The sequence below is a fragment of the Ptychodera flava genome, chromosome 4, assembly GCF_041260155.1.
Source record: "Ptychodera flava strain L36383 chromosome 4, AS_Pfla_20210202, whole genome shotgun sequence".
Lineage (NCBI taxonomy): Eukaryota > Metazoa > Hemichordata > Enteropneusta > Ptychoderidae > Ptychodera > Ptychodera flava.
Window position 1 is genome coordinate 25,029,873 of NC_091931.1, and position 144,179 is coordinate 25,174,051.

The 144,179-nt window shown below is 38.4% G+C and overlaps 5 protein-coding genes and 1 long non-coding RNA gene across 11 annotated transcripts; 5 read left to right on the forward strand and 1 right to left on the reverse strand.

The window, feature by feature from the left end:
* Nucleotides 1-1,284: 1,284 nt before the first annotated feature.
* On the forward strand, nt 1,285-16,780 carry LOC139131264 (monocarboxylate transporter 12-like). 2 transcript variants are annotated; one of them, XM_070697255.1, is made up of 6 exons: nt 1,285-1,560; nt 2,062-2,307; nt 9,738-9,969; nt 11,280-11,423; nt 13,153-14,082; nt 15,080-16,780. In XM_070697255.1, the coding sequence occupies exons 3-6, from the start codon at nt 9,774-9,776 to the stop codon at nt 15,241-15,243; spliced, it is 1,434 nt and encodes a 477-aa protein (XP_070553356.1). In that variant the 5' UTR covers nt 1,285-1,560; nt 2,062-2,307; nt 9,738-9,773; the 3' UTR covers nt 15,244-16,780. The 2 variants fall into 2 exon arrangements, with proteins under 2 accessions (XP_070553356.1, XP_070553357.1); XM_070697256.1 differs by lacking the exons at nt 1,285-1,560; nt 2,062-2,307 and adding an exon at nt 8,522-9,137.
* A 270-nt stretch (nt 16,781-17,050) lies between these two features.
* Nucleotides 17,051-24,344, reverse strand: LOC139131265 (uncharacterized). Its single transcript, XR_011552091.1, has 4 exons — nt 23,844-24,344; nt 22,810-22,968; nt 19,919-20,666; nt 17,051-17,284 (listed from the first exon to the last, which is right to left on the reverse strand). It is a non-coding gene; the product is annotated as an uncharacterized lncRNA (long non-coding RNA).
* Nucleotides 24,345-26,267: 1,923 nt separating this feature from the next.
* Nucleotides 26,268-39,275, forward strand: LOC139131266 (monocarboxylate transporter 12-like). Its single transcript, XM_070697257.1, has 5 exons — nt 26,268-26,439; nt 33,420-33,680; nt 34,778-34,921; nt 37,223-38,170; nt 38,915-39,275. Exons 2-5 carry the CDS (start codon nt 33,485-33,487, stop codon nt 39,076-39,078), a joined length of 1,452 nt encoding a protein of 483 aa, XP_070553358.1. The 5' UTR covers nt 26,268-26,439; nt 33,420-33,484; the 3' UTR covers nt 39,079-39,275.
* A 5,011-nt stretch (nt 39,276-44,286) lies between these two features.
* LOC139131267 (monocarboxylate transporter 12-like) lies at nt 44,287-69,635 on the forward strand. 2 transcript variants are annotated; one of them, XM_070697258.1, is made up of 5 exons: nt 44,287-44,644; nt 47,918-48,143; nt 58,041-58,184; nt 66,133-67,098; nt 69,294-69,635. In XM_070697258.1, exons 2-5 carry the CDS (start codon nt 47,948-47,950, stop codon nt 69,455-69,457), a joined length of 1,470 nt encoding a protein of 489 aa, XP_070553359.1. In that variant the 5' UTR covers nt 44,287-44,644; nt 47,918-47,947; the 3' UTR covers nt 69,458-69,635. The 2 variants fall into 2 exon arrangements, with proteins under 2 accessions (XP_070553359.1, XP_070553360.1); XM_070697259.1 differs by lacking the exons at nt 44,287-44,644; nt 58,041-58,184 and having other exon boundaries at nt 47,923-48,143.
* A 10,589-nt stretch (nt 69,636-80,224) lies between these two features.
* LOC139131268 (monocarboxylate transporter 12-like) lies at nt 80,225-98,559 on the forward strand. Of its 2 annotated transcripts, XM_070697260.1 has the most exons (6): nt 80,225-80,906; nt 82,525-82,645; nt 84,961-85,184; nt 91,742-91,885; nt 93,963-94,931; nt 95,777-98,559. In XM_070697260.1, the coding sequence occupies exons 3-6, from the start codon at nt 84,989-84,991 to the stop codon at nt 95,938-95,940; spliced, it is 1,473 nt and encodes a 490-aa protein (XP_070553361.1). In that variant the 5' UTR covers nt 80,225-80,906; nt 82,525-82,645; nt 84,961-84,988; the 3' UTR covers nt 95,941-98,559. The 2 variants fall into 2 exon arrangements, with proteins under 2 accessions (XP_070553361.1, XP_070553362.1); XM_070697261.1 differs by lacking the exon at nt 82,525-82,645.
* Nucleotides 98,560-128,200: 29,641 nt separating this feature from the next.
* On the forward strand, nt 128,201-137,203 carry LOC139131270 (monocarboxylate transporter 12-like). 3 transcript variants are annotated; one of them, XM_070697262.1, is made up of 5 exons: nt 128,201-128,284; nt 133,126-133,394; nt 133,853-133,996; nt 134,267-135,205; nt 136,955-137,203. In XM_070697262.1, the coding sequence occupies exons 2-5, from the start codon at nt 133,187-133,189 to the stop codon at nt 137,116-137,118; spliced, it is 1,455 nt and encodes a 484-aa protein (XP_070553363.1). In that variant the 5' UTR covers nt 128,201-128,284; nt 133,126-133,186; the 3' UTR covers nt 137,119-137,203. The 3 variants fall into 3 exon arrangements, with proteins under 3 accessions (XP_070553363.1, XP_070553365.1, XP_070553364.1); XM_070697264.1 differs by having other exon boundaries at nt 133,126-133,243; XM_070697263.1 differs by lacking the exon at nt 128,201-128,284 and adding an exon at nt 128,293-128,472.
* Nucleotides 137,204-144,179: the final 6,976 nt, after the last annotated feature.

Sequence of the window (144,179 nt, forward strand, 5' to 3'; positions counted from 1 at the left end):
AGGAAGATTATTAAGGTTAAATGGCATTCGCAAGGATACTTTGTGAATCGTGACGGGGGGATATATCGATTTCATTGAAATCATGGTGTTGCGATTTTTCGAAGCGTTTTAATCTCTTTGCTGATTATTTTGAAATGTTATTTTATCTTTTTACTGTTTGTCGTTCCATTGTCTACATAGTAATGTTTTTTCTTTTGTCTGTCGGTCTTTCGTAAATTTGGGCAACAGTGGAAATAAGTCTTTGGACTTTGCTCTGTAATCTATACACGATATTGCTGTTTTGTTGGTTAATTTGTGTATCATGTTGTGCAAAATAAATACACAAAAAAGAAAAAACAGAAGTAATCCCTCGCCTTAAAAAAGTTGGCAAGCAAAGAATCTGAAATGAAACATCATAACTGAAAATGATTTTGCACATGTATTGCCAACGTAGATAAAACAAAAGTATTTCAGTCAGTTATCTGTGGGTGGCGTTTTCTATTCGAACGTAACGTCACATAACTTAGATACTGACCTACAAGCATTACACATAAGCCATCGTACCCTCATTGACTATCAACAAAAACGCGTTCCAACTTGTGGAGAGTTTAATTCAGTGACAGAAATTTTCAGGCGTATCAGCGTGCAACACTATAAGCTACATACCAGTACAATTCAATTGGATGAAATTACGTCTTGTCGAAGGGATACACGCAAAGTAATTTGTGGGCTGGTAAATGCGTTGTCACCATCATTTGAACCATCCATCGATTGTGAATATTCTTCGTCCAGGCCGCTACCGGATACATCGTAAGATATACAGTTGGGGTAGGAAGAATTCTAATGATTCAAATTTTCCCCGTTTTTCCTCGTTTTTATCAAAACAACGTGAGGAAAATGACGGGATAAACAAACATGCGGAACCAGGTTTCATCGCCTGCCTTCACTTCGCGGAGCATTATGGCCCCGGAAACCCACAGGTGAAAATGGGCCATGTACAGTGTGCTTTACGTCACTATAAAAATGTAATGATATAGCAAGGATGAAACAATATCGGGACCTATGAAATTGCTGATGCAATCGTAATATATTGCCTTTTTATAATCTTTAACTACTTTTTAATTGGACAGATTCGTTTCAAAACGAAGGGGCATTGATATTAAACGTTTTTAATACATACGTGAGCTAATTCGAGGTCCATGTGTCTATATTTATCTGCCTGGACTTATGATGAAATTGTTGTTTTGTCATTATTATGCTGAGAAGGTGTGTCAAGGTTAAATATGTCAACCGGAAGCAATTGGTAGCCAAAGCCCGCGACTGCTATCTGAAAAGGTTTCACTTCACAACGCACGTTACGAACGCATAGGTCAGCTGTCGATGTGGAACAACGCCACGGTCCGTTCCACCACTTCGTCTACGTTCGTTTCAGTGTCACCAGTAACTATGCCGTCGGGAGAGAGTTTGGCGCAGTCACAGAATTCCCTGAAGTGTTCTATCAAACCCGATACGCGGCGTAGCGGGTAGATCAGAAGTCGGGCAGCTTGAAGTCGAGGTCGTTAGAATATTTGTGTGATACAGGTGCAGCCAACGAACAATGTACTTTTAAAAAGGTCCTTACTATGATAAGATATATTGTGCATGACAAATAATGTGAACTGACTAATTTTAAGTCAAGAGGGTAATTAATTAGCTGTTCATAATTTGCCCTCCCACAGAAAATTTTTCGACTTACCCTCCCACACTCAAACTTCATTTTTACCCACTCCCCACTTATTTTTGCCTGTTTCCCCTCCCCACTGTGAATATTTGAAGCTCCCTCGCCCTGTAGCGAATAAAACTTGCCAATTTCCCCTGCCCTGGAAACAATTCCCCTCAAAAAGTTTTTCGCCAAGCCCTGTCCCCAGGACAATCAACCGATATCCGCCCTGCCCTACAAAAAAAACCTAAAATTTGCTCCCCTACCACCTAAAAACAGTCCCCTGCCCTAGCAAAATTAAAATTTTCCCCGCCCTCAAAAATTGCTCCTGGAATAGCTTTTTCGATGAATAGCTCAATTGCTGCACCTGATTTGTGTGATAGACGTGCGTATATAGTGATACTCGCGCAGCTACGACGAACCATGCAAATTTATGGAGTTAACAGCCTGAGTGAGTTACACTGGTTATACTGCAATCAGGGCGTCCCCAGCGAAAACTGCAATCGAAACCTCTGCTTGGATAACATTGATAGTACACCAAAAAACCTCGTAAAGCCCAAAATTCGCCCGAACGTGTCGACGTCACTCGCAGGCCCGAGGTCAACATGATTCGGCGCAGGGCTTAACCAGTGAGTATTGCTTACACGACATCACACGATTCGAACCGCAGACGCCTAAGGTTAGGTACAAGGCGAAGGCCCAGGTAACCCAGATATTTTTAAAGGTTATGTATACGAGCCCAGTAACAACAAGCGACTGTGATTCGACTCAAACCACAAACTACGACTCTTGGCAGTGAAAACAGGTGCCCTTGTAGGATTGTTCATTGTTCAATCATTAAACAGTAAAGAAAATGTCCTTGGTTGACATCAATTGTGCGCCAGAAAAAGTCCTTACGCACCACGAACAGACCTCGTAAATTTGCAACGTACGTGCAGCATGGGTAGCTTCGCTCGTGAAAAGTACTGCGGGTACCTGACCAGGAGTGTTGACAGTTGATCCAAGGTCGTGAACTCCCGTGCAAGGTCATAAGGTGGTCATATAATTTAAGGCCGGGAGAATCGCAATAATTTGAGGGGGAGGGGTTCACTCAGACAAATGTAATTAGTAAGGGGTTAATAAAACACCATAAAAGAGGGGAATTATATGCAAACATTTCTTTTGTGACAGTTGTGCTATTCAATTCAGCTTGAGCGGAGATACCCCTATTTGCATATTTATATTAGAATTTCGTTCAAATGGAAGTGATGAGGGCGCTGTTCTACTTGACCGTTAGTGTGATTTTTCCTGTTTTTTTTGGGGGGGGGGCAATTTCAGCCCATTTTTTTCCCAACAAACGATGTCAGAGACGTTTCTATGGTCATATAAAGCAGTTAAGTTTGTGCCTATGATTTTTATCAACTTCTACGGCTTACTTTTGGTGCTATATGTGTGTATTGTCGATCTATGGCTCGCTAAACATAGGCCTACTTTTGGGCTGCCGCAACTACATGCACAGCTGATTCTTGTGAATATTTTTACATAGTTAGACAGTCTAATCATTATTAAGCCCCCTAACTTAGTTTTATTCTTGTTCATGCCCTGCAAATCACTGCTTTGGCCTCGTAGGTCGTACACCGTCCCGCCATCAGAAGACAAGATGGCCGCTTAAAGTGAGGAACGTGTTGCACTCCGCTGACGCCTTGCTCACGTTACAAATTGTTTAGGCCCAAAGATTGCACAATATCACATATTTTACTGTTGTCAATCCAACTTATGTTATATTTATATTTGATGCTTTGGTTACAATTTCGCGGTAGTCCTCGTAGGCATTGGGTACCAATATTCCATTGGGTAACCGGAGAAGTCGGGCAGTCGCGAACTCGGCCATCGCCAGCGCCGATGGTGCCGACCAACTCGGCCAGTGCAGTGGGACTCGGCCAGGAGAAGTCTGCCACTCGCAACAAAGCAATATGATTGCATACGCATTCTCTTCACAGTTGAATATGCCAAACAATTTTAACTTTTTACTACCATAGTTTTTGTTATTTTGTCGGTTTAATATTACCGGGTACTACGAACATTCAGAAAACAACTCAAAGTCGAAGAGCTCCCACGTCCACCCAGCAAAACATGTACGGTCTGCCTCCGTGTTTCTGCAGATCGCGCGCGTACCGTATTAAAGTTCAGGCAAACATTATGCCGTTTCTTTTCAGTAAAATTCATGGCTTGATGACTCTTAACTAAGTTGCTTCGCCATCTCCTATGACTTTTTAACGAACTTCAAGTGTAACTATGACGAAGACTGCAAAACTCGCTACCACGATCGCGATACACCGCCATCTTTAATTTTACCCAATGTGTGTATATCATACGTGCGTTGAACTGTGATCTGTGAAGTTTGCAAACATTACGCTCATCTTATGAATGACATTTAGATCGCTTTCGTATATAACTTAAGTGAGACTTCAAAAAAAGAAACACTAATATGGAGCATATATTCTAATAGGGTGCATACTGTACTGGCCGACTTCTCTTGTATTCGGTCATTGTCAACTGTCAGTGTCTGTCTGTTTGGAGTCGATGCAGGATGTGGTGGTCGGACATTCCCACGCCTGATTTCACTGACCCCTCAGCCTTTCAAGATAATAATATCGTTGTAAGAGTGGATTTGAGTGACCGTGATTTGTCACAGTTTTCCTTTTCACTGGTAACGGGTAGTATATCACTGTTCAGTTACCATGTTTCAACTCGTCAATGTTGACTGAAGTCCGATAGCATAAAGGCGAGTTTCAGTGCCATAGCGTTGTACGCTGTACACGCGTACACTGGGCTGTACGATCGGCCTTGTACGGTAACACTGACAGCGCATACATGGCATCATGAAATCATGCCGCAAATATAGGCGCACTGTCAGAAATTCACGAAACTTGTCACAAGCGTTGTTCAATAGCAAGTGGTTTGACACAACAAGTATTATTTTTGTTCAAGACCTGTATCAGTGTGTTTCGGGTCACAGTCTAAAACAGCACACAGCTGAGAGGTATAAACCATCATTGCAACGTACGAATTCAGTTGTCAATTATCATTAGTATTTATTTCTATCATGCATAGATACGATGAAATCACTCTCAAAAGTGTACATTACCTCATAGCATGTTCAATTTCGCATTAAATAATCATATTTGTGAGCTTTCGAGCCCATTTTCACGACCAAGTCGCTCGAACGACGTGTATTCCGACTTATACCACTCATGGTCATGTGACACATTGTCTCACCGTACGTTTATTATCGCAACACCAATTGTTCTTATGCAAATAAGTAAACCATTACGGTTCATTGATATGGAAATTAGTAAACCTTACAGTTTAATGAATAGACTTCATTATCATATGAATACAGACGTAAGGTTTACTACTTTCCATATCAATGTACGCGTAAAGGTTTACTTATCTACATACAAACGAAAATTAAACATCTGGCAGATTGTACACATGGCAACTTTTAATGAACTAGCGAAATTACATTTCAATGACAACTTATCACCGTGTTGATTTTGAATAAAAATATAGCCTGATGAACTTGTGTACCAGGTAATTAAACGTAGTGGTATCTGTCAAGCAGCACGGAGAATGGTACTCTTCAACTTTTACATCAACTTTTGTCACAGGTTTTGGGGATTGTAAAGCGTTAGACATGGTTTTCTGCAGGAAATTGCTGATACGCAGTGTGCGTGCGAAATTCTTCATCAGGACGATGACCCGTGCATTCTTTAAATAGTTGTTCATCGAAGCCCTTATTCATACAAAGAAGTTTCTGCAGCAACCTGAATTTAATGAAATAATCAATAATTGAAAATATTGCCGTCGAAAAGGAATGACATTTGAGCGGAAAGTAAGGATCCCACACTTGAAACTCCGTTCAAAGGACAACATTCAGCGGGCGGGATAGACCCATTGCATCGAACATTTCAAATATTATGTCACATTAAACTGGCCTTTCGAAAACACGATGGAAGAAACAATAACGATAACATTCACGCCGGGAAAATGTAAGAAAATAATGAAACTAACCTGCCCGAATGGCCGGTATGATATCCAGATATTCCACACATCCACAAATGAATATTTCGCTGCTTTTAACTGGAGTTGCTTTAAGTTTCTCGCTTCGGGTATGTCCCCATGCATCCGACACTGATCATGACACGCCTGATCCGGTAGACTTGCGTGTATAACTGTATTTGAAGTACGCGAGATCCTTATATTTCAGTCAATTGTGCATTGTTCACGGCAGCAGGAAATCTTTCACTTTCATGTTTGCCGTTAGGTAAAATCCTCTCTGTCATCCAGTGGTATAGCGTTATCAAACTGCGAGCAAAACTGTTCCACTTCGCTTGATTACATTGTGTCGGAGATATACATGTATGCGTCCGTACTGGTGGCGTGGCCGATGCACAGTGACATGCACATGCATCATACCACGTGGCAAATTGATGTGCACCTGGATCAGTGCCGTCAGTTTATTAGCCAATGAGAAAGCTGTATTAAACTATCTATTGTGTCAGAATTTCAATCCCTAATACAACAGGTGTTTTAAGGCGCAATGCAAATTGTCATTCTGATAGCACCGCACAACTAGGTCATGATATTTTTCAAATTTCATCTTTTTTCGTGGTATAAGTAGGTAATTGTACAGGTTCTCGTGGGTTTTAATTCTAAACCTCACGGCTTTAGCTGGCAAGTTGTAAAACGCACTCGGCCTTCGGCCTCGTGCGGTTTACAACGTGCCAGCTGAAGCCGTGAGGTTTAGAATGGTAAACCCACTCGAACCCGTACAATTACCTATACTTATACCACTCATGGTCATGTAACACATTGTTCTCACCGTACGTTTATTATCGCAACACCAATCGTTCTTATGCAAATAAGTAAACCATTACGGTTCATTGATACGGAAATTAGTAAACCTTACAGTTTAATGAAAAGACTCTATTATCATATGGATACAGACGTAAGCTTTACTACTTTCCATATCAATGTACACGTAAAGGTTTACTTATCTACATACAAACGAAAATCAAACATCTGGCAAAATGTACACATGGCAACTTTTAATGAACTAGCGAAATTAAATTTCAATGACATCTTATCACCTTGTTGATTTTGAATGCAAATATGGCCTGATGAACTTGTGTACGAGGTTATAAACGTTGTGGTATCCGACAAGCAGTACGGAGAATGGTACTCTTCAACTTTTACATTAACTTTTGTCATAGGTTGTGGGGATTGTAAAGCGTTAGACACGGTTTTCTGCAGGAAATTGCTGATACGCAGTGTTCGTATGAAATTCTTCATCAGGACGATGACCAGCGCATTCTTTAAATAGTTGTTCATCAAAGCCCTTATGCATACAAAGAAGTTGCTGCAGCAACCTGCATTTAATGAAAATAATCAATAATTGAAAATATTACCGTCGAAAAGGAATGACATTTGAGCCGAAAGTAATGGAATCCCACACTTGAAACTCCGTTCAAAGGACAACACTCAGAGGGCGGGATAGACCCATTGCATCGAACGTTTCAAATATTATAGTGTTACCCAGTGTATTAAACTCGGTGGACTTACCAAGTCTTTGTCGTACTGGGTGGTCCGCAGAAGGCTTTACGTAAGGACGTCTGCTCTCTTCAGCGGTGTATATCGTTCTGCTGTTGGTGAGGGGAAATGCGTAATGTACATGCGAGGCTTGGCATTCCATGAATACAACGGCGGCGCAGCACCTGTGCAGGAGGGCGCCGCCAACGGCCGAAAGCCCACATTTCACTACAATATTATCATGTCATATTAAACTGGCCTTTCAAAAACACGATGGAAGAAACAATAACGATAACAGTCACGCCGGGAAAATGTAAGAAAATAATTGAAACTAACCTGCCCGAATGGCCGGTATGATATCCAGATATTCCACACATCCACAAATGATATTTCGATGCTTTAGCTGGAGTTGTTTTAAGTTTCTCGCTTCGGGTACGTCCCCATGCATCCGACACTGACACGCCTAATCCGGTAGACTTGCGTGTATTTTGGAGTACGCGAGATCCTTGTATTTCAGTCAATTGTGCACTGTTCACGGAAGCAGAAAATCTTTCACTTTTGTTTGCCGTTTGGTAAAATCCTCTCTGTCATCCAGTGGTATAGCGTTATCAAACTGCCAGCAAAACCGTTCCACTTCGCTTGATTACATCGTGTCGGAGATATACAAGTATGCGGCCACACTGGTGGCGTGGCCGATGCACAGTGATATGCACATGCATCATACCAAGTGGCAAATTGATGTGCACCTGGATCAGTGCAGTCACTTTATTAGCCAATGAGAAAGCTGTATTAAACTATCGATTGTGTCAGAATTTCAATCCCTAATGACACCAGGTGTTTTAAGGCGCAATGCAAATTGTCATTCTGATAGAACCGCACAACTAGGTCATGATATTTTTCAAATTTCCTCTTTTTTCGTGGTATAAGTAGGTAATTGTACAGGTTCTCGTGTGTTTACAATTGTAAACCTCACGGCTTTAGCTGGCAAGTTGTAAACCGCACTCGGCCTTCGGCCTCGTGCGGTGTTACAACATGCAGCTAAAGCCGTGAGGTTTACAATTGTAAACCCACTCGAACCCGTACAATTACCTATACATATTGCTTGTTTACATTCAGAACGAGGCTCTGCAGCCTATTGAATTATGCAAATTTCTGTACGTCCGCTCAAGTTGAATTGCATTACAAATTTTCAAGTTTCCATATCAGGGGGGGGGGGGGGATCACCTCCTTATCTTATTCCGTGTGTTCACAACGCTCGATCGATGCTAAAAGCAGAGCAGCAGCCGTCCTTTTTGTTTACCTTGTTTAGTGTGAAATTGCAGATGTATTTCGTGAACTCTCAAAAACTGATAATGCATATGTAGACGTTTACTGTTACTTATTTTCATGGCTGATATTTTAAAAGGAGAAAGTCGGCCATTTTTTCATGAATTTTGTTTGATATGACATACTGCTTATATTGTTTGACGTATTGAAAGATACTGAATGAATGGGTGACCATGCATATATTCGACCTCGGTTTTAGACACGATACATTATCATCACGAGAATGAATAAATGGTCATGACCATTAATTCATTTCAGGAAAACGTGACCAGGATGGAGCGATATAGGCATGAATATTCTGCAAAGAGACATTAAACCAAGGTTGTGCTTTTTAAGTTGCTGGACTAATTCATTATGGAAAAGCGATTGGCAAGGGTGCTAAGGGTGTGGCTCTCACCAACATATTGTGAGAATAGTTATGCATTCCGATTGTTACCGATGATTTGGAAAGCAAAGAATTTCAAGTCCGGTGAGACTTGAAATTCCCACTTGTCATCTGTGAAGCTCAAGACTGTGTCTCAGCAGTGACCCGTAAACAAAGTTGTCTTTCTCAGTTTTCAAGGTAAAACAATGCACGGCATTGTCCAAAACTGTTTTCAAAGTTTCAAAACTTTTCTCACTAAAGGTGAGATATGGCCCTTCCCTGCAACTCTTCCTCTATAGTATCTAGAAACCCCTGCATAGAAATGATACCACTAGATATATTGATAATTTGATAACACTGTAATGTGGTCATCATAAGGAACCTTCAACTAAATGTCAAAGTTATAAAACAAAATGAATTTCAGAATAGGACAGTTTTGAAGTGAAATAACACAAATGTTTTTGAAAATTAACAAAGCGTTGCCTAGTTTAATTTAGAATACGGACATGCACTGTGGCTACAAATCCAATTTATATTAAGTCGTTGAATCAACGGTTTCAGCAGGTAAGGTGTCTTTACCAAAATCACATATTTTGACCTATATCATTTACATATGCAAATTATATCGCCGGATGGAAATACAATTGAATGAGGTGAACCCTTCGAAAGTGTAAGGAATTTTTTCAGACAAGAGTATTTCAAAGAAAAATATAGAAAACCAACAACAATCGGATATCCTATTGGTAACAAATTCACTATCATGTTAATCATCGTCATCTTTATACTTATTACTTACAGTTTACCTCGTATAGGGACCTCTGTATATATTCGAAGATGACAACACAACGGCAGGCTGACTACTATTGGAAATGGTTGATTGTGTGTTGTGCATTCTACACACAATTTTACACATTGGGGGCCGAAGTATCCAGGGGCGTCTTCATAGTCGAATTCCTGGAGTATTTCGGAGAGGGAGCTTCTCTCTTCACCTGGATTTTCATGTTCTCGGGACTTGCCGGAACAGTAGCTGGTAATTATGTGAAGCACTGTTTATCATACATAGTATGCCTAGCCCATTGGATGACAAGTACATTGTACATTGTAATGTTCTCGATGATTCCCGATCTAATAACCCCCCTCAAAAAATACCACTACTACTTGAATTTTTGTACACAATTTTAGACCGTAAAGTGATGTGATATAGGTAACCTGCGAATGTCAGTAGAGAAGCATTTATCCCAAAAATGTATTCAGAAATATAATATGTCTCATCAGTGTCGTATCATAGGAGGGAGATCGTTTAGTAAATCGTTGTTTTAGTGATAGAAACTCGAATTTTTGGTAGTATATTCATTAATGCAAACCCTGACTAAACCTAATGTAAACCCCTTAATATTGCATTTTATGTGTTTTTCTGTGATTAAACTGATTTCACATACACTAGCCTCAAGGAAGTGTTGTTCGATTTACAATTCAAGATTGTTGAAATGATGATTGATTTGGTGTACATAAACTTTAGGTTGATTTTTGTGGAGTAAATCGTCGATTAATTTTTGGGTAGTAAATTTTTAGGGTAAAAAGTTAACGTCTATCTTCCGAAAGCATCCATACAAAGGCTTTCAAATTAGATATCTCATTCCTGGAATGTAATGCTGATTTTTTATCAATGATTGCGGCCTTTGCATATCAAAGTACCATGTTAAAACGCCATGTCCTCCGAAAATCGAAAATTCTTGTCCTATGGCTCAGGAAGACACTAGATAATGCTGTCTCTTTCATCGTCAATTAGATTTTTCTTAGTAAATTTTGAGGGGGAAAGGCGCAATATTCCCATTTCGGCTTCAAAAATTGTTGATAATTCCTCGGGATGACTTGATATGATACGTTTCGATAAAAGTGATTCATTTTAACTCTGAGTACCTCTTGATGGTTGTATTTTTCATGCTGTGATATCTGCAATGTTATTATCCGAATATTTCCACTGTGGATGCGGAAACAATGTTTACTACCAGGAATCTGAAAATTGTTATATCACTTACAAAGTCGTTGTGTAAGTATGCATGATACCGATCTAATGAAATGCGCCCATGCAACATTTTTGTGCGAGTTCAATTTTCCCCCGAAGTCGGTTGGCTGACAGCCTTCAAGCGTGGCTTCATACGTGCCAACCGGTGAGACCGAAGGGATTGTTGGGATGAGAGTGAAGTTTTCATGACGTATTATCCGAGGCTTAACGTCTTGTGTTTTGCTCCAAAAACTTCCTGAAATTGCCGATGTTTTAATTTGGTATGATCAAATTGGAGCACACTGAGTCACTGATGTGTGTCTGTTGTTTTCCAGGTCCCGTGGCGGGATATGCCATTTCGAAGTATGGTGCCCGGAAAGTGGTTTTATTCTCAGCGATATTACATACTCTTGCCATAGGCACATCGGTGTTTGCTGAAAGCGTACCTCACTTAATCGTAACGTTTGGGATGTTAAACGGTGAGTGTCTTGTGGTACAAAGAATACAAAACCTTTACAGTGGCTGTTGACCCTTGAAACGCATGCGCAGTTTTACGAAACACAAGATTAACTCGATGATAGATTTGAAAATGTTGCAAAGTATACAATTGTTGCCAGCATCACATCATTCCTCAGGATTAATTGCATAAAATCCAGTACGACATAATCGACGAATAAACTTCCGATACATTAGCTGCAATGTCACTTTCATTGACTTTTTGAACCATGTTTGATTATAAAAAAATAATGGCAATTGCTAGGTATAGCAGGGGCCGAAAGATCCAATTGACGTGCTCCTGAACTTAGTCAGCAAGAAATGTCAGTAATTGTGACAATTAAGTCGATGAAACTATCCCTTTCAAACCACTTCTCGTCCTGAATGAGAGACTGAGCGTCAAATAAGAACCAATCAAAACGTTACTCGACTCAACAGGGTCAATTGACTTGTCACAACCATAGCAACCACAGAGAGCAAGTCGACACTGCAGCTGCGTTAATGTAGGCCTATAGGTTACGACAGGATGGATCCAAGGCAGACGGATTAATGTGATTTTTCGACCGGGCGTCATTTCTGATTCCAGTTCGTGGACGTTTTATGCTTTTTCCATTGGAATTGTGATGACTAAATTCGCAGGATTTTGAAAGTTCGTTCAATTTCCTTTAAAAGTACCCGCAGTATGGGTGACGGTTTCGATGATTCGCGATTGCTCGTAGAAATGCCGAGTTAATAATATACAAATGTAGTTTTGCAAATTAGGTCATTTTGTACATGGTGATCAACCAGAAAGTGCTTGTCGACTACCGTGACTTGATACAACAGTTACTGTTGCACCCTTGTTTTGTTTGAACGTCAATTTAGGATTACATTTTAAAGATGGTGTTAAGCGTTGTTTCTGGATTTCGACCAACGTGACACAAATAGAAAGAGAAAAGCCCATTGTCATGCTCCTATGCAGACCTTTTTCACATCTTGATTAAGGTACCAGGTTTTCTCCTGTCACCTGAGATTATCTCCACGAAATAAATGCCTGGATCAATGATGTTAGTATTTTTACCCTCGGCAATAATAGACTTGTCCACATCTACACGCAGTTTCCTCATGGTGTTCATAACACTTCATTACAAGTAATCGGCAAAATATCAAGCAATTACTGCTGGCATAATAATAATTAGAATGCAAATATGCAGATAGAGTACTTCGTTCATCTTTCATGCTCTTCAATATAAGTTCTGTCGACACTTAAGGTAGCACGCGCCTCGGGGACACAAATTTAGACTCTCAAACGTTTACAATTCCTTTCTGATATACCACTTGTGGGGGTTTTATTTTAAAGCTCTTGGCGTGAGAAAACTTTTCACCTGCTTAGTTTTTCGAAATTCGAAAATTTTATTTTTCTTCATACAGTTAACACAGGGATGGCGGCCATTTTGAATTTTAAATATCGGTAAATCTTTTGGTATTTGTTTCCCTAGTACAACAATTTGCACGTTGACCCCCGATTTTTATTCTTGATTTAGAAAGAGAATGATTGAAAGATTCCTCAAGGAAAGTTTGAGCAAAAGTTTAAGTCTTTCGCTTTCGAGGCGCACACTACCTTAAGTTCAATATACAGTTTTGCACTTATCAGGGTCAAACTTTGGCTATTTTGACGATTTCACTGAATTTCTGAAAATCTTAATGTGGAAAATTCAATTCTCTCTTTTGCAGGAATTGGTCTGAATATTGCCTTCCTTGGTGGATATACCATGATACCACAGTACTTCACTGATCGCTATGCATTTGCCAATGGGCTCGCTGGAACGGGAGGCGGATGTGGTTCCATGGTCCTTCCTCCAATAGTCGTGATCTTAATCGAACAATATGGATGGCACGGCGCTATGATAGTGTTAACCGGATTCTCCGCCAATCTGTTTGTTTGTGCTGCTGGTATGAAACCTCCGTTCATTGCCACCTCTACGAAGGATGAGGATGGCCATGCAAAAGAAAATGGTGATGAAAGGTTACCTGACGACAAGCGAGGTGGCGATAAGTTGTCAGATGACGGATTTTCCTCTTCAATAGAATCTGTTCCCGATGACCAAGTTGGGAAAGATGGAACGCCTGATGTCGATTCTGAAGTGGAACCAAAAATCGGATGCCCATTGAACAAAAATTCACCCGTTATCAAAATATTTGGATGGTTTGTGCTCAGGGAATATCCTTTGTTTGCAATGTTCGCCCTTGGTTCAGTTTTCTACGGTGTCTACGTCACGTCAAATCCACTTTGGATAGTTGTCCGTGCAGTCGACCTGGGAATTCCGCGCATCAATGCTGCTACTCTGATGACATACATCGGAGGTTGTGGCATGATAAGTAGATTAATGCATGGATGGTTCATTGATCGTGGATTCGTCTCTCCGTTCACACTGTTGATTTTAGTAATGGCTATCGCATCAATCGCAAACATTGTGCTCACCTTCACAACCAGCTATGCAATAATGGTTGTCTCTTGTGTTTTCATTGGACTAAGCCAGGGAATTTGTCTACCTATTATGGTAGTCTCTTCAAAACAACTGGTTAGACCAGTAGATCTTCCTAGTGCGCTTGGTTTATTTTTTTCAACGGTGGACTTTTCAAGTATGTGGATTCCCGTTCAAGGTAAATTGAACATTCTTAAACTGGCATGTCGGTATATCGTCAAAGTTCGTATCATAATGAATGAATGAATGAATGAATGAATGAATGAATGAATGAATGAATGAATGAATGAATGAGTGAATGTATGAATGATGATTATGATCTAGCATGTAAGTTTATCGTCAAAGCTCGTATCATTATGAATGAATGAGTTAATTAAATATTATAAACAATTAATTAATTAATTTATTTATTTATTATTAATTATAATTAATAAATTAATTAAATAATTAACTCATTTACGTATTTATAAATCAATGAGTCAAAAGTTCAATATATTAAAAAATTGATTTATGTTAGTATTAACGAATAAATTAAAATGTTAAGACATTAATTTACTTATTAATTGAATTATTCATTAATGAATGAATGAATTAAATGTTTGTATCCATGAACGTATGTAAGTATTTAATGCATATGTATGTATGGAGGGAGGGAGGGAGGGATGGAGGGATGGATCGACAGAGGATTGAGAGAGGGAGAGAAGGAGGAAGGTAGGAGGAATATATTTATGCGTCTGTTGTCATCTATGTATCTGCCTGTATACTATGTATGTTCACATGTATGTTTTTTTGTATACGTACCTATGTGTATGTCTTTGTACATACTTATGTATATACAAACTGCATGTATGTACCCACCTGTACATATCAACCTACTTATCTCTCTCTCTCTCTCTCTCTCTCTCTCTCTCTCTCTCTCTCTCTCTCTCTCTCTCTCTCTCTCTCTCTCTCTCTCTCTCTCTCTCTCTCTATGCGTTGTTGTGACGTTCGTGTATGATCGCGCATGTATTTGTCATAGTAATCTCATCAATAGGTGCATACTGGTTGCCTCTTTCTCTTTCACTTGTACCAGGAGTCATCGAGTGAAGGCTTAGAACAATTGCAAATTCATCTCATCACACATTTCCGTCAAAAAAAAATAAAAAACCACCACTTTATATTCCTCTTATGTCCAGGTAAGATTCTTGATGCGACAGAAGATTCACGGCTTCCGCTCCTTTTCACGGACGTCTGCCTCATTGCTTGTACGATTGTGTGCGTAGTGGTTTGCAAAGTCCATCAGAAACGGATCGAACGTGACTCCAGTTTGCATATCTCAAACGAGGAACAGACACTGTGATACTCCTATCACGTTTGGAAAAAGATGGCAGATGGCAGAAAGTATAACATTCTTGTAAAAAAGTATTTTATATATAATAACAGTGCAAAAAACAGATCAACGAGTTCTTCTTTTAAAGTTATGGCACCCTTATAGTGGTGGGTGTAGTTGAGGCCTGGTCCTTCAAGTTGCAGTCAGTGTACTACTTTCATAATCTACCCAAATGGCACAGAGAAAATTAGTAGTATTTCAGCCTCACGATACATTAGTATCCTTGGACGCTATAAATTCCGCGCAATTCCTCCCGATTTGGACTCTAACAATACTGGCGCCACGAAATGCCAGCACGTTATCGACCGCATGGTCTTACTCGTTAACACATTTAAATTCACCTAGTAACTATGTTTCGCATGGAGGTACTCTGTGTACTACCACCATGTTCTATTGTATTTCCTTGTAATATTTGGCTGTCATTATCATTTTAATTTATTCATTTGAAACCACGCTGTTTTGAAACAAAAGAATTGTAGCAAGCCACGCACAGGCAAGTGATAATTTCTACTTTTATATCTTTTCGTATGCTGGTAGAAATCAAAGTACTGTCTTATTGTAGTCTTTATGGCGCCGGTATCCGACATAGCCAAGATACTGTATAAATAGACTAACAGGGTAAACTAAAACGAACGTAGACACTAACACAGGAGACAGGACCACGGCCACGCCCTTGGGAGTGACCGAGACAGGACATTCACTCAGGGACTAACTCAGACCATGGATGTATTTTTTTACATCCATGCTCAGACACTCAGGACCACGGTCACTCCCTTGTGGAGTGACCGAGACATGACATTCACTCAGGGACTAACTCAGACACTCAGGACCACGGTCACGCCCTTGTGGAGTGACCGAGACAAGACATTCACTCAGGACCAACTCAGACACTAACACGAGGAGACAGAACTAACATATGTATCAGTGGTCACGGCCCGGCCACGATTCCGTATTCAATAAACAAGTTCAAGCTTAAGTTCGACATCAACACTCGTCAGTTCCAGCCTCTTTCTAATGATACGACAGTTCCAGCTTCTTTCTAAATGTTACGACACTAAGTTGACTTTTAACTTGGTAAAGTTCAAGTTCATACGGGCAACAGGGACAAACCAGCCATATTAATGTCGACATTGAACGCCGGAATCAAGGCTCGAGGAACAAACTTCTTAACGGTGTGCCATACATAGAACTTGACTGAGATTTTGCATTGATCATGGGTTGATTTTAAATCTATTTGAGACAACAGCTTGTTTTGCATTCGACAATTTTTCAAGTGCAATTACATGTATTATCGTAGTCGTGTAACTCTTCAAGTTTTATACGGTGAAGTGTAAATATCTTCAAATATGGTGTCTCCAAACGTTAATCGGATAACCTGATTTTGATGAACGTGTTCCCTGTAAAATGTTATACGCAATATTTCTTGTCACGCAGAATTGAATCCTTTGCGGAAAACTTCGCAGAATACCACAATTATAAATAAAGATGTCATATGTATCAAAATCAACTTTGGTTTGGTCACATATTTTATGTCGAACACGATTGGAACTAATTTGGGATAATTGGATCTTCATATTTTTCAAATTTCTCAAAAGTGTTAGATGCCCTATAGATGAATATTACAGTATTACTAATTACTTATAAAAACAAGTGTGTAACTTAAAGAAAAGTGAATGAGGTTACATTTGCAGATTAAATCGACATTACTTCACCATCCAATTATCCCAAATGAGGTTGGGTGGACACACACAAGAAAACTTATGCAATGATTGGCCAATTGCAATGACTTAATTGTTTTACTATCCTGGAATTGTAAAGTTTTGAAGCAGAAAACAGGACGGACAGATATACTCTAAAAATAAAATAACAAAACTTGAAAAAAACCACAATATATGTTGAAGGGAATTGCCATGATCGCAGATATACCAGAAAGATTTCATTTAATCATCTGCAGGCGGCGTTTTCCGTTCCAATATCATTCTTGAACTTCATATGAAGTCCTTCCGACAATCTGTAAGTAAAGATAAATGATCGGGTGTGTATGAGAGAGAGAGAGAGAGAGAGAGAGAGAGAGAGAGAGAGAGAGAGAGAGAGAGAGAGAGAGAGAGAGAGAGAGAGAGAGAGAGAGAGAGAGAGAGAGAGAGAGCATGACATCCGTATTTGGAATTGGAATGCCATTGTCTATGTTATCAACATATAAAAATTCGATGTATATAGTATTACATATATTAACAGGTCGTTAGGCAGACATAAGTTTATTGCCCGAGGGCCTAAGGGGTGCGTCAAAAGGCAGGCAGTTTCACGAGGCTGTACGTAGGTCAGGGGTAACATGCTTTGGGCAATTCAAGTCTCAGGCTCGAGGGAAAACTTATGTATGTTGTTACCCGAATATGGTAAGTTTATGTGCGGTTTTTTGTAACACATCTCATCAATTTTCTTTGCTGGAAAATCGAAAAGTCTCTCAGGCAGGCAAGCTATCATAACTTGTCTCAGTCGTGGACGACACCTCTATCTTCTTTACTTGTTGTAGGCTGTGCGCATGCGTAGACGACACTTTCTAACTTCCCAAGTCAACAGTTTTCCCAACTGTTAACCGATTGAACATTTTTGGAAACTGCTAACTTGTTCGTTGCATGTATCAACATCAAGAAAATACTTACTAAGTGACTATGACGGAACACAACTGGAAGTTTGGACGAGGTTGTGCTACAACAGCTACAATATATATATATATATATATATATATATATATATATATATATATATATATATATATATATATATATATATATATAATATATATATATATAAGAAACTGTAGGAATTGAGGTGATCCCCAGTGGAGCGTGGGTGGGGTGAAGATAGAAGAAACTTGGGTTGACACACACTACTACACCTGATTGTTAGGTTCCAAACGTATTTATTATACCTCAAACACAACGTTTCGCTCTAAATTTAGAGCTTCTTCAGGTGTTTTCTACAATAAAAAGTACGAACATGAAAATTACAAAAAATCATGACGGACTTGTACGAAAAGCCAACTGATACCCATCAATATTTACATTTTCAGTCAGCACACCCCAGACATATGAAACTAGGTGTCCCCTACGGCCTGGCAATACGCATTTGTCGCATTTGTTCGGAGCCAGAATGGCGTGATACACGCCTTAACATTCTACAACAATCGCTGATTGAACGGGATTACCCTCACAACCTCGTCAAAGAACAAATAAATAGAGCGAAATCAATCCCCAGGCCGGCTCTCCTTCAGTAAAACAAACAGGGAGACTGTCGCATCCCACTAGTCTCGACATATAATCCCCGTCATCCTAACTTGAAATTCATCATGTCCTCGAACCTCCCAACACTCCATAAGTCATCAAGATGTAAAGAAGCCATCCCTAATATGCCTATTATATCATATCGACGCAATGTTAACCTCAAAGACCTCCTTGTCCGCTCGAATATTAACAACGCCGGTGAATCCAGCCCCGGTTTCACCAAATGTCAATCTATACGAGGGGTTGCAACATTTGCAAATATTCCCTCAATACATCACAGTTCCAAAGCACGGTCAACAAGAAAACATACACAATCAGAAATGCCATCAGCTGCAACAGCAAAAACGTCGTATACCTCCTCACATGCCAACGCTGCCATAAACAACTTGAATATGTTGGGGAAACTAAAACATCTCTCAGACTTCGTTTCAATAACCACCTCTCCTCAGTGCGTCATAAAAAAGATACCCCGGTCGCCATACATTTTAATTCTGATCCACACAGTATCAGTGATATTTCAATAATTGGCATCATACAAGTCAATAAACAGGATGACAAACTACGCAAACATTTAGAATCACAATGGATCAAAAAACTTGACACACTGTCCCCAGCTGGCCTAAATATTCGCCCAAAATTTACATAGCCTTCAACAGCGCCCCCACATACCAGCTTTTGAGTATTTAAAGGGACCCCCCTGGACTTCAGCGCGCCAATTTCCAGCTCTCGGCGTAGGTCCAGACAGTTTTGACCGTACTCACAACTTCGAGGTTAGTCTCTCTCCTGTCATTTATGTACATTTACAGATTTTAAGATACTTGTAACTCCACATTGCTCGTTTTCCTGTACAATTCCTATACAATTCAACCATTGTAATTTTTTAGTCTCTCTCCTGTCATTCATGTACATTTACAGATTTTCAAAGACTTATAACTCTACATTGCTCGTTTTCCTACACAATTCAACCATTGTAATTTCATATACTTTTTATTGTATACAGCACCTGAAGAGGCTCTAAATTTAGAGCGAAACGTTGTGTTTGAGGTATAATAAATACGTTTGGAACCTAACAATCAGGTGTGGTAGTGTGTGTCAACCCAAGTTTCTTATATATATATATATATATATATATATATATATATATATATATATATATATATATATATATATATATATATATATATATATATGTGTGTGTGTGTGTGTGCGTGTGTGTGTGTGTGTGTGTGTGTGTGTGTGTGTGTGTGTGTGTGTGTGTGTGTGTGTGTGTGCCAAAACTAGTGATCGTGTGCCCGAAGGTATAGGATTCTATTCGCTTGAGATTATTACAATAATTTCTAAGGTGGAGAGTGGAGATGACTCACCTGTTACAAGTGATCGTGTTTTTGACAAATAAAACCTCTTCGTATGTCACAACTCATGTCATTCCATCGGCCATTACTGCAAAGTTCGACACAGTCCTGATTCTCCATGTTGTTCGGCTGAGTTTCACCCCAGTTGTGATAGTTTACCTGCCAAAGTAGAATAAGTATAGGCTCCAAAACGGTTTGCTAATCGGATACCATATGGAAAACATCGTTGCAAACACGTTTAACTTAACTTTACGCATGGCGTCTGCAGTGATGCAATAGCGCTGGTTATATCACTGTCTCATATCTTTCAAATCACCAATATGATTAGGTCTCTCGTTTCCTCTATATGCCGAAGAGTACTGTACCGTCCATTAAATTGTCTGACGACGCGACAAGTAACAGTGTAACAAGTAACGGGTGCAGCCGGTTTTCAGTACGTAATTGTCTGTTGATAGCGCCAGTCCACAGTCACTGATGCACAAACTATGGATGACGCATTCTGCACTTCTTTTCACAGGAAATGTGTCACAACTAGAAACTCACATGACGTTTCGTGAAATTCAAATTCACTTGTCACCCACCGCTGGAAGGAGTGTTGCTCGTGTCGAAGATTATCGCTTAGATTTTAACTTTTGCGGGTTAAAAGGAGTGAAAAATATTAATGATCTACTTGCCAAAGATGCATCAGTCCACACATGACGACCCTCTTTGCTCTTGTCATTTAAACCAATCCACATATTACCGTAGCGATGAGTAAATCCTGGGCATGTTGAAGAGATGCAGTTGGCATGTGTATTACGTTTGTTTACATGCAAGACCTGTAACCCACTTCTTTTTATATTCGCGTTATGTAAAATTTGTAAGCTTTGGGGTTAACCTATAGTTAACTTATATAGGGAGATCGTATAGTTAAATTAAGGAGAACGTTTACAATGGATGCAGTTGGCGTTATTTTCCATCGCCAGAAACGTTTTTCTAATCACCCAAGCGCACGTTCAATTCCAAGCTATTTTGAAATGTACTATAATGCACTTATTAGAGTCTTTAAGCACATGAAGATGTTTTGAACGAGTTATTTTTTATTTCAGTGCTTTAATTAGTCAATTATCTTCACTTCATGATGTCCAGTATCTTCACTTCATGATGCAAGGCGTGTTTTCAAATACAAATGTCAAATTTATACTTTCACTTCAGTCCCTTTTAAGCTTCTTGTTGTTTACTCACATGTCTAAAGTATTCACTCAAAGGCAGTATGTCCCTCAAAAGTAAAAGACTTAAACTTTCGCTCAATTTTTCTCAAGGAATCTTAACCATCACACACTTTCAAAATCAAGAATAAAAATCGGAGTTCAACCTGCACAATTTGGTACTAGAGAAACACATTACCCAAGATTTATCAATATTTCAAAACACTAAAATGGTGAGTTTTTCTTACTCGATGAGCTTCCAAATGAACCCCTAAAAGTGGTAGATCAGAAAAGAATAAGGTTTGCAAGTCCAAATATCTGTCCCGAGGCGCGTTCTCCCTTAATTTAAGGTAGAAAGCACCTCGGGGACAGACATTCGAACTCTCAAACTTTTACAATTCTCTTCCGATATACCACATGTGGGGATTCATTTTAAAGCTCTTGGTGAAAGAAAACTTTTCAACGGCTTAGTTTTTCGAAATTCGAAAAATTTTATTTTTCCACATAGAGTTAACACAGGGATGGCGGCCATTTTGAATTTCTAATATCGGTAAATCTTGGGTAATTTGTATCTCTAGTACAAAAATTTGCACGGTGACCCCCTATTTTTATTCTTGATTTTGAAAGAGAGTGATTGAAAGATCCATTGAGGAAAGTTAGAGCAGAAGTTTAAGTCTTTCACTTTCGAGGTGCATACTACCTTAATTTGCATCAATTGAATTTCGCCGAAATTCAATTGATGCACGAATTCATTGATTGATGACGGTGACAAGTAAGCTGTTATCCTCACTGCATGCCCTATTCTGTTCTTGTTCGGCCGTACGTTATTTCCCTGTCAATCTGTGTTACTTTTCATGATGTAAGTATACCTTTTCTCTCAATGTCTGCCTTTCTATAGCTTGTCATTTATGGTCTGTTCGTGTTAGCCGGTCGTCTGTTTATTTTCTTCCCTCGGTCTCCGTCTATGCCCCGGTTAACTATCCCTGTAATGTCTTTCTTTAATCTTCCACAGTCACGCTCTCTCTCTGATTCTGTCTGCCACTAATCCCTTTCTGTTCCCTTTCCTCTGTCTGACTTATCGATAACCATTATCAACCCGATTGGAACTAATTTGGGATAATTGGACAGTGAAGTCATGTCGGTCTGATCTGCAAATGTACGCTTATCTGCTTTTCTTTTTAAGTTACACACTTGTTTTTATGAATAATTTGTAAAGCAACATTTAACTATAAAGCACCTAACACTTTTGAGAAATTTAAAAATTATGAAGATCCAATAATCCCAAAATAGTTCCAATAGTGTTTGTCTTTCTATCACGAGATTCAATACTTTCATCAAACCGTTTTTGTGACTGTATGAACTACTTGTCCAGGACTTCATCTTTCACTTGCATTCGGCGGGTTCAAAAATGTTTTGTTTATCTATCGTTAAAGGGATACAGTCGTCAGAACCAAGCTCAAAAGGTCGTGTGGGACACATACGGCCAATGTAAACACTGTATCCAAGGTATGGTGGTGATTGATGAAAGTTTAAAACATGTCTGTCATAATTTACATCATATACTTTAAGTGTTGCAGCTAAATAATGATGAGGTGTATCTGGATATCGTGAACGAAATGCATTGTTTGTAAACAAAATCGCACAGGCGCAGTTCCGACGACTGTTTCCCTTTAAACAGATCTGCTACGCCAGAAATCAAGCGTCGTTCACAAATACCTGTCAGTAAGGCATTCTGACGAGGACTGTGGATACTCGCTAAATCACCACCTCTCCGCAAGCATATACTCCTGGCCTTTGACCAAGTATACCGTGTGTACGGGTAATATACATAGCATCCAAGTTTGTCGTAGCACTGCCATTTTTTCCAGTTATTTACTGCGAACGAAAATGATCATGACTCAGTTTAACACCATTGAACATTAAGGTTGTAGTTCATACATGTACCACTAGTTGTACTTCTTCACCACCTTTAACTGTGTTTGGGGTTGTATCCGTTATATATATATATATATATATATATATATATATATATATATATATATATATATATATATATATATATATATATATATATATATATATATATATACACATACATACATACATACATACATACATACATACATACATACATACATACATACATACATACATACATACATACATACATACATACATACATACATACATACATACATACATACATACATGTGCTCTTGGGAAATTACAATGCTAGATGTAATACATTTATGTTACTATGCACAGACACAAACACTCGTACATATACACGTACGCACACATGCATATGACTGTTCAAATTTAATCGTTTGATTAAGATGCGTATCTACAATCGATCATTTGTCAGATAAAAGAAGGTACAATGCATCACATACTACTATATGCTCTGCCAGTGGTAATGTCTTTCGGTGGTTCAGAGATTATACCTAATACCCTGTACATTTGATTTCTTTTTGATGTTTTTCAAACCAGATTGAAGCACAAGCATAAACCTTTCCTGTGCATCCTTCATACAGGTTCGACTCCCAGAAATAAATGATCGCAGTAAATATCTACATCCATTTGACAGTTGAACCAGATTGGCGTGTTAAATTGCGCAGTATTCCGTGTGTACAAATACAGGCATCGTGTATGCTTTACGCAATTTATTTTTAAAAATAGCACGGAACGTGACTGAAACTGCTGTTGCATGCCACTATAGGATAGGATGAACATGACAGAGTAAACTTCACCTCTCTCGCTGCTGATTTTCTTTGTTCCTCTTGACTTTTCTTCTCCCAAGTCCTCTTTATCATCGGCAGTCTCTCCTCCAATATCTTCATCATAATACCAATCCCCTTCTTGAATGCCATCAAAGCCGCAATTGATATGACATTTGTCGCAATCTGTTTCTTCCAGTTCGTACTTCCAGTTTATTGCTGCGTCTTGCTCTTTTTCTAAACCATAATATGGTATTTTAAAGTCACCGGGGGCTGAGTGGGCCGTGATTAGGGCGAGACACGCCATCAGAACCGGTAATGTCACCAGTGATAACATGACCATTGCAAACAGGAATCTGAAATGAACTATACACATTAAAAAGAAGTGAGCCTATATTGATGATAAATATATACAAAAAACAAAAACAAACAAAACAAAGGGCATAACATCATAATATAGCATAGCTAATCTACATTGATATTTATATTGATATACATGTATAGCGATATCACGTACAGTCCCCACTAACTTCACAGTTTATACAACATACGAAATGAAATTTCACACGTACTGTTGACTGATTTCTTTGCAGATGTGTGTAATACATGTCCATCTCAAATTGCTTATGTGCCTGATTAATATTTTCCCCTTTCATTCTTATGGTCCGAGCCCACCTCTTGTAAATTAATGTAAACTGTTGGCATGGTAAGTCACTCACAGTTAAACTCAACAAAGATGGCGACGGTGACGTTCACAGGACTCGACTTGTTCGAAGCTTTCGCTGATGTTTTGACCAAATAAATATTCTGGTGTATGACCTGTGACATGGATTTTGCCATGGCTAGCTATAGTCTTGTCTAAAACATTCGGTTATGAAGTGAATAGAAGAAGAATAAAATTTGATACTCACATCGACAAAAGAAAGTGGGACGAGTTCGTCTAATGTGTCCTCACGTACGGCTAGACACTGTAAACACTGGTACATACGGGTTCTTCGACTCGGACAATATATGATAGATGCAAATTGCCCGATAATTCCCTCATTGCATTTTAAATGTAATAGATCCTTTATTGTATCTATAACGGAACATGACCATTCCCCGCTTTTGTGCCATGAAATAACACTTATTTGTAAATTCTTTTTTTCAAATTGTTAGCATCCATCAGGTTAGCGTTACTTTGAGTTTTGTACAGCCCACCTTTGAATTGAAGTACATTGGATATAAAACATGAAAGAAAAAAAAGAAAAAAACAGTTCTTTATCAGTTACGACAAAGTTAAGTTTTCCAATCACAGCAAAAACTTTGTGCAGAGAACAGATTCCTCGCAAAGGCCTTTGAAATAAATATACTTTGAATACGCTGTCGGAGACAAGACGGATGTAGGAATCACGTGACGTACTCACATTAGCACAGCACGGAACAATTACCTCTATGTTGACTCGACATTGAGTTGTCACGCAAGTTATCATCTGAGATCCGTTCGCTGCTGGTTGCAGGGATGGGAAATTAAAGCGATTTTGAAGGCTGAAAACATATTTATCGCGGAGGACTATTCACTATTCACAGTTTTTGAGGGAGTCAAGTTTAATTTGGTACACCGCACTTGAGACTTACATTATACAGAATAAGACGACAGGCAGTTTTATGTGACAAGATCAGATAAAATCGATAACATCGTTACATTAATAAGAGATAGCACTAGTCTTATTCTACCTGCACAATCTCACTTAGTTTACTACATCATGAAATTACAGTAAATGGAACACCAAAGTCGCACCTTCATGGCACGGTACAAACTTTTAAGAGTGTACGTACAGCAAACAATGCATTAGTCTAGAAGTTACGATGAATAAATTTCATTTATTTTATTAAATATTTTGTCATACAAACCATACCTGTGTCAGTATACCTATTACCCCCCTTACTATACAGTATTCTAAAGAAACCCGTTCACATCTGTCATTTTACCTGCGCTGTTCGGACTTGTTTAGTCCAATCCTTAGAGTCGCTTCGGTGATCAAACAACAACAAACTAGGGTGGGTAATTAACAGATCTGAGCCTTATTTTTGGAATACTTTACAAGGGTAACGAAGATATAGCTATAAATAGGCACACACTGACACAGGTAAGGCTGCTATAATAATGATCCATCATCATAACTTCCAGACCAATCTAATGATTGCAGTGCTGTTGGTCCTGTGGATCTTCAGTGTCTTGATGCTGGTTTATTAAATAGTGACTTTTTTGTGAGGAAAATCCGTCTGAGAACCCGATATGTGCGTAGAGTGGCCATTCCGTTTCCCGACTTTCTACTTTTCTAATGCATACCACACAGCAGACCACGTGTATCCGTTCACCTGCGGCTGTGTTTCTTTGCAGCAGCTGACGCTTACGTTTACCTGCAGTTATATAAGCTTGACCTTTGACCTTACGTAGCACAACATTCGATTGCGTAGCACCCATAGCAACAATAGCGAAGCCCGCGATAATCTAAGCGTCGCCGTTTTCGTTTCCTACCGTGTCAGACGCAGTCAACACTGAATTATGATACTTTTGTAACAGTTCACCGAGACATCAAGAGAAACGCCAACCAGGCTAGTCTACAGCTAGTGCAGGACATAACTGGTAAGTACGTGTGGCAGGTCTTGTGAGTGGAATGGAAGCGGCTCTCGGCCTGATCATATGCTTTACACCTAAGCACTGCAGACCGGCGCCAACAAGGTTAAGTCCCGGGGAATAGTGCAAATAAGCTGTACGAACACACCCCGATCTCACAGGATACGACAAATTTGGCATGGTATACATATATGCATGGAAACAGGGCAGGTTAATATACTCTGCTCTTGCTCAGTGCGCAGAGTAACACGAATACTATACTGTAGGCCGCACAGCGCACCGGTGTCAGAGTGACCCAGGCCATTCAGCGACGGGTCAGTTCGACATTGCATGCATACTCATGCAGCAAAGCAAACAGATCAATTCGCGCTCTGTCCGAAATTACTGGATTGCTAAATAGCTGACTGTGTAAGTGCGTGGAACAGTTGAAAATTGGAAAACCCGGGTCAAAAAACAGATTCCGATGTCAGTCGGTTATTGGATCAAAATACTCTCGCTCCACGGTCCCGTCTGCACTACAAGGTCACTGTCGTAACTTGTTTTTCTTAATTAAAAATCAACAAATCATATTGTCTTTTTTCACAGTCCCTTCATGACAAACTGTAAAGAAAGCATTAATCAATTGCTTGATATCACGGGTTAAAAAGTAATTTGGCAACTCCCACTCATTTGTGTTCAGCGCGTTGCATTCTGCTGAGTCACTGTGTTAGATTTAAAAATGAAAACCGATCTAAAATAAAGTTTTGATTTACTGTTTGATAATATATGTGCCTATGTGTAGTCTACCCGTTGAGCATTAACTTCTGGCTATTATTCCGAATTTCCTTAAATGAAATATTTACAGAAATGACTCAGCGGATATCGCTAGAGTGAAAATGGACGGATGCCCTTCCACAGCACTTTAGTTTAGGATCGATTTATTATACCTTTGGTATCGCTAATCGCTAACTTGGCAAAGTGTTAGCGGCCAGCGATTATTTTGCGCATATATCAGTATATTATTTATTTCTTTGTGGCTGTACGCGTAGTTTAGTAAGTATATTAACTGTCTTCTCAATCCCAGGTTCTCGCATTAACGAATGTGTCAACAGCCAATTAACAGTTTGTCATTCTTTTGTTTTCCATTGAATATTTGTGGGGGCTTTAACTTATGCAGGTGTAGCCTATGACAATAGGACAGAACGTAGCAGCTATCTAAAGGACGTATAGTTTATGGCTATTGCTCTCTTGCTTTTGGAATAGTTTTCCTCAGATTTTGCTGTTTCCAGCCCTGAGATTTTCATTCCCCGAAGGCTTCAACAGTTGCCACGAGACATGCAGTATATGCAGTCACAGTGCCACAGTCTGCCTCTAACGATTTCTGTCATCTCACTCAGAAGGTGTTTACGTCCGTGCACTTGCGCAGTTTTCTCTTTCATACACGCATGCATCAAGGACACTCTTCAATCATAGACACTTCAGCTTCTACTGTCTATGCTTTGATTCACCTGACTCATTGTTTACACTTTCTCCAGGTTTTCTTTTGTCATTTTTCAGTGATTACGTAATCTCGTTATATATACTTGCGTTCATCTACAGAAAGAGAGTTTTATACGGCAAATGTGTACTGATTATTGGTATTTATTCAGTGAATATTTACGAGTAAACGTTTCATAGAAGACAGAATGCCTCCATACGACAGTACAATGTCAATAGTGATAATGCATTACACTGAGTGCCCAACCGAACTTAATATGAATAATCAATAACAGAGGGAGTTCAATTCACGCGGTTTCAAACAACGTGATGTTTCTTAAATGCAGAAATATTATCTCGTCCGGTCATAGGTTTGTCCCGCTAGTGCTTTTGTTTGTACACTTCTGAAGTTCAGTATTTGTTTTGCCCCACAGTTTAATGCACTTCATTGTTCAGTTGTTGAGTGTGCCGCAGTCTTGTAATGCATTGTGCCAATACAGTTGACATCCAAATTTGTGAAACGGTTCGTAACAGGTATTTGCGTTGCGATACAGGGATTCATGGCTGCTTTCGCAGTCGTTGGCATTCTTTTGTTCGTTACTGTTAATCATTCCGAGATCACATTTCAGTCTGGCGCATTATAAGCAATGCATACTTTTGGATTTTCAGGAAGGTTTGTTTTGCATGATGCATTGAAATGCGTTCTTATTTTATAAATCTTAGATTCGGGCAATCTAGTGTTCGGATAAATTTCTGCAGTATGCCCTGTGCGATTGCTTCAGTAAAAGGAGTGCAAAGTTGTTTTATTGTCGATTTATCATTTGTCCATACACTCTGTAGAAAACTTGGGTCTGTGGTTTGTCGCCCACACACATGACTTGTCTTTCCGCTGCATCTTGAATCAATGGTTATGCCATGGTTATGTAAAATGTCTTCCTTCAGAATCCCTGTGAGGGTGGTTTTGAACCTGCTCATGCAGTGAACAAAAGTTCAAAATTTCAAAATTTCGCACTTCACGAGGAGTCGACCAATTTCCTCGATAGCTCTTTATAATAAAATGTGGAACAGATATTTAATTCGGCAGTGCTCTAGTTGGTCGTGGGAAATCAACAACGTTTTCCATTAGCATCAGCTTCATCATCATGGCAGTTTCAAGGACTAGTAGAACACAGTTTTATCATTGTGTAACGTGGCTTGTTTGTGATGCGGGTAGATTATAGACGGCTTTGATATGTACGGACAGGGGTAGAACGCCGGAGTGTAAGAGACACTACACAGGTACACAGACTACAGGTACACAGAAATACTCTAAGTCGTAGTACTTTATTCACCTGAGTAATACAAGTTACACGGCAAGCCTCTATGACCTACATTAGTCGTCAGGGTCACGGTTGAGCGTTGTCTCGGGGCGTTGCTGGTAATGTCGCCAAACACGGTCCGTCCACGAAGGGACCGTGTCCCAAAGTTCTCCTAAAACAGTGTCTGGCTTTCCCCCGTCTAACATGCTAAAATGCACAGTTTATATTGAGTCAGAATCTGCACAGTCATGCGTCTATAATTATCTAAGAACAACCGGCAAAGTCAAATCGCTCTTGGTTAAGCACAATGTCAAACACGGGTAAAGGTCGTCCAGGCATTGATAATGGTTGAAACAATAAAAGGTCACGAAATACGAAAACGGAGGATACCGCGACATTGGCACTATAGGCATTATCGGATAATATTATCTAAGCTATCTAACTTAGAGTCCAATATTAGACGAGTGGAGAAGGGGCAGATGCCCGACATACTGTTTTATCGGATAATAGCCAATAAAATCGATAATATCGTCTAAAATCTAAGTAAGAGTCTAATATTAGACGAGTGGGGAATGGGCAGATGCTTGACATGCTGTTTTATCGGATACGATAAAATCGATAATATCGTCTAAAATCTAAGTTAGAGTCTAATATTAGACGAGTGGGGAAGGGGCAGATGCCCGACATGCTGTTTTATCGGATAATATCCTATAAAATCGATAATATCCTCAAAAATTTAAGTCAGAGTCTAATATTAGACGAGTGGGGAAGAGGCAGATGCCCGACATGCTGTTTTATCGGATAATATCCGATAAAATCGATAATATCGTCTAAAATCCAAGTTAGAGTTTAATATTAGACGAGTGGGGAAGGGGCAGATGCTCGACATGAAGCTTTATCGGATATTATCGGATAAAATAGATAATATCATCTAACAACTAAACTCTGTGTTCTAAATGGTCGTTTTGATAACGAGAAGAACGATTTTACCTCTATTTCAAGCAGAGGTCGGTCAGTGGTTGATTATATTTGCATTCCACACGAAAGTTTACAATATTGTAGTAATTTTTCGGTTATGAAAATGTCTTCACTTGTTGAAAATTATAACATGTTTGATGCTCTTAGTGATAGATGTAAACTTCCAGATCATTCTCTTTTACTTTTTGATTTTCTTGACCGACCTAGGGGATCGATTAGTCATCGGGATGACCTGTCACCGTCAACTAATATAAACAAAATTAAACGTTTTCGTCTCTGTCAAACTCCAATGAATTTTCTCGACTCTGACGTTGTACGACGTGCCTTAATTGATATTATTTCTCAGATTGAAAATTATAGAGATACACAAAAGGAAATTGATGATATTTATGAGAATTTGTGCACTTGTATTATTGATGAAATGAATTCGTTTATTCCCTCCTATATTTGTTCAGATGATTCCAAAAAGCGGTTTCGTCATCAAAAGCCATACTGGAATGATGAGTTGCATCTTCTATGGAATAATATGAGAGAAAAAGAGAGAGTTTATCTTCAGTTTCATGGATCCAACACGACAAAGCGCAGGCTTTTGAGTGATTTTAAAATCTCCAGACAGGCTTTTGATAAGAAACTACGACAGTGTGAACGTAATTATAGAAGTAGCCTTGTTGATGATATTGAGTCAGCTTGTACAACGAATCCGAGAATGTTTTGGGATTATCTGAACAAATCGGGCCCGAAAAGATGTAAAGGTAAATTTATTCCGATGGAAGTGTATAATAATGATAATGTCGTTATAGATTTGTTAATTATGTTTTGGATAAATGGAAGGAAGATTTTTCTCGCCTGTATCAACCTTCGGATGAAAGCAGCATTGACGAGGAATTTTTCAGACAAATGTGTATTGGAAAGTAATATGAGGGATCCATTATATGTGGAAAATTATGAATTGAACAGAAATTTTTCTGTTCAAGAAATTGAAAATGTAGTTCGTAAAGCAAAAAGAGGCAAATCGCCTGGTGTCGACAAAATTCCCTATGAAGTGTTGAAAAACAGAGCTTCAATAGAGGTGTTAACTCAGCTATTTCAACTTTGTTTTGACACGGGTAAAATTCCCACCAGTTGGAAGAAATCAATAATCTGTCCGATTCCAAAGGACAGAAAAAATGACCCTCGAATTCCGATGAATTGTGGAGGTATCAGCTTATTGTCTACAGTGTCTAAACTGTATAGTTCTGTGATTAATACTAGAATTTTGATTTATTTAGAAAATAATAATTTATTTGTTGATGAGCAAAATGGTTTTAGGAAAGACAGAAGTTGTCAAGATCATATGGACTGTCTACTTTTGCAACATTTATTGATTTGAGAAAGGCGTTTGATAGTGTCGATAGAAATGCATTGTTGTACAAACTACTTTTGAATGGTATTGATGGTAAAATGTATGAAAGTATAAGAGAAATGTATACAGATACGTTAGCTTCTGTTAAGCTTAATAGATTTCAAACATATTGGTTTTTTACTAGTCAAGGCGTAAGACAAGGTGATAACCTTTTCCCTACTTTATTTTCAGTGTTTATTAATGATTTGGCTATGGAAATTAAAAATATGCGTAAAGGTGTCAACATTGATAATGACAATATAAGCATTTTACTATATGCAGATGATCATATTGATGAATAGTGTAAGAAATGGAGGATATATGTAAATAATGCTAAATCGAAGGCTCTCCATTTCAGACGTAGAGGTGTTGATAGAAGTAACTTTGAGTTTCATATTGGAGATGTATCTTTAAGTTATTCTAATAACTATAAATATTTGGGAGTGGTACTGAATGAATTTCTAGATTATACGGTAACTGTGGATGTAACTTCCGAAGCCGCAAGTCGAGCTCTAGGAGCCCTCAATGTTAAATTTAAGGGGTTGAAAATAGGGCTTTTAGAACATATACAAAAATGTATGAAGCAAGTGTTATACCGATTCTCGACTATTGCTCTGGTGTTTGGGGATTTTCAAAACTTGATAAGTGTCAATCGGTTCAAAATAGAGCTCTGAGATTTTATCTAGGAATTCACAGATTCTCTCCCCTCCCAGCTGTTATGGGTGATACAGGATGGAGTTCATGTAGAGATCGTAGATTTCTGAATATGTTGAGATTATGGAAACATTTGACTAATTTAGATGAACATAGAATAACCAAGAGAGTATTTCTGTGGGATTATTCGCTGAATTGCAATAACTGGTCCTGAGAAATATATAAAATCATAGATGATATTGATTTGCATGAAGATGTACTTTTTGACTTGAATGTTAATGTAATTAAGGAGAAAATCTTGCGGAAAACCTGTGAAACATGGTTGGAGAATATTCATCATAAACCGAAGCTGCGAACTTAAATTAAATTTAAGTTCAATTACAAAGTAGAAAAATATGTAACGCACAACTTAAGTCGAAGTCAGCGGTCTTTAATTGCTCAGTTGCGTATGGGTATCCTACCACTTCGTATTGAAATAGGTAGATTTAGACGTGAACCACTAAATGATCGACTTTGTAGATTTTGTAACATGAATGTTATTGAGGATGAAAGTCATTTTCTCTTTGATTGTCACCAATATGATGAAATACTTCAACAACATCTTGGTCAAATATTGACGACTATTCAAGGATGCAAAATGAAGAGAAGCTGGATTATCTTTTTTCTGGTCCAGTAAGACAGCTTGCAAATTTTGTTGAAAAGGCGTTTTACAGAAGGAAGGAGATTTTGCATGTTTAATTTTGATACGATTCATTTGTATAGATCAACTATCAATTCCTCACTTTCTGTTATTGTACTTGTTAAGATGTAAATGGTGACTTATAAGTCCATAGGGCTGGGCAACCTGAGAGTTGCAGGTCACAATAATAAATAAATACTACTACTATCATCTAACTTCTAAGTCAGAGTCTAATATTAGAAGCATATGGGTGGGAAATTCTAAAACGCTGTTTCATCGGATAATGTCGATAATATTATCCCTATTAGATCACTTTCCTGGAACTCTCTAACTTAGACATTTTAGACGATATTATCCGATAATAAAGAAAAAGCCTATGTCGCGCCTTTATGCGAAAACGAACACGGAGATATAACGTGCAGGGTGACTTGTTACAGGTTAAATTTACAGGTTCAATTCTAAGCATTTATATCACAATTGCATGTGTCTGATGGCTTGAGATACATTTACCCAACCTACTAAACATACACGTTTTAACCCACAGCATGCCAGTAGGAGACCAGACGCGATGCTTTTCAGCAACTGAAAGCTACAGTCAATCCTCAGAGAATGGCAAAGAAGCGGCAAGCCGACTACTATTGGAAATGGTTAATAGTGGGTTGCTCATTCTTCATACAATTATACGGCCTCGGGATAGAAGTTGCGAAGGGTGTCTTCATGGTCGAATTTCTTGAATATTTCGAAGAGGGCGCTACCGTCTTCTCCTGGATTTTCATGTTCGAGGCTATCGGTGGAACAGTAACAGGTAATTGAACAAATCGCTATTATACAATATCCAGTTTTCAGGCTTCTGCCCTTTTTGCCCCTATAACTTCAAATAACATGTTTTGCACATTTTATCGCAAACAACGTTTTCCGCGAAAACATCCATGCGGACGAATGAGTCCTTCGCGTGTTTCAAAGAATACAGGCTAGAGTTTACTTTATTTTCCAAAAGATACACGAGTAGTAGGAAATTTTGTCATGATTAAACAAATTTAGAGGCTAGAGAAAAGATATTGTTCCTCGGATTTTTTGGCAAGACGTTTCCCAAGACGTTTTCCACTATAGTTAACTTGTACTGGCATTGAGTCCTGATTACATACACTGCAAGTGATGACAGAGCAGATTCTGAACATTTCCACGTGCTCACAGAACTTGAAAACCTCGCCGACAGCATCAAAATGATTAGGGATGCGGATGAGATCGACGCATAAGTGATGAGCCAATGTCTTTGGACTGATTGTTGCGGTCTGAGTTCAAATTATCAAGGATTGCAATTAATGCGCCGAGTAACGAGAGAAGAGACCGTCGGTAGCTAATGCATGGGCGTTTTCTCTACTGAAACTACAAACCGAATATCATACCGAGGGGTCTTTCTACCATCAGCGTCATTCTACCGCTGGCCGCACCCGGGAACGCGGTTTTTTTTTCGAATTTCAATCGCACTCGTACGCACATGCTATAACATGCAAGTAAGCCAACTGATCGTGTTGAATGATCCTTTATCATATATCTGATCTCTATAATTTGAGATGAAGATGTAATTGAGTTATAGAAATCGCTAAGCAACGCACCTTTTTAGAAAACACAACAAAATTATAGGCCACGATGTCGTGAAAATGATAGATAAAATTATATCTTATAATGATAAATCATAAAATTATATCTAGAAAATGTTTTATTTTGACCTCGAAAAGTACGGATCCCGAGAAATTGCTGAACTCGTCCTTGAAAGTCCCCTTGAATTTATAGTTATTTTGATTGCATGGGCCCTAATTTTACAAACAAATGAATAGCCTATTGAATTTATGGTTTATATTTATCATGCATTATTTAAGCATTTGTCATTTATACTTTCAGGGCCAGCAGCAGGATACGCAGTGTCAAAATATGGCGCTCGGAAAGTGGCATTGTTCTCGGCTATCTTACACACTGCAGCCATCGGATTATCGGTTTTTGCCGAAAGTGTGCCACACTTAATCGTAACATTTGGGATATTAAACGGTGAGTGTTTACTTGTACAAGCTATCTTGAAATCATGAACACAATAACATAGTTAATACCAGAGTGCATTGGGAGTGTATTGTGAATAATAATAATCTCTCATTATTAACATAATGACCGTAGGTCATCATCATGTTATTGTGATGGGTTGAGTTGACGTCGTCCATTGATAATTTTCCGTAAACGACAAAAAAGTCAAAAACCACTGAATAGACTGCGTTGATATTTGGTACAGATATTCAGATTGTGTTCAAGGTTCCGATTCCTAAAAATGGAGTTAAACGGAGTAGCGGTTAGATAGTTTTGGGAAATTGCTAACCCCCTTTTTAACTTATTGATTTTTAGGGGTCTTTCATATATGTAGTTTTGGAAGGTACACCAATCCTGCATTTTGGACTGTTTTATGAGTTGTCGAACAGAAATGTGGTTTTGATGAATGTTAGAAATATGCAGGATGGCTGATTTGAAGTATCAGAGATTTCCACGCTCTTTTGGGCAACAAAAGCGATAAAAAATCATATTTCATATTTTAGATTCTCACATTTGAGACGACCCTAGGCATTTGTCATATTATCTCATATCTGCTCACTTCAATCTTGAGTAAACATCCTTGAGTCAATATACAGACTTTGACATTCACATTCCAGAGATTAAGTATCCAGGACGTCACATGTTACAGTCTTTACTCTTAGACAATGAAGTTACAAGTGTTAGGTTAGTTATCAAGCTAGCACCAGCATCTGTCCTGAGCATCTGTCCGTGTGTTCTCACAGGAAATTACAGGGAACAAAAATTATTTGAGAAGTTTCTCTCCTTTAAATAGAAGCTATATTACAATTAAAACCTGTCATGGATGGATTGCTCTCAAATGATCTGAAACACAGTTATTGCCCATTAGCAACAAATCTATAGCAAGATTTATGTGAAGTTCATGAACTTACACAAGGTATTAGACAAAAAGATGACCATGACTTTGCTGCCCTTCTTAATCATCTTTCCCCCTTAAATTGATTAAAATTTATAGACCTTTTTGTAATAAGGGTGGCAGGCGAGATTGGCTTTACGTTTCCAACACCATGGTATTGACCAATTCCTGTGGTGGCCTTCTACCAACCTTTTAGCAGTAATTCAGTTTATTCCTATCTTAGCTTCAATTACTACTTTCAACATTTATTTCATTCAGATTTCCTTAGCTTAGTGTATAATTTTGTAATCTTAATTACTGTCAACTTAGCTTTACTAATTTATTCTAACCTCATTATTCTTACACTACTGTTATACCTTATAAGCCCGAAATTTTTCAAGAGATGCATACATGATTGTCACTCAACAAACCATTTACAAATATGTTTTCTGCTTTTTTCTCCAAATACATATACATGTCCCTTTCTCACAAAAATGGGCTTAAAATTACAATGTGAAAAATAGTCTTTCAGCTATATGTTGCACATTGACTTCGTGGTCTGTCTAATTCACAGTGAGTGGGGTTGTTGATAAATGCCGATAATACTAGGCGGTCATTATGTGCAAGCGCCATCGGCGGTCTTTTGTTTGAATTTCTATTGTGTTACACCTGATCGATGTCGATTAACTCGACTAGATCAGACCCTGGACATGCTCATCGTCCTCACCAGACTTTGTTATTGCCTGAATAATCTGACTGCTCTATTTGCATGCACCAGCAGTTCAATATTATATATTATCGCCTGAATGGGTTTATGTGCCGTAAAGCAGCTGATAATTTGCCCGACGTTATGTCAGCAAATTGTCATCTGCTGCAAGGGCACATAAAACCATATATGAGGCAATAATATTTTTATTACATGGCCGTTCATAGTTAACGCTATATTACATGTAGTTAAATGCAGGGCATTCTCAAACAGTTTTACCATAATCGACCAGCATCAAACATATTTTAACGAAAGTCAACATAGCAGTGTGCGCATGGATGTTTTACATCTAGCGTTAAGTGTCTGTTGGCTTAACCGGACCGATAACTATGGAAATCTGTCTGTACATTGGTCACACAGCCCGCTAACTCCCAGTATGTTCTTATTCAAATCAATGCACTGATTTACACTCACATCGAGGCATTTAATAAAGCGCTTCGCGGTCTCCACATATATCATTCGTCTTTGTGTTTAAAATTGGTTTGTTCTCTTCTCAAATAGGAATCAATCAAACAGGCAGAGCAATATGCGATGGGCATATTTTTATTCGATTGTGAATCCAACCGATGATAAGGTGAAATTCTGAAAATATGATGTGCTAAAATATGAAATTTTTCACTTGTCACTTCAGGAATTGGTCTAAATGTTGCCCACATTTGTGGTCTTTCAACCATCCCACGGTATTTTACAGATGGTTATGCATTTGCCAATGGACTCGCTGGAATGGGGTCAGGATGTGGTACCATGGTCTTACCTCCATTGGTTGTGATTTTGATCGAGCACTACGGATGGCATGGTGCCTTCATCGTGTTAACCGGCTTCTCCGCCAATCTGTGTGTTTGTGCTGTCAGCATGAAACCTCCGTTTAAGGCCACCACGAAGACGGAGAATGTTCATCTCGAAGAAAAGAATAATAGGGAGCCCTCAAGTCAGGAAGATAAAGATGTTTGCCAGGAAAAGAGTGATCAGCTTTCAAAAGATGGAGTACCAGCTGCAATAGAATCCGCTTCTGATACAGACAGAGATAATAAGACTGTAGCCCTTGTCGAAGATTCGGAAGAGGAACCGGCGAGACCTTGCTTGTCTAAGAAATGTTCAATCGTAAGCCGACTTACGGGATGTTTTCTTTTCAGGAAATACCCTATATACGGAATATTCATCTTCAGTTTACTTTCCTACTGTGTTTACATCGTGTCAAACTCACTTTGGATTGTTGTCCGCGCAGTTGACCTTGGCATTCCTCGTATCGATGCTTCCGCGCTTATGACGTGTGTTGGCGCGTGTAGCATGTTCAGTCGATTGATTCACGGCTGGTTCATTGACCGAGGATATATCTCTCCGCTCCTACTGTTGACGTTGATGATGACGGCCAGTACAATCTCCAACATTGTATTAACTTTTACAACGAAGTATGCTGTGATGATGACGTCATGCGCAGTGCTGGGCTTGGCCCAAGGAACCATTGTTCCTCTCGCTATTGTTTCTGCAAGAAATTTTGTTGAACCAGGAGACCTTCCAAGCGCACTGGGTTTACTTGTCGCAACGTTGAATTTGGCCGGTGTAACGATACCTGTGGCAGGTAAGAGAAATACAAGTATGACTGTCTCTTCATGAACTCGATGAACTTGCTGCACTTTTTTACATGATGTCAATGCACTATTGTATGTCAATTTATGTCTTTTGAGAGTGTTTGCTTATCTGTCCATCTTTGCGGGTATCATCCCTGCTTAACACACACACACACACACACACACACACCACACACACACACACACACAGCCACACACACACACACATACACTTCTCTCTCTTTCTCTCTCTGTATATTATTATTATATCCCCTTTTCTCAAACACACACTCACACACACACATATATATATATATATCCTAAACAGTTCAGAAATCTTCACGGTGTAAAACAGTGCTCAATGCCTGTATGGCAGAGCGATTTACGATAAAAAACTTATAACAAGAAGGAAACAGGACTTAGGCATTACTCAGAGTTAAACGCTACATGTGTTATCTGTAGCGATCATCACAGACTATTTGTTTTCAATTTTTACCGTATATATACCGTATATATATATATATATATATATATATATATATATATATATATATATATATATATATATATATATATATGTATATATATATCACTTTGCAATCGAAGTAATCAGTGTTTATGTTATACACACATCCAAATGCGCGCGCTTGCGCTCACATCAACTTGAGCTGTGCCAAAAGGCAACCACTAACTTATCATCTATTCCCATTGTAAGTAGATGAATGATTTGACTATGTTTAGTCTTGTCTTTGCAGGTAAGATCTATGACGTGACCGAAGATGCGCGTCATCCTTTCTTCTTAACAGACGCCTTCCTCCTGATAAGTGCAATTCTTTGCTTGCTTGTGTACAAACTCCAACAGAGGCACGTCAAAAGTAGTTCCGATTTGCATGCTGCGAGACAGGAAGAAACACAGTGATTCTGCGCGCCGTTATGTGACGTAACCCAACATTTCAGAACAACTCTCGTGAAAAGAAAATGGCGTCTTCAATTATCTGTATATGTACCAGTACATGGTGCATCAGACAACTTTGGACTTCAGCAATAAACTGACGGTTACCTAAAAAATGCAGTATACTTTGTATTGACCTTGAAATTAAATGATATTGAAACGTCTAAGGCGCTTCTTATCGTGTCATCGTTTTTTCCATGGTTATCACTGAAATCTTCTATTTTAAAGCTCGGTCTCTCCACAAAAGGGACCGTGTTTAAAGATCTCCTTGTTTACGAGCAAATCAAGAGTGGCAACGTTGCTTTTCAATTTTTCGTGAAGAATTTTGTAAACACAGGATCACCTAAGTCAATTATTGTGGATGACATGGTCATTTCCAGCAAAAAATTGTAATTTAACCTGTTTGACTCAGTGTCGGTCGGGTGATGAGTATAGATAAACGGATCATAAACAGATTAAGATGTCATTGCATCGTGTGGGGCGCATATGCGCGCGTTCTTCACCACAGGCGACCCAATAGGTTCTGAGTTTTTCACACTGTTTTCTCTATCATTTTCTCTTCTTTCTTCATGCTCTGAATGATCGGAATAAATAAAATAAATGGTTAATAACCTAACCTAGCCTCTGTGACTCTTTATTTATTTTACACTCCATTACAAGGACGTATATCTCTCATACACACATGCTGTAATTAATTAGTCAACACAACTAATTATGCTAATCCGTGGACTTATCAGAGGATGGTCAACATCGGAAAGATAGTGATGTTAATGAAAAAGGAGCCGTTTTAGTAACCATTCCTATCTTTCGCGATGTTGACCAACCCGTAAAATCCCTGATAAGTCCACGGATTAACATAATTAGTTGTGTTGACTAATTAATTACAGCATGTGTGTATGAGAGATATACGTCCTTGTAATGGAGTGTAAAATAAATAAAGAGTCACAGAGGCTAGGTTAGGTTATATAAACCATTTATTTTATTTATTCCGATCATTCAGAGCATGAAGAAAGAAGAGAAAATGATAGAGAAAACAGTTTGAAAAACTCAGAACCTATTGGGTCGCCTGTGTCTTCACTGAGCGGTAGACGTTTTGTACGAGCGTGCGCGACTCTTTGACGTGTTATAGCCAAAACATTGGCTCATGGACTAGGATGTGCCCGAGGGCAGATGGCCATTTGCCTGACGTAAGGAGGGCAGATGTTCTCTTGTCTTCAAGATGCATAGTCCCTTTTTGGTGCTACATCTTTTTTTATTACATGTCTGTCTTGCATAATTTTCATTCCAAATTTTCGGGTTTACATACAAAAGACAAGCGTATGCTTTATTTTCATCATCAGAGGGCACATTGATATATTTTACCACTGTTATGCGGTTTATTGCATTTTTCATGCATAATTTTGTAAAAACAGTATTTTCCATGTAAGACATGTAAGCTTATTTTGATCGTTTTTCAATCCCAAAGTTGTCAAGTTGAAATACTTCCGGTTAACTTTCAGTCAAATGATAACTTACTATGGGGCCACGTCATCAACAAGTTGCCGTTGAATCCTTTATGGAGCGCACGACGTTCGATATACGAGACATGTAATAGAAATCACTGACCCCTCAACTTTCACTATGTCTTCCCTGCCGGCCAACTGAAGGGCCTGTTCATACTTAGGCTCTTTCCATGCCCGAGGGGGACGCTTTTCTTCGCTACATTACCGTGTGCCCCAAAGGGACAGCAGCTCTGAGAAGAGAAGTGAATTCCTCCTCCCCCCCCCAAAAAAAAAATAAAATAAAATAGTCGCAGAGTTCTTATCTTTCCCACAACGCTTTGTATGTTCTACGAAAAAAATTTACGATCAAGTGTCTTGTTTACCTGATAAATCGCCGCCATGTGTCGAGCCGGAAGTATACCGAGTTAACAAAACCGACACAGAAAACTGGGGTTATCAACTTTTATGATATATTACATATTAGATAACCAACAATTATTAAGTGAACAGTAAATTATCGCCGGAAGTTTTTTTCATAGAGTGCTTATTCTAGGAGAGACTAGGTTTCGGTCTTTGCTTTTGACCTTTAAGAACAAAATCATGGCCGGCCGACTTCAGTAGTGTATAGTAAGCGGAGAACGTATTTCCGATAGGGACCAAACATACGCTTGAAATGCAATCAGCTTATTTGGTATGAACTTGCGTTACACTTGCAAAGATTCCATCGCCACAATAAGTGCAATGAATTGTTGTCGAAGTTTAGATTTTGATGCTGTGTTTTGAATTGTTTGTACGTTCATCATTCATGTGTCAGCTGCAATATAGCCTGAGAGATGCGCCAGCACACAATTAATTCAGCTAATTCGTGTGCGTGCTGAGTTACAAGCTTGCTTGCCGCAAATTGAAAATAACTCTGCTGCATACTGGCTGGCAGCCATAGTTGAGAGATCATCAAAACTGCTACCTTCTTTAATTTATATTCTTCGTCAGAGGAAAAGTTTGACGACCTCATGTGTTAAATGAAAATACTGTCAATAAGGAGACACCGTGCATGTTCTCTTTGTTAGCAAATGGATTATGTTTAAAACTAATTATATAACTCTTGGAGATTTTAAAGAAACATAAAAAGTCAACATATTTCTTTATATAATAGTCAGAATATAGCCCAGCGTTTTCTCAAACAGCGGCAGAGAATGGTGCATGCCACCGGCTACTGCTGCAGAAAGATCGCCAAAGTTCAACGTCCCGATCGAGGACCTGATGACCTGATATAGATAGTATGCCGGGGTCAGAACCGACACAAGACAGAATTACAGGGCCAAGGGGTTGTATTGGGCAGCAATATATCAAAGTAGGATACAAGCTGAAGCGCACACAAGGTTTTATCAGTTGTGTGGCATTCGCCGAGAAAAAAATATTTCCTTTTTAATCCTGGCATGGTAATAGCCATCTTATGTATAATATAGCCGTGGCAAAAGCCGCGTTGGTTATATGGTCATACGCGTGAAAATAGATTCCCGACTTTTAATTTTGCTCTGTAGCATTACCTCGTTAACAAGTTTAAGTGTTATAGTAAAGAGATCCAGAGCCAGCCTTTGGTCTTTGAGAAAATTCGGTTTCGGAGAAGGGAAAATAATCTCAAAGGTACATGATGGTTTCCGAACTGAAATTGATACGGGACTTGTAAAAGCTCTCAGGTATGTTAATGCATGGGCATAGGCTTACTTACATGTGAAATCAGTTTGAACATACTTTTTAATCAGACCTTGTCAGAAATTGTGAAAATTGCCAAAAATATGTTTCGCATTTGATTAAGTTGAAATTTATCATAATATATTACCTAAGTCAAGTCACGTGACCGAAATCTGTTATTTTCCCGCCAAAATTGTATATCTCAAATAACTGAACATTCCAACCGTTAAACATCAAAATATTTAAAATATTATTACCAATTAATGTAAAGTGGGATGAGAACTTGTGTTACAACTACTGGCAGATGCAAAATTATTGAATTTTGAATAACATTTCTTCACAAAAAACAACAAATACAATATTTTTGATGTTTTACATGAATGTTTTGAATGTCAGAAAGAAGTATAGATAAAGTTTCATGAGTGCCATGTATTTTTAAAGAAATATGATAGATGTTGTTTCCAAAAGTGCGGAGAAAATCAAAAAAATTTAACGGGTTACGGTTGGAATATTAAAATTAATAAATATGTAAATTTTGGCGGGAAAATATCAGATTTGGTCACGTGACTCAACTTGTCGAGATTAAGGTAGACATTTTTTAAAAGAATTTATCAATTTCAATGATTAGGCCAAATATCAATCAAATCTGGTGGTTTTTAAAGATAATTGATCATTTTCTTACTTTTGGCTTGATGGGTACAAACACCCATGCATTAACTTACTTGAGCTCATTGACATGATACCGAGGGACTGTGAACATACCTTTATTTCACAAGGACGGTTACTGCATGGATGTAGAAAAATAGACCCATGGTTACTGTAATGACAAATTCTGTGGATCAGCGACTCCGGTAAATAGTGTCTAGGATTACAGATGGCCATTGCTGTCTATAATCAAGATTACAGGAAAGACTAACAAAGTCAGAATACAATGTATGTGATTTCGCACAAAAATACCACCGATCAGCCAATCACCAGAATGGCTATGGGACCCCACTACCAATGCACTGCACTGTACACCCCTACATTACGGTACGTACGGATCGGAAGGCCGGTGAGCTTAGGTGTACATTCATTGGATTCTGAAATGAAGTCAAACATCATATCTCCGGTTGCAATTGTATTTAAATCAGAAAAAATGATAATTCTTCAGGTGCAGCCAACGAACAATGCACTTTTAAAGGGGTCCTTACTATGATAAGATATATTGTGCATGACAAGTAATGTAAACTGACTAATTTTAAGTCAAGAGGGTAATTAATTAGCTGTTCATAATTTGCCCTCCCACTGAAAATTTTTCGACTTACCCTGCCGCACTCAAACTTCATTTTTACCCACTCCCCACTTATTTTTGCCTGTTTCCCCTCCCCACCGTGAATTTTTGAAGCTCTCCTGCCCTGTGGTGAAAAAAACTTGCCGATTTCTCCTGCCCTGGAAAAAATTCCCCTCAAATTTTTGTCATTCCATTTCCCCTGCAGACATGAAGATACCCTACCCTGTGATGAAAAAACCTGTCGATTTTCCCCTGCCCTGTGAAAAACTTTCCTCTGAAAATTAAAATTCCCCTGCAGACACATACTGCAGTGGCCTTCTGTTTGGTTTACATCGCGCAGCACATACAGTGAGATGTGGGGTCACTCGCGATAGGCTAAGTAGTCTGGGTACTTGCCCTGTGTCCCCATCCCCGGAAACACCATGGCTCAACTTCCCCTGTCCCCATTTTAAAAGTAACTTCCCCACGCCTCGTTTTTACGCCAAGCCCTGTCCCCAGGACAGTCAACCGATATCTGCCCTGCCCGACAAAAAAACTAAAATTTGCTCCCCTGCCGCCTAAAAATATGTCCCCTGCCCTAGCAAAATTAAAATTTCCCCTGCCCTCAAAGCTTTTTCGATGAATACCTCCGTTGGCTGCACCTGTGACAGTCATTTTCATAACAATCGGGTGACACACATTATATATCCATTATATGTCAAAGGTCAAACGGAGTACAGATGGCAATGAGTATAGAAGACAGACCACCGGCCACTACCGCCATTAGGCTATTGTATTGCGTGATACCAAGGACGTATAGTCCATGGCGTAGTATTTACATGTACTGTACAGTGCAAATTATGGAACTGAGAGAGGGCTTATGGCCCGGCAATATTTCACACACAGTGAGTTACATGTTCCAACATGAGTACTTCTAGGATCAGAGAATTTCACACGGAATTTGCAAACGAAGACGTGACTTGGTTAACCGCAGTTGAATAAGCCATTTGTTGTACAACAGCCCAGCGGCTTGAGAAGGCTTCAGAACACATTGATGCCCGGTATACTTACAGTGATCGACGCCGAGAACAGGACGTCAAAGTCAACGGTGAGTTACCATGGCTCTATGATTGCGATGTATCGCACAATTCGGTCCCAAATCAGAAACCATAGTGTTGAGCAGTTCCTATTGTCTGATAGCAGTTAGAGCAGAGTACCCGAGAGAATGTCCATTACTACTGCTAGACTGTTGGCGCCGGAATATCTCGTCAGAACATTTAATTACTAGACTACAATTTCAATGGAAAACAAAAGGCTATCACACTTTCATAATCCTCGTACAGATTAGAACAAAGGCGATCCCACGGATCGCCAAAAGGGCCTAGCTCTTTACATGTATATGCTGATTGTTCACTATTATTGTACGGGAGATCGTACAATCAAGAGTTGAGTGAAAGGTCGTAGATGTGCATGTCAAAGGTCAGAAAGGTGCACTAAAGGTCCCTCCACAGTGGTACGCTGTACAAATTGAAGTCATTCAGACTTGGTCAAAGTCTGTTAATAAGAATTTCAACAAATTTAGTAAATGCCATGTAGGAGAGTAATCGCTTGATTCGGCAGTATTAAACTTACTGCCGATCGCGTGCACTCCACGCGTGCGCAAGTTCACTACTCTGAGAGTACAGCTCTCACAAGTGTAAAAGACTGCGGAACCGAGCCGAAACTTTTCATATAAAAGGTTACATTAATGCGTTAAAACTTGCTGAAATGATTTTATCTTACACAATCACCGACTTACAACGAGTATATGGGTCCTGAAATTTTTGAAACTGTGTAAGGGACTGGACACAAATTACAATGATGGGGGGGGGGCGCCATTTTTTGCGCAAGCATTTTTGAAGGGTCACAAAATTTTGTGCAAGCTTATGGGGGAGGGTCACCTTTTTTGTGCATCAAAGCTGAAATTTCATGTGCATGTATTAAAGAATATGGAATACTGAAAAAAGAAAAAATACCTCCTGGCACTTTCATTTTCTGTCATTTCCATTTTCGGCGCGCCCTTCAGGCGCAAGTTGAAGGGTATAATAAACAATGTATTGATGATCCAAGCAGCACATTGATTTAAGTTGTCATGATTTCTAATTATCCAACTCCTCTATTGTACATATACACTGTCCCCTATCATGACGCTTTCAATAACAATTTGGGAGATCACTTATTTGATATCATTCTCCCATTGACAATACATTGGGTATAGGTCAGTGTCAAATGTTCATGAAGCTGTATGTACATTTTTCAGTTTTTGAGGACATTGACAGAATACAAACTATTCAGAATAGTGCAAAATGTCATCAATAACAACTGGACGCTTCAGGTCGAACAACTTTTGAATAACAATTTAAGATCAGATAACCTATGAGTTATTTGTAGTTTCATCATAGCCTACAATGTATAATGAATCAACATTCGGTGAAATTCAAAAATCAAATTTCTTGCACAACCATAGACATGAAACCACTCTAGTCTAATCATGAACATTAATACTAATAATTAGGTGTACATAAATGCACAGATTTACCTAGTTTTGTATTGGAAAAAAGATATTCATAGTTTCATCATAGGCTGCCATGCATAGTGAATGGACATTTCAGTGAAATTCCAAAATCAAATTTCTTGCACAACCATTGACTTGAAACCACTCTAGTCTAATCATGAACATTAATACTAATAATTAGGTGTACATAAATGCACAGATTTACCTAGTTTTGTATTGGGAAAAAATATTCATAGTTTCATCATAGGCTGCCATGCAAAGTGAATGGACATTTCAGTGAAATTCCAAAATCAAATTTCATAACCATTGACTTGAAACCACTCTAGTCTAATGATGAACATTGATACTAATAATTGGGTGAACATAAATGCACAGATTTACCTAGTTTTGTATTGGGAAAAAATATTCATAGTTTCATCATAGGCTGCCATGCATAGTGAATGGACATTTCAGTGAAATTCCAAAATCAAATTTCTTGCACAACCATAGACTTGAAACCACTGTAGTCTAGTCATGAACATTAATACTAATAATTGGGTGTACATAAATGCACAGATTTACCTAGTTTTGTATTGGAAAAAAATATTCATAGTTTCATCATAGGCTGCCAAGCATAGTGAATGGACATTTCAGTGAAATTCCAAAATCAAATTTCTTGCACAACCATAGACTTGAAACCACTGTAGTCTAGTCATTAACATTTATACTAATAATAAGGTGTACATAAATGCACAGATTTACCTATAGTTTTGTATTGGGAAAAAAATATTCATAGTTTCATCATAGGCTGCCATGCATAATGAATCGACATTATTGATGAAATCTAAAAAATACATTTTTTGTACATGAATGCACTTTTTACCCGCCACTTCAAGCAAAGTACATTTACATGAATTATCACACATATATAATTTGATATTTTTTTGACAAAGCGTAATATATCAGCCGCATTTTGCCTTCCTTTTGGGAGGGGACTTCAAAAGTATAGCAAGTCCGAAGGAGGTCTTGAACACATTGCGGGTTTGTTAAGGGGGTATTGAGTAACAGGGGAGGGTCACTTATTTTCATGCACGGATGAGGGGGAGGGTCACTAATTTTTGTGCATGAACTTTTGAAGGGTCACTATTTTTGATGCAGCGGTGTTTCGAAAAACACCGGCCCCCCCCTCCCTGTAATTTATGTCCAGTCCCTAAGTTTTCCACAAACAAACATTAAAAAAAATCTTGGTCCGTTCATGGACGTACAAAAATAGCCAGCCATCAGGCAATTAAGTGACAGTAGGAGGTGGACGTTGTAGACCGTAGCTCTGCCAGGCAGCTGTTTATGTTTTATATATATATATTATATATATATATATATATATATATATATATATATATATATATATATATATATATATATATATATATTATATAATATATATATATATATATAAGAACTTTTTTTGGGGGGAAGGAAGTAACCCACTATGTCATGAAAATTATCAACATGTAGTTCATACTCCTTTTCATGACTCCAAATAAGTACATCCCCAGAAACCTGCAATTATTCCAGTTTCTCGAATATTGTACATAAGTGCGATAAGAAGGTGTTTGTACCAAATTTTGCGCCATGATTAACATATGAATTAAATAATCAACTAAATGAGGTAGTCTCACACGAAAGTGCAAATGAGTTTTTTTTAGCAAATTTTAAAGAAGATTTTTATTTAAAAAAGAGAAACAATAATGTGCTGAAAACCAGCAATAGTTAAGTAGTGTAAAGGGAAATGAATTACATTATTATTGGTTGATCTTCATCATCATCGCCGTTATACTTTCATTACAGTTTCACAGGGACCACGGTGTACCCTAGAAGATGGCAACACAACGGCAGGCTGACTACTATTGGAAATGGTTGATTGTATTCTGTGCATTCTACATACAATTATACACATTAGGGGCCGAAGTGTCCAGGGGTGTCTTCACAGTCGAATTCCTGGAGTATTTCGGAGAGGGAGCTTCTGTCTTCTCCTGGATTTTCATGTTCGCAGGACTTGGCGGAGCAGTAACTGGTAATTATGCGGATTTTTGTTTATCTTAGATTCGCTTTCAAGACTTCGTGCCTTTCACTGACGCAAATTAAACAATCAAGACGAAATGCTGGTTACCGGCGGTAGGGACAGACGTTATGGCTTCGGGCCTCGATGGCGAGTATTTCACTCCTCACCGCTTGCCCGAATCGACCGAGGTGTTGGAGCCAAAACTATGTCTGTCCGATCTGGCATAGTACATTGATTGGATGCTGATTAAACTGTGCAGTAAAATGTTCATGTTGACTCACTGTTAAGTAATCCCGAAACTTTACATTTTACAAAAAGTCATTGTACGCAACTTTTCATTGTCAAATGACATATTCAAGGTAAGTTAGACATGTGAGATATCAGTAGAAAAGCTTTCAAAATGCCCTCTATATATGGTAGTAATTAAACATTTAACATTCATAACGGTAGTAAATTGATGAGCAAACACAGTGAGTTATATAAATACAAGCTTTTAGTAAACTTGTTTGCCTTTTAATGTAGTTCATAATTCTTTAAAAAGGTATGATATCGTAATTTGTTACTGACTCTTTTCTTTGGGGACTGTATTTTATTAAATCAGAATTTTGGCAGAGTAAAAAAGTTGTCTCTTCATCAACGTCGATCCAACTTTGTTAAAAGAACAAAAATCTCTGCAGATAGGTAATGCGGTTTGTAGGTAGGTAGATGCGGAAGGTAGGCAGATGGATGGGTGAATGCTTGGAGTGGTCAGTCGCCGCCGCCGTTGACCTGTGAAGCTTTTCTATGGGTTATGAGCATGCTTTTGCTATATTTCAATAAAAAACCAGACCCATTAATTTCAGAATTCGAAAAGTAGGCCTAACATTTTTTTAAAGCTTCATGAACCTTTGCGGGTCTAAATGCTTTGATAATTTGTATATTTCTACAGATGTTTAATTTTGTCAAAATCTTTTCGTATGTGAATTTTTGATTTATGTTCTCTCGTGTTTAGCTCCGTTGAAAGGGATGCGGAGCTTATCTCGCAGGCTGATATTCCTCCGTTATCCGTCCATCTGTTGCACGTCAACAATTTACTTTCCATATGAATCCGCGTGTCAGATTCCTCTGATGCAGGTTTTTTGGGTATATCAAATTCAAAATTTAGATTTGTGAAAATTGATCACCCTAAGACATAGTACTGTTCTGGTTGGTTCTAGGACAGTTACCACCGAGACAAATACCCTCTCGACAATCCACCACGGGAGATTTCTAACCTCCCCCCCCCCCCGGCTAACTTACCACCGAGACACTTACCCAAAGACACTTACCACCCGGATATTCAACCCCTAATACTTTTTCTAACGACAATATTGCTTTGTTGAAAATGTCAAATGATGAAAAATGAGGTTCCAGGAGAATCGCGAAGCCTGCCTTTGCATCTTTTCTAGTACTGTCTCCTGCTGGGTGCCACATGATCTGCTTTTAGCTATGCCTGGCAAGTGTTACCATACATTCTGATTTTTACCCTTTCAAATTTTTACCATATACCCTATCAGGGAGGAGAATCCGGACGCCCGACACTAAAGACCCTCTCTCTAACCATTACACCACGAGGAGTTGTCGGCAGTTGAAATGTTAATCTTGAACTTGACACTGTATGTCTAACCATGCATTATATAATAAATGAATACTATAAATGAATAATAATAATATAACATTTAAATGGATAAAATACCAGCAAAGCAATACAAGCAACGTAAGGTGTAAAAAACCAATTAAATTAGGTAAAATGTACAAGGTTATAAATGATGAAAGTTCTGCAGGGTAGAAACAGGCAAAGTCAAAAAATGATTAAAATTCTACGGAGTAAGCATCAAAAACGTTAAAATAAATCACGCAGAGAGGGCGCTCTACATCTGTTATCCAAGGAAGCAGGTTTTGAGTGCTGCGGTAATTTCTTATCGAAATATACGATTCAGTATCGCTTTTCCTGTCGTTTCCAACGTGGAACGTTGACTTACCACTTGGCTTTCAAGCCGGAGCTGTTTGGAAATATCTTCAAGCATTTTGAGGATTCCAGAGAGGTTATTGTTTTAACCCGTCAGCGAGGACAACGAAGACGACTTTACAATATGGCTGCCGGTGAAAATGTAAGTTATGCAAATGTGCTGAAACCGAGTCATGTAGTTGAAAACTTTGAAGCCGAAGAAAAGAAAACAGTTGTCTTTTTGAAACAGTCTGATGTTTTAGGCGCTGATAACAAGCAATGGCTAAGAGGTGAAGAAATTCTTGCAGCTATTGCTGAAATCGTACCAATTGAGAATATCAATGGTCTACAACGCATCCGTGGGTTATGGAGGATTTACCCGAAAGACAAAGCGGATATGTTGATACTGGTACAACACGGGTTGACACTTAGAGGCAAATCGGTAGATCTGTGGGATCGGAATCCGTTTAGGCGAGAGTTGCAGGAAGATTGGACTAAAGTCATGATAAAAGATCTTCCGTTATCGATAGATGACAGTGCTTTAATAAGCGCTTTGGTCGGTATGGGTCTCAAGACAAAGACCAAACCCACTAGACTGAGATGGCGGATAAATGGGAAACTCACAAATATATATAATGGTGATCGTATAGTGTACATTGAAAACCAAAAGATGCACCATCCAAATTTTTCAAAGTTGGAAATTTCTCTGCGAGACTTTTTATCTCACAAGTCAAGAACAAGAAAAACGCTGTAACAACTGTTTGCAAACTGGACATTTTCAGTCTCAATGCATAAACCCATTGATATGCAGATTATGCTCAAGTGCTGCCAGAGAATGTGTTAATGCGATGATGGACATGACAAATAAATCGGGTGGAGAGGACAGGCACCTGTTAAAAGACACAATGGCAGATAGGCATGTCACCACAATTCCTGTCACAGCACAACAATTACCATCGAACACTCCACAGTCATATGCCACAGTTGCGTCATCGCACTCAAATGTTGAACCGGTACAGGACTTCTCAACATCATCGGATCAGAAGTACTCCCAAGACAAATAACGTCGTTCTTTGCAGGGAAAGCAACTCAAGTGACTAATGCGGAGACTTTATCAGTTCACGGAAAAGACAAAGAAGATAACAACAGTGAAACATCGTCACACTTCAGCGGAAGTAATGATGAAAAGTATGTTGATTGTGACACTACTCGCGAGAATCCGTCAGATCTATCCGTGGAGTCACCAACCATACTACCAAGACAGAGATGTACAGATGAAAAGAATAAGAAGAAGCGCAAAAGAAAGAGGAAGCAAAAGACCGTATGACTGATAAACTAAGTGCTGTTACGTTTAACGTAAGAGGTCTTCGTGACCATGTCAAACGTAGGAATATTTTTCACTGGTTGAAGCATCAAAAGGCAGTTTTTGTATATTACAGGAAGTTCATGGGGAGGGGATCGATATTTCCCAATGGAAGCGAGAGTGGGGTGGAGAAATTGTGTTGTCAGAAGGCATGCATAACAGTAGAGGTGTTGCTATTCTGATTAACAAGAGTTTTAACTTCCAGATTGATTATGTGTATACAGATAACTATGGTAGACTTGTCATTGTAAACGGCACTCACAATGGTGTCGGTTTTTCTGTTTGCGGTGTATATGCACCGAATGATAATGTTCAGAGGAAAAGTTTCATTTTGAATTTACTTGATATTATTGGTGAAAAATGTATATATGATAATCTTATAGTTGCCGGTGATTTCAACTGTGCACTTATCAAGAGTCTTGACACTACGTCGCAGTCTACAAAGGCTGATAAGTCCATTCGATCTCTTCGTAAACTTCTTCATTGTTTTGATTTAGTAGATGTTTGGAGAGAGCATAATCCATCATTACGGAAGTTCACTTGGAGGCGATTACATCCCAGTCCGATTCATAGCAGACTGGATTACATTTTTATTTCTAAGAACTTGTTGAAATCTGTAAACTCTGTCGATATCAGACCAGCTCTGTGTAGTGATCACATGGCAGTGTATTTTTCAATCCCTCTTTCAAAGTATGATAGAGGGCCAGGTGTATGGAAATTTAATAAGCATTTATTAACAAAACATGATTATGTAAAAGGTGTTCAAGATATCATAGCGTCTTACAAAAGCAATGATGATTCTGTTGATGCGAGACTTAAATGGGATTTAACAAAGAAAAGTATCAAAGAGTATACTATGCGTTACACACATAATGCTACAAAAGAAGGTAAGACTCTTATTCCAGAATTGGAAAATCAGTTAAGTATTGCTGAGCAGAATATGATCAACGACCCTACAGATGTTAATATAGAGATTTATGGTAATATCAGGAACCGTTTGGAAGACCTCTATAAAGTATTTGCCGAGGGAGCCCAAATTCGATCTAGGGCTTCATGGGTTGAAACGGGGAGAAGAATACGAAGTATTTTTTGGCTTAGAAAAAATCGAATGCAGTTAAGAAGGAAATGGAAAGTGTGCAAATACACGACAGCCATGTTTCTGTTTCTGGCACTGAGAAAATACTTGATGCTCAGAAGCAGTTTTATGAAAATCTTTACAAAGCTCAGAGTAAAGACACTACATTGCATGAGTTTTTGGGGGATACACCCGTACCATTTTTAACAGAAGATCAAATGAAAATTTGCGAAGGTGAGTTACAAGAAAGAGAGTGTTTGAAAGCCCTAGATAGTATGGCTTCAAACAAATCACCAGGTTCTGACGGGCTTACAGCAGAATTTTACCATTATTTTTGGAAAGACATCAATAGTCTTGTTATAGCCTCGCTGAATGAGGCATATAGAAGTGGGTCTCTTAGTGTATCACAAAAGCGTGGTGTTCTCACGCTCCTGCATAAGAAAGGTCCCGAAAGTGACCTGAACAACTGGCGTCCAATATCGCTACTTAACACAGACTATAAAATAGCTACAAAGGCATTATCTAACCGCTTAAAGCATGTTTTGCCTGATCTCATTCACAGAGATCAAACTGGTTATATTAAGGGTCGCTTTATTGGTGAAAATGTAAGGCTTATTTCAGATATTTTTCACTATTCTAAGAAACATAACATTGCGGGTGCTACCATTTTTGTTGACTATGAGAAAGCATTTGATAGTGTTAATTGGGAATACATTGACGAAGTACTACGACACATGAAATTTGGTGAGTCATTTCGACAATGGATTAGAACCTTTTACACAGATGTTGAGAGTTGTATTTTGTACAAAGGCTGGTGCTCCAGCTATTTCAAATTAGAAAGAGGTGTTCGGCAAGGCTGTTCACTCTCTGCCCTGTTATTTGTTCTTAGCATAGAAATACTTGCCTGTAAGATCAGATGTGATAGCAATATTCATGGTTTTCGTTTGCCTCAATATAATGATAGAGTATCAGAAGCTAAAATCTCTTTATTAGCAGACGATACTACGATCTTTGTTAGAGATTCTGTTTCAATTGAAAATGTGCTTAGTGTAATGGAGAACTTTCACAGTTGTAGTGGTCTAAAATTAAACAAAAAGAAAACACAAGCCTTTTTGCTTGGTGGTATGAAACCGAATGATAATTGGGCGAATAGTATCGGTGTAACAACCCAGCCAGTTAAAACATTAGGTGTGTATTTTGGATATAATGACTCTGAATGTAAAAAACTGAATTGGAATGGAAAGATTGATTTATTGGAGAACATTTTAAATTCCTGGAGCCGTAGACACTTAACTATTTATGGAAGGATTGTTGTTGCAAAAGCTTTGGCAATGTCAAAAATATTGTATCTGTCTTCTGTAATCGGCATGCCAAATGACATTTGTAATAAGGTTCAAGGGTTAATAGATAGTTTTGTAAAGCGTAAGCGCATTTTGTCAAACAAAATGCTTGAAAACGAATACAACAATGGTGGTGTTAAACATATTAATGTTAAGTGTCAGTACAAGCGTTGCTAGCTATGTGGTCAAACGACTGCTTGAATGTACAGGTGCTGTGTGGACTATAATACCACAGATGTATTTTCACTTGGATAACAATACCAGTTTATTATATCAGTATGTTATTTGGAGTAAGGTTCCAGATCATGTACATTCTCTCTTGCCACATTTCTATGTGGATGTACTTAATGCATGGTATAATGTAAATTTCAGTCGTGCTAGTGGTGGCCATCGAACTGAGTTTGGTTGGTCCAGCAAATTTAGATCCTTTTATTCAATTTCACCCGAGCAATTAACTATGGTGTAATTATCAATGATTATGAGGTACCAGTTTGTAAATTTAAGTGTAAGACCTTTTACACTTTACTTGTTCAGCACTGTACATCACATACGGAGAAGTCACTTTTAAATGGTTCCAAAAAATATACATAGATCGAGATGAAATGGATAATTGTGGTAAAATTTGGAAGAATATTTAACCTCTGACCAAAGAAACGAAACTGAGAGAATTACAGTGGAAACTCATCGTCTTTTTCCTTGTAACAAATATTTATTCTTTTGGAAAAAGACAGAGTCAATGAGTTGTCAGGTTTGTTATCAAGTTGATTCTCTTGAACATAGGTATTTATATTGTCATATTGCTGAGAAATGTTGGGGAAAGGTTAGATATATTGTAACCGGCCTACTGGGTCGTACGATCACAATAACTCCATCACATATTATCTTTTCATGTTTTTCTGATGGCACGGTTCCAAAAAATTATCAAATGGTTGTTAAACTTCTGATTCTTCTAGGGAAATGGAGCATACACAAGTTTTGGGTTACAGAAATGAATACACCTGTTGAAATTATACTTAAGAATGAGTTTGTGTTAAGATATAATTTTGAAAAAGAAATCTACAGAAGAGATGAAATGTTAGAAAGTTTAGGAAAAGTTGATAGACTTATGTAATTCTGACATATTTATCCTTTCCTGTAATACATGAAATTGTACTCATCTCTATCTTGATGTGGAATTTTACAAATAAAAGACAAAAAAAAAAAAAAAAAAAAAAAAAAAAATTACGCATCAACGGTTACTGAAAATGGTGACACTTCCAATAAATTTAGGAATAGTTCTTTAAAAAAGGTGAGTCTTTAAATCGCGCTTATGAATGACATTAAAATAACAACTACAGTATATGGTGTTTACGGACTAAAATGATATCTCCATACGAATCATTCTATTGCCTTACCCTAAACCTAACCTTTACTCTAACACCAGACAACTCATAATATCAGTGTTGTCCTTAGAAGCCGGGTGCCGGGTAAATAACCCGGCTGTTTTGCATTTTTTCCCGGCTACTTTTAACGTCATTAGATTATTTTTATAGACCTGTAATTTCGGGATTGCACTGCCAGCTGTTAGACGGCACACGTACGATTAGCAGTTTCGCGACCCCTTTCCCCGCATGGAACTGCACAAACATAAAACAGTTTCTAAATACCCGTTTGTGGCTTTTTGAGCCCGATCTTTTATTTGTTAAATAGTGTGATTGGCTGATGGACGCGCCTATGATGTTGTCTTTGTTACGAGCAGTGTAATTGGTTTGATTAGTATGAAGGTCATCTTAGGTCATGATTTTTAGCGATGGCGTCAAAAAGAAATGTGGCGTCGACCACTGGCACCTTGCCGATGGAATATTTTTTCCCGAAGAAAGCCCGTTCGAAAGGTATACTTAATTCCAAAAATATATTTAGTTTATGAATGAAAAACTTCAATTTCGCTGAATTTGTGAGAAAAAAGCGCTGAAAAGATGAGATTTTGATCGACGATTCGAAGTTCATGAGACTGCAGCTAGTTTTCCGCCGCCGCGCTGGCTGCCAACGTCACGGTCACTACGAGTATGATCTTCTCAACAAGTCAAGTTATTATCAGAGCAATACCGACGCATTTTCTAGATTAAAAAAAATGAGCTAGAACTGATTTTTTAGAAGCAACTGTTTATTTGAATGGTATTTTTTTCATTGATTATTTTTACGTACTAGAATCCACGGTCACAGGCATGTGTGTTGCCGACCGTTGCCGACCGGCGCATCATCGTCACGGCTCACGGCTTCACCGTGGCGCTGATCCCCTGTTGGACAATACGTCGTGGATTCCGGCATGGGTTCAATTTCACTGCGCCTCTCCATGTTCTCCGTGTTGGGTTGCCCGACACTGGCGACAGTGTATTTCGATGGACCCTCTGAATCATTTTTTTCACGGACTCGTGGAGCAAATTTGAAAGAAAATAGAGACTCAGTTGTTTCCTCCCGACGCCATGCTGCATATCTGCTTTGATCAAATTTGGGGACAGCGAGACGCGATGATCGTGCGCGGTTTGCATTTAATTTGTTGCAACATTTCTGTCAATCACTCACTTTGTGTCATAAGTTTCAGAAACTATCGCTAGCCTGAAAATTAGCAACGTAGTAAGTTCATAGGCACAGCTGACATGGTAACGTGCCTCGGACTCGACGATGCCGATTTTTCAGACTACACTCAGAGAATCCGAAACTTTCCACACAAAATGAATGATTGACGGAAATGTTGCAACAAATTTAATGTTAAGCGGGCACTCATCTCGTCTGGTTGTCGCCTAAGCTCAGTCGCGGAGAGTGCTTTCGCAAACATTTTACTATTATCGTTTGCGTATAGAAAACTCATAACAATGAAACAATGGGTAGAGACTCAATCCAATGCGTAATATTATTACGCATTGATCGACTCTACGCATTTTTTCATTGTTATGAGTTTTCTATATACGCATTTTTTTTCGTAAATGCGAACACTGTAACAGTGAATTATCTTACCGATGTTTTTCTTAATAAAAGCGAATTTGTTTTGATTAGAATAGAATGAGTTTGATGGTTTTGGGGAAACTACTATGTGGTAATGAAGAATGGGAAATGAGCAATGAAATGAGCAGACAGCGGGTGATTTAAGATTAAATGTTACATCTTCACGGCAAATAAAACCATATGTGTGTCATAAATAATACAAACAAAACAAAATCATGTTTGTTTGATTTTTGTATGTGAGCCACGTCTAAGACACACAACAAAAGTACTGTTTCAGTCTCAGCTAAATGTCACCTCAGATGCCACCAGAGAACACCATTTCCACTCCAAAATTTCATTTTTCGCCTTGCGAGAGGGGGACACCCCCCTCTCGCGCTCTCCCCCCCTCGTTCGCTACGCTCACTCGCCGCTCGGTCGCTTCGCTCCCTCGCAGTCCACCCGTCTACTTTCTTAAATTACCCGGCTACTTTTAAATATAAGGACAACACTGTAATATCTGTCTCTTTTTCGATTTTTGTCTTTTTAAGTCAAAACCGGGTTGCATCGGAAGTCACACACACCTTTAGTTTCATGTTTTACGGGTAGAATGTGTGTTCGATGTTTCGTAGAATATTTACAAATTCCTTCATCACCAACATATAAAATACATCCCATAAGGCCGTTTAAATCGTAGACAGTCTTTATGCTATGTCAAAACAAAATTGAAACTGTTTGAAATAAAGATGATCGATCATACATCCTTTCAAATTAATTTTTAAGAGAGCGGTAATTGTCCGCGTGGTAAATGTCTTGTGTGGTAAGTGTCCGGTGGTAAGTGTCCGGTGGTAAATAGCCGGGGGAAGGGGGTAAATGGTAGGTGGCAAATGTCCGGGGACTAATGTCAGGGAATAACTGTCCTGTTACGTCTGGTTAAATAATTTTCAACTGTATAAATGTTGTTACTCCTTGCCAATTTATCGCCGAAACCACTCGCCTGATACGCAAATGATAATTTTTATCATGTATGCTATGCAAATGAGACCTCCATGGCCTGATAAATGATTTCGATTTTGGTTGAATACCTATTTTAGACATATATTCTCCAAAAATATATTCTTAACTGAACTTGATAGTTTGATACCTTGTCAGTTTGATATGTCTGATCAAATGGAAGCACAGTGTCACTGATGGCTTTTGTTTTCAGGGCCTGTGGCAGGATATGCCATTTCGAAGTATGGCGTCCGAAAAGTGGCTTTATTCTCGGCGACATTACACACTCTAGCAATTGGCTTGTCGGTGTTTGCTGAAAGCGTACCCCACTTAATTGTAACATTTGGGATATTAAACGGTGAGTCTTTCATTAATATTTATACACATTCTACTAATGGTTCTCTTAGCTAGCTTACTCAATATAGATATTTGAAGCATGGTTTTATAAAAGTGATAGAATTGATTTGCTGATAGAAGAAGTAATTTACAAAGCATAAAAGTGTTACCCATACCACGTCATTCCTCGACATCGGTTGTATCAATCCTCTACGATTCGATGGTACGAAAAAGCCTAATGCAATTAAAGATATATCATATTTTAGTGGGGAACATTTAGCTAATTTTTTGGTCGAGCAATTCAAGGCAATTGATCAATAAATTCAGTGATGGTAGTAAGATCTGACGGGCATGTTTCTGCATGAATGTCATTTTCCTCTAGAAATGACAAACCATCGCTTTTGTATAGAAAAGCCGCGGCTCGAACAAGATATAACAAATTGGAACCTATTCACATGCCATGCTAATTGTCACTAACATGATCTCCACTTATAGCAGATCGTCATCAGAGTAGTATTTACAGGCGAGAGGTTACGACATGAATAGTATAAGGCAGGACGATTAGCACGGTTTTTTAAAAATATGATTCAACTATTTGAAGCTTCTGTTTTCTTTCCGGATTTGCGAATATGCGATGTCGGGTCCTAACAAGACAACTGATACTAGCGTCAATTAATTGCTAATTTGCATATTTAATGAATTTTCATAATTCCGATACTGTGTCAAGAAATACTGACTCAAATTTGATGAAACTTGGTAAAGATGTTCATATACCAAAGGTCTAACTGTGTGCAAGACATTTAGCATGTTCATTGCTCATTTGCATATTTGATTAATTTCTGTAATTAGAGTGATATATGTAGACATAGTACAGCAAATTTGATGAAACTTGGTAAAGATCTTAACCACACAGTGTTAAAATAGTGAACAAAGACATTTAGCAGTATCTTGTTATTTGCATATTTAATGGACCTTCCTAATTAGTGTACTATGTCCAGAAATACTGCAGCAAATTCTCATCAATTTTTGAAAATCAATTGCTAATTTGCATATTTAATTAACTTTAATAGTAAGTATTATATATGTAGAAATTCAGTAGCAAATGTGATGAAACTTTGTACAGATGTTGATCTCAAAGTGTTGTAACAGTGAGAAAGACATATAGCAGTGTCTTGTCAATCATTGATAATTTGCATGTTTCATGAACATTCCTTGATTGATAATTGATAATTTGATAATGATAATTAATAATTTGCATGTTTCATGAACATTGCATGTTTCATGAACATTGCAATGTCCAGAAATAGTTCAGTAAATTTGATGAAATTTGGTACAGATGTTGATATAAAAAGTCTTGTAGTAGCATGCAAAGACGATACGCCCTAACAAATTGGAACCTAATCACATGCCATATTAATTGTCACTAACATGATCTCCATTTATAGCAGGTCGTCATCAGAGTAGTATTTACAGGCGGGAGGTTACGGCATGTATAGTATAAGGCAGGACGATTAGCACGGTTTAAAAATATGATTCAATTCTTTGAAGCTTCAGTCTGTATTCCTGATTTGCGAATATTCGATGTCGGGTCCTAACAAGACAACTGATACTAGCGTCACTGAAGTAGCAATATTTGAAAGTTTGTTTGTTCTCTTTGTATAAGCATATCCGAAGATTTCGATGAACCAGGATATCTAGTAAAATGTTTAATAAGTAATGTGTAAACACGACAGTATGTTGAATCATTTTGTTGCATTTAGTGAATAACAGAAACCTAGTACAGTCGTCAGAAAAATGATGCAGAAAAGGGGTTATGCTTCATACAGTGAGCGCCGTGTGTCCCAGGATTTCAATTGTAAAGATTTGTGATGACACAGATCTAGTTTGTAAGACCACAGAACCAGCACCTCAATTCAGGATACAGCTGTTTTTAAATCACTTAGCAATGCTGATGCAAACATCTTGGTATGCATTATCTAATTTACCCATCATTTATTACACACGACACTCAGCGTCACCAAACCTTTGTTTCAGGATCCTTTGTCCGGTTCATTCATTCAAGGCCATGCTCTTGGACCCTTTGTTTTGCTATCCCTCACTGTACCCAGGCTCTGCCTTGGCTTCACCAGTCTGCTTCCCCTTCCTTGGCTGTTCATTACATAATGCAGTGTTGTCCTTAGAAGCCGGGTGCCGGGTAATAACCCGGCTGTTTTGCATTTTTTTCCCGGCTACTTTTAACGTCATTAGATATTTTTATAGACCTGTAATTTCGGGATTGCACTGCCAGCTGTTAGACGGCACACGTACGATTAGCAGTTTCGCGACCCCTTTCCCCGCATGGAACTGCACAAACATAAAACAGTTTCTAAATACCCGTTTGTGGCTTTTTGAGCCCGATCTTTTATTTGTTAAATAGTGTGATGGCTGATGGACGCGCCTATGATGTTGTCTTTGTTACGAGCAGTGTAATTGGTTTGATTAGTATGAAGGTCATCTTAGGTCATGATTTTTAGCGATGGCGTCAAAAAGAAATGTGGCGTCGACCACTGGCACCTTGCCGATGGAATATTTTTTCCCGAAGAAAGCCCGTTCGAAAGGTATACTTAATTCCAAAAATATATTTAGTTTATGAATGAAAAACTTCAATTTCGCTGAATTTGTGAGAAAAAAGCGCCGAAAAGATGAGATTTTGATCGACGATTCGAAGTTCATGAGACTGCAGCTAGTTTTCCGCCGCCGCGCTGGCTGCCAACGTCACGGTCACTACGAGTATGATCTTCTCAACAAGTCAAGTTATTATCAGAGCATACCGACGCATTTTCTAGATTAAAAAAATGAGCTAGAACTGATTTTTTAGAAGCAACTGTTTATTTGAATGGGTATTTTTTTCATTGATTATTTTTACGTACTAGAATCCACGGTCAAGGCATGTGTGTTGCCGACCGTTGCCGACCGGCGCATCATCGTCACGGCTCACGGCTTCACCGTGGCGCTGACCCCTGTTGGACAATACGTCGTGGATTCCGGCATGGGTTCAATTTCACTGCGCCTCTCCATGTTCTCCGTGTTGGGTTGCCCGACACTGGCGACAGTGTATTTCGATGGACCCTCTGAATCATTTTTTTCACGGACTCGTGGAGCAAATTTGAAAGAAAATAGAGACTCAGTTGTTTCCTCCCGACGCCATGCTGCATATCTGCTTTGATCAAATTTGGGGACAGCGAGACGCGATGATCGTGCGCGGTTGCATTTAATTTGTTGCAACATTTCTGTCAATCACTCACTTTGTGTCATAAGTTTCAGAAACTATCGCTAGCCTGAAATTAGCAACGTAGTAAGTTCATAGGCACAGCTGACATGGTAACGTGCCTCGGACTCGACGATGCCGATTTTTCAGACTACACTCAGAGAATCCGAAACTTTCCACACAAAATGAATGATTGACGGAAATGTTGCAACAAATTTAATGTTAAGCAGGCACTCATCTCGTCTGGTTGTCGCCTAAGCTCAGTCGCGGAGAGTGCTTTCGCAAACATTTTACTATTATCGTTTGCGTATAGAAAACTCATAACAATGAAACAATGGGTAGAGACTCAATCCAATGCGTAATATTATTACGCATTGATCGACTCTACGCATTTTTTCATTGTTATGAGTTTTCTATATACGCATTTTTTTTCGTAAATGCGAACACTGTAACAGTGAATTATCTTACCGATGTTTTTCTTATAAAAGCGAATTTGTTTTGATTAGAATAGAATGAGTTTGAGGGTTTTGGGGAAACTACTATGTGGTAATGAAGAATGGGAAATGAGCAATGAAATGAGCAGACAGCGGGTGATTTAAGATTAAATGTTACATCTTCACGGCAAATAAACCATATGTGTGTCATAAATAATACAAACAAAACAAAAATCATGTTTGTTTGATTTTTTGTATGTGAGCCACGTCTAAGACACACACAAAAGTACTGTTTCAGTCTCAGCTAAATGTCACCTCAGATGCCACCAGAGAACACCATTTCCACTCCAAAATTTCATTTTTCGCCTTGCGAGAGGGGACACCCCCCTCTCGCGCTCTCCCCCCCTCGTTCGCTACGCTCACTCGCCGCTCGGTCGCTTCGCTCCTCGCAGTCCACCCGTCTACTTTCTTAATTTACCCGGCTACTTTTAAATATAAGGACAACACTGTACATGTACCCCTATTCAATAAGATGGTCACCATCGGCCTGCGGAACAGCTTTCACTTTCGGCTATCTAAAGGTCTGCAAACCCGAGTTTGCAACCAAATCTTTGCTTTGGAGGCAGACTGGTGGCAACCCCTCGCCCAATCTTTAAGTTGTTTTGTTTACCTAGCTTATTAGTCCCTGCGTTGAAGTCCAGGGTACTTATGGTTCGGGCACCGAGCATGCGTGCGTGCCTGCGTCCGTATATCCGTCTGTCTATCTGTCCATCCAAGCAGATATCTTAGACATACCTAAGCAAATTCCTTTCAAACTTGGCCAAGGATAATACAATGGCATACATATACAAGCCATTGCTTTGGGTGTTGCACGCATACTTAATACAATTTTGCATAATTAGTGATTTTTGAAAAAAAGCCCAGTTTCTTAAGAGACTACACCAAATTTGATGAAAATTTGCACACATGTTTGTCACTAAGACCTCTTATAGCACACAAAGATATTTTTTCAGTATTGAACAAATCAATTTCTAATTTGCATATTGTATGAAGTTTTATAATTCCGGTTATGTCACGAAATACTGACTCAAATTTGATGAAACTTGTATAACATATTAACATATACCAGAGCTGAATTTGTGTGCAAAGACATTTAGCAGGATCATGTCAATTAAAGCTAATTTGCATATTTGATGAATTGTTGTAATTAGGGTGCTGTATCAAGACATACCAACTCAAATTCGATGAAACGTGGTATAGAAATTGGTGGACCAAAGCTGTAACAGTGTGAAAACACAATAAGCCGGATCATGTCAATTAATTGCTAATTTGCATATTTAATGAATTTCATAATTCCAATACTGTGTCAAGAAATACTGACTCAAATTTGATGAAACTTGTACAGATGTTCATATACCAAAGCTTTAACTATGTGCAAGACATTTAGCAGATTCATTGCTAATGATGAATTTCTGTAATTAGGGTAATATATGTAGACATAGTACAGCAAATTTGATGAAACTTGGTAAAGATCTTAACCACACAGTGTTAAAATAGTGAACAAAGACATTTAGCAGTATCTTGTTATTTGCATATTTAATGGACCTTCCTAATTAGTGTACTATGTCCAGAAATACTGCAGCAAATTTGATGAAACATGGTACATGTCTCATCAATTTTTGAAAATCAATTGCTAATTTGCATATTTAATTAACTTTAATAGTAAGTATTATATATGTAGAAATTCAGTAGCAAATGTGATGAAACTTTGTACAGATGTTGATCTCAAAGTGTTGTAACAGTGAAGAAAGACATATAGCAGTATTTTGTCAATTAATTGATAATTTGCATGTTTCATGAACATTCCTAACTAGTGTGCAATGTCCAGAAATAGTGCTGTAAATTTGATGAAATGTGGTACAGATGTTCATATAAAAAGTCCTGTAGTAGCATGCAAAGACGATACGCCCTATCATGTGAATTGCATATTTAATGAATTTTCGATATTAGGCTGATATGTCAAGAAATACTTCATCTATTTGTTGAAACTTGGAATAGATGTTGTGTTCATGTTTCTCTAACTGTGTATAACGACGTTTAGCAGTGTAAAGGTCATTTATTTCTAATTTGCATATTTACCGAACTTTCCTCATTAATGTGATATGTCCAGAAATACTGCATCAAATGTAATGAAACATCGTACAGATGCTGATCTTCAAGTAGTGTAAAAGTCTGTGAAAATCTATGTATAGAGATCTGTAATAAGAAATCTATATCCTTATTGACTGCGCGCACTAAATCTGACGACTTTGCTGCAAATGTTGATCATACAAAGATTTAACAGTAAAGAAAGGCATTTAGATTGTCAATAGCTAATTATAGGATGTTTCTTCTGTACTGAACATGGGGGCATTTTGGCTCACATCTGGCGTTCTGACTTTCTTGTGTCAAGAGCCAGAACTCAGACATGCCTGGACCATTTTCTTGCAGATTAGTTCAATTTTAGCATTTCAAACCCAGGGCATGACATACCTAAGTCTCTCAAACTTGGTAAAAGGACATATCCCTATGTCGTTCATACTATTACTAATGTCTACTTGTTCATAATCCAAGTCAATATGGGAATCAGTCACAGACAGGACTCGGTACCCGCATTTCTCTTTTCATGCGCATCATATGGACTTCAATTTTTAGTCACTTCCAGTGAAAAATCCCAATTACGAGCGGGGACTATGTCGTTGTCAATGACTTGTTGACTAAATATTTAGTCAAGTTGAAGTTCTTACCTAGTTTATTGTTTTAGGGTGTATTGGTAATATAGTACCTGTCACTTGACATATTTTATTTTATTAAGCACTTCATTTCGATGCCCAGTGCAAGAGAGGCGTAACTTATGTTTTGTTCAAACTTGAGTTTTTGATATATTTTTGTTCATGACGTAGCTTGAGTTACGACCCTTTTGCACGAGAAAGTCAATACACCAAGGGCGTAAGTCCATACTTACGCCTGTTTTGCAATGGCAAAATAAAAAGACATCAAAATGTACAAACATGTTATAATGAGGATGCTATTCATTAATATTTCATCAAAAACAGAAAATCGACTTATGCATAGAAGAGGTAACATAGAATGAGCTACGCCGTATAAAGAGCGTAGCTCATGAGAGGTACTTCCTTATTGCTCAAAATGCTAGTGCAAGACAGGCGTAATCCTCATTTTGTCAATTTACATAAAAATGATTTCAGAGTTATAACATTCATGTATGACATTTTATGTACCTCTGACATTACCCTTTACCAATAAAACCCATTAACTACAAACAAATTGAATTTTATAGAGGTTTTTAAAACTTTTATTCCCCTCTCACTCAGTTTGTTGAAAAAGTGAGTTACACCCCTCTTGCTCTAGGCAATCGATTTTATGATGTCACTTCATTATTTTCTCAAGTTATTCACTTTTTTGCTTCTTCTCTTCATATTAAACCAATTCCTTAACTACATATCCTGCGAAGCAACGTGTACCTACAAGGTAAACTGTTGCTCTTCTTATTGGCTGCATTGTCATCATTTGACTTAATTTGTATCAGAACTATTTTGAACTTGAAAACTTCGGGATTCAGAAATTATCAAGTTACACATCTCACGGTTTTCAGAAAATTATGCAAAAGAAAAATCGGTAAACCATATAGCAGTAATTCAAATATATCAAAGTGGCGTTCAATGATGAAAAGCGTCTCATTAAATTTAACTGATTTTGGTCTAATATGGAAACAAAGCATATGAAATGTTATTCGCAAATAAATCTAAATGTTTGCAGTGAAGACTATGTAAGAGACTTATCTAATGAAATCATTATAGCCAAAATAAGGGACTATATATCCTCGAGCCGGGGACTATTTGCCCTCCTGGGGTAGGCGAATGGCCACCTGCCAACGAGCACATAATTCCTTGTTTTAGCTATAATAATTTTGCATGATGTGATCAACACAGAAAAGTGCTTTGACAAATGTAACCGCGGTACCATACTTAATATACCTTTGTCTTTTAAGATAAGCCGTCAAATATGTTTATATTTTAGTGGACAAAAATCCAAGCAATTAATGTGTACGTAATAATTTGTGTGGGTATGTGCAAAATGCTTTTTGTATGCCTCTACATTAGATTATGTATGCCTTTATACTTCCGTATAATACGCTTTTCGCACTTATGAGGGTTTTAACCCTGGCTACTCTGTCTATTTCAAAGAACTTCTGAAAATGCTTTTGTGAAATTTTCGATCCTTTCTCTCAGGAATTGGACTAAATATTGCTTACCTTAGTGGAGTTGCCATGATACCACGGTATTTCAATGATTGGTATGCATTTGCTAACGGACTCGCTGGAACAGGCGCCGGATGTGGTATGATGGTTTTTCCTCCACTAGTCGTGATATTAATTGAAAAATATGGATGGCACGGCAGTTTGATAATATTAACTGGATTCTCTGCCAATCTGTTTGTTTGTGCTGTCGTCATGAAACCGCCGTTCACGGCCACTACTACGAAGGCTGAAGGTTCGACCACTGTGAAGACTGAAGATGTTCATCCAAAAGATAATGATATGAGATCGTCGGTTTGTGAAGAATCTAGCAACAAGGACCTTGGCAAGGAGATTCGCAGTGAGAGAGTTTCTCTTGCAGTGGAATCCGTCTCCACCGACCAAGATGAAAGGAGTGGAACACCTATTGACGATTCGAAGGTCGAATCAAAAAAGACTTCACCGATGAACAAATGCTCCTTCATTTCCCGAATGCTCGGATGGTTTATTTTTGTGGAGTATCCTCTGTTTCGACTGTACATCCTCAGCGTACTTTCCTACAGCATTAACACAATGACAAATCCAATTTGGATAGTTGTCCGTGCAGTTGACATTGGAATTCCACGCATTAATGCCGCCACTTTGCTGACATGTGTTGGAGCCTGTAGCATGACAAGTAGATTGCTGCATGGATGGTTTATTGATCGTGGATTCGTCTCTCCGTTTACCCTCTTGACGTTAATGATCGCTGTAAGTGCAGTCGCCAACCTTGTGCTCACCTTCACAACCAGCTATGCGATAATGGTAGTATCCTGTGTTTTCCTAGGGTTGTCCCAGGGAATAAACGTACCTCTTTACGCGCTTTGTGCAAGACATTTGGTTAGACCTGTACACCTTCCAATTGCTTTGGGCTTGTTAGTTGCAACTGAAGATTTCGCATGTGTAATGATACCTGTTCAAGGTAAATGAAACACATTCCTATGTATGCATGTCTGTGTCTATTAGTGTTCTTGCTACATGTATGTATGACTGTTTGTATGTATGTATGTATGTATGTATGTATGTATGTATGTATGTATGTATGTAGGTATGTAGGTATGTATGTATGTAGGTAGGTAGGTAGGTGGTAGGTAGGTATGTTGGATGTATGTATGTATGTATGTATGTATGTATGTATGTATGTATGTATGTATGTATGTATGTATGTATGTATGTATGTATGTATGTATGTATGTATGCATGCATGCATGCATGCATGCTGCATGTACGTGCAGTGCATTCATGCATCTTGTATTCACGCGTGCACACTTGAATTCACGTTAGCACACACCCACTTAAACACGCAGCGCGTATGCGTGCATGTATTAAACATACTAGCTAATTCACTACTTTTATAATTTGTAACATGACCACATTGTTCGACTCGAACGCATTTGAAATCACAATCCTATCCATCTTATTGATCTTCACTCTTCATTTAAATTGTTACAGAAGACAGTTGATGAAATCCAGGCATAAAAATTGTTTTCGTTTAATACAACTTTGTTTTTAGCTACTATAGACTATAGTCTATAGAAGCTATTGGGATGGGTATCCGTCCGGCGTCCGTCGTCAGTCTGTATGTATGATGTATGTATGTATGTATGTATGTATGTATGTATGTATGTATGTATGTATGTATGTAGTCGTTTGTATGTGTGTCCGTTTGTGGGCGTCCGTCCACTCAAATATCTTGAGAACCGCAGTACTTACTGATTTGATATTTGTTGTGTAGATGAAAAATATGATTTTGAGAAACTATTTTTTTTATTTTTTGATATTGTTGAAAATAGGCAAATTAATGCCAAAAAAGGTGTTTTGGTAAAAACATCTTCTTCTTCATAACCGCTGGTCAGACAGCTTTGTTATTCGGTATACAGGTCCCTAAGGATAACCCAACTTAGATTTGTTCAAATTGTGATGAAATATGCAAATGTGTATTTTTAAGGAATTTTTTTGTCATTTTTGGTTAAAGTTTGACTTACATTGTATGTAATTCTTGTACTGTATAAACCCTATCAATTCACACCAGAAAAAAATAATTAATATGTTTTTAAATAATTGAATTAATTAGGAAATCATCAAAGCCAAAATAATTTTAGTGTGGAATTATCAGAAAGTTCAACTGTTTTTGACAGTTCATAGTGATTGAGGATTAAAACATGTAAGGCAACTTTCCTGAATCCCAACTTTGATATATTCTGAACCACCATTTATGTTATCTAAAAGAAATTGTTCATAATAGTTTGTCATGATAGGGTGGTCAAATAAATAGAGATAGAGAAAGTTCTAATTTCCATTTATGGTTGACTTGGTAAGGATAAAATAAGATTACTTTTTGAGGAAAAAAATAGAGTGGTCAATTAAAAGAGTGGTCAAAGTGATAGGGTTTTTATGGTAAAGCTAGGCGTAAGATTCCTCATGTGCTATTTATAGCAATTATGCAATCTGTGTAAACAGTGCAATGAAAGTGTAACATGATTCCTTATGATGCTTTTGATGACCTTGAACTTCTTAAGTTTCAAACATTTGTCTCTTCAGTGTGCTTTCTCTGAGTACGTACAGTCTCAACTTATTCAACAGAACTTACTTACAATGTTAATTTGAAAGTTAAAATGTGCTTGGTTAATAGAATGAAAATACTGATATTAAAAGATAACCAGCTCAAGATTCTTTATAACCTGAAAAATATGCTTTTTTTATGACGTAAATCTTGATTTAAGCAAGTCTTGTTTACTTTTAGTTAGAATGTAATTAACTCTCGTTTATTTGCTATTATAGACTAATATACCGGTAGTCTGTTGAAATATGCAATCTGTATTTTTACGGAATTTTTTCCATTTTTGGTCAGGTCATCCTGAAATGAGCTATCAAAGATATCCACCTTCTTCATCAATACATGTGTCACAAAAGGTTATTCTCTACATAACACAGCAGAGCTCTGTCAACTGTTGAGTCGCTTGTTTTTTCAAAACCGCTGGTCAGACAGCTTTAATATTTGGTTTACAAGTCCCTAGGATGACCTTAGTGAGATAATTTCATAGAGTCAGGAAATACTTAATTTTGTATCCATGTCTGTAGTAGCTTCAGGGACTTTGGCCCTATGTTTTTTACCAGGTAAGATCTTTGACGTGACGGAAGATTCAAGACATCCCCTCCTCTTGGTAGACGTGTTCCTCATTGTATGTACGATTCTATCTTTAATGCTTTGCATACTCCAACGAAAACGTGTAAGGCGCGACTGTCATTCTTATGACACGAAAGAAGAAGAAACACATTGAAGCTTGGAAATAGCGAACTTGTGATACAGTTTTGGAATGGTCCTGGTAGCAGACAGCAGGAAATGCATCATGATGCCACATGCATCTTGTAGTGATTAGTGAAAAACATACATACTGTGCAAATTTGGTCGAGGTCTAAACTTTTTCAATAAATGACATGATGTATGTTGACTTTCTATTACTGTTCGTTTAGTATATGTTTTATCCAAGGCAAATTGATTAACGTGATATAAAACTTTGAAGGCAAACAAGAGAACACACTACAATATACTAATGAATACAGGAAAACCGTATTGGGAAAGAGATCCTTAATCTCTCCCCCCCCCCCAATATTTTTCTTGGGTAGGATATACAACATTTTTAACCTAAACCTAACCCTAAAACTAGCCCTTACTCTAAATCACTCCAAAAATTGTGTTTTGATTTGTTTCCCCCAAGGATTAAAATGATTTTCAGGGGTGGGGGCCTAAAGGAACTCTTGCCCCTCATTGTTTGCGAGAGACTATTTACCCATAGAGTATGCGAAATTTAAAGAACAGCGACGGGTGTCTCAGTTTGTAGTTCTCTTTGGGTGCGAGAAGGGTTCATTTATTGTGCAAATATCCTGTGCTAGGCCGATGGACGGGCATAGAGATTTGACTTTTTGTCGGGTCAAAATTTGTTCTAAAAACTTTCGCCTAAAATTTTGGAGTTTCAAACAACGTATTTTAAGCAGAATTACATATGTGCATCTCCAATATCTGCTAGAGGTTGTTTTTTCTCAATAATAAACCAGTTTGGCGCCAAAATGTTTACCCAAATTTGAGATGACTCGACGTTTTTTCACTCATCTCAACGTGTAACACATTCACAGACCTGCTCTTGATTACCAGGGGGTACCATTTGAGACCACTAAATGTTGGAATACATGGAGATCAGCATAATTTGCTTAATTTCAACTTCCTTTCGCATGTACATGTCATAACATGTCTAACAATGCCTGGACTGTTACCGCAGCAGAACACTCAAAACTTACTCATTTCCGAAAGGTATTGGGTCACCTTGAATCGAATTCTCTTGATGCCCTTTCTATGCAACAAAGAAAAATCAAAACGCTAAGTTTATGCGCCACACGCAAGTCCAACGAAAAGGAAACACATTGGTTAGTTTCTTCGGCTCGGGGGTGAATTCATTGAGTATACCCTGTTTTTTTTTACCTTATGGTGATGGGGGGGGGGGGGGGGAGAGACAACATGTTTTTGAAATTCCCAACAGGGGGCCGTTGTCAGTGTGATTTTGAATTTTGACACAGGCTCTTACTTGCCTAAAATGCATCGTACCAGCCAGGAATTTCATCATTCAGTTGCATTTTTCGGCGTTTCCGCGTTACTTTTAAATATCAAACATTTTTCAGCATGCCCTTAGCCTGCATGACTTTCATATATCAGACATATATCAGAGATATCTGGATGTTTAATATTTTTCGAAACGCCCTTCATAGATATATGTCAGAGATGTCTGATGTTTGCAAATTGGAAGTTTGTATAGCAAAGTGTACTAATCATTATGAAATCTGCCGTTCATATGGAAAGCATGACAACTTCCTGTTACTTTTGTTTGCTCTGTGAGAATTAAGTCTAAGAAAGCAACATGTACAAATATTTTACAATATATTCGACACAGTGACATACTTAAGGAAGAGAACAATAACAAAATATTTTTCATTCCCATTGATGCAACTATTTTCCTTTGTGTCACAGGTTTACTGTAAAAAGGTGCTTTTTCCACGACTAAAATGTAATGAACAAAAGGCAGTTTTTGTCATTTTTAACTATGTTTTTATGGTTTCAATGTTAAAGAAAAGGTCCTTTCAGACAAAATAATCCACTGCCCCCCTCCCCCGGCCGAAGAAACTGACCACACCATAAATAGCATACCATGGACTCAATCAAAAGTGCTACGCGGTCAAATTGGCAACATACCTGGAACATGCTGTTAGAAAAAATATGTACCGTCCTTCAGGTCGACCTGAGGACATCGACAAGCAACGAAAAATGCATATTCTTTATGTCATGCATTTTAATCTTTATAGTTACATTTATATAGTTTCAGGACATTAAAAGATTAACATGCTTTCATTTATTGGGACTGCATCTTTGAACATTTGACTTCTTATGAGTCTTTCTATTTATATTTGACTGTATTAAATTTAGCAGTCTTGGTATTCTATCTGCACAGTAGCAATATACTGTTCTTCATCCATTAAGACAAGGAGGGCCCATAGCTCCCTGATACACTCCCCTGAATCTTCAAGTTGCATTATGTGGCCTCTCAAAAGTTGGCGATTTATTTTTGTCCTTTGTTAAGCATTGTGTATCACCGACTCTGGAGAAATACTGTGTGGAAAACTGCTCTCCGGCTAGAACTTGAGCAGCTAACTTTTAAATTAGCAGCTTCGTAGGTATGCATGGACCTTCCACCCTTCATCGATCACCGTGCCTATAGTCAGGCGGTGTTTGATATGAGATGCCCCAACCTTAGATCTGGCACAACCCCTTCAAGTTAGACTTCTTGCTGTTTCAACAATATCGTCCACTCGAGGTTACTTCGACTACAGTCAGAGTCTGCCACTAACTACCCGGTGCGGAATCCCAGGACTACATCGTCTGGAGGAAAAGGCGATGGACCTTCAAAATGTGGCGCACCAATCACAACGCGCGTCACACATGTTACATATAATAAACAGACGAGACAGAGTTGGCACTGGCCAACTGCCTATAGCCCTGCGTACCGTGCTCTGTGTTCCCGGCGTTATACGGCCTCCCCAGCACGGTACGCAGGGTTAGCCAACTGCCGATGTGCAGCTGTGACAGTAGGTCCAAGCACATTATTTATTAGCTGAAAAACTCCTACCTTCAACTGCTTCAAATATATTAATTTTTATATCGTGGGATTTTCCTGAAAGTTCGAGAGACAACACATCGCCAAAACATATGCGCGAGCAACATTCCAGCCAATCGCATGGATAGGGGCGCCGACGTCGAAATAGCGGTTCCAAACGTAATGTGGAGTAACTGGAATATTGCTCACCGTGCCGATTGTCATGTTTTTGTGATCTGTATATCGAACTTGGCCGAAAATCACACAAAATGAGCATTTTTAAGCAGATCAAGTATCAGGTATGAATTTTGAGAATGAGAAAGGTAATGAGCGACTGATACGTGATAAATGAAATTGCTCATTTTCACGGTGAAATCGAACGCGGAAGATGACATTGAACAGTACGCATACCCATTTGGGTGTCCTAACTTTGGAAGTTTAACGTGCACATACACAAGTCTATGGCCATGTAGGGGCAGAGCGGCATAGCAGTCAACAAGTAACTGTGTGGGTCCAAGAGATCAATGATTTCATCATCTTCGAGACTCTTGCCGATGTATGTTGCCAACAAGGATACCACGATGTAATTAGGCAACTTGTTACTATACTGCATATTGCTAAAGAGTAGGGATAACACTGTGCACCATGAGACTGCATTATTTGGACTGGTAAGGTAACGCAAAGCACAAATTTTTGTCACTTTCAGTTGTACTTGTTAAAAACATCGTTGCCATTTGAAATTGAGCCTACTGCTCTCTTTTGACTGTCAGTCAAACTCTGAAGTGATATGGCGCTCGTGGATTGATGTGTTGTCCGATGAATGTCGTCATCTCATCATCAGCATGGATGTCGCCATCACAGCTGAAGTACATGTACTAAGCTATCACGTGATAGGCTATTTACAGGTCACTTACAACCGCGTGGTGGCGCTTAGAACACACGATCGAACGCCTCGATCGGCCGAGGTCTGATTTCGGGGAGCATCCAGCCGCCCGGACAAGGGACCTTGGCAAGCGAAGATGTTTCAACATATTTAGATCAGGAGAATGCTCACTCGTAATAAGACTACCAAAGTGGGTTTGACTTCTTCATAAAGAACTGGATCCATATTTTGCTTTCCAATGGGCATGACAAGGGCAATAGCAAAGTCACTCGTGAGCTATTCAGCTCTGGGACTATTCGCCCCATAGACGTGTGTACATGGTTTTTCTCAAGCATATGTACACACGTCTATGGGGCGCATAGTCCCAGAGCTGAATAGCTCACGAGTGACTGTGGCAACAGTCTACTATATTGGTGAAGCTCTCCGCATAAAGAATACCGCCAGATACACTTTAACTAATTATGTATAAATAATGGAAGTCTAGTGTCTGCAGTGCACAGATGATAGGCAAGGAGGTCCGCTGACCCAGTGATTTTGAGCTCCACACATGACTTTATTGCAAATTTGACCTGTTCAAAAAAACCCCAAAAAAACAAACAAACAAATAGCCATGGTGGATAAAAATATTGTAATTTCATTACTCTTGATTCTTAAGTATCTTCTGCATGTAGTATTTCCGATATAAACATCTTGTGTGAAGTTGCTCATCCAATAACAAAGATGCCACCTTATTTAATGTAATAAAAATTGTGAAAAAATGCTGAGTCACCACTTTTACATCCGTGATTTTTTCAAAGAAAAACATGCAATTACATTTTAAAAATTAAGCACAGTGACAAGGCATTTGTTTTATATTTTTCAAAAAAGCACCTTTCAGTGGATCATTTGTGACAGTTTTATGACATTGACGATATTCCTAGTATGTTTTCTGACATTTCTTCATGTATGCAATCCTATTATTATTATTATTATTATTATTATTATTATTATTATTATTGTTTATTTCGGATATAAATATCCATATACAAAAACATAAAAATAAAAAGTAAATAACAGAAAAGGAGTTAAAAAATCCAATCACACAAGTTTTTCCATAATTTACTATGTGTGAAAATGGAAATATTCAGAACTGCTGAAATAAAGGGGTTATCAGAGATATGCAGTCTACTGGGAAAACCCACTGACCTTTTTCTAAACAGTTCGTCAAATGTTAAAATCGATATGTTAACAAACAAATTAAAAGGCTGTTACTTTGCACATGCTTGTATGTGAAACATGTCAATTTACGATAAACCTGATAAAAAGCTTTTCTCATTGTCTTAAAAACATTCACAGAAAAATTAGATCAAAGGTACGTACAATCAGGGACATCATAGAAACCAGATATGAACTGAAAATGCTCACGTGTTTCATTATATATTGCAGTTATGTGTAAATTTGAACCTTTGCCACATGTTTGCAACTTCATTGAAAGTATTATGATCAACATAATGAACAATATTCACCACCGATTAATTCTAAAAGGTCATGAAGTATACAAATGTGTAATTAGCTGAAATGAAAATATTAAAGTTCTTTGACTGCTGTCATTGTATCACCACTTTATATAGCAAGTGTCATTACCTCAAGCCATATATGCCGAACTGAGAAAGTTTATTAGATTTGCAAATTATAAAATTAGCTGACATAAAAATAAATAAAATTATATCCTGGTATAGTCATCAATGTACATAGCATGTTTTGCCAACTTTGATCAAGTGAATCTTAGAGGAAAGATCATCTAAAATGCAAATTAGGAATTGGCTAAAGTAAAAAATGCTTAATGACTTTCAAGAATGTTGTATCATAGTAGCTTTAATATATGTAGCAAGTTTCATCAACAATGGTCCAGTCATTTCAAATATATATCCCTAATTAGCAAAGTTCATTAAATATATAAATTGGGAATTGGGTGAAGTTAAAATGCCTCACGATTTTCAATAATGTTTAATCATAGTATCTTCAATATACATACCAAGTTTGGTCAATTTTGATCCAGTCAAATCAGATATATATCCCTGGTTAGGAAAGTTGATTAAATATGCAAATTAGCAACTATCTTTCATGTCACCCCTTAATGCTTCCCACTGCTGATATATCTCGATGTGATCAACTTTTGTAGCAATTCTCATCAAATTATGTGCAGTCGTTTTTAATGTATATCCGTTTTTTCTAAAATCATTAATTATGCTAATGAGCAAAAAGTATGCAAGCCAGACCCACCAAAAAATATTCAGTTTTTGCCATTTGCAAACTCAATCTATCTACCAGATTTGATTCTGACCTGATCAGCCGTTTTTGAGATATTGGACCGACAGACAGACAGACAGACAGACAGACAGACAGACAGACAGACAGACAGACGTCGCTGCGACATATGCTCACGTGTGTGAACACGTGAGTAAAACAGTAAACAAGTGGTTTTTAACTGAAAGCGATGCAAATTTAAAATCTCGAATAAGAGCATTGCCTCTCGCCTAAAACAGGCGAGTCTGAGCTTGAATGTCATCGTTATCTTTTAGGTCGGAAGTTATAACGTGTCCAAGGTACTTATACAGATAAACATAGTTAAGCATTCTATTATTCAATATATCGGAGCTTGTCGCAGCTTCCTTACATTCGGTTGAATTAACATACATACAGTTTTTTCTCATTAAAAAGTATTGAGCATTCGTTGCCATAATGACCACAAGCATTTACTAACATTTGCTGCCCGTAAGAACCGTTGGAAAAAATAATAAGGTCATCTGCGTATATCAGATGATTGATCTTACAGTTACCAATGAGACAACCATACGGTAGAGAAGCTAGTGATTTGCTAAGATTATCTAAATAAACAGTGAGGAGTATCGGCGATGTAATGCCTCCCTGTTTAACCCCGTTTATTGAATGGAGTGGTTCAGAAAGGCGCCCATTCCATCTGAAAACAAAGTCCTGATATCTATAAAGGTATGACAGTAATCTAATCAGATATGGGTGTACGCCTAATTTTGCATAGCCCCTGGGTAGTCTTCTTCCTATGCCAAGAAAAATCGCTATGTGCATGAAACCTAGAATTATTTATCTCATTGCAAGACAAAACCAGTCATTTTATACTTTCATTCTGGGATACCATGCAAATCCTCTCTGTACTTTTAACAGTTCAATTTGTGCAAATAAACTTGACTACAACTACAAGTTTTCTCACTGACACACATGATACACACAAAGACAAGCACAAAAATTCATTTAGAAATTGTCGGAGTATATAATTGGCATAGTGATATATATACATATTTGACGAGTTACAGGTCTCCAGATATTTATGGAAAGTGAGATGTCGCATGCAAAAGTCCAGCGTACATTTTCATTTGATGATACTGACTGAATAACTTGCAGACTCAAGGTGAAAATTGGGGAAACCCAACTTGTTGTTGTTGTTGTTGTATTTTATTTATTTAAGTGTCCTATGTGGACTTATTCACCATTTAAATAAATTACAATGAAATGTTTTCTATTGCCACATCCAGCCCGCTGGGCTTATAAGACACGTTGAATACCACATTGAAGACAAAAAAAGATACATTATTTGTAAAGTGTGCTTTTCCTTCTCGAAAATGCCCTATAAATGTAGTCTGCTACATCATTACGGAATTTTGTCATAAGTATACATAACTTGTTATCGTTGCTTAAGTCATTAAAATCTGGCATATCAGTCAATATCTTGTCTAAAAGTGACTTACGGTAATCTTTATACAGAGTACATTGAAACAAAAAATGAAATTCATCTTCAACATGAAGAGGACAGAATTCGCATAACCTCTGTTCAACTGCAAGATTACTGAATCTCCCAGTTTCTATTTTAAGTGGGAGTATGCCCGTCCTAAACTGGGCCATGAGAGACCGCTTCGCACGAGACATACAACCTGTCAAATACATTTCTTTTCCGTATTCCTTTTTAAAAATACAATACGTCCTTATTTTGACTTTTGTTGCACATCTAGTTCCCATTTTCTAGCATGAAAATTCTTAACAATTCACGAGCTTCTTCTAATTTTATCACTTCTCGGTTCACAAATCTATTTGAAAGCCAATTTCTGAGAGAACACTTTTATATCGTTAGACCAATTTTTTGTTTGCAAAGCATAATCCCACAGAAAAACTGATTTCGTTATTCTGTTGTCTGGTGTTTTCAACAGTCTATTCCAGAAACGTAACATATCAAGCTTTCGACGAAAACTTGGGTTATCCCAACCCATATCTCCATTTAAAGCCAACTTTGGTGCATATTTATGTACACCCATGAAATATCTCAATGCTCGATCTTGTATTGTGTCACAGTTTTTAAACTGACCAAATCCTTATATCCCCGCACAGTAGTCCAATATTGGAACAACACAGGAATTATACAAGGTAGAAAAAGTATTGTAATGGAAATCCTTAAATCTATGGATTTTAGAAATAACAGCTCCTAAAGCCCTTCCTGCTGAATTGCATAAGATTTTTGCCGTTACTTCGTAGTCTAAAAACTCATTGAAAACCAGACCTAGATATTTATACTGAGACACTGTTTCTAAATTCCGTCCTTCATATTTAAAAATAAAATTTGACAGCCTGACATTTTTATTTCTAAAATGAACAACTTGTGTTTTGTTTTCGTTTACTACCATACGCCATTTCTTACACCAATTTTCTAGACACTCAACAGCCTTTTGGAGATTTTCTTCATTTTCAGCAAGAATGACTATATCATCTGCGTACAGCAGAATTGCAACCTCTCGGTCACCAACTGGAACTCCAATATGGAGGTTATTTACCTCTTTAGCAAAATCATTCAGATAAATAGAAAAGAGTGTAGGAGATAGTACATCTCCCTGTCTAACACCAGAATCTGTTGAAAACCAAGGGGAAAAGAAACCATTTACATTAACACAAGAAAGTGGGTTCTCATAGAATATCTTAATTGCCTTGTACAATTTGCCTGAAACACCATTTTCAAGTAACTTAAAGAACAACATATCTCTGTTTACCCAATCAAATGCTTTTTTCATATCTATAAAGCTGCAAATGTGGGCAAACCTGACGCTTTTCTATTTCTGATATACTTGTCATAACATAATGTGGTCGATACAGGCCCTACCTTTCCTAAAACCATTTTGCTCATCGACTAAAATATTTTCTGCGTCAAAATATTGAACAAGTCTATTATTTATAATCCCAGAATACAATTTACTCACAGTTGACAGAAGGCTTACTCCTCGATGATTTAAAGGAACTTGGGGATCATTCAATGCATTTTTGGGTATTGGTTTGATTATAGCTTTTCTCCACATACTAGGTATTTTTCCAAAATTAAAATAAAGTTGGAATAACTTGTGAAGCAATTTAATTGCAGTTGGGTTTTTGAAAATCTCATAAGGAAGTTTGTCAACGCCAACTGCTTTATTGAATTTTGACTTATTTACTACATTCGTTACCTCTTGAAGTGAAATATCACAATTCAATAGGGGGTTAACATGATTACAGTCTAACTGCCATTCCAACTGATTTTTACAACTCAAAATATGTTGGTGGAAGTCCTCATCGAATCCAGTGTCTCCCGTGACAGAAAGGCTATAGAGATCTTCAAAGTCAGATTTCCATTTATTTAAAACTGAATTAACATCTGTTGTGACGCTATTGTTTTCTGCGTAAACCTCCCATGGAATATCATTTTTTGTTCTAGGACCCAATTTATTAATGTGACTCCAAAACTCAGTTGGATTCTGTGTGTTTAAATTTTCAATATCCATCATAACCTGTCTTTGGTATGACCTCTTCAGCTTTCTGTAAAATTTGTCAAATGTATGTTGGGCATTCCTAAAGTTTTGTTTAAATACCGATTTCTGTAATTTAGTACCTGTACATCTCATAAATTGTTTCTCTTTTTCTCTCATGTCCCTCCAGAGGGCAGTCAGTTCTGTATTCCAAAATGGCTTATGTACTTTGAATTTCTTTGAACACACTGGGACATCCCTGTACTCTAGCGTAGCATCCATTTCAGAAAAAATACTGTCACAAAATTTATCATATATAATATCTACACTCAATTGGTTATTCCGAGATGACTCAATTTGATCTATTAATTCTATAATAGCATTTCTGGATAATTCCCCGTCTAGAAATCCATTTGGTATATTTGAAACCTTATATCGCCTTGTCTTTTCACCCCTAACTACGGGACTCATTGAATTTTTTCCATCATGCTCAAGCTCTCTTGTCCCCATTTTGAGTGTCAAAACTGAGTGATCTGGTAACGCACAATCACCAAGAAAGCAGTGCAAATCATACGTATCAATTAATGCAGTGACAGAATCCACAGAAAATTCATGACACAAGTGTACATTATCACATGGTACAAGCATATAATCTACGACAGATTTTCCTCTATGGGAAATTGATGTAAAGTTGTCTTGAAGAGGATAAATTCTTCCATTCAATATTGACATCTGAGAATCTTTAAGAAACTAGTGTTTTCTTTTCTCTTTTTGCAAATTTGCTTGCCAAAACACAAAGTGGTTCCCACTGAAAGCAGCAATCATGTGGAATATTTCAGAACCTTTGTTGAACAGAACACCTTATCCAAAACATTAATTCACATAATGATTATGTTATATTTCTGGTAGTTCCATTCACAATTCAATGTTCATGAATGCAGATGACCCTGGATACGTCAAAGTTCACATTTTGTCAGCAGTTCATGTTTTTTTCAAAGTTGACAGAGCATGCCTATTTCAACGTTTTTTACAAATTTTAAAAGTCATGATGCTCATATTTTCACTGAGATGACAGGAAACAAAACAAGTTAATTTGTTTTTGGCCTTTTCTGCCAGCCGTCACTGACAATTTCTTGATCATACAAATCATAACGAATGGGATTCTAAAGTATAAGTATCATTACACAATATGTGAGCCTACCAACAATTCTCAATGATTCATTCACACTGAGACCACTTCTTGAACTACAACAAATTTCTCGTGTGTACAGGATGCTATGGTCAATATTTCAACAATCTGGTACCACAGTTTTGATGCACATGATCTTCTGGATGCACATACAGAATTATTGGAAAATCAACTCTCTTTCCACGTGGGAGCTAGCAAATTTGTAAATTGTTCACCATATATTTTTGACAGCCATGCATAATTTTATAGACCAGGACTTCTTGGCAAATATTGAATTGATGTGTTTTTTCCTTAGCCCCCCTAAAAGATTGTGTTATTTTTGTCTGCCTAACTCCGTAATTTTTCTTGGAGAAAATGGATGCCCCTCCTGAAAATCCTTGAGCCCCCTGGAAGTAAATGCTGAACACTCCCTAAATGACCCTAAAGTAATCGTACACCGCTCTCTTCCTCTCGTTCTCGATATGTCTGCAACACTCGTCGGAGGTCAAATGAGGACGTTGCGTGTGTTCAACTCCCTTGCTGCTTTGCGCGTGACCCACACCACCGGTCACCTTGTGTGATAGCGAGGACATAGTCCATGGTGATAGTGTCGTCGTTCTAACATATCCAACTTCAATGCAAAATTATGAATTGAATGAGCCATTTATTGTACAGCCAAGCGGATTCAAAAGCCTTCAGAACGCGTCAACGCCTAACCTACCACTCACAGTGATCGAAGCCGAGAACAGGACGTCAAAGTCAAAGGTGAGTTACCGCTCCTCGATGCTTGGGCTATATCGCACAGTTAGAATTCAAACCAGACACCACAGTTTTGGGCAGTCCGTATGGTCTGATAGCAGTCAGCGCAGACTTCGTGAGAGAATGTCCGCTCCATTGATTAACATGGTAGCTCTTTGCAGGTATTCATTGTTTAATATTGTTTATAAGATCGAAAAATCATGTGATTACACAGCGCTGTTGTGGCATATCGATCGCGCAGCGGGTCATGGGTCATCGCCACAGACCCGCTGCGAGCCACCCCGTAGACTTTTTAAGTAGTTTACTACGTTGATTTAGCTCGCAAAATAATGAAATATATTAGTCTTTGAATAAATCAACTTGTATCCACTTTATCATTGACTATTTGTGACTCATTCTTTACCACTGGTAGCTACCTCGACGATAAGAACATGTATTTTCAACTATTTTCCCGTGAGCCATCGAGCTGTTTTGGTCCTCTCGAATAAAACATATTGAATACGTTGGAGGTCGAAAGTTCAAATTCGACCAAAAACCATCGGCGGCTCATCGAAAAACGGTTGAAAATATATGTTGTCACTGTCAAAATAGCAGGAGTAGGAGATGAGTCGTAGATAGTGATAAAGTAGGTACAGGTTAATTTATTCAAAGATTAACCTATCTCGTGATTTTGTGAGCTAAATCAGCGACACCGATCGGTGTCGTCGTAAACTACCAAAAATGCCTATGGGGAGGCGTGGAGCGATTCTGTAGCGCTGACCCTTGACTCGAGGGCGATCGCTACGCCACAGACCGCTGCGTAACCACATGTAAGTTGAGTGGAAAGGTCGTAAATGTTCATGGAAAAGGTGCGCTCATGGTCCCTCCACAGTGCAGTGGTGCCCTGTGCAAGTTGGGGTCATTCAGATTTGGTCAAACTCCGTTGATGTGAACGAATTTAGTAAATGCCATGTAGGAGAGTAATCGCAATGTTTTTCTTCGCGCGTGACTTTGGAGAAACGTAGGGAGCCTTCAGTAATTACAGGGGGTGGGCCGGGGGAGTTCCGTGCGCACCTGTACCGTAAAGTGTGGCCCTCCCAATATCCTTGTATCTAAAATGTGACCCTCCCCCCTTGTCCGGTATTCTAAAACTTGACCCCCCCCCCGATCACTGCAGTATTCTCCCCAGGAATTACTGAAACAGTATCAGTTAATTTACATAACAATTAGTTTAATTGTTATGTAAGTTACAGACATACATTAAATGAAAGAAAATTAAAAGAAATGACGTTTTGGGAGGGAGAGTTGCGATTTTTTCACGCAAGCATTTTTGAAGGGTCATGCACTTGTGGGAGGGTCACCATATTTTGCGCAATCATAAGGCGGCAAGTATTGTGGCTGATATAGTGCTTCACCCGAATAAGGGTCTTTCAGGCAACCTATTGACAACCCCCGCCAATACAACAAGCTATATCTTTACATCTATATATGTTTGATATAAATGTAAATGTACTTTGCTTGAATAGTTGAATATACATGGTTGTCTATGATGAAACTATGAATAACTTTTTCCAATACAAAATCAGGTAAATTTGTGTATTTATGTTTCCTTGAATATTGATATTAATGTATTTCATTTGACTAGGGTGGTTACAAATGGATGTGTGTGCAAGAAATTGGATTTTGAAATTTTCCCGAAAATGTTGATTCACTATACATAGTAGTCTATGAGGAAACTGTGAAGAATTTTTTTCCTTTACAAACAGGTAAATTTGTGTATGTGTGTATGCTCGATTATTGATATATTAACATATTTGAATAGGCTAGGGTGGTTAAAATGGATGTGTGTGCAAGAAATTGGATTTTTGAATTTCATCGAAAATGTTGATTCACTATACATGGTAGTCTATGAGGAAACTATGAATATTTTTTCCAATACAAAACTAGGTTAATCTGTGTGGTTACTTACTCTTGATTATTAATATTAATGTATTTGATTAGACTAGGGTGGTTACAAGTGGATTTGTGTGCAAGAAATTAGATTTTGGAATTTCATCAAAAATGTTGATTCACTATACATGGTAGTCTATGAGAGAACTATGATCAATTTTTTGCCAATATAAAACATAAAACTAAGAATTCTGTGCATTTATAGTCATTTGATAATTGATATACATCTAGCCATCTGTCAAATATGTTTTTGTCTCTTGTCTTACATCAGTTTTAATGGTTTGAGGTGTTTAGTTTCGAATAACACTGCATCTTCTTTGCTTGTGAAGCTTGTGATAAGGCCAAAGTAATTAAATTCTTTGTTTTGCGTCCACTCAAAATGGGAAAAGGTACGCGCCTAAGCGGCTGAAAAACACACACAAGAAAATTAACACACTGCAATTTGATTGCAGCAAATAAAAAATTGTAACAAAATTTTAGTTCAGAAAAGCAAAACGATCATGTCCTAAAATTTCCTATTCTAATACATTGTGTGTGTTTTTCATGAAAACCTTAAAAACCTAGGCGGTGGTGACGCAAAACAAAGAAGTTAATTACTTTGGCCTAATGTGTATGTATGTAAAAGAATCAATGTATTCCTTGGCAATTTCCTATTCAGGAAACGTCAAATGGACTTGCAAAGGTTTGGCCGCAAAACAATCTTCTGTTCAAAGTGAGCCTCCCCACAAGATAGGTTTATAAAAAGTGACCCTCCCCCTTGGACGGTTTCTAAAAAGTGACCCTCCTAACCCCCTATTCCCCGGCCATACCCGCCTTCAATTACTGAAGGCTCCCTCACAACCGATCGTGAGCACTCCACGCATACGCAAATTCTCAACCCGGAAAGTTCAGCTCTCGATCGTACTGCGGAATCTCAGCCAAAACTTTTCACCTATAAAGTGACATTAATGCTTTAAAACTTGCTGAAATGACTTTACCTATTACACAATCACCAACTTACAACGAGTATAGGGGTCCTGACATTTCTGAAACTCAGCTGTGTGTTTTCCGCAAAAAAAACCTTATTCAAAACCTTGGTCCATTGCAGGGCCTGCCAACTAGCAATTCGGTAACGGTAGCAGGTAGACATTGTAGACTGTAGATCTGCCATAGGCAGCTGTGGAAGGTGTTACCCGCTAATGGTCCTGGTGGTCAGATTATTGCATTATCCGGGGAGAGGATGTTCTAGGAGATTTGTGAATTACAAATCTCCAGCAGACATCGATAAAAAAGGTCAGCCTAATCAAGACTGTGTGACAAAAAGGAAGGCAAACGAATGACAAGGAAAAATCCATGATAACGTTAACTTTTGACGTTGAACCCTATGTTTTTCATATGTCCTTTTGGCGCAACATCTTGGAGTATTACATGAGAAACGGTGACTTTTTTAATATCTACTTATAATGTGTATAAATTATTTAAAAACACGATATTCTATAGCTATAAATGAAAAAAAATAGAAAAGAACATTCTTGGTCACTGCATGAAAACCCAATAATACTTACTGTATTTGCATGGATTATTGCCTGTATTTTAGCTGAAGAGTGCATATACAGATGAATACAGTTAATAATTCATTGCTTGTATTCAGCAAGCCTGTATTCATGTGGATTCATGTGAATTCACGTGTATTATACAATAATACAGTCGACTCATTAATGTGTATTTATCTGTATTATTGCGTTTTCATGCAGTTTTTTTTGGGGGGGGTTGTAACCCACATTTTATGAAAATTAACTAAGCGTAGTTCATACTACGTTTTATGACTCCAAATAAGGACATCCCCAGAAACCTGCAATTCATGTTTCTGGAATATTTTAGATAAGTACTATCAGAGGGTGTTTGTAGTTACCAAATTTGGTGCCATAATTAACATACGAAAATTAAATAATCAACTAAATGATGTAATCTCACACGAAAGTACAAATGGTTTTTTTTCAGATTTTAAAGCGAATTTTAAGAAAAATAAGGCAGAGAAACAAGAATGTGCTGAATACAAGCAGTAGTTAAGAAGTGTAAAGGGACATGAATAATACTATTATTTGTCGATTTTCATCATCATCGCTGTTACACTTTCATTACATTTTCGTAGGGACTACGCGTACGGTTTACCCTAGAAGATGGCAACACAACGGCAGGCTGACTACTATTGGAAATGGTTGATTGTGTGCTGCGCATTCTACATGCAATTATACGCATTTGGGTTCGCTGTGTCCCGGGGTGTCTTCACAGTCGAATTCCTGGATTATTTCGGAGAGGGAGCTTCTGTCTTCTCCTGGATTTTCATGTTCGAAGGACTTGGCGGAACAGTAACTGGTAATTATGTAAAGCTCTGTCTATCTTAGTTTCGCTTTCCAGACTTGGTGCCCTTAAATGACGCAAATTAAGCAATCAAGACGAAATGCTGGTAGCCGGCGGTAGGGACAGACATGGCTTCGCGCTTCTCACCGCTCGCCCGAGGCCTTGTCTGCAAGGCAACTATGTCTGTCTGTCTGATCTGGCATTTAATGCTGATTAAACTGTGCAGGAAAATGTTCTTGTTGATCCACGGTTAAGTAATAGTGAAAATTGACATTTTAAAGAAAATCTTTGTACACAGTTTTTCATTGTCAAATGACATATTCAAGGTAACCATTGACAAGTGAGACACAGTAGAGAAGTTCCCAGATACCCTCAATATATTGCAGTAATTAAACGTTTAACATAGTCAATTGATGAGCAAACACAGTGGGTTATATTGATACAAGTCCTTGGTAAACTTGTTTGCCTTTTAATGTAGTTCATAATTCTTTAAACAGGTATCGTAAATTGAAGTTGAAAATCTCAATAAACATTAGTCAGATTGTCTTTGCAAAGCACCTAACATACCATACTAGTATTGTACGTAAAGTGTTGCATGGAAGTCGCCATGAGTGAATCTAAAAGAAGTTGTGGTATACAGATTTTTTAAATAACCAGTTTTTCATTTACAAGATACAGTATAATATAAGTATATTCACAAAATGCGTCATCTGTACAGATGGCAAACCTTGCTGCTTAATCCAGCAAGATCAGGTTATTAATCACCAACTCTTACATCTACGGATGTAAATATGACAATTTGTACGAAAAAACGCTTCGAAATTTGGTTTGAAAGGGTTTTGTTTCTTTCCATTGTCATATTGTATATTTATGGCATTGTTTGTCTGTGTAAGTCAAGAAATGACTACTGTACAAATCCATGGTTTGATGCTTTTAGAATAGGATAAAGCCCGAGTACGAGGGCTCTTCTGGTTTATAAAGTCCAACCCAACGATAAAATGTCGAGGCCGCAGGCCGAGACATTTTATCGTAGGTTGGACTTTATATACCAGAAGAGCCCGAGTACGAGGGTTTTTATCCGACTTAAAAATTATCGCCCCTAACTGATATATTTTCGTTTTCAATGTGTTTACGTCAACCGTCCCCTTTGCCAATGTAACATGTTTAGGATATGAATTAAACTTTTATTTGTGAAATAGCCTTCCAATGTAATGGAACATCCTATAAATGCCCTAGGGCACAGCAGATTTTGTGTTGCAGCTGGTTTCCGCTGTGTTACCAAATTTGAATATTAAAACGTACCAGATGTCTACAGAATATGACATGTTCACTTTTGATTGGACAGTACTTTACTACGGCGCTGTCATTCGTTTCTGGAATTTGGTGACCAAGGCTTTACGAGTAGATAAAACACCCTGAATTGAGCACTCTGATTGGTCAATCAACAGTAGATAGTTTTTAAAATTTGGTTAGAAGGACTTTAAAACAGATGTACGTATCTGATACCCCAGGCTCCTTGATATATGTAGGTTTGTGTTTGGAAGTTCCCCATTTGCCTATGATACTGCTATGCTTGTTTAACTGAGTGGCAGTTATTATCATGTAGGTGTGGTAGGTGTGGCAGCATCATTAACATTGGAAGCTCTGAAGAATGTCCATCATTACATGTTACTTTAGTCTTCGATTGTGCAACCATAGACCATAGAGATATCAAATATTGTCTACATTAACTTCATGCAATACAATATTATGAGGGACACCTTTAGTTTAGTAAGGCTGATTTTATCTCTAATTGTGGTATTAGGGTGCATGGTATTGTGTAAGTGTCTGTGATCAACGGTTGCTGCAGTTACTAACCATTTCGTCCTTCAATGGACGGTGCATCAAAATTTGTTCAAATGCACTTGACTCAAATATCACAAGCTAAGGTCCATAGAAGATATAAAAAATCGTGTATACACTCTTTATGGCTTGCCACATGTAACCAAATGTGAACAAAGTGCCAATGACGCTATTTTTCTCATGCGAGAGATCATGTGTGACCGTAAAGCATAATTTTGGCAGAGTAAAAAAGTTGTTTCTTCATTAACATCGATCGAAACTTTTGCTAAAGAACATAAACCTCTGTACATAGGTAGTGCGGTTGGTAAGTAGGTAGATTGGAAGGTAGGCAGATGGGTTGATTGAATACTTGAAGTGGTCAGTCGCCGCCGTGAATCTGCAAAGATTTCCAATAGGATATGAGCATGCTTTCGATGTATTTAAATTTCAAAAATCAGGCACATTAATTTATAAATTCAAAATAGTAAAATAGTAACATATTTTTAAGGCTTAATCTTTGCGGGTCTAAATGCTTTGATAATTTGTATATTTCTGCAGATGTTTAATTTTGGCAAATTGTTAAAATCTTTTCGTATGTGAATTTTTGATTTTCGTTTATCGTGTTTAGCTCCACTCATATTCCACCGTCGTCCATCCGTCCATCTGTCGTACGTCAACGTTTCACATTTCCCCGTAATCCACGTGTCCGATTCCTGTGCACTATTTTATGTAGGTTTCTTTTGAGAGGGAGGGGTATATGGAGTTCAGGATTTAAATTTATGAAAATTGATCACCCTATGACAAAGTACTGGTTTGGTTAAGTAATTTTTAGTCTTGTGGACCCTGTGGGGTCCAAAGGACTAATGTGATGGCGCGTCGTATGCCGTGGACGGAGGTATCTCAAAAACTCTTCAGTAACGTTTTCTGAAATTTAGTCTGATGGTCACTCGGGCAAATATCTCAAACGGTCTTTTTTTATTGAATCATTTTAAAGTAACTGTTTTAACGTTTTTTTTTTGAAAATCAGTATTTTCTATTTGTCCTCAAAACCACTGATTCGATCATTTTGCTGTGTCGCATGAGTGTTCGTATAGTTGAAATGCCGTCAGAAATGTTCAGTTTGCTGATGCATGCCTTTTATTATTTTTGAATAATATTTTCATCCATTTTTAGTTTATATTTGGTTGATTTTTAGTCAATTTTGCTAAAGCTGCCGTCTGCGCATGCGCACAATTGAAGGACAAAATCTGAGTTGAAGAGTCGAAACGGACGCCATCTTGTTTCTCAGTCTGGTCAGATATTTTCGATGTAAACGTTTCAATTTGTATTTGAATATGTTTCATCAATATGAAGTTGACAGTGATGGTACTTTTGTCGCCGTCCTGTATTTTTGGTATGAAAGGCGCCTTTGATCGACTGAAGAATGATGGCCTCCGTAGGCGATAATCACCGGGTACCGGCGAATCTATTTCTTTGGCGGCAGACATATCAGTTCTACCGAGGAAGGCAATCCGCGGGCCCGTAGATTAGGGCCATGCTATAGTATGCGCCCGCGCATATAACAAGTTAGCGTTGTTTTGCAAGGACTAAATGTCACTGGAAGAATCAAATCGACGCGATCTTGTTTCTCAGTCTGGTCCGATTTTTTACGTTTTAAACTTTTTAGCGTGTATTTGACGATGTCTCGTAAATATGAAGTTTACAGTGATGGTCCTTTTGTCGCTTTCACGTATTTTTTGGCACGAAAGGCTCCTTCGATCGACTGAAGAATGATGGCCTCCGTACACGGTACTCACCCGGTACCGGCGAATCCGTTTCTTTGGCAGCAAACCTATGAGTTCTACCTAGGAACATCCACCGGCCCATAGTGTAGACATTGGGAGTCGTAGAAATGTCCGTCCCCAGGGGTAGGGGGTGTGGGTGTCTTGATCTTAGCACAGGTTTCTTCTTGCATGGTTTATGCAGCAAGGTATACTGCTGGTGTGTTCGTTGTTGAATTTGTCCATTCGGAAAACCACATCTATCATTAAGGTAATATGCACCTCGAAAGTAAAAGACTTAAACTTTTGCTCAAACTTTCCTCAGTGAAACTTTTAACCATTCTCTTACTGAAGCAAGAATAAAAATCAGGGGTCACCATGCAAACTTTGGTACTAGAGAGACAAACAACTTGCGATTTCTCGATATTTGGAATTCAAAATGGCCGCCATGCCTGTGTAAACTCTATGGGAAAAAATAAAATTTTCGATTTTCGAAAAACTAAGACGTTAAAAACTCTTCTTTCGCCAAGAGCTTCAAAATGAGTCCCCACAAGTGGTAGATTAGAAGAGAATTGATAAAACTTGAAGGCCCGAATTTCTGTCCCCAAGGTGTATTCTACCTTAATGATGAAAATCATCCAGCCCATGTATATTTTGAACTTTTACCTTCTGAGCGACGCTATCGATGCATCAGAACAAAATCTGAACGCTTTCGCAAGAGTTTTTATCCATCAGCAGTTCGAATTTTAATTCAAATGTAATATATTTGTTAGACTTGGTTCAAGTCTGTGATTTGTGAATATTTAAGTGGAGTGATGAACGCAATGATTTGTATTTTGCTTTCATGTGAAATGCGCGCGTGAGTGGACGCGATGAGTAGGGTGAACGCAATGAGTGGAGTGAACGCTATACAGCACAGTTTCACCCGAAATCACAGACTTGGCTTTCTTGCACGATCTGCGTTGCTATAAATCATTCATGAATGACGTTTTCTTTACTCATATATTATTCATAAGATGACACATTGGGAGGAGTTACCAAACGGGACGTGCATAAAACTCACATGGCGTTGTTGACAAAATGTCGAGTGCGATCACTCCCACAAAAGTCAGCACGACCTCTGTTGTACCACCGAAAACGCGTAAAAATATCTGTGTTGTTTGTGGGGCCCATGTTGCAAAATGCGAAAATCGTCGCCGGTTATTCAAGGATGGAAAAAAGACACCGTCCTTACAGTTGTAGCCTGTTCTCTTACGTGCCCAAAGTGATGGAAATCGAAACAATGTGGGGCGACTTCGTATGTCAGTGATTTTCCGCTGCCGGTAGGTGCGCAGACGAACACATCTTTTCCCTCAATGTAACTCTCAACAAGCTTTCTTTTGTAATCTCGCATGATTAGCGATGGTCGACCGATCAGTTGTAAAACGCGGTTGATGTACGAACTTGATGCCATTATTCGCCCAGGTATAAACGTACTCGATGTCTAGCTTTGCACGGAGGTGACAATAAAATTTTTAATGCATGCAGAGGTTTATTAGCATGCGTTCTTCTTATTGGCCAGAATAACGTCGACGGCGGGGGCTGTCAATCATTTTGTATTGGCTCTACGTCACTGTGTACACAGTCCGTCTCACCGCCTGTACTTTGCAAGAAGTCCAAGTCGGTGAATCCGGCAGAAACTAACTCACTACTGCGCAGACTCAAACGTGACGCATTCAATCGCTTGGAAAACCTGGCGTGAGCTGCCAAATTCCGGATAAATAGGAGAGACACAAGAGAAACTATTATAAATGATTTTATTTTTTTAAAATTCACCGACTTGAACCAAGTCTATATATTTGTTTCACATTTTGTATTTTTAGTCTTTGTATTTTAACGTGTGTTCATTTTTAGTATTTTTATTCCAGTTTATGATATTTTTAATTCTTTCACTGATGCGCACGTGAAAAAAACAATTTCCATTGTATTTTCATGCATATGGCAATAAATTATTATTAGTTAATCCGGTAATAATTTGGTGACAGCGTCCATAGATAAGTAATATAACCTTGCTTGCTTTGGCGCATTAGGCAATCAAATGCATCAGTTAATAGACGCAGCACAGTGACAAAGATTGTCAAAGGACAAATACGTGACAAAGCGGAGTGGACGAAATTGTTTCAAAACATGTGCTAACATGATACCAAGACACCAAAGGTAGGCAATATAAATCTTTATTGGTAATACATATCACAGTCAAACGTATTAAAACATAAAAAAACATAGCAAGAAGAAACCTGTGCTGAGACCAAGACACCCCTACCCCCATCCAAACCCCTGGTGACGGAAATTTCTCGAACCCCTATGGTATAGAGCAAATTCAGAGCGAGGCCACGCTTAGTACATGCATGCGCATGTAACAAGTTACAAGTTAAAATAGTTTGTTGCTAAATGCATGTTTCTCCCCTTCTGCATTATATAAGTTCACCATTTCCTGTTTTAGATATTGTTGATCCTATTGAGTCCCATGTCTTAATTCACTTTCACACATATCAAAGCTGTTGATACTTAGATTCCACACTTGAACTTATGCTGGAGCCGAAACCAACAAGTTCAAATAACTTTCATTTATGTCCAAAAAAATTGAGTTTATGAAAAACTTCATATTTATGGCTACTAATAAACACTATAGGGAGGGCGGTACCTAGGACGTCGGTGCCCCCGCACCCATGATAACTGTATCTATGTTGATATTTGTTGCTAATTTGTCTCCGAAACCACTCAACTGATAGGCTGATGATCATTTTCTGTCATGCATGCCTATGAATGAGACTTCCATGACCTGATTGATGATTGCAAAGTTTGTTTGAATATCTGTATTATACTTAACTTAATATTGTGTCTTTTCCCCGAAAAGTATCTTCTTTACTGAACTTGATTGTTTGATACCTTTTCAATTTGGTATGTGTGATCATATACGAGTCCAGTGTCACTGATGAATTTTGTTTCCAGGGCCTGTGGCAGGATATGCCATTTCGAAGTATGGCGTCAGAAAAGTGGTTTTATTCTCGGCGATATTACACACTCTGACCATGGGCTTGTCGGTGTTTGCTGAAAGCGTACCCCACTTAATTGTAACATTTGGGATATTTAACGGTGAGTTCCTTACAGGACAATGTTTAAACATTCTAGCAATGGTTATCTTAGCTTACTCATTATAGATACTTAAAGTGCAAGCATGGTTTTGTGCAGCTTATAGGATTGATTCGCTGATAGAAGGAAATTTTCCGACTTGTCATACAAGTTTTGTCAGTACCTACGTCATATCTCGACATCGGTTGTATAAATCCAGTAAGACTCGATCGTACGAATAAACCTCATGCAAGTAACGAAATCTCATATTTAGCGATGAATATTTAGCTGATTTTGTTTTATTAAGCAATTCTAGGAAATCGATCAATTAATTCAGTGATGGCAGAAAGATCCGACTGACATGCTTCCTCGTGCATGTTGTTTCGTTCTGATATGTCAAAACAACGCTTGTGTAAGAAAAGTTGCGGCTCGAACAAGAACTAACAAATTTGAACATGTTCACTTACTCGTCAGAATCATGCTTACATGACACTAACATAGTTCCAACTTGCAGCAGGTCGTCATCACTGCAGTGTTAACACAGGATACGACAGGTACAAAAACAAGGCGGGACTAATAACATGATTTTTCAATTGTCAATTATGAGTCAACCGTTTGAAGCGTCTGTTGTTCCTCTTGGACTTTTGAATATTCGGTACCAGATATTTGCAACACAACTATGGTGGCGTAAATGAAGTAGCAAATTTTGAAAGTTTGTTATTTTTAAGCATTGGTGAGGATTTCAATGAACCATGATTTCCTCTTAAAATGTCAAATTTGTAATGTACAAAAACACCACAGTCAACTGAATAATTTTACATTTGGTGAATAAAACAGCAAAAAAATACGATACAGTAGATGGTGTTATTACATGTTTCATATAGCCAGAGTCGCGTACCCCATTGGACTCAATGTCAGTTGTTGATCTCGTCATTGGCTGCATAATCATTGAAGTGAAATTGCACCAGAATTGTTTTGAACTTGACAGCTTCGGGATTCAGAAGTAATCAAGTTACACGTCTTTCGTTTTTAGAAAGTTATGCAAACGAAAAATCGGTAAACTATATCATTGATTCAAATAATAAATGGTTTTTGTCTTCTTAGTAACATCGAAATAAAGCATATGAAATGTATTCGCAAATAAACCTAAACATTTGCAGTGAAAACTATATAAGAGAGACATCTCATTAAATCATTATGGCCAAAAGAAAGGACTATATATCAGAGACGGAGATTATTTGCCAGGCTTCTAAGGTCGGCGAATGACCATCTTCAAAATGTTACATAATTAGTATCCTTTTGTTTTTTGTTTAAGTCTCAAACTAAGATAAATCTTAAAATATGTTTATATTTTAGTGGACAAAGATCCAAGCAATTAGTGCTAAGTAATTACTGTTCTTGCCTTTTTGTTTTTGATTTCAAAAATTACGGTTTTCCAATCACTATTAACAATTGTTTTGAACTTCCTCGCCATGGGTACTCTACACGATCAGTAGCGCATAGCAATTAATGTATTCCTAAAACAAGGCTTACAGTCACACAACACAACATTAAGTATGCAGCAATTAAACATTGGAATTCTCTACCTTCTTCATTTAAGCAAATAACGTGTAGACAAAGGTTCAAAGTAGAATTAAGAAACTACTTAATAAACATATAACAATATGTATCTTTTTTCTTGAGTTGTTTATGTATCTCATTTATTTTATTTCCTCTTTATCTACGATATGTATTTTTGTCTTACTTGAGCCCTTTATGGCATCATCGATTGCAGTTTTTAGCTGAGTAGTGGGCCATGGACTCGACTAGTCCTTATGGACTATTTCTATGGTCCAAACCAGATAAAGTCATACTTTCACAGTGACTGTAATATTTTTCTTGTAATTGCGCATTTATCTGGTTGAATAAACAATTCAAGTGCCTACATAATTTGTGTGAGGATATGCAAAATGCTTTCTATGCGCCTCTACATTAGTTTGTTTATGCCTTTACTTAAATAAAATACGCTTTTCACATGAGGGTTAAACCCTGGCTACTCTGTCGAATTCACAGAACTTCTGAAAAAAATGCTTTTGTGATAAGTTCAATTTTTTTCTCTTAGGAATTGGACTAAATATTGCTTACATTAGTGGAGTTGCCATGATACCACAGTATTTCAACGATGGATATGCATTTGCTAACGGACTCGCCGGAACAGGCGCCGGATGTGGTATGATGGTTCTTCCTCCATTATTCGTGACCTTAATTGAAACATACGGATGGCACGGCGCTTTAATAGTGTTAACCGGATTTTCCGCCAATCTGTTTGTTTGTGCCGCCGGTATGAAACCTCCGTTTACGGCCACTACTAAGAAGGCTGAAGATTCGACCACTGTGAAGACTGAAGATGTTCATGCAAAAGATAATGATGATATGAGATCGTCGCTTTGTGAAGAGTCTGGCGACAATGGCGTTGGTAAAGAGTTGTCATGTGACGCAGTTTCTTTTGCAGTTGAACCTGTCTCCACCGACAAGGATGGAAAAAGTGTATCAGCTATTCACGATTCGAAGGTCGAATCAAAAAAGACCTTATCGAGGAACAAATGCTCCTCCGTTTTCCGCGTGTTTGGACTGTTTATTTTTATGGAGTATCCTTTGTTTCGACTGCACATCCTCAGCGTACTTTCCTACGGTGTTTACGCCATGACAAATCCAATTTGGATAGTTGTCCGTGCAGTTGACATTGGAATTCCGCGCATTCATGCCGCCACTTTGCTGACATGTGTTGGAGCCTGTAGTATGACAAGTAGATTGCTGCATGGATGGTTTATTGATCGTGGATTCGTCTCTCCGTTTACCCTCTTGACGTTAATGATCGCTGTAAGTGCAGTCGCCAACCTGGTGTTCACCTTCACAACCAGCTATGCGATAATGGTAGTATCCTGTGTTTTCCTGGGATTGTCCCAGGGAACAAGCATACCTGTTTACGTGCTTTGTGCAAGACAATTGGTTAGACCTATACACCTTCCAAGTGCTTTGGGTTTGCTATTCGCAACTATAGACTTCGCATGTGTAATGATACCTGTTCAAGGTAAATGAAACATTCATGGCATATATATGCATGTCTGTCCCCGTTTGCTTTCGTGCCACATGTTCCATTGTGTATGTATCGCTGCTTTATGTATGTATGTATGTATGTATGTATGTATGTATGTATGTATGTATGTATGTATGTATGTATGTATGTATGTATGTATGTATGTATGTATGTATGTATGTATGTATGTATGTATGTATCAATGTATGTATCTATGTATCTATGTATCTATGTATCTATCTAGCTGTCTATCTCTCTCTCTATCTATCTATCTATCTATCTATCTATCTATCTATCTATCTATCTATCTATCTATCTATCTATCTATCTATCTATGTATGTATGTATCTATGTATGTATGTATCTATGTATATGTAGGTGGGTGGGTAGGTAGGTAGGTACTGTAGGTATAGTATAGTATAGTATAGTATAGTATAGTATAGTATAGTATAGTATAGTATAGTATAGTATAGTATAGTATAGTATAGTATAGTATAGTATATTGCAGTGTGCGTGCGTGCGTGCATGCATGCATGCATACATGCATGCATGTATCATGCATGTATCACGCATTCACGCAACCATACATGAACGATTGCAAACACGGACTTAATCACATATTGCCCACGTGTGCATGTACTTACATACTTGCTGGTCCACTACCTTCATAATGTATAACATGACCATATTGTTTCGACGCGAATGCATTTTTAATCAAAATCCGATCCACCTAATTGATTTTCCTTCATTTAAATGTCTACATAAGACATTTGATGAAATCCAAGCATAAAACTTTTTTCTTATAATACAACATTGTGTTATTAATTTAATTTTACCAGGTAAGATCTTTGACGTGACGGAAGATTCAAGACATCCACTTCTCTTGGTAGACGCGTTTCTCCTTGCTTGTACGATTCTATCCTTAATGCTTTGCATACTCCAACGAAAACGTGTAAGGCGTGACTGTCATTCGTATGACATGAAAGATGAAGGAACACATTGATGCTTGGAAATAGCGAGCTCGTGATACACTTTTGGAATGGTCCTGGGAGCAGACAGCAGGAAACGCATCATGATGTCACAAGCATCTTGAAGTGATTAGTGAAAAATATATGGCTGTGCAAATCTAATTAATATGATTTTGGTCGAGATCTAGACTTTTTCAATTAGTGCTGTAAGTTGACTTTCTATTACTCTAGGTTTAGTATGTATGTTTTATCCAAGGCGAATTGATGAACGTGATATAACTTTCAAGGCAAACGAGAGAACACACTACAATATAGTAATGAATACAGGAAACTGCATTTGGAAAGAGATCCTTAATCCCCCGTCACGATATTTTTCTTGGGTAGGATATACTACATATTTAAGTATGCTAACCTTAAAACTAGCCCTAGCTCTAAACCACTCCAAAAATTGTATTTTATTTGCTTCCGTGGATGGGGGCCTAGAGGAACTCTTGCCCCTCATTGTTTGCGAGAGACTATTTACCCATAGAGTATGCGAAATTTAAAGAACAGCGACGGGTGTCTCAGTTTGCAGTACTCTTTGGGTGCGAGAAGGATTCATTTATTGTGGAAATATCCTGTGCTAGGCCAATGGACGGGCATAGAGATTTGATTTTGTGTCGGGTCGAAATTTGTTCTAAAACTTTCCTCAAACAACGTATTTTTAAGCAAAATTACTTATTTGCATACTAATATGTGCATTTCCGATTTCGGCTAGAGGTTGGTGTTTCTCAAATATAAACCAGCTTAGCGCCAAAATGTTTACTCAAATTTGATATGATGTTTGACGTTCGTTCGTCTATCTCAGCGTGACACATTCATAAATCTGCTCTTGATTACCAGGGGCTACCATTAGGCACCACTTATGGAGATCAACATAATTTGATAAATTTCGACTTTATTCCCCATGCCATAACATATCTAACTATGCCTAGACCACAACCACAGTAGCACTCTCAAAACTTACCCATTTCCGAAACGAATTGGGTCGCCTTGAATCGAATGACTTTTGTCAGGAAGGAGGGTGTCTATCATTGATGCTCTTCCTTTGCAATAAAGAGAAAAACAGAACGCTAAGTTTGACAAAAGCTGAGCTTACAAGTTGTACACCCGTAAGGGATTGGTCAGTTTCTTCGGTCGGAGTGGAGTTATGGGGGGTCACCCTGTTTTTGACTTCGGTGATGGGGGGGGGGGAGGTTCAGCATGTTTTTGAAATGCACAATAGGGAGGTCAGTCGACACGGGCTCATACTTGCTAAAATGCATCGTGATGCTAGCCAGGAATTCGGCGTTTCCGCGTTACTTTTAAATATCAAACATTTTTCAGCGTGCCCTTGGCCTGCATGACTTTCATATATCAGACATATAGCAGAGTTATCTGCATGTTTAATATTTTTCGACACGCCCTTCATAGATATATGTCAGAGACATCTTGGTGTTTTCAACGTGAGTGTCTGATTAGCAAATGTACTAATCATTATGAAATCTGCAGTTCATATGGAAAGCATGATAAATTCCTGGTACTTTTGTTTTCTCTTTGAGAATTCAGTCTTAGAAAGCAACATGCAATAATATTTCACAATATATTCGATTCAATGACACACTTTAAAAATAGAAAAATGACAAAAATATTTTTCATTCTCATTGATGCAACTATTTTCCTTTGTGCCACAGGTTTACTGTAAGAAGGTGCTTTTTCCATGACTAAAATATAATAAACAAAATGAAGTTTTTGTCATTATTAACTATGCTTTTATGGTTTCAATGTTAAAAGAAAAGGTCTTTTCAGACACTGTGCACATAAGTTTTGGCTACAACTTATGAAAATAGCTTTCTATGGCTTCTCAGGAGATGTAAGTGGATGGCTGGCAAGTCTAAACACCCATCAAAGTTTTTGATTTACTGCTTTTCCATGAGGCTCTTTGATATTAATGGTTGACATCCATTTATGTACAACAGTTCTGGACATCTCTGGTTACGCATAGAGAGTGTGGAATACATTCACAGCTCATTCAAAATATTGACATGGTGAAATCCTACCCTACAACTGACATGAGAACAATTTCATTAAAACAAAGAATGACTGAATCCACTGCCCCTCCCCCTCCCCGCCGAAGAAATTAGCCAGTCCATAAATAACGTATCATGGACTCCATCAAAAGTTTTAAACGGTCAAGTTTGCAACATACTTACAACTTGCCCCTCGGAAAATATGTACCGTCCCTCAGGTCAACCTGAGGACACTGACATGCACCGAAAAATGCATATTCTTCATGTCATGCATTTTAAACTTTACATTTACATATAGTTTCAGGACATTAAAAGATTAACATGCTTTCATTCATTGAGACTGTATCTTTGAACATTTGACTTCTTATGAGTTTTTATATTTATATTTGACTATGTTAAATGTAGCAGTCTGGGGTATTCTATCGGCTAAGTAAGTAGCAATATACTGTTCTTCATCCATTCAGACAATGAGGGTTCATAGCTCTCTGATACACTCACCGGCAGCCTTCAAGTTGCATTATGCGGGCCCTCAAAATTTGGCTATTCATTTTCTCGCCCTTTTCTCTGTTAACTGTTATATGTACTACCGCCTCTGAAGAAATACACTGTGGAAAACTACTCTCCGGCTAGAACTCTATATTCGTGAGAAAAATTTTGAGGGTGCTCCTCGAGAGAACTCAGGGCATTACCCGAAAAGTTAAGATAGGATACACAGGCAGCGTCCCCTACTTCTGCAACCATGACATGTTCACTGCAGGAGAGGTACATTAGCACCGGCATATCTGCTCCAACATCGGCATTGCAATAGACATTCATCGTCTAGTCATTGATTGGATTAGTGACGGAGATAGATGTCGAAGTACTTTCAGCAATGAAGGTCCCATTGAGGGCGCATTTTATTATTGCCCCTCTCGACTCGCTAATAAATCAGCGCGTCAAACGTTCGTTCCTCTTTATCTCAGAATTGATCGGAGAGAGAATTAAGACCGGTAGAGGTGTAATTTTATGGCATCGGTAGGTATGCATGGACCTTCCACTTCATCGATCACCATTCATACAGTCATGCAGTGTATAGCACGGCGGTGTATTGACTTGGAATTCCCCAATCTGTAGATCAGGGACATCCCCTTCAAGTTAGACTTCGTCTTGCTGTTTCGACTGCAGTCGGAGTGTCCCACTAACTACCCGGTGCGGGATTCAAGTAGTGCATCGTCAGAGGGGAGGGGGATGGACCTTCAAAATTTGGTGCACCAATCACAGCGCGCGTGTCACACATGTTACATATATACAGACGACACCTAGTTGGCACTGGCCAACCGCTGAATGCACAACTGCGACAGTAGGTCCAAGTACACTATTTGTTAGCTGAAAAATTTCAAACCTTCATCTGCTTCAAAAATGTTCATTTCATGGAATTTCCTCCAAGTTCGATAGACACATCACCAAAACATAAGCGCCAGCAACATTCCAGTCAATATCGCATAGGTAGGCGCCGCCGACGTCGAAGTAGCGGTTGCAAAGGTTCAGTGTGGAGTGACTGGAATATTGCTTACTGTGACGCTTGTCATCTTTTTGCAATGTGTATGTATTTCGAATTCGGCCGAAAATCACACAAAATGAGCATTTTTGAAGCAAATGAAGTATCAGGTATGAATTTTTAGAATGACAAATGTAACGATCGACTGTTACGTGATACTTGAACTTGCTCATTTTCGCAATGAAATCGAAGGCGGAAGATGACATGGGATGGTCCGCATACCCATTTGGTTTCCTAACATTGGGAGTTTAACGTGCATATACACAAGTCTATGGGCCGTGTAGGGGCAGAGAGCGGAATTGCAGTCAACAAGTAATGTGGGTCCAAGAGATCGATGAGCTTACCATCTTCGAGACATTTGCCGATGTATGTTGCCGAAAAGTATACACGATGTAATTAGGCAACTTGTTCCTGCATAGTGCTAACGAGTAGGGATGCCACTGTGCACCGTGAGACTGCATTATTTGGACTAGTAAGGTAACGCAAAGTGATTGTTGGAAAAAACATCGTTGCCATTTGAAATTGAGCCTACTGCTCTCTTTTGACTGTCAGTCAAACTCTGAAGTGATCTGGCGCTCGTGAATTGATGTGTTGTCCGATGGATGTCGTCATCTCATCATCAGCATGGATGTCGCCATCAAAGCTGAAGTGCATGTACTAAGCTATCAAGTGATAGGCTATTTACGGGTCACATACAAACGCGTGGTGGCGCTTTAAAACACACGATCCTAACGCCTCGATCCCACATAAGTATCCGCTGACCTCCCTCCGAGCTCAGACATTTTCTCCGTTCTGTGACGGAGCAGGTCGTACAATTTGCATAGTTCATTGCGCATGCTAAGTAGGCATTGCCAATATAATCTACAAGATTTTTTCGCTTTACCTTGTGAAAGAACCTTGTTTTACGGGACGGGTACCAGTCAACTCGCCCGATTCCAACTCGCCCGATACCAACTCGCCCGATTCCAACTCGGCCGATGCCAACTCGGCCGATATTATTTTGCAATTTTATGAGTACCTGGTACGCTAGCTCTGCATGGCAGGGCTGTGTGTTTACCGGCGTTATACGGAGGCTGTATAACGCCGGTAAACACACAGCCCTGCCATGCAGAGCTACTGGTACGCTTGCTGCGAATCCGTAGCCTTTGCCAATCGGGTAGCTTGGTCATTAGAGTGGAAGAATATGACATGGAGTGGCAGGGCTCGTTTTTGCAGCAACTGGTACGCATAAAACGTTTTATTTCTAACAACAAATATTTCTAACATAGAGAACCACAGGTGCGGCTTAAAATATGTGCCAACACGGAAAACTTTTTATTTGCGACTTTCACGTTTTGCAAATCTCTTGAAAGAATAAATTTCGTTTGGCTTCTTTACGTATAGGGATAGTTACTGCGTACTGGCTCCCCGGGGGGGGGGGTTAACTCCATGGCTAATAGTACGGGGGGGGGGGGGCTCCTCACGAACATGGAAACCCAAACTGTTGTGATACCAGTTTTGAGCAAAAAAACCTACCCTTTCTGATACCATACAATATAATAATCAAATCAGTCTAAGAACAGTCGGACTGTTCTTAATATGTGTGATCGTCTCAGTCCACTTCCACTGTAATTGTGTGTTGATGGAGGCACTCAGGCTGTCAACCGGATGATACCATCATCATCCAAGGCACCATCAGCAATATGATCAATATTTGTTGACTGTTTCTTGTCTCTTTATCTTACGTATACATTTACGACTCACTCGCCTTGCGTACCAGGGGTACCAACAGTCCAACCGACAGATCGGAAATTTTGATGGTAGATCTGGGATGTAGATACATGGGTTTCCAGTGTTGACAGCATATCAATGTCAGTTTGTGTTTAAAACCGGACCCTTTCTCATACCAACACCTCGTGAAAAGTATACCCTTTCTGATAACAAACAGTGCAAAAAAAGACCCCTTTCGCGCGGACCCTCCCCGTATAGCCATCTATGGGAGTTAACCCCCCCCGGGACTGGCTCACTTCTTTAGGAACAGCAGGACCGTCTTTCACGAGTTACTGGCCTGGCATGACATGAAAATAGCTGGCCTCGGGCCATCGGGTTAGCGTACATGGAATCTACAACACCGTGACCCTATCTCAAAACAACGGACGAGTTGGTATCGGGCGAGTTTGAATCGGGCGAGTTGGTTCTGGGCGGGTTGGAAAAAGTGCGAGTTGACTGTAATTCTGTTTTACTTTACCAACCCTTTAGGAAAGTGAGGAAAAACCCTGTCGCCAAATAGAAAACTTTCCCCTGAAAGGAATTTATTTATTTTCCTACAACCAAATACCTAATCAGTGATATTTTAAAAAGTCGTACGTTACGGTCAAAAGGCAGAGAGGAAATTCTTCCGTACTGATTTCCTGTATTATTATTATTATTATTATTATTATTATTATTATTATTATTATTATTTTGTGGTTTCCAAAGCTTACATAAAACGAAAAAGACTAACATTTTGACAGGACAGGAAACGCCAGCTGAAAGCCATATTAGAGGTGTTGCTAAACACATATTTTCCGCTGCAAAAAGTTTTAATATTTTATTAAAGCCCGGCAGACAGACACTTTATCAAGTTCACAAGCTTAATTTTCAATTTTGATAAAAAAGAGGGTCAAAATTATCTCCATGGCAATTAAGCAAATATTTACAACGAAAACATCACGAGATTTCTAAAAGTTAACAGTATTTGCGAATAGAGGTCATTTTCGCAATTTCCGAAGTTATTTTGTGAACACTTGTCAAGGAAGTGTTCGAAGATTAAAGAAAACTCCTCCACGGCTTTCATTTCATTCTCTCCATTGTACAACACACATTGTGACGCAAATAGATACCAACTTTCCGATGCTGCTCGTCGAATTATGAAAATAAAAAAGTTGACACAAGAATACCTTGAAAAGATTACAGTAGCGTGTAGTTGTGACACGAAAATAGTTTGCAGCAATTTGTACTATCTGACCGCACCAGCTATGCGTGTAACAAAATTATTTAATTGTCTCAGAACTGAGTAACCTGCACTATAGCGTTAATCTCCTATTTTGTTAAGAAACGACGAAATCATCTCAATTCCAAGCATTCTTCAATATGCTCACGGCTATCCATTGTCTTCAGTTTCACTTTGCTGCAATCTGCAATAACCGACAATCTATGACTCGGCTCCGAGTAACCTTCACTAACGTTAAAACTCCGTCTAGGCTAAAAAAAATACCAATCCGTCTCAGTCTGCAGCATCCTCCAATACACTCAGGACTCTATCAAAGTCCACACATAAGAAAAGTCAATCACTTTGCAGCTATCTGCAATATCCAACATGGTAAGTGTAGGTACAAAAATGATTAAAGTCTCAGCTCGGAGCAAACTGCACTGACGTTAAACTCCGTCAAGGCTGAGAAATTACTTATCTATCTCAGGCCGTAGCATTCTCCAATACACTTAGGACTCTATCAAAGTCCACAGATATGAAAATTCATCGCTTTGCAGCCATCTGCAATATCTGACAAGCTATGTATAGTACAAAATGAAATAATGTCTCAGCTCAGAGCAAACTGCACCAAGGTTAAAACTCCGACAATGAAAACAAATTTCAAATCTATCGCAGTCTGTTACATCTACAATAAACTCAAAACTGTATCTACAGTCCATGCATACGAAAAGTCAATAGTTTGCAGCCATCTGCAATATCTGACACGCTATGTATAGTACAGAAATTATAAAATGTCTCAGCTCGGAGCAAACTGCACCAGGGTAACAATTCCGACCATGTAAAGAAATTTCAAATCTATGTCAGTCCGTTGCATCCACAATAAACTCAGAACTGAGTCTCTATCTACAGTCCATGGATACGAAAAGTCAATAGTTTGCAGCAATCTGCAATATGCAATACACAGTGTGTATGGAGAAATGGTCAAAATGTCTCAGCTCGGAGCAAATTGCAGTAACGTTAAAACTCCGTCCAGGCTACGATATCACAATTCTATCTCAGTCTGTAGCATTCTCAAATACACTCAGGACTCTATCAAAGTCCACAGATACGAAAAGTCATTCACTTTGCACCAATCTGCAATATCCGACACACTATGTGTAGGTACAGAAATTAGTAAAGTCTCAGCTCGGAGCAAACTGCACTGACGTTAAAACTCCGTCCAGGCTACGATATTACAATTCTATCTCAGTCTGTAGCATTCTCAAATACACTCAGGACTCTATCAAAGTCCACAGATACGAAAAGTCATTCACTTTGCAGCCATCTGCAATATCCGACACATTATGTGTAGGTACAAAATTATCAAAGTCTCAGCTCGGAGCAAACTGCGCTAACATTAAAACTCTGTCCGGGTTAGGAAGTTACTAATCTATCCCAGTCCGTAGCATTCTCTAATAAACTCAGGACTCTATTATATGTGCACCGTTAAGAAAAATCTTTCACTTTGCAGCAATCTGCAATATCCGACACGCTATGAATAGTACAAAAACAATAAATTCAGGACTATATAAAGTCCACGGATACGAAAAGTCAATTATTTGCAGTAATCTGCAACATGCAATACGCTATGCATATTACGAAACGGTCAAAATGTCTCATCTCGGAACAAACTGCACTAACGTTAAAACTCCATCCATGTTAAGAAATTACTAATCTATCTCCGAGTCAGTAAGTAGCACCATCCAATATGCTCGGCATCCTATCTATAGTGAACATTTAAGAAAAATGCTAAGTTTCCAACAACTGTATAGGCCTAGGACGAGTTAAAATGTCTCAGCTCCGAGTCGGAGCAAATAATCTCAGGACTATATCTAAAGTCCATGCTTACGAAAAATTTAATCACTTTGCCACAATATCCGACATGTTATGTGTAATACATAAATTATCAAAATGTCTCAGCTCGGAGCAAACTGCACTAATGTAAAACTCCGTCCATGTCAAGAAATTACCAATCAATCTCAATCCGTCGCATCCTCCAATATGCTCGAGTCGCCGTCTATAATCAACATTTAAGAAAAAACCCCGAGTTCCCAACAAACCCCAATATCCAATACGCTGTGCATATGACGAAACTTTTAAAATGTCTCAGCTCGGAGCAAACTGCACTAACGTGAAAAATATTTCCATGATAAGAAAATTCAAATCTAATTCAGTTCGTAGCATCCTCCATTTTGCTCGACACTCTATCTATAGTCAATATTTTAAAGAAAAAACGCTAAGTTTCTAACAAACTGCAATATCCAATACGCTGTGTAGGCCTATATGACGAGACTTTTAAAATGTCTCAACTCGGAGCAAAATGCAGATGAAAACTACATCCAGGCTTCGAAATTTAAAATCTATCTCAGTTCGTTGTATCCTCCTATAAGCTCATAACTCTATCTTAAGGCCATGGATACGAAAAGTCAATCATTGGCAGCAATGTGCATGATCCTATATACGCTGTGTATATGACGAAACGGTTATAATGTCTCAGCTCAGAGCATACTGCACTAACGTTAAAACTCCGTCCACGCAAAAAAATGACCAATCACTCACGTTTGGTTGCATCCACAATAATCTCAGGACTATATCTTGGCCCAAATTTACAGAGCAACTCACAATCTAACCCTGACTATGTAGCCAGTATGTTCAATAATTATATCCCTTCCAGATCACTTCGTCCTTCCAATCAGAACCTCCTTAAAGTTCCCAAAGCACGTACACTTCTTTATCAAAACACTTTGTCTGTTGCGGGTGTGGATGAATATAACAATCTCCCCCAAGCAATCATAGCTTTAAGAAATCTTGTAACAACTTTCTGTATTCTATTTACTTGTCTGATGCTTCTTCGTAGTTTTTTTGATATTTGTACTTCTGTGTTTTTCGTGTTTTCAAGTTGGTGATGTAATATGGTTTTCTTTTGTCTAATCGACCTCAATGAAAAGAGGTGTTTCATCTATGGAGTTATCGAATTTAAATAAAGATTAATAATATTAATAATATCTAAAGTCCATGCTTACGAAAAATGTCATCACTTTGCCGGAATATCCGACACGCTATGTGTCTTAATTATCAAAATGTCTCAGCTCGGAGCAAACTGCAGTAAGATTAAAATTCCGTCCACGTCTTAGCTTAGTCCGTAGTATCGTCCAATATGCTAGAGTCTCCATCTATAGTCAACATTTAAGAAAAAAAAACCGCTGAGTTTCCAACAAAATGCAATATCCAACACGCTGTGCATATGACGAAACTTTTAAAATGTCCCAGCTCGAAGCAAACATCACTATCGTTAAAACTATGTCCACACATAGACTCTCGAGAAAAACGGTTTTTCTGGAGAGTCTATGGTCCACGATAAGAAATTTCAAATCTATCTCAGTCCGTAGCGTCCTCTACCGGGTGTTGCCAATGACTGGCGACGAGATGGCTTCTGACTTTTTGTAGCCTGTTTGGCCGGAAATCGTAGGCCGGGCAGATTGGACAGTGAATAACATTTCTTTGTGTTAGTACAAGAGTCCCCACGCAGTTTTAATTGGCTTGTCATATTGCCAAGACTGCGTCTTACGTAGATCGTCATATTGCTAATGACTATCTAGCATGCGCAATGAACTATGCAAAATTTTGACCTGCTCCGCCACAGGACGGAGATAATGTCTGAGCTCGGAGGGAGGTCAGCGGACCCTTCTCCCTCGATCGGCCAAGGTCTGATTTCGGGGAGCATCCAGCCGCCCGGACAAGGGACCTTGGCAAGCGAAGATGTTTCAACATATTTAGATCAGGAAAATGTTCACTCATACTGTGACTACCAAAGTGGGTTTGACTTCTTCATAAAGAATTGAATACATATTTTCTTTTCAGTGGGCATGACAAGGGCAATAGTCTACTATTATGGTGAAGCTCTCCACATAAACAATACTGTCTGATACACTGTAACAGTTATGCATGAATGATGGACGTCTAGTGCCTGCAGTGCACACATGACAGCCAATGGGGTCCGTTGACACAGGACCGAAATCTACGACTACACACAGTAATCGGGTTGATTTTCATCTCGTCGATGTGTAGCTGCATATGCACCCGTCGTAAATTGTGTGTGGTGTATGTGATTTTGTATGTATGTATGTATGTATGTATGTATGTATGTATGTATGTATGTATGTATGTATGTATGTATGTATGTATGTATGTATGTATGTATGTATGTATGGATGGATGGATGGATGGATGGATGGATGGATGGATGGATGGATTCATGTATGCAGGCATGCATGCATGCATGCACATGTATATTTTTATGTTTGTAACACGTAAATCACTAATTCCTGGTAGTAGATTTTGCTCCAATTGCTCCCCGCTCCACAGAAACAGCTGTGGTTCATAGAATTGCGCGAATGTATCATCGAAAAAGACTCTGGCAATTCGAGTGCACTCATTTCAATTAAAGAAAAGGTCAAATGTGTGTTAAAAAAGTAAAAGTTCGCAAATAATCTGATTCTCACACATTCTTGTAGGTTCCTCAGTATACAGGATATAAGATTTTGTCAAGCAGCTTTTTCTCGAAAGACCTGGCTGAATCCGTTGTCTTTATGATGGCGTCAATGTATGTAAGCTGGTGCATACACGCAATCCATCTATCTCAGAAGCAGAAAGACTCACTAAATCTGAAGACAGTCCAGTAATTTCGTACTTTTCTTTAAATTCTGATTCGATGCTTCAAAAGTGACAATTTATGTTTGATTTGCTTAAGACAAACACCTCCGAACTGGCTTCGATATGGATGCAACATTTCATTTTAATATGATTTATTTTTAAGTTCGAAGTTCTCCTTTCAATTTCATATGTTTTTCGTCATTCACAAGAGGCGCTTATTGTGTTTAACAAAATGCCCGGTTGCATCAACAGGACAAGAAAATATTTCCTTCGATGTCAAGAGAAGTAAGCCGCCCCTCCCCACCATTGGGCAAGAAACGAGTAAAGTTCATTCTCTGCCGCAGAGTTCTTATCGGTCCCACACTGCTTTGCATGTTCTACGATAAAAAATCACCCACAAGTGTCATGTTTAGGAGGTAAATCACCGCCTACCGATGCGTTGAGCCGGAAGTATACCGATATAACAAAACCGTCACGAACTAGCACAGAAAACTGGTGTATCAACTTGTACAAATGTGTTACATATTAGATCACCAACAATTATTAAGCGAAGAAATTAAATTATCGCCTAAACTTTTCCTTTCAGAATACTTACTTTAGGAGTAACTAAGGTTCGATCTTTGCCTTACTTGACCTTCAAAAATCATGGAAGTCTGACTAAGATGGTTTATAGTCATCGGAGAATATATTTCCCACTAGGTCCGGCCGAACGCAGGCTTGAATTGCCATATTAGGTCCGGCCGAACGCAGGCTTGAATTGCCATATTATGTATGAACTTGCGTTATACATGCAAAGATTCAATCGTAAGAGTGCAATGAATGTAATGTCGAAGTTTAGATTTTGATGTTTGGTTTTGAATTGTTTGCACATTTGTGTGCCAGCTGCAATATGGATAGACGCCAGATCACAATTAATTCAGCTAATTTGTGTGCGTGCTGAGTTACAAGCTTGAATGTCGCAAATTCAAAATACCTCTGCTGCATACTGGCTGGTAGCCATAGTTGCGAGATCATCAAAACTATACTGACTTGTTTAATTTTATATTGTTCGTCAGAGGAAATGTGTGAGACCACCTGTGTTAAATGAAAATACTATTATATTGCTTATCTGTTCTCCTTGTTTAATGTTTTATGTTTAAAAATCAACCTTTTTCTTTATATATTAGTCAGAATATATCCCAGTGCGTATTCGAACTGCGGCAGAGAATGGTGCATGTCTGATATTGTGCAACGTTAACCTGCTGCAGAACGATCGCCAAAGTTGACGTCCCGAGGACCTGATGACCTGATACAGATAGTATAGGCCGGGGTCAGAGCCGACACAAGACAGAATTACAGGGCCAAGAGGTTGTATTGGGCAGCGATGAGCCAAAGTAGACTACAAGTCAGTTGGGGGCATTCGCCGAAAAAAAATATTCCCTTATTAATTCTGGCGTGGTAATAGCCATCTTATGTATTAAAGAGCGGTGGCAAAAGCCTCGTTGGTTATATGGTCATACGCGTGAAAATAGATTCCCCGACTTTTAATTTTGCTCTGTGGCATTACCTCGTTAACAAGCGTAAGTGTTATGGTAAAGAGATCCAGAGCCAGTTGGTCTTTGAGAAAATTCGGTTTCTGAGAAGAGACATTAATTTGCAAGGTACATGATCGTTTCCGAATTGAAATTGATACGGAGCTGGTAAAAGCTCATTGACATGATGTTTATATACCAGAGGGACCGTGCAAATACCTTTATTTCACAAAGGCGGTCAGTTTACGGAATCATTGACAAATTCTGTGGGTCAGCGACTCCGGTAAATGGTTGCCAGGAGTACAGATGGCCATTGCTATCTATTATCAAAACCGGACAATGATGCCCTTCATGCGTTTTATTAGCAAGAAAAAAATTAGAAATGAAACGAATCTGAAAATAAGTATCAATACATTAAGGAGACAAAAACCAATGAAAACATGGTAAACCAATACAGGAAAGACGAACAAATTCCGAATATGTTATTTCACACGAAAATACCGCCTATCAGCCAATCACCAGTACAGCTATGGGGACCCCACTACCAATGCACTGCACTGTACACCCCTGTGAAGTACTATATACAGGTCGGAAGACTGGTGAGCTTAATAGGTCTACAGACAGTGGGTTCTGAAATTAAATTAAGCATTTTATCTCCGGTTGCAATTTCTTTAATATTGGGAAAACGACAATTCTTTTTGATAGTAAACGTGGTGTATAGATGGCAAGAGAGCATAGAGGGCACCATACTCTGCCATCAACACTTTCACTGACAGTAATTTTCATAACAATCGGGTGAATTGCATGTGTCAAAGGTCAAACGGAGTATAGATAGTAATGAGTATAGATAGCAGAACACCGGCTGCTACCTCCATTGCATCATGATGTGATACAAGGACGTTGTCCATGGCAGAGTTTTAAAATGTGCTGTTCAATACAAAATTATGGAACCAGAGAGAGCGTGTGGCTCGGCGGCATGCTTTCGCGCACAGTGAGTTACATGTCCCAACGTCAGTATTTCTAGGATCAGAGAATTTCACACGAAATTTTCAAACGAAGAACAAACGGCTTGTAAAGCCTGTAGAACGCGTCAATTGCGCCTAGCACTCACAGTGATCGAAGCCGAGAACAGGAAGTTAAAGTCAACGGTGAGTTACCATGCTTCGATGCTTGCAGTGCGCTAAATCGCACAGTTAGAACCAAAACCAGAAACCACAGTTTTGGGAAGTCCGTATGGTCTGATAGAGTACTTGAGAGAATGTCCATACCACTACTTAACGGAATGTTCAGAATTTACTAGGGGGGGGGGGGGGCTGGAGGATTTTCAGGGGGCCATCCATTTTCCCCAAGAACTGAAAATCAGGGGGGCAGACAAAAATACCATAACCTTTTAAAGAGACAGCTAAGGAAAAAACACATCTCTCAACTAAATATTTGCCCAGAAGTCCTGATCTATAAAATTATGCATGGCTGTCAAAAATATCCGGTGAAAAATTAAATTTCCTAGCTTCTCCGTGGAAAAAAGGGTTGATCTTCCAATAATTCGGTACGTGCATCCAAATTTTGTACAAACACCTTCTGATAGCACTTATCTAAAATATTCTAGAAACTGGAATGGCAGGTTTCTGGGAATGTACTTATTTGGGTTCATGAAAGGTAGTATGACCTACGCTTTGTTAATTTTCATGAAATTGTGGGTTACTCCCTCCCCCCAAAAATGTAAAACATCTTGGACAAAGTAATCGTCAAAATAATCAAGAAAAGGGCTATAAAATGGATCATTTATAGTGGACATAACAAAAGAAGTGTTCACGTTTAATAAATAACATTTCTTCAGAAATTTACAATCTGATTTGTTCATTACCACCCTTCCAAAAAGTGTGACACTTGCAGTCTCTGCAGAACATGCTTTTTATCGCCACTCGATTGTAACTCTGAAATGTTTTGTTATATCATTCATTAAATGACCACTGTATTGTTCCGGAAAAGTGTGATAAACTTGTCAGACTGTAGGCCTATATGTCTTGGTGTGTAACCATGGAAGTATATGTTTGGGGGCATGGAAACAGACAGGAAATATGAGGGGGCATAAATTTTCTCCATAATTTGCCAGGGGGGCATGGAAAAAAATCACTAGGAAAACAGAAAATCCTCCAGCCCGCCTGCAAGTAAATTCCGAACACTCCCTAAGATGGCAGCTCTTAGCATGTATATGTTAATGATTCATTGTTACTGCACAGCAGATCGAGCAATCCGAGTGGGGGAAAAGGTCGTGAATGTGTATGACAAAGGTGCGCTCACGGTCCCTCAATGGTGGTGCGCTGTAAAAGTTGAGGTTATTTAGACTTAGTCAAAGTCTGTTGATAAGACCGACTTTAGTAAATGCCATGCTCGCTTTGTAGGGGAGTTATCGCGTGATCCGGCAGAAACTTACTGCCGATCGCGTGCACTCCGCGCATGCGCAAATTTACTACCTGGCGATGTTAGCTCTCGCAAGTGTACAACATGCGGAATCTAGCAGAAACTTTCCACTTAAAAAGTAACTGTACATTTACGCCTTAAAACGTGCTGAAATGAGTTTATATTACACAATCACTGACTTACAACGAGTATAGGGGTCCTGACATTTTTGAAAGTGTGTAAGTTTTCCACAACAAACATCATATCCTTGTTCCATGATTGCAGAGCTAGCCGACAAGCAATTCGGTAAAGGAAGCAGGTTGACATTGTAGAATGTAGCTTTGCCTGACAGCTGTGGCGGTTGTTACCCGCTGATGGTCCTGGTGGTCAGATTATTGCATAATCCGGGGAGAGGGTGTTCTAGCAGATTTGTCAGATACACATCCCCAGCAGACATCGATAAAAATGGTCAGCCTAATCAAGATTGCATGACAAAAGAGAAGGCAAACGTATGACAAGGAAAAATCCAAGATAAGGTTTTGACATTGATAAATATAAGTTTCTATATGTCCTCTTGGCGCAATATCTGGCAGTAACACATGAGAAACATTGACTTCAAAATGTACGTGTAGTATGTACAGATTTTTGAAAATACGATATTTCATAGCTATAAATGAAAACAAAAAATTTAGAAAAGAACATTTGGAGGGGAGGGAGTAACCCACAAGTTCATAAAAAATAACAAAACGTAGGTCCTACTACCTTTCATTAATCCTAATAAGTATATCCCCAGAAACCTGCAATTCCAGTTTCTCGAATAGTTTAGATAAGTGTTATCAAAAGGTGTTTGTACCAAATTTGGCGCCATAATTAACATATGAAAATGAAGTAATCAACTAAATGAGGTAGTCTGACACGAAAGTACAAATGAGCTTGTTTGCAGATTTAAAAAAAAGATTTAAAAGAAAAATACGAAAAACAAGACTGTGCTTAAAACCAGCAATAGTCAGGCAGTGTAAGAGAAATAAATTACACTATTATTGGTCGATCTGCATTATCATGGCCGTTATTCTTTCATCAACGTTTCCTAGGGACCACTGTGTACTCTAGAAGATGGCAACACAACGGCAGGCTGACTACTATTGGAAATGGTTGATTGTATTCTGTGCATTCTACATGCAATTATACACATTAGGGTCCGAAGTGTCAAGGGGTGTCTTCATAGTCGAATTCCTGGATTATTTTGGAAAGGGAGCTTCTGCCTTCTCCTGGATTTTCATGTTCGCAGGACTTGGCGGAACAGTAACTGGTAATTATGTGAAACTCTCTTTATCTAAGATCCGCATTCCAGACTTCATGAGCTTAACTGATGCAATTTAAACAATCACGACGAAATGTTGGTAGCCGGCGGTAGGGACAGACATGGCTTCGCGCCTCGTTAGCGAGTATTTCTCTCCTCACCGCTCACCCGAGGCGACCGAGGTAAGGAAGGCAAAACCATGTCTGTCTGATATGCATATTATATGGATTGAATACTAATTAAACTTTGCAGTAAAGTGTTCTTGTTGACCCACTGTAAAGTAACCTCGAAAATTTACATTTTCAAAAGAGTCTTTGTACACAACTTTTCATCGTCAATTGACATAGTCAAGGTAGCCGTAAGCAGGTGAGATATCAGAAGAGAAGCTCCCAAATGCCCTCTAAATATGGCATTAACTAAAGATTTGACATGTATAACGAATAATAAATTGATGAGCAAACACAGTGGGTTATATCCCTACAAGCCTTTAGTAAACTTGTTTGCCTTTTAATGTATTTCATAATTCTTTAAAAGGTAGTATCGTAAATTGTACTTTACTCTTTCCTTCGGGGACGGATATTTGTTCTGAACCAAAAGATCGTGTGTCACAGTAAACCAGAATTTTGACAGGGTAAAATAAGTTGTCTCTTCATTAACGTCGAACGTTTGCTTGACTATCTATCTTACGCTTAACTGATTGTGTCTTTTTCCCCAAAGTATATTCTACACTGAACTTGACAGTTTATACCTTTCCAATTTGGTTTGTGTGATCAAATGCGAGTATTGTGTCACTGATGGTGATCCTTTCCAGGGCCTGTGGCAGGATATGCCATTTCGAAGTATGGCGTCCGAAAAGTGGTTTTATTCTCGGCGACATTACACACTCTAGCAATGGGCTTGTCGGTGTGTGCTGAAAGCGTACCCCACCTTATTGTAACATTTGGGGTATTTAACGGTGAGTTCAGTACAATGTATACATATTCTAGCAATGGTTCTCTTAGCTTACTCACTGTAGACACTTAAAGCGCAAGCACGGTTTTGTAAAGCTGATAGGATTGATCCGCTGATAGAAGGAAGTTTTCCAACTTGGCCAATAAGTGTTGTCAGTACCCACATGGTATCTCGACATCGGTTATATAAATCCAGTAAGACTCGATCGTACTCGATCGTACGAGAAAGCCTCATGTAATTAACGAAATGTCATATTCAGTGACGAATATTTAGCTGACTTTTATGATTAAGCAATCCAAGAACTGGCGAGTATACACAAGAGTGTAATCGATCTGGAACCAGGCTTTGTTTATCAGCGGATCCTAATGAACGAGGACGAGTTAGCACCTCAATAAACTTCTCCTCCGAGCAGCCGAGGGAAGCCGTACTTGATATTCCTATGTCATAGGCTAACTTGCCATTACACTATTTTATGTGAATACTTAAACAGCCAGGCAAACCGGTCGTTTCCTGGAGGTAGTTTTTCTCGTTTAAGGTGTAAGTTTGGCGAATGATCGATCACCTTCTAATAGGCAAAGTCCTTTGTTTTGGTTATAATATTATTATTTTGCATGATGTCATCAACACAGAAAAGTGCATTGACAAGTGTAACCATAGTTCCATACGTTGTATTCATTTGTCTTTTGTTTAAGTCTCAAACTAAGATAAGCCTTAAAATATGTTTTATTTTAGTGGACAAAAATCCAAGAAACTAGTGCCTAAATAATAATTTGTGTGGCGATATGCAAAATGCTTATGCACCTCTACATTAGATTATTTATGCCTTAAATTACTTGGAACATACACTTTTCACACTTATCAGGTTTTCACCCTGGCTACTGTGTCGAATTCACAGAACTTCTGAAAAAAATGCTTTGATGAAAATTTCAACTCTTTCTCTCAGGAATTGGACTAAATATTGCTTACCTTAGTGGAGTTGCCATGATACCACGGTATTTCAATGATGGGTATGCATTTGCTAACGGACTCGCTGGAACAGGCGCCGGATGTGGTATGATGGTTCTCCCTCCATTAGTCGTGACCTTAATTGAAAAATATGGATGGCACGGCACTTTGATAGTGTTAACCGGATTCTCCGCCAATCTGTTTGTTTGTGCCGCCGGTATGAAACCTCCGTTTACGGCCACTACTACGAAGGCTGAAGATTCGACCACTGTGAAGACTGAAGATGTTCATGCAAAAGATAATGATGATATGAGATCGTCGGTTTGTGAAGAGTCTGGCGACAAATGGGTTGGAAAAGAGTTGTCTAGTGACGGAGTTTCTATTGCAGTCCAATCGGTCTCCACCGACCGAGATGGAAGGAGTGGAACATCTTTTGACGATTCTATGCTCGAATCAAAGAAGACCTCACCGATGAACAAATACTCCTCCGTGTTCCGAATATTCGGATGGTTTATTTTTGTGGAGTATCCTTTGTTTCGACTGTACATCCTCAGCGTACTTTCCTACGGTGTTTACGCAATGACAAATCCGATTTGGATAGTTGTCCGTGCAGTTGACATTGGAATTCCACGCATTAATGCCGCTACATTGCTTACATATGTTGGAGCCTGTAGCATGACAAGTAGATTGCTGCATGGATGGTTTATTGATCGTGGATTCGTCTCTCCGTTTACCCTCTTGACGTTAATGAGCGCTGTAAGTGCAGTCGCCAACCTTGTGTTCACCTTCACAACCAGCTATGCGATAATGGTAGTATCCTGTGTTTTCCTGGGGTTATCTCAGGGAACAAGTGTACCTGTTTACGTGCTTTGTGCAAGGCACTTGGTTAGACCTGTACACCTTCCAAGTGCTTTGGGTTTGTTATTTGCAACTTTAGATTTCGCATGTGTAATGGTACCTGTTCAAGGTAAATGAAACATATTTTTGATATATGCACGTCTATCCCTGTCAGTGTTCGTGCTACATGTTTCATTGTTTGTGTATATATGTGTGACTATTTTTATGTATGTGTGCTTGTTGGTAGGTAGCTAGGTATAGCTATAGTATATATAGTATAGTCTAGTCTAGTCTAGTCTAGTCTAGTCTAGTCTAGTCTAGTATAGTATAGAACAGTATAGTATAGTATAGTATAGTATAGTATAGTATAGTATAGTATAGTATAGTATAGTATAGTATAGTATAGTCTAGTCTAGTATAGAACAGTACAGTATAGTATAGTATAGTATAGTATAGTATAGTATAGTATAGTATAGTATAGTATAGTATAGTATAGTATAGTATAGTATAGTCAATACCAGTGAATTTTGTGATGTCATACCCCCTGATTATTACTGATAATGTATCCGATTATTTAGTATTGCAGCGCCACAGCGAGCATAACAATACAATTTTATGTTTATGTTTGTAACAAAAGAATAAAGGAATGGGCATCTAAAAAGGGGAGAAATTGTGGGGAAAGTCATGTTACATATAAACGATAAATATTGATAATGGTGCACAATATCGATTATAATGCCTTACTGTGCAATTTATCATATGTTTTGAGTCCTCCTGCATGCACTTAATTGTCGTCTGCTCTGTCTGGCTTGCGCTCAGCTGTCACCGTCCGGCACGCTGCATGCAGTGCGAGTGCAATACTACGTTGTTTACAACATGGCTCGCCTCGTTGATGTATAGGTGAAACAGAACTCAGTACGCTTGCAAACTCCTAGATGATGCTGGGTTAGACACACGGCATATTGTATACGTTAGTGGTCTTGTAAGCGAGGTAAGGCCAAAACAGAAAGTTTTGAGGTTTCGATAGCATAGTTTTCAAAAATAGGGTAGGTAGGTCGGCAGGATTTCTTTTCTTAAAAAAATTATTTTTAAATTTGTATATTTTCAGGCGTTCAGCTCCGTCAAACACTAGGCACAACATTTCCAGAAAAATGTATCATATATATAGAGGAAAAAATCATAAGAGACGTCCTCGTTCAAGCAAAAATCAAATGCCAAGTAACGAGCGTGTGATTTTACTGGTTTTTTGTTTTCTTGTTTTTACTTCCGTGTTTACGTAGCTCTAAAAAGTTTATGGTCGGCTGGTAAAAAGTAGGGTAGGTCGGGTTATGAACAGCAATTTGTTTTTGTTCGGCCTAAGCGTGAAAGGCTACTCGAACCAGTCATCAATGGGCCAACAACGGCAGCTGTCATCAACCTTGACCTGTAGCGTCTAGGGAAATGACTCGGGAGTCGTTCAAAGTCTCGGTCCAAGGTCAGCTACGACCAACAATCATGACCATCGTGGGTTCTCCGTTGATCTAACATCTCGGTTACCTAGTTCTGACGCACTGGCTGTAATTGGCGACAGCTTTCATCGTCGGTTTCGACTAGTTCCAAACGAAAACGCTCCAGTATATTTGTCAGCCGTACCTTTCAAGAACCCGTTTACATCCAGTTTTCCCGTTTGCCAAAATACAATAGCTCTTCTCAAAAAAGGCATCGAAACTTAAATTTAAAGACACAATTATGAATACAATTTAAACATTTTTGAATACCATTGTTGAACTCTGTTGATATTGCTTCAAGTTGCAATTGAATGCTGTACTACTAGCGACATAATACGAGCTGATACCATGTAGTTCGCTGATGTCGATGCGAGAACATTCCGTTTTCCTTATGCCCGGCATTTCACCGTGTTTCAGCTTTTTAAATGGCATATGTTGATGTTTCAAGTTCGATATAGACGGTAGGGATGCAATTCCTTTTCATTTCTTTCGAAAATACATCCGTTTTTTATTTCCAAATCGAACGGTGCTTATTTTTTGTGTTGAACGTACGTGTTCAGTGCAGTGCAGTGTGGGGTGCGTGTTATGTACACTGTATACAGATTCAGGGCCGATCATGGTGGGCGATGCTCACTGTCTTCAAACTCAGTTCTAATTTTTTTCATTCGTTTCCTACATCTATAAACTCACTGGCATTGCCAACACTATACAATAATAGCAATAATTACCCTCTTCCGACCCATAATGGACTCAAGCAAACTTTGTACTCCACAATGTACTCGGCTTCGCCTCGTACATTATGTCGTGCAAAGTTTGATTTCGTCCATTATGGGCCGGGAGGGGGTACATTATTGCCTAAGTGTAGTATAGTATAGTATAGTATAGTATAGTATAGTATAGTATAGTATAGTATAGTATAGTATAGTATAGTATAGTATAGTATAGTATAGTATAGTATAGTATAGTATAGTATAGTATAATATAGTATTATATAGTATAGTATGTGTGTGTGCGTGCAAGCATGCATGCATGTGTGTATCATGCATGTATCATGCATTCACGAATGCCCAAACGCTTGCACACTTACATACTTGCTAATCCACTGCCTTAATGATTTGTAACATGACCATATTCACAATTGTTTCGACGCGGATGCATTTTTAATCACAATCCTATCAATCTCATTGATTTTTCCTTCATGTTAATTGTTACAGGAGACAATTGATGAAATCCAGACATAAAGTCTTTTCGTATAATACAACATTGTGTTTTTAATTTAATTTTACCAGGTAAGATCTTCGACGTGACAGACGATTCAAGACATCCGCTTCTCTTCGTAGACGTCTTTCTCCTTGCTTGTACGATTCTATCTTTAATGCTTTGCTTACTCCAACGAAAAGGTATCAGGCGTGACTGTCATTCATATTACATGAAATGTGAAGAAACACATTGATGCTTGGAAATAACGAACTTGTGATATAGGTTTGGAATGGTCATGGTAGCAGACACCAGGAAGTGTATCATTGTGTCACATGCAGCTTGTACTGATTAATGACAAATATAGAGCTGCACAAATCTCATAAATATGGCTGTGGTCGATAGCTCGACATTTTCAATCAGTGCTGTTGGTTGACTCTTTCAGTTTTACCCTTCGGTAGTATATAAGTTTATCCGAGGCAAATTGATCAAGGTGATACAAAACTTTCGAGACCACCAGAGGACAGACTACAATATACAAATGAATACAAGAAACCGTATTGTTTTCGAGAGACCATTTTACAATTTCAGCTAAAGGTTTGTTTAACTCAGATGTAACATGTTTGGCGCAAAAATGTTTACCCAAATTTGAGATGACGTTTGACGTTCTTTCGCCTATCTCAGCGTGAAAAACATGCTTAGACCTGCTATTGATTGCAAGGGGTTCCATTTAAAACCACTTATATTGCAATACATGGAGATCATAAAGAGGAAATCAACATTTTTTGCTAAATTTGACCTCATTCCGCGTATCATAACATGTCCAACAATCATGTCTGGACCGCAATCGTACTCATTTTCGAAAGGTGTAGTGAGTCAGCTTGAATCGAATGATTTTTGACAGGACGGATGGTGTGTCTTGAAGTTCAAACTTTGCAATAGAGAGGAAAACAGAACACCAAGTTTATGCACCACACGCAAGTACTATGAAAAGAAAACATCTTTGATAAAAGCTAAGCTTACAAGCTGTACACGCGTAAATACCTTGTCATGGACTCCATCAAGTTTTACGCGGTCAAGTTGGCAACATAGCTAGAACATGCTCCTAGAAAAATATTTGTTGTCCCTCATGCCGACCTGAGGATATTGACATGCACCGAAAAATGCATATTCTTCATGTCATACATTTTGATCTGTATATTTACATTCATATAGTTTTATTAAAGCAATAATGCACCCCCTCCCGGCCCATAATGGACGAAAGCAAACTTTGCACGACATAATGTACGAGGCGAAGCCGAGTACATTATGAAGTGCAAAGTTTGCTTGAGTCCATTATGGGCCGGGAGGGGTGCATTATTGCTATTATTTTATAGTTTTGGCAATGCCAGTGAATTTGTAGTTGTAGAAAACGAATAAAAAAGGAAATTTAAACTGAGTTTGAAGCCAGTGAGCGTCGTCCAGCATGATCGGCCCTGACTCCACACTGCACAGTGCACTGCACTGAAACACGCACGTTCAGCACAAAAATGACCAGCACTTTCACGGTTCATTTGAATTGAAAAACGATGTATTTTCGAAGGAAATGAAAAGTAACTGCATCCCTACCGTCTATATCAAACTTGAAACATCACCTTTAAATATCATGCCATTCAAAAAGTCGACACGGTGAAATGCCAGAGATGGAGAAAAACGGAATGTTCATGCATCGACATCGGTATGATGCAGCGAGCTGCATGGTATCAGCTGATCAATACGATCATTATTTACGTCGCTAGTAGTACAGCATTCATTGCTAACGATATCAACAGAGTTCAACATTGTTATTCAAATGTTTATATTTCAATAATAATTGTGTCTATAAATTTAATTTTCGATGGCTTCTTGAGAAGAGCTATTTTATTTCGGCGAACGACAGAACTTGACGTAAACGGGTGCTTGAAAGGTACAGTTGACAAACATACTGGAGGGTTTCGGTACCGTCGCGATATCGAGAACAAGGCAAGGTAAAATCACAGACATGGAGAAAAAACGATGAATGAAAGTTGTCTCCGATTACAGTCAATGCATCAGAATTAGGTGGCCGAGATGTTAGATCAACGGAGAGTCCACGGTCGTCATGATTGTTGGTAGTAGCTGACCTTGGACCGAGACTTTGAATGGCTCCGTAGTATGTCCGTAGACATCCCGGTTTTTTACATCCATGATGACAGCAAGCTGCCGTTGTTGGCTCGTTTACTGCTGGTTCGAGTAGCCTTTCACGCTTGCATCGTTTACATGGCCACCGACATGCATAATATGCCATGTGTCAACCCAGTATCGTCTAGGAGTTTGCAAACGTACTGAATTCTGTTTCACCTATACGGCAACGAAGCGAACCATGTTGTAAAAAACGTAGTAATACAACCAGCGTATGCTGAGCGCCAGCCAGACAGACGACAAATGCGTGCGCGAGGACTCAAAAAATGTGATAAATCGTATAGTAAGACATTATTATCAATATTGTGCACGATTATCAAGATTTATAGTTTTGTGTATTACATGGTTTATCCGATATTTTCCCTCCTTTTAAATGCGCAGTCCTTTTTCGTTTTCCAAAAGAAAATTTGCTCGCTGTGGGGCCGCAATGCTGAATAATGGAATACATTATCAGTAATAATGTATGGATATGACGTCACAAAATTCACTGGTATTGACAAAGCTATAATATATAAAGTTAACATGCTTTCAGTTATTGGGATTGTATCTATTATTTTGAACATTTGACTTCTCATGACAGTCTTTCTATTTCACTCAGGTATTGCTAAAGACATTCAAAATATATTGAAATAGTATAAATATTTAACTGTGTTATACAAAGCAGTATGGGATATATCATCTGCACAGTACTGTTCTGCATCCATTCAAGAAAGGGTCCATAGCTCCCTGATACACTCAATCACCTGCAACCTTCAAGTTTCATTGTGTGGGCCCTGAAACGTTGGCGATTCATTTTTTGCCCTTTTCCCTGATTAGCGTTATGTACCACTGCCCCAGAAGAAATACACTGTGAAAAATTCCTCTAAGGGTAGAATTTCATAGTCGTGGGTAAATTTTGAGGTTGCTCCTCGACAGAATATACGACACTACCCGAAAAAATGATGTGGTGGTAGGATACCCAGACAGAGTGCCCTACTTCTGCAACCCTGGCATGTTCACTGCAGGAGAGCTACATTAGCACAGGCATATCTGGTCTAATATCGGCATTGCAATAGACAAATATCGTCCCTCGGAGGGCACGTTGTATTATAGCCCAACTCCACTAGCTATTAAATTTGGGTGTCAAACTTTCGTACCTTTCTATCTCGGAATGGATTTGAGAGATAATTCAGACCTACAGAGGTGTAATTTTAGCAGCTTGGTAGGTATGCATGGACCCTTCACCTTTCATCGATCATCATGCCTATAGTACGGCGCGCCAAATGTTTCAAAAATATTTATCGATTCAGTACAAAAATAAACTGTCTTTCTCTATTGAAATAAAAATTCGGTGTCATTGGGAAAGAAATAAATAAGAAAAGAATAATTAAAAATCGAAAGACAGAAATGTCATTTAATACTTCATTTTAACTTGAGAATATTCTTTAAAGCGTAATTAGGAAATAAACAATTTTAACGATTTGAAAAAGTCATACATTCATACTTATCGACATACATACACGTATAATAGTTCGCGTAAAAGGTGCTATGAGTGCTGATCTTACAAAACAAAAAAGTAAAATATGTTATACAGTGGTACGTATACAAAAATCACAAGAAAATCACTAAAACCCACTACTACCACTCGGAAAAAAATTACAAAAAATTAAAATGTGAACCACATACACAAAATCATTATAAAAGAATCAGACAAAAAAAGCCATGCATACATAAAATTATTTATGTACTTAAGAAAATTAAAAAGCAGTACGTCTCATAAAAAACGTATTATAGATAATCAAAAATATAATATGAACCACCAGCCGCTTTGACAGTAAAGAGAGAAAATCAGAGAAAAAATTCGGCAGTGATGGCTCTAAACAAAAGTGGACATCATCTACCAAAAAAATAAAATAAAATAAAAATAAAAGAAATAAAAAATGCCATGAACACAGCAAATACAAAAAAAGCGTGGGCCTGTGGAAAGATGAAACAAATGAGCACTCGCCACAGCAAAAAAAAAGGGAAAAAAAAAAAAGAAAAAAAAAGAAAAAAAAAAACGAGCACTCGCCACTGAAAAAAAATAAAACGCGCGAAATTACAATTAATTTATTCAAAAAACTCATGGTTCACGTTTCCTTCGATCGATGAATCCCCAACAGCTGGGAATCTGATCACCACATACTACAATGTTTGACGAAATATTAATTGAGCATTTCAGTGATAACTTTGACATCTTGAAACCTAGCTCTGTTTGGCTGGGCCCTGCCACGCAGAGCTACATGAAACCTAGCCCTACGAGTATGGCGAGAGTGTCCGGCTTTGGCTACGCCGCCTCCCGGAGGTGGGAGGCGGCGTAGCCAAAGCCGGACACTCTCGCCATACTCGTAGGGCTACATGAAACCGTACTTGATGAAGTGAAGTGGGCAATATCACCTAAAGAACGTCCAGGTTAACAGTGAATAGTTCCAGAGAGTCAAGTTAACTGAGCCAATTTCAGGCAGTCCACAGGTCAGATCACGAGCGAGACGTACAACCCATGACCCTTCATAGCAACACTGCGAACATATGGATGCCTTAGGTGCGGTATGACAAGGGGGGCACTGCAGGCCTTCCACCGAGCCGCTCTGTCATCGCCGTTACATGATTTCTACACAGTTACGTGTGATTAAATACATCGCGTTCAAATACCATGATAATAAACCACCTCGTTGTTTGGTAGAATTCCTCGTCTATCCTCAAAGACCACCCAAATCATGATGAAATGAATAGTTTTGAACAAATCTGCCGCGTGTTGAGAGAATGTCCATCGTTTTCCATGGTCGCGACATGACGAGCGATGCAATGCAACCGCGATCCCTCAGGATCGGCACAAGCCTTACGAGTATGGCGAGAGTGTCCGGCCTTCGCAACGCCAGACACTCTCACTATACTCGCAGGGCTCGACCGGCACATACAAGACATGTCGATCCCCATTGCTGAAAACTTTATATTCACACAGTCCAATATATGGAGCTACGATATTTCTGCAGTAGCCTATATACATAGCTCTGGGTGCCAGGGCTGTGAGTAGCCCTGCGTACAGGTCTGTGTGTTCCCGTCGTTATACGGCCTCCACCACAGTAGTGGAGGCCGTATAACGCCGGGAACACACCGACATGTACGCAGGACTAGGCCCGGAGCTACAGTATACAGAGAAATAGCGGCTGCTTGATCAGTGTTTGTCAAGTCGGGCGCGTTCGCGTTCTACATGCACTAGTGAAAACGTTGCCTCGAATCTAAACGGAATGTTTCAGCCTGAGTATTTTTGTCTTCGCCACACTCCCTTTAGAGGCTAAACCCACTGTTATGTGTGGTTCGATGCATAGCGGCCGCTGCATGGTATGCAATTTTACTATGCATACCCACACAGCGGCCGCTATGTATCGAACCACACGTAACCGTGGGCTAGTGGCTAGCCATCGTTTTGTTGGGGTAGGACTCCATGGTTTGGGCCTAGACTGTCTATGGTTTGGGAGAGGCGGCCCTACACTGTACAGCGAGGGGATCGCTGGTTGCCGGCGTGTAGGCCTACTGTACTAGCGACGGGACCGCCGGTCGCTGGCTTACCACCTCGAGTGTATATTGAGGCACGCCATGAGCGAGGGGACCGCTGGCAGCCGACTAACCACCACGAGTGTTTTGTCCACTTGCAACAGTTTAATATAGAATGGACGTGTCGCTAACTTGGACGTCCATGAGATGATATTGAAGACTAAGGGCTGAGAGTTATCGCTGAAATACCCCAGACTAAGGGCTGAGAGTTATCATGAAATACCCCAAAATATCTTGTCCAACATCCGAGTGTGATGATCCAAAACCCTCTGGCATTAAACTGTAACAATGATGACATTGACAATTATTCAATTTTCATGTTGGGCTTTTCTGCGGGGTGTCCCACTCTGTTTTCTTTTCTCGAACGGGCCTCTTTTTTTTTCTACTGTGTTTTTTTTTTTTTTTTTTTTTTTTTTTTTTTTTTTGTAACCTCGTTTGTTTTTTTTTTTTTTTTTTTTTTTTGGTAACCTCGCTTTGGTTTTTTTCCAAGCTGACCTCGTTTTGGTTTCTTTTCAGCCTCAACGCCGGCGCGATCTCGGTCGACTTTTCAATTGTGATTCTCTTTCTTTTTTTAGTCAGACCTGATGGTTGTTCGTTTTGGTTTTTGGTAGTAGTGTGAGTACTATTTGTGGTTTTGTTTTTAATCATTTCAATATTTTTTGTGTGTTTACTTGATTTTTTTCCCTTATAATCAGCATTCATTGCACCTTTATATCAAATACACGTGTATGTGTACGTCAATAAGTATGGGAGTGTGGTATTTCTAAATTTTTGCAAACAGTTTATCTTCTCATTACGGTTTAAAGAATATTTTACAATTAAGCATTACATAACATTCTGCCCTTTTTTGCTTTAATACCTTTCTCGTTTATTTTCTTCCGTAATTCCATCGAATTTTTATTTCAATCGAGAAAGACGGTTGCACGTCATTTTTATCTGTACAGACACATTCAAATATTTAATGACACGTATTTTCTAATGAATGCTATTTTTATGAAAAGGTACATTAATAAAATGCATTGATCAGTGGACGAAAGAACTTTTTTCTTTATTATTCATACACGTTTAAGACTTTTTTAGAAAGAAAATTTGACAGTTTATTTTTACTCTATGACGATAAATATTTTTGAAACATTTGGCGCGCCGTACCTATAGTCATTGAACGAAAAAACAGAGATTTGTATTGCCATGAGATACCCCAATCTTTAGATGGGGGTTAGACCAAGTTGGACATCGTGCTGCTTTAACATATTTAGATCAGAAACATTCTCACTCCCTATGTGACTACAGAAGTGGTTGAAGCTCTCCGCCTATAATTACAATACCGTCGGATACACTGTAACTAGTTATGCACGAAAGATGTAGTTTTTGTGCCTGCAGTACATATATAACAGGCTAGGGTTCCGTCGCGCAGGACTGAAATTTACGAGCTACACACGGTAATTGAGTAAATTTTGGTCTCGTCGATATAGCTGCATACACCTTGTGTATGTATGTATGTATCAATGTATCTATGTACGTCTGTCTGTCTGTCCGTCTGTCTGTATTTATGTATCCATTGTGTGCACGTGCGTACGTGTGATGTATCTATTTTACATGTATGAATGGATACACTATATGCGTGTGTGTATGATTATGTGTATGTATATGTATGCATACATATATATGGGAAATGTAATGTATGTATATATTATATATATATATATATATATATATATATATATATGTGTGTGTGTGTGTGTGTGTGTGTGTGTGTGTGTGTGAAAATGTATATATATATATATTATATATATATATATAAAATCCCTCTGTGTATATGATAATATATATATATATATATATATATATATATATATATATAATATATATATATATATATATATAAAATCCCTCTTATATATATTTTCCATCTGTTCTATCTCTGAAATAAGAGTGATTGTGTAAATTTATTTTTTTACATTACAATGAATCTACTTTTCAATCGGGTTCGAACTCAAAACATACGGCATCCAATCGCCTAGCGGAAAGGCAACAGACAGAACCGCTCGGCCAAATCCCCATTCTCAAAAAACGAATGGGTCGATAACCGGGCTAAGTTGTTACATTTTTCTGCCTGCGACCGCCCCAGACCTTTTAGAGTTCTAAAGTACTCACGCTCGTACACTCACCATCACACACCACACACAAACTTTGATGAAAGAATAAATACATCGCTTAAACTGAGCGAAAGGCAGCCTCGGGGACAATATTGTCCACCAGTAGAGCTATCAATCCAGGGTAGAAAATACGGCTAGTTTTCAATCGGGTTCGAACTCACAACATATGGCATCAAGTCGCCTAGCGGAGAGGCAACAGACAGAACCGCTCGGCCAAATCCCCATTCTCAAAAAAGAGTGGTTCAAGAACCGGGCTAAGTCGAAAGTTTCAACTTATTACGACTTCCTGCTTTACGGACGTCCTCATACCATGAACTGCACGCAAGGCACTGGCAGGGTTTGCACTGTTCGCATGGCAATTTCAATTCCAGTTCTAATTTGTCCTAACACTTTTTACACAATTTATCGCAACCGTTTGGCACCTCCGCTAATCCTGCTAGCATATTTCCTATATTTGTTTATAATTATGCCTAACACGGTCTCGCCCAGTAACGAAATTGTAGGGTGTGTTGAGAGGGACTGTTTCGTCTCGCTTATATAGGCCATGGATTTACATGTAATTTGGCCTACTACGTACCAGACTTCAAATCTGTGCTATGTGACGTAAACCCTAGCGTGACAGCGAACCGCCGCTGAGTAAAGATATCACAGGGTAGTCAGGAAAAACAAATAGACAAGCATACAAACAAAACAAATAAATAAACAATAAACTGTATCCGAAACTTACATATATAGAACACGATCGTGAACTCTCTGAGACACTCAGCAGGCTGTACAAATCGGAAAAAAGATTTATGCACATTCTCTGCTCTGTTTTTTCATGGATGTAGTCTGACTTTTGTTGCTCATCTATGGCTCTAGTCGATATAATTAAATACGTAGATATTAAAGCTCGTCAACAGAAAACTTGTCGTCTAGCAGTTCGGAATCATAGATGACATAAAAACACAGTAGGGGACCATGAAAGACGGGATATTTCGGCCACAAAGCACGGTGCGCTTGTTTGTTTCCATTGGGGTTGTAGAGATGAACTGCTGTGACCCCTGTAGCATTGTATTCAGTTTGTTGACATTCTAAATTTCAAGTTTTGTTTTCTCAGTTTCAATAGCTAACCTATGTTACAGTAGCAGAAAGACCGTCAGTTAAAAGGTCATAGCAAATGTTGACACACACAGAAGACAAGGTCGCGACGACTGCCAACTGATTAACCAAAGCGTTGCACCGTTCAACCTTAAGTGTATTCTTAATCCTGTAATCAACATTACTTTCCATTTATATGTGACTAATGAAACGCAACGTATAATGTCGGTGCATTCAATTTGGCTGAGAGGCCTACAACCTACGGGAACTGGGGGATAAAGCACCACATGAAAAATATACATAGCTTGAATCTAGCTATCTAATTTGCTGAAGCCAGGGTATATATTCTGGACAAGAAATTGCATTTATTAAGTAAACTTCAATCAAGACGGCTTCAAACTGTCCCTCTATATAGCAACATAAATTGTGTCGGAAAATAAGCGGCCAATATATCTTTGCTTTGATATTTAAGATAATTATGATAATAAGGGTGACTGTTTTGTCAATTTAGGGTATAGAGATCAACATTTAAAGAAATCTATTTAGCGATTTAAGTGGAAAAAATGTCCGAAAAATATAAATATGCAAAGTTCAGCCAGCATGAATTAAATACATTTTACTGAAGTCAAGTCAAGGAATACCAATACAAAGTTCCAAGGCAATTAAACAAGCGGTTTCAGAGAAGACGATTTTTTACCGAAAACAGGGAAAATTGCCCCCAAAACATATATTTGCGAATTTTACTGCGATTTGGAAAACGTTATATAGGTCATCCCTAGCAACCTGCATACCAAATTTCAAATATATCGGACAGGCATTTCAAGAGAAGATTTTTTTTACCAAGAACATGAAAAATAGCTCTACAAAATACATAAATACGCAAATTTCCAACACGATGCGACCAAGCCTGACCATGGTCATGCAACGTACATACAAATTTTCAACGCAAGTTAATCAGATTTCAGAGAAGAAAACATGTTTACCAAAACTTTGAAAACTGTCCCAAAAATGCATATATGCAAATCCCGCCAATTGCAACAAATCTGACTAAGGGCGTCCCTCAGAATCTGCATATTAATTTTTTAAGCAATGCAACCAGCGGTTTCTGAAAAGAAGATGGATGTTGACGGACGAGGGACAATCCGTCAATCTGATAAGCTCAGCGTAATAGTTAAAGCCGTTTAACTTAATAATTTTTTTTTCTGTTTTTGCTTTGGTTATAAAAGATATTCCTCGTCAGCAGATATTGCTTGCTTTATAGATATCACTACAATCTTAACGGTGAATGGGCTGCAGAGATAAACTGCCTTGACCCCTGTAGAGGTCAAAGTACGCATTGTTTGTTGATTGACATTCTAAATTTGAATGTTCGTTTGTCTAGTTCAAAAGGCCAGCCTATATAGTAGAAAGGCTGTTAGTTGAAAGGTCACAGCAAATATTGAAGCACACAGAATAACAAGGTCGCGATGACTGCAAGCTGACTAACCAAAAGCGTTGCACTAGTCGAAAGTCAACAGTAAGTATTGTTCTAACCATTGAAACTTTACTTTCAACTTATACATGACAACTGCAACGTAATTTATAACGTCGGTACAGTCAGATCAGCAGCGAGGCCTACAGCTACTCGAAAGTATTGAGATTGAAGGATACAGATGGTTTGGTTTTATGAGAGGATTGTAACCCAAGAGAGCCATACGGCTTCAGGTGGAGTTTGTATATTGGTTAAATATTGCCTGTAGATAGAACATATGTGTTTGTGATATATCTTATGATGGTAATTAAGGATTGAAATTTGTCGATAAAATAACAGAGTATAGTTTTATCGTCTTTACGTGTTATGTACCCCCAGAATATTTTCTTCATTGAAGAGATGCCATTGGTTTCTTGTCTCACTTACTTAGTCAACTGTTTATAGAAAATGATGTTGACAAGATTATAGTTTGCGGTGATTAAAGTTGGTGCTTTAGACGATTGTATACCAGAAATTGATAATATTCCTAATAGAACTAATATAGACAGCGTAGTTAACAAATACGGAAATACGGTGAAACACCTATTGAGTTTCTAAAAGATTTTCACATGTCAGAATTAATTGAAGAATTTACCCTCTTCGAGACATTTTTATATCAGTTTCCCAAAGTGGAAAATCTGTCGTAGATTATATAATTGTACCATGTGATTGTCATAATCTTCCAAATTAGCGCAAAGAAATTAATATTTTACGCTCACAATACATTAGCATCCCTGGACGCGATTATTCAAGCTGGAATTCCAGTCGATTGTGATTATAACAATACTGGCGCCACGTGACTAGTGACTTATATTTCTCATGGAGGTATTCGGCGTACTACCTCCATGTTCTAATATATTTCAACCAATCGTAATTATAGTGATGAATATCAAGTGGGTCAGTTCAACCACAGCCCATATGTGGACTTTGCAGCGGGTACTTGTAGATAGTGGATATATGAGGTGTGAATTGCTTTGAAGCATTGGCATTAGACGAACTAGACATATTGTCTAAATCGAGGTGTTGCCAACACTGTCAGGTGCAATTAAAAGCTAAGCGGTAACATGAGTCGATCATAAAAAATCAACTCTGCAAAAGTTGAAACATTGTTTAGCAGGAGGTCAGACGTAGTCTAGACAAAACCACCATATATGTCTAAGCACTGTCCAAGTCTTATCACTTGCTTTCAGGTGTAGTTGTTTTGACTACATCTGACCTGCTGCGAGACAATGTTTCAACTTTGGCAGAGTTGATTTCTCTGTGGTCGACTGGAATTACTGCTCAGCTGATAATTACACCTGACAGTGTTGGCAACACCTCGATTTAGACTATGTGTCTAGTTCGTCTAATGCCAATGCTCCAAAGCAATTCACAGTAGTTGAAAAGACCCATCTGCTACTATACAATAAATGTTTATTCTTCCTAACGTTTCGGACGTACAAGGACGACCTTCATCAGAGGCAGATAGACACAATGGGAAAAATTGAGCTGTTATTGCTGTTTTAATTTATTCGAGGCGTTGGTTTGAAACAAAAGAATTGTAGCACGGACAGCTGATTATTTGTACTTTTGTATATTTTCTATCTTCTTGTAACGTCGGTAGAAATCAAAGTAATGTATATCACATCTTATTGTATTCTTTATGGCGTCGGTATCCGACATAGCCAAAATGTTGTTACAGTATAAATGGACTGACTAATCTGCAGTAGAGACATTCACTCAAGGACACTGACTCACGCAACTAGGACACTAGCTCAGACAATCAGGACAAGGAACACTCCATTGAGGAGTGACCAAGACAGGACATTCACTGAGAGACTAGCTCAGACACTCAGGACCACGTTCACTCCCTGGTGAAGTGAACGAGACAGGACACGAACTCAGGCACAAACAAGAGGAGACAGGACTAGCAGATGTATCTGTGGCTTGACCGTGAGACCTAGCCACGATTCCGTATTCAATAAACAAGTTCAAGTTTTACGTCAACACTCGTCGTCACTTGCACGGTATCGTCGATATGGTCTTACTCGTTTACATATTTTAAAATTCACCCAGTAACTTGTTTTTCTCATGGAGGTATTCTGCTTACTACCGCCATGTTCTATTGTATTTCAACCAATCGTAATATTGAGCTCTTATTGCTGTTATAATTTGTGCCATGAATTTCCTATGGATTCTGTCACTGCATTAATTGATGTGTACATGTATGATGTACACTTCTTTCTTGGTGATTGTGCATTACAAGATCACTCAGTTTTGACCCTAAAAATGGGGACAAGGAAGCTTGAGCGTTATGGGAAAATTCAATGAATCCGTAGTTAAGGGTGAAAAGACAAGACGATATGAGATTATAATATTCCAAACGGATTTCTAGACGTGGGAATATCAAGAAATGCTATTATAGACAAATTGAGTCATCTCTCGACATCAGATGGAATGTGGATCTTATATGTGAAAAAAAAACTGTGATAGTATTTTTTCTGAAATGGATGTTACGCTAGAGTGCATTGTTATCCAAGTATGTTCAAAGAAATTCAAAGCACACAAGCCATTTGGAATACAGAACTGACTGCTCTTTGGCGGGACATGAGAGAAAAAGAGAAACAATTTATGAAATGTACAGGTACTAAATTACAGATATCGGTATTTAAACAAAATATTAGGAATGCCCAACATACAGTTGACCAATTATACAAAAAGCTGAAGAGGTCATATAAAAGACAGGTTATGATGGATATTGAAATAATTGAACATACAAATAAAACTGAGTTTTTTAATCACATTAAAAATTTGGTCCTAGCGCATAAAATGATATTCTATCGGAAGTTGATGTAGAAAACAATAGCGTCATAACAGATGTTGGAAATCGGACTTGAAGATCTCTATAGTCCTTCTGTCACAGGAGACATTGAATTCGATGAGGGCTTTGACCAACATACTTTAAGTTGTAAAAATCTGTGGGAATTGCAAGTAGACAGCAATCATGGTAACCCTATTGAATTTTGATATTTCACTTCAAGAGGTGACGAATGTAGTACATAGGTCAAAACTAAATACAGCAGTTAGCGCTGGCTATCTTTTTTATGTATTCATTGCTTCGATAAAATTTGCGTACGATGTGTGACAGCGATTGTGCGAGCGTGAGTGCTTCATGAACTCTACAACGTGTGGAGATGTCACAGTCAGAAAAATGTAACAACTTAGCTCGGTTATTAAACCACTCTTTTTTGAGAGTGGGGTTTAGGCTGAGCGGTTCTGTCTGTTGCCTCTCCGCTAGGCGACTTGATGCCGTATGTTGTGAGTTTGAACCCGATTAAAAACTAGCCATATGTTCTACCCTAGGTTGATAGCTCTGCTGGTGGATAGCATTGCCCCCGAGGCTGTCTCCCAGTAAAATGATTTATTAATTGCTTCAATAAAGTTTGTGTGCGATGTGTGATAGCGAGTGTGCGAGCGTGAGTACTTCATCAACGTTTGGAGTGGTCGCAGTCAGAAAAATGTAACAACTTTAATAGCCCGGTTATTGAACCACTTTTTTGAGACCGGAAATTTGGCCGAGCGGTTCTGTCTGTTGCCTCTCCGCTAGGCGACTTAATGCCGTTCATTTCATGCCTTGATGTGAGTGCAAATCAGTGCATTCATTTGAATAGAAACATATGGGGAGTTAGCGGGCCGGTGACCGATGTACTAACCGGTTTCAATGGTTACCCGGTCCAGTGAGCCCTTCGACGTTTCGACGTCAAAGTAGACGCTCACGCTAGATGTAAAATATCCATGCGCGCACTGCTTTTTGATTTTCGTTTAAATCTGTTTGATGCTGGTCGATAATGGTAAAATTGTTTGAAAATGCCCTGTATGTAACTAAATGTCATATAGCATTAACTGTGAAGAGACATGTAATAAAATATTATTGCCTGAATACATTGGTTTATGTGCCCTCGAAGCAGAATACAATTTGCCCTGGCGTCGAAGAAATAGTCACAGTGCTCTCGAGCATATAAACCCATGTATTCAGGCAATAATAATGTTGTGAGATCAAACCCGATTGAAAACTAGCCGTATTTCCAAAAACCCAACTGCAATTAAATTGGTTCACAATTTATTTCAACTTTATTTTAATTGTTGAAAAATACCTAGTGTGTGGGGAAAAGATATAATCAAACCAATACCCAAAAGTGCATTCAATGATCCCCGAGTTCCCTTAATTTATCGAAAATTAAGCCTTTTGTCAACTGTAAGTAAATTGTATTCTGGGATTATAAATAATAGACGTCCAATATTTAGATGCGAAAAATATTTTATTTGATGAGCAAAATATGGTTTTGGAAAAGGTACGGCCTCCATCGATCATATTTATGTTATGACAAGTATTTTTAGAAATAGAAAAGAGTCAGGTTTGTCCACATTTGCGGCTTTCATAGAAATGAAAATAACCGTTTGATTGGGTAAAGAGATATGCTTTCCTTTAAGTTACTTGAAAATGGTGTTTCAGGCAAATTGTACAAGGCAATTAAGAGTCCCTATGAGAACCAACTTTCTTCTGTCAATATAAATTGGTTTGCTTTCCCATTGGTTCTCAACAGAATCTAATATTAAACACGGAGATGTACTGTCTCCTACACTCTTTTCTATTTATTTGAATGATTATGCTAAAGAAGTAAACAACCTCCATATTGGAGTTCCAGTTGGTGACCGAGAGGTTGCAATCTTGCTGTAAGCAAACGATATGGTCAACCTTGTTCAAAATGAATACAATTTCCAAAAAGGCTGTTGATTGTCTGGGAAGAAATTTCTTGGTGTAAGAAATGGCGTATTGTAGTACAAAATCCTGTTCATTTCATTTACAGAGAACCATAAACTCTAAAACCAATCAAGTGTAATTGCAACTATTGTGTAAAGTTCTGCTTAATGGTTAAGAAGATGGAGAAACATCAAGAAAAAGACTGCTATTGGAAATGGTTAATTGTATGCAGTTCATTCTATATAAATTTTTACAACGTAGGTTCGGAAGTGTCAAGAGGCGTCTTCATGGTCGAATTTCTAGATTATTTTAAAGAGGGCGCATCTGTCTTCATGTGGATTTTCATGTTCGCAGGACTTGGTGGTGCAGTAAGCGGTAATTGAACATTAGTTTCCGTTGGAATGATGTCTCCATGCTGATCCCAATTATCACCATCCGACGGTTGCCTTGTCACATGTGTCGTAATAATTCAACATAATGTGGACGAAAATTAACAATGTGAATATCTCAGTATTTGACAAACGAAAAACTTGGGCAGTCATATTAAAGTCAACCGTAAATGCATCATGCAGTATGGCAAAGGTTATCGTATTCTGCACCAAAGCTGACCTCATACTCATCAAGGTTGTTTCTGGCAAGTGTAGATAAAAAAATATAATAGAACAATGAAAACTGTTTGGTCAGTAGGTCTGCTGAAAGCTGTCAATCACTACACAGATGCAGAATGATTAAAATGAACTGTGGTGTCAAAAATATACCAGACAAACAATGACACTGGTCCTTTAACATCTTCAATACATGTTCAACGTCACGAACCCTTCGATCCTTTTCAGGTTCCCTGGTTGGATTCACTGTTTCAAAGTATGGTGTGCGAAAAGTAGTTTTATTCTCGGCCATCTTACACTGTGCAGCCATAGGCTTATCTGTATTTGCTGAAAGTGTACCCCACCTAATCGTAACATTTGGGATATTAAACGGTAAGAATAGCTTGATGAACACTGTGATGTTACAATGTAATGCATAAGTCAATATTACTTTAATAGCCGAAACGATGTTCTTGTGTCTTGCAACGTTTTTTTCACTTTCACAACCATTTGCAGTTAAGGTGATCTTTTTCATGATTTAAAAGCATGTATGCTTATCAGAAAAGTTTGAGATAGCCCAAGCTTCCACAAAAAACAAAAATCGCTCTGAGCTCCTATTAAGCTTATTTCTCGATCCTCGATAATTATTCCAATTTATTACAGGGATTGGTCTCTCCGTTGCCTCAATTTGTGGTTACACAATCGTTGGTGAATATTTCCGTAATGGTTATGCATTTGCTAATGGACTTTCTTCAATGGGAGCTAGGTGCGGCGCCATGGCTCTCCCGCCATTAACCGTACTCTTAATAGAAAAATATGGCTGGCATGGCGCACTAGTCATATTCACCGGATTCTCCGCCAATATGATTGTGTGTGCCACAGCCATGAAAGCACCGTTTAGTGTTCCGACACTAGATGAAGGTATCTGTAAGAAAGACACGGAAACGCAAGACGATGACCGAGTGATATCAAGGCACACGGACTCGAGAGAACTACGGAAAATGAACCAAAGCACCGTAGAATCTACAAGTATTCCCATGACGAAAGACGTAAATTCAGAAATGTCTGTCGATAATATTGAACTTGAAATAAAGCAGAAATGCCTTATGAAAAAATGTGCTCTCATATATAGGCTGTTTGGGTTTCATCTTGTACGAAGATATCCCCTTTACGGGGTCCTAAACCTCAGTATATTTTTCTATGGTGTTTACATAGGGTCAAACCCTGTCTGGATAGTTGTTCGCGCTGTTGCCATTGGGATTCCTCGTATTGATGCAGCCACGTTGCTGACGTATACTGGCGCTTGTGGTATGGCTAGTAGATTCCTGCATGGTTGGTTCATTGATCGAGGAGTTATCTCTCCCTTCACACTGTTGACGTTGATGATGGCTACAAAATCAATCGCCAATATAGTGTTAACTTTCACAACAAACTACGCAATTATGGTTATCTCATGCGTTTTCCTAGGGATAGCCCAAGGAGTTATCACGCCTGTCTACGTGGTTTGTGCAAGAAAGTTGGTAGAACCTAAAGATCACCCTAGTGCACTTGGTTTACTTTTTGCCGTGTTGGAGATATCATGTGTGATGATACCAGTTGCAGGTAAATAGATTACAGATATTTTTCCTCAATATGTGTCTATCCCATGACATTGTAGTTGTATTTGCGTCTCTTCACAAAAGTATACATGTCCGACTGCTGACATCTCTCCCCGTTTCCTTGTATATATGTTTCTTTCCTTCTCTGTGTTTGTGTAACGTATATCCATTTATATGTTTGCAGTTCTAGCTTCGGGAGAATGGCCTCCATAATGACTTATTTATGGCTAAAAATAGACAATATAGCAATAGAGTTATTATTTAAGAAATAAAACGATATTTTTAAAAATAAATTTACTTAAAAACTAACAGCCCAGACTTATAAGTATAAGTCGAACATGAGAAAAATTGGTCTACAAAAAAGACAACTTTAGCAGACCACCCACAGTAAACTGTTACAGCAGAAAAAGGCGGTGGAGTCAGAGAGTTTCTCTAACATAAAATGTATCAAAACTCATTAGTAAACCTAGGAAAGTTTTTAAAGATACACAAAATACAATTATCTTAGCTCAGATGGCACGAAACTCCTAAATTATAGTCTCCAGGGAGTTGAGTCTGGATAGACACTGATGGGTGAGGAAGTCCTCTGGCTGCAGGCTTGATGTTGTTTCCGAACCGTTCAGAGTTCACAGAGCAAATCCAGCATGGAGGTCTTCAATTAAATCCGAATTAGTGTCGAATGACGTGATCCCAAATAGTGCAACTAAATAACAATCTGTACCGCCCCGTGTTCTTATCCGCGACCATCAAGGCACTCGCGGGTTCTCGAGTCATTTTTGCGTCACAGCGCGGATAAAACAAATAATTGATGTTCGGATGTTGCAACCACCAAACCAATATTCAAAGTTTCAACATACATAAATGAAATAACTTTTAGTTCTGCTTTAAGCACACTATTTCTGTATTATTTGCTCTTCTGTATCAAATGATCTCCCATTTGCCTCTCTCATGTGTGTTTCACATACTGATGCCACTCCGTAGTGAAGAATTTAAACTGAAATGATTCCATCCAAAGAACACAAGAAAAACCTAGAATTCTATTGATATGCTAATAACTGTTCTAAAATATCTTCCTATGTCATAAACGAGACCTTTTAGAAAATTCTAAACTTGACATATTAGACTGGAGGTAATGGAGGAGAATGGCCTACATCACAACACAACGAAACACACAGTATAGCCCCTGATGATTGTCACTGCAGTTAACACCACGCATTGTCAGAAGGTCCTACTGGCTAACAACCAACGGCAGTTTGCCTGTTTCACTCTATTGTGCGGTGTTTATATGTCTGTCACTGTTAAAATCGCTCTTCGGTCAAAACGGTATGGTCACAAACATAATTATACACAAAAATCCGAAAGGTTCTTAATAACCATAAAAAATCACAATACTGAGAACAAAGAATTTGTTAAGACATGTCTGTCTGTCTGTCTGTCTGTCTGTCTGTCTGTCTGTCTGTCTGTCTGTATGTATGTATGTATGTATGTATGTATGTATGTATGTATGTATGTATGTACCTATGTATCTATGTATGTATCTATGTACCTATGTATCTATGCATACATACACTCATTCGTAGATAGTAGTAGATAGGTAGGTAGGAACGTAGGTAAGTAGGCAGGTATTTACGTATGTGCTTATGCAACTCTTATGTTTATCGTCTTGAATTTGCCGGTGAAAGATTTACATCAAAATTGATGTAACACAGCTTGTATATTTCTAGCATTTATGTAATCTCTTCTATTTGACTAGGTAAGATCTATGACGTCACCCAAGATTCACGACATCCCCTGTTCGTGACAGACGCAGGCATAAGCATCGGCACCATTCTTTGTGCAGTCGTCTGTGTACTCCAAAAGAGGAATGCAAAAAGTCGATTGGATTTACACGTTGACAATCAGGAGGGAACGTCATAAATGATATCAATTTGAATTGTTCATGTTCAAGCTAGTGGAAGATATGTTTCAATTTTCTTATTGAAGAAAATAACACACACTTTAATAAAATAACCAAAATTGGGAACTACAGAAGCACTGTCAATATTGTTGTTATTATTGAATTTTATATTATAAGAGAATGCTGTTCAGTGAGCCTAATGTAAATTTCATTATTCAGATATGTTTTCAATTAAAGAAGACTCGTGCGCAATAATGTACAAATCCACTAGAAATTTGCGAGTATGCTTTAATTTAGACGGCGCGGATTATTGCATGATGTTTCACGTTTTAAGGCGATCATCAGACAGTTGGGGATTCTCTTACCCCTTCGGTATGTATGGTCAATGTTGTTGTTGTGATGTCTTTTTAAGATCACATATAGACCTTTGCTGATCTTGTTAGCTGATAGATAACTCATAACATTTGATCGACTGCCATCGAGACAAAAGACCGTGTTAAATTCTCATGCATCGGCTCCAACAGCCGTTAATCGGAAAGAGGACCACAACCCCACTGACCATTTTCACTATTAAACTGCGAAGTTTCTTATAACAACGGCAAAATGCTTGGCATAATCAATAAATGTTAACGTTAACGTCAGATTACACAAGATCCGCTTTCACATTGCTTGTGTAAACTCAAAATAAGCAAGGGAAACAGCTCGGTTGAATCACGTCACACTCTCAGTGGTTGGAAAGGCTAGAGCGTCAGTTATAAATTTCAACAAAACTATTAAATATAAAAGTAGTCAACATTCTCTGTGGAATAAAAAAAACTAGACATTTGGGCACAAAGGCATTGCAGAGCTATAGCCTGCTAAAACTTCTGAAAAACTGACCAAATAAGAAAAAGTTGGGGAGTCCTTAGTGTATTAACTATGGTAGAGGTCCCCTAGCTTTTAATAAATGTTTGAAAAGGGAAAGTCATTATTTGCTGTTTTTCAGGAAAGTTTGACAAGGCGGTGCTGGCATTCAGAGTGAGTGACTGCTATTGTAAATGCATTTTTAGATTCTTTGAGTGTCAAAGAGGTGTCAAAAGTGAGATTAACCAAAAAAAAACTGCTCTATGACTTCAAAAGAGGGGTGCAAATATGGCTTGTTTTCAACATTTTTGACAGAATAACAGTTTTCCTACATAATTGTATACCAATTTAATCCAACTTTGAAATGAGATATGGACATGGAATTTTTACAGCCTATTAACAAGGTTACAGATAAGATTTGTACGGCACAATTTTTCTGTATTTGAAGTACTTTTTGAAAATCACATTTTGAAATTTGAAAGAATTTTTAATAATTTTTTGATATATAAACCCATGTAAAATCATAAAAACAAATTTTATTTACAAATCCTGCCGTACAAATCTTACAATAAATAGTGTCAACATATTTATAACTAATTTGGTAATATTAATACTATCCAATTATTATTAAATTCAAATATGTAAAAAAAATTAAATTTTATTATTTACTGGTGTCATATTTCAAAATCATGGCTGCAAATATACAATTTTTATATTCTTTGGAGAAAATATTAACTAAGGGAGTTATCCTGAAAATTTGAACTAAATATCTTGATTCTAACACTTGAAACTTGACATTAACTCTGAGAAAAGCATTGGTGCAAAAATAGCCTTTCCAACCATCTTAAACATTAGGCTTACATAATGCAAATAACTAAAGGTAAAAAGTTATTTGGTGCAAAAAAATGCTCAGTGAAATAGCATGTTTATCACGTACTGGTAAACAAACCGTAAATCAAATTAATCAATGCAAATAGTATGGCTGTTCACCCAGATGTTCACCCAGATAATATAAGCAGCTTTCATCCGTTCCTCCCTGGTTTGCAACGTCATTCGACATCAATCAGGCTCTATAAGGGATGGACCATTAGACCTTGGGAGGGAGGGTGGTCACAATGAAATTGTGAAAATTTTTTTTTTACTATTGTAAATTTCTGAATTTTTTTTTTCCAATTGAGATTTAGCTGTGCAAATTTTTTTTTCAGAGTAAATTTTCAGATTTATAATTTTTTTTTGTTCGTCACTGTCTGAAGATAAAGAGGGCAAACGTGGTGCCAAGCACCACAAGCGGCCACGCAAGCGGTCACTGGGAAGAGGTCAGGAGAGGGGTGTCCCCCTGCTGCCGTTGGAGCTTTTGAAAAATAGAGATTAAAATGGCGTTATTTGGTGGCACTTGGGGAGTATTTTTGCGGGGGTGGTCAGGAGGGGTGTCCCCCTCCTGCCGTTGGAGCTTTTGAAAAATAGAGATTAAAATGGTGTTATTTGGTGGCACTTGGGGAGAATTTTTGCGGGGGGTGGTCAGGAGGGGTGTCCCCCTCCTGCCGTTGGAGCTTTTGAAAAATAGAGATTAAAATGGTGTTATTTGGTGGCACTTGGGGAGTATTTTTGCGAGGGGAGGTCAGGAGGGGGTGTCCCCCCTCTTGCCGTTGGAGCTTTTGAAAAATAGAGATAAAAATGGTGTTATTTGGTGGCACTTGGGAGCATTTTTTTCGGATTACACATCTTCCTCTGAAACATGGTCTTCTTGCTCCTCAGTAGCTTCGTATAGTTTTGAAAATTGACTATTTTGGTTTCCTGGCTTCCCTTTCTACTGCGTGGTGAAATGCCTACATTCACCCCACCAAACATCATGCATATCTCATGATTTACAATTGATTTTGACAAGCTGAGAAGCTAAAATAAGCTAAATAATATAGTGAAATTTGCATATTTGTGTTTTTAGAGCAATTGTTGCCCTTTTTTGATCAAAACATCTATTTCTCCGTAGCAGCATGTCCAAATTGATTGGATGTGTATAGATGTGTTGAAATTTCAATATTTGTCTTTTTGGCAATTTATGCAATTCATAGTCAAAAAATCTGTATTCTCTGAAAGGGCTTGTCCAATTTCTTTGAAATTTGCTACACAAAAACGATTAACCATGCAGATTTATTCAGTATTAAATTGCTATCGAGAAACTTTCAAAGTTCAACCCTTTTATGTGTTTTTGTGTTGGGATTTGTTGGATAGATGGCATTCTACGTAGTGTATTGTTGAATGTTAAAACATGTGTTGATGTTGTTATTTGAGGCTGAATTTTGAGAGAAAAGAATTGAAAATGCCTTTTTAAAAGCAAAATAATACATAATGACTTGATATGTTGTTTTATCATTATTGACGTGTTTCTACTTGTTCACCCATTCTTGCATTCATCATTGTAATAAAATGCTGTGAAAAAATTGAAACTGATGTGGCCTGCATCTGTTTACCTTGATCTTAAAAGGCAAATACAACTTTCTGTCTTGACAACCATACCATAGTTTCAATGTTTTACCTAGTGTACCTGCTTGGTTTGTACGCAGGAAACAAGTAGAAAACAGGCTCTATAATTTCATAATTTTCAAGTGATCAGAATACAAAAGTCCTGAAAAGATAAGATAATCACAACTTCCAGTATAAGGGATACAGTCACTCTAAATGTATAAATTAAATTAAAAATGTGCCGGGAGGATGTATTAAAAATACAGAAAGTTGTTTACTGTCGGTAAAATCTAAAAAAAATTCAAAATTGTAAAGACTTTTGCAGATTTTTTTTTTAGGCCTTTGTCTTCTTATTTTTTTTTTTTTATTTTGCAAACTAGTTTGAAGATTTTTTTTTTCCTAACTTTCTGCTCTGAAATTTTTTTTTTCTGTTTTTGACCACCCCCCCTCCCAAGATCTAATGGTCCGTCGCTCTATAATCAGTATCTTTCAAGGTAGTTACGTAATTCACCATTTCGAAGGAACAACGTGAAAAATGACCATGACAATATGGCACCAAGTGTTCGGAATTGGTAGGTGAACTCTGCTAGCATGCTACACCCGCCAAGATTGACCCAAAGGGGCAACCTTTTGTAATCAGGCTAAATAATCAAATTACTGTTGTGAGTTAAAACCAGAAAATTATGCTGTCACTCATCATTTTAGGAGCAGTCGTTTCATATTTCGATACAACATCTATACATCTACCATAGAACTTGCTGGTAGACTGCGTCTCACTCAAAATTCTTTATATGAATATTGCCTTCCAAACTTTTCAAAACTGTAGGAAAATATTTGTACAAGATAAACATCGCCGGTACAATGATTGTCGCCTTGCAAATGTCACTACAATCCAAACAACGTAACCTGCAACGAGTTACAGCCCGCTGATATCAAATTGTCTGATCGCATCGTCGGCCAAAGTACGCATAGTATTCAGTATTATGCCACTCAAAATTTGAAGGATTGTTTGGGTAGTATCAATAACTAGTCAACACAGATTACAAAGGGTCGTAAGTTCAAAGGCATCAAATTTTGACGCAAACAGAAAACGAGGTCAGGTGAACAATCATCGCATTGCTCCCGTTGACATTCAATGGTAAGTGTTACAATGATCGTCATTTAAATATCTCTTTTCTGTTACACGTAATTAAGTAAATAAAAATTGGACTATACAGTGTATACTATAGGTATACTCAGATGGTGTGCAAGGTCTACATCTGTTCGCATAGTGATCGTAAAAATACGGTGACGTATGAGACTAGGTCTTTCTCATGACTCTGTAGGTAGCCTCAGAAACACCTTTGGGAATGGAGGAACGTAGACAATAAGACAAAATGTATTTTACTGGGAAAAAGTTCAATGATATAATTCCCATCTCACGAAGTGCCAAAAATATCGGAATGCATCGAAATCTTGTTAATGTCAATCCAAGTAAGCAATGTGAACTGAACATAAACTCGTTTATGGCCAATGAGTTTAAACATTGTCAACAATATTGAACAGACAGTCACGCGACTTGATTTGAAGTTAGAGTTGAAACACCACTCTTTTTTGCACAAAATGACGAAAACTGTTTTAACAAAATTAAGGTATATACTTTGAAGTCGTTTAACTAAAATCGATGCTTCAGAACAATGCATTTGTTAAAGATAAGGAACATATACTTATGAAATATTCATGAACATATGGATGAATATAGAATGTTGAATTCAGTCATTAGTAACTCTTTCCTTTATAAAGATGGTGTATTTGTTACAATTAATGGCAATATATAAAAGTCGTACACATTTTGTTCACAGAGAACCTCATTAGGAAACTGTTTAGCAATTCGATTAATTGCGACAACTGTATTCGGTATTATTAAATACCAGCGACAGAGGGACTACTTTCGGAGATGGTTATTTATGTGCAGTACATACGTACATTTTATTGTGCCTTGGCACGGAAGTGTCCAGCGGTGTCTTCATGGTCGAATTTTTTTATTATTTCAAAGAGGGCGCTTGTCGTCTCCTGGATTGTCATGTCCGCAGGACTCGGTTATAAAAAGTAAGCGGTAATTTACTATTAGTATACTTTTGATTAACCGTGGTGTGTTGAGGGCCGCTGAAAACATATATTGCTAAATTCAATCCTTCATTTGTTATGGTGCACCTTTTCGTTTACGCACATTTATCAATATCCGATAATTTCAAGGTATTATGACCCATAATAATTGACCTTTATGTCTTCGGAAATTGAAAATGGCAAATGCCTCCGTATTTGTTAAACGTAAACTCGTGCAGCCAAGTAAAATTCTAGCGTATTAACCCTTTCACCCCCATCTCCCTCTCTAGAGGTCTAACTTTACCTAAGCAAACAATGGAATTGGTTCAAACCACGGTGATGAAAGGGTTAAACTAAACTGTTAAACGGAAACTCGTGCGGTCATATATAGAAGTCTAGGATCAACCCAGTTTACTGTAAGCCATAGTTAAAAGTGATCTGCAACAATATGAACAATGTTTAGGTCATCAGCAAGAAGCTTATTTTTGACATTTGTAGATATAAAGAAATTACATCATCGTTTTGGTCACCTCTTATGTCTCTAGGTGGGCAAAAATATATGTTTTGTCAGAAATAAACTGTCAAAATATATGATATTGACTTATCAAAGTCCTAAACAGCGACACTGCTTCTTTAACGTTTTCTACATCTAAAGTCATGGAAGTTTCTATAGTTTTCAGGTCAACTGGTTGAATACGCTATCTCAAAATATGGTTCACGAAAAGATGTCTCACTCTCGGCCATCTTACATTGTGCAGCCTTAGGCTTATTTGTATTTGCTGAAAGTGTACCCCATCTCATCGTGACATTTGGGATATTAAACGGTAAGAATGACTTGGTAAACAATATATTGATAACACAGGAGTAAATTTACATGCGAGGACGTGAAACCGTTGCCTTAATCGCTGAAAGATCTAGAGTTTTTCAACGTTTGTTTAGCTTCCAGGCGATTCAAATTCATTCATTTGTCTGCGTATCAGCTTTATCTACAGGAAAGTTTAGGGTCTAATTGACCAGTTTAGGAAACCGGAAATCAGAAATGCCAATTGAGATTGAAAGACCTACACTTAAACCGTATTCTGGTTTGTATCTTAACATTCAAAGCAAAAGCAAAGCACATAAAATGGAATGTCTTTTTTGTGGTGCTTACATCGTCTAGTACCCAGTCTTGATACTTGTTCGCGCTGTTGCTATTGGAATTCCTCTTATTGATGCCGCCACGTTTCTGACGTATGCTGGTTCTTGTGGCATAGTAGCTAGTATATTCCTGCATGGTTGATTTATTGACCGAGGATTTCTCTCTCCGACCGTTGGCGTTGATGATGACGTACTAAATCAGTCTTATCATCGTGTTAACTTTCATTACATACTGCGCAATCATGGTTGTCTTAAATCTTTTCCTAGGGATCTCCCAAGGAGTTATTTCGCCTATTAAGCTCAAACATTCCTAAATGAAACTTTCGACTAACCAGGGGTCACCGTGCGAACTTTGGTACTAGAGAGGCAATTTACCTAAGATTTACCGATATTTGAAATTCAAAATGGCCGCCATCCCTGTGTTAACTCTGCGGGGAAAAATAAAATTTCCGATTTTCGAAAACTCAGACGCTGAAAACTTCTTTCGTCAAGAGCTTTAAAATGAGCCCCCACAAGTGGTAGGTCGAAAGAGAATTGCCCGAATTTCTGTCCCTAA

Bases quoted from the DNA above. Each gene is read 5' to 3' on its own strand.
- LOC139131268 (XM_070697260.1), top strand. From the start codon at position 84,989: ATGGCAACACAACGGCAGGCTGACTACTATTGGAAATGGTTGATTGTG. The intron at 85,185-91,741 runs GTAATTATGTAA...TTTTGTTTCCAG, and splicing joins ACTTGGCGGAACAGTAACTG to GGCCTGTGGCAGGATATGCC. The intron at 94,932-95,776 runs GTAAATGAAACA...TAATTTTACCAG, and splicing joins TGTAATGATACCTGTTCAAG to GTAAGATCTTTGACGTGACG.
- LOC139131270 (XM_070697262.1), top strand. From the start codon at position 133,187: ATGGTTAAGAAGATGGAGAAACATCAAGAAAAAGACTGCTATTGGAAA. The intron at 133,997-134,266 runs GTAAGAATAGCT...AATTTATTACAG, and splicing joins AACATTTGGGATATTAAACG to GGATTGGTCTCTCCGTTGCC. The intron at 135,206-136,954 runs GTAAATAGATTA...CTATTTGACTAG, and splicing joins TGTGATGATACCAGTTGCAG to GTAAGATCTATGACGTCACC.
- LOC139131264 (XM_070697255.1), top strand. From the start codon at position 9,774: ATGACAACACAACGGCAGGCTGACTACTATTGGAAATGGTTGATTGTG. The intron at 9,970-11,279 runs GTAATTATGTGA...GTTGTTTTCCAG, and splicing joins ACTTGCCGGAACAGTAGCTG to GTCCCGTGGCGGGATATGCC. The intron at 14,083-15,079 runs GTAAATTGAACA...TCTTATGTCCAG, and splicing joins TATGTGGATTCCCGTTCAAG to GTAAGATTCTTGATGCGACA.
- LOC139131266 (XM_070697257.1), top strand. From the start codon at position 33,485: ATGGCAAAGAAGCGGCAAGCCGACTACTATTGGAAATGGTTAATAGTG. The intron at 34,922-37,222 runs GTGAGTGTTTAC...TTGTCACTTCAG, and splicing joins AACATTTGGGATATTAAACG to GAATTGGTCTAAATGTTGCC. The intron at 38,171-38,914 runs GTAAGAGAAATA...TTGTCTTTGCAG, and splicing joins TGTAACGATACCTGTGGCAG to GTAAGATCTATGACGTGACC.
- LOC139131267 (XM_070697258.1), top strand. From the start codon at position 47,948: ATGGCAACACAACGGCAGGCTGACTACTATTGGAAATGGTTGATTGTA. The intron at 48,144-58,040 runs GTAATTATGCGG...TTTTGTTTTCAG, and splicing joins ACTTGGCGGAGCAGTAACTG to GGCCTGTGGCAGGATATGCC. The intron at 58,185-66,132 runs GTGAGTCTTTCA...CCTTTCTCTCAG, and splicing joins AACATTTGGGATATTAAACG to GAATTGGACTAAATATTGCT.